The sequence below is a fragment of the Cavia porcellus genome, unplaced genomic scaffold (assembly GCF_034190915.1).
Source record: "Cavia porcellus strain 051 isolate PalLab524CR breed Dunkin Hartley unplaced genomic scaffold, mCavPor4.1 scaffold_10, whole genome shotgun sequence".
Taxonomy (NCBI): domain Eukaryota; kingdom Metazoa; phylum Chordata; class Mammalia; order Rodentia; family Caviidae; genus Cavia; species Cavia porcellus.
The window spans coordinates 50,448,056-50,592,234 of NW_026947493.1; positions in this window are offsets into that span (position 1 = coordinate 50,448,056).

Consider the following 144,179-nt stretch of genomic DNA (forward strand, 5'->3'; position numbering starts at 1 on the left):
TTCTGGTTTGGGAAATTGAGCAGGTGATAATGCCACATAGAACAAATACAGGATGGCGATAGTGAGAAGATGATGGGTATGGCTTAAGACATGGTCATCTGTTACCTGTAGGAAAACCCAAAAATGTTCTATAGACTTCTGGACATTCATGTATGACCCTGAAGTTTAAAATACTGCTGTCACAAGTAATTCCAGTATTAAAGTCAACCATATCTAATCTCAGAATATTTCACCTATTGGATCAACTCTTAGATTTTTCTTTTTAACCTGTGTCCAAAAGGTACCCAAGTTCCTTCCATGAACTCGCACCTAAATGTAGCATTAGTCTTAAATTCACTTTCCTTTTTTGGCTTTCTATGTGTCTTGTACAGATACAGAACTGTACATAGCATTTCAGCTAAAAGTGATTTGGTGGTTGAGAGAATTTGCAGACCCAGAGCCTAGGTAAATCTCTCTTTTCTGGTAAATCTATTACTGTGATTCAGGTGTTTAAGCTCTTTGAATTCGTTACCTGTGAAGTTGAATAACAAGCTCCTATTTACCAGGTTGGTTAAGGATCAAATGTACAAGGTATTGAAAACTGTACTGTATTATACAAAAGCAAGAAATAGCAAATTAGTATTGTCTTGGTATCGAAAAAATAAAAAATGAAAAATCAAGCCCGTTGGTCCTGGAAAATACTTCTCTCTTACGAGTTTTCCATTCCTATATGCTGACACAGGATTAAGGCTTTTCACGTAACAACAGATTTAGAATTGGAAATTGAAATCGGAAATCCTATAGACCTATTAGGAAAGCTAAGAACACACTACACTGATGACTTAATGCTTTTGAGTCATCTCTGTGTATCTGAAAAATTATTTTTGTGTGTTCAGAAAGAATAATAAAAGGAAAATAGTCACTGTGCCAACAGAAAGGTTTTATTTTGTCTTTTTTCTATAGATTCTTCATTAGTATTCTACTTTCATTGGCTACTTAGGAAAAAAACAAGTCTCTGTCAGTGAAATCCAAACCCTTGAAACTGGCCAAAGAGAACATGGAGTGCCTACCTGAATAGAAAGTAAAAGCAGGTGACAAGGCAAAAATAAAAATGAAGTAAAAACAGAAGACAGAGGAATGACGTTTGCAGCATGATTTCTTTTTGTATTTTAAAATATTATCTGGTAATGTGGCTTATACTTGTTTTTAAGAAAAGAAAAATCTGGTGTTGATTCAAAGGCAGTTATGCTAGTTCCTTGAAGCATTTTATAAAGTTGTGAATATGGTCTGGAATATTTTATAGAAATGACAATGTGGGTACATTTTTTTCTTGTCACTTTTTGGTATGAAATTTTATTTGAGTGTATGTGTGTGTGTGTGTGTGTGTGTATGATTTAGCAATGTTCAGAAGCACTTTAAAAATAGTGCTGAAATTTTAGTAGTGAGATTTAAGGATTAAATGGAATAAAGATAAAAAAATATATATAAGAAGTACAGTGCAAGAGAAAAGACTCTGAAGGTAAAAGTGTTGAGTATGCTCTTTCATATGAATGTTAATTTGAAAATTCATATGTACACATATATTGTTTTTACTTTTTAGATGCTCTAAGAAATGTTTTAGTTTTATGCATTAGTTTTCAAAATATTTTAATTCTACAACTAATTAAAAACCTTTGTCTTTGTAAATACAGTTAAAATAAGAATATTAGTTAAAATTCCTACTTTTGCCTTTAGTGTTCCTGTGAATTAATTGCCATTAGGCAAACTGCCCATTGATGATTTGGGGAGTGAATGTGTGTCTTGGTTATTTTTCTCACTGCTGAGACAAAATATCTGACATCCAAGTTAAAGAATGAAAGATTTGCTTTGGCTCGTATTTTGGGAGTCCAAAGGCAGCTGGCTCCAAGCATAGCAGAGGGGCATCAGAGAGGAGAAACAGTTTTTGATGAAGCAGGACAGACAGAAGTCAGCAAGTGACAAGGGAGCTGTAGGATACAAGCCTCTTTCCCTCACTGATCTCTTATCACTGATCTCTTCTTAGGGAATCTAACACACCCTTAATTTTAGCACATTTAATCCTAGCATTGCGTGTGAATCAATTCCAGAGTCACACACTCTAGATCCAGCTACCTCTGAAAAAACTCCACTATGACTGCATGAGGATTTGGGGGGACATTTAGACAGAAACCATAACAATGTGAAAAGCTTAAGACAATTTCATGTTTTAAAATTACAGAATAATGTTTAAGTTTAGATACCTACTAACTTCTGAAATGTTTATATTATGATCCATAGTTTTTTTCAAAGAACTGTGTTTCTTATAAATGCCCAGAGAGTCATCAACAACCTCATCATTCCTGCTTTTATCTTTTCCGCTAAATGTCCTTTGAGCCTGTATTTTTAGAAACATGATTTAAGTTTTGATATGACTTAACACTTTAAATTAGCAATTAACTTTATTCATGGTTTTAAAATATTTCTTCAAAGTATCATATAATTTTATATTTGATTATATTAGTGAAGTTTCCCTTCAGATTTATTGAAGTATAATTTTCACATGATAAGATTTACTAGTTGTATGCACAGGTCAATGAAATTGTGCAGTTATTCACAGTTGCATAACTATCTCCACAAGCATGATAAAAATATAGAAAGTTTAATTATTTCTTTCAGTAAAAGTTGTCTTTACAACAGCTTGTCATCCTGGAATTTCATACAAATGAAATCTCATAATATGTAATCTCTTGTGTTTGGCTTTATTCACTTAGCACAGTACTTTCACAGCTCCTCCTTGTTGTATGTGTCAGTTAGTTTATACTGGGAAGATAGTATCTCAGTACTATAGATATACTGCAACCTGCTTATCCATTTATCATTTGGTGAACATTGAGCAGTTTTTAGTCTCAGATTTAGTTATTTTTGAATAATACTACCACACATATTCTCATGTAAGTGTTTCTATGAACATTAAAAAATCTCTCAAATAAAAACCTAGGAGTGAAATTTCTGGGTTGTATGATAGGTGGGTAAGGTGTGGTAAGTAAGACACTGCCAAACTATTTCCTAAACTAGCTGAATTACTTTGCCTTCTACCAATAATACATGACAGTTCCAGGAGTTTCATAACCTCATCAGTTTATATTTTCAGTTGCTTTAATTTTAATCATTCTTATGGGTATTAGTGAAGTTTTAAGTTGTGGATTAGCATGTCACTAAAAAAGATTCTCTACTGAAAGACAGAAAGAAGGTGGGTTTATTAGTGCTCTTGGTCTGGTCAGCCACAAGCTGTGACTTGGAATATATAATCCTTGGTTTACTATACTAAAATAATTCCCTTTTCATAAAGTGAAATATTAAAGTTGGTTTCAGTTTGCTAATTCAAGTGCTGCCATTTTAATATGCCCCATCATAAATCTATTTTATTGCATTCTGTGTCTTCTCTCATATCTTGGATAAAAATGCCTTTGTTTCATTTCTAGTTAATAGTTTGGAAATTGTGTGCTTTCTTTTCTTCTTATACTTGGAATGAATTGCTAATATATTTTTTGCTCATTTTTACTTTAGTAAATGTTTACTTCCGTGTTATATAAGTCCACTAGAACTGATGGAAATGAATTGTTGCTGAGATGTACACTATTGTGAGAATAGTTCCATTTACCTCAAGAATACATATTTTTCCTCTAAAGATAAAATGTTATTGAATTACAAGATGAATAGATATGTTTCACAGAGAACGTTTAGAAGTCTATATGAAATTTTTTGTAATAAGGTAATTATTATCACAGTATGATGTGATTTTGAAGCAATCGTTATTGCTTTGTCATAAAAGAGTAGGAAATTTAAATGTGTTTGCTGATTTTTCAATTAGAGGCTCATCCAACAATGCAAGATGTTGGTTCTATAATGCTTGTGATTTAATGGAGCAGCAAACAAAAAACTAAATATTTAATCTTTCAAATTGCTGAGTAGGGTTGAGAAGAATCATTTTCCCCTTTCCTGATTTTTTTCCCCTGTGGAGAGAAACAATGATCTTGTCTACTACCTTCATGTTTTCCCTATTTAAGGAGGCAAAATGAACTCTTTTGTGGATAGTCTGCAAATTTTAATGATCTGGAATGAAAATACCTGGGGATTCAAGGTAAAAATATGGTCATCCTGTTCTTTATGGACCAGTGGAAAGCAGCGATCTCAGGTAGTGACATCTAAGTATCTATTCAAACTTTGGGTGAGTGTTCCAATGTTTGGTTAGAAGGTAGGAAGGGAGCAAACTCGTCTAGGTTTGCATCATGAGCTACATGTCTTCTCTAAGTTTCATTAACAATGATGGTGATACTTTTGTTTTAATTACTGACTCCCCTGCCTTGCTTCTCAGACAATTCAGAATATGTATAGGGAACAGGTGCCATTTATTGAAAGCTCACAAAGACAACTTATAGTAGATCTCAAGTATTATGCGGAGTTAGGCCGTGATCATCTCCTCCTCATAATTAAAATCCTTCCTTGTGTACATAGTCTCAAGCACTGAATTGTCAGAGTGAAAGGCTGTCTTCTTGTTCAAAGCATTTGGTGTTTCTCTGTGGGACATGTTTTGTGCTGTCAGTTTGAATGCTACCATATGATTTGCTCTGACCATTGAAATGTGAGTGGAAGTAACATGTGATAATTCTGATCAGAAACAGTGAGTGAGTTTTCATTCAAATTTCCTTCTGCAATCATCGAAGGAAGTAGTAAAAGGGAACCTCTATCAGCCTGGGCCCCAGAGTGAACCGAACAGGACAAAGTTCCATGCTGACTGGCTCTGAATCTGCAACATATCTAACAATTAATTTACTGCTGGCGCTGTTGAGACTTTTGGGTTTGTTAGCAGAGTATGTATTTATTCTGACTCACACATAGTTCCTTTCCAGTGAGGATGAGAGTTTTATGTCAGTTGGTGATGGGCAAGGATAATATGACAGTGGAGTGAGCAAGAGAAACACAAGCTGGGGGGAGAATAAGTAGCTGAATGCAAGAGCATCATTGATCACATTGAATTGATGGCTTCTGAGTGGCTGGTCACTTCAAAACAATCAGAACACTTCAAAACATGTAGTTAAAAGAATGATAAGCACAAGCCTTTGGCTAGTAAAAATTATAATTCATTAGTAAAATTTATCCATATATTATTCTATTTAGCTATATTATATGTGACTTTTTATGTCTTCTCTGTTTTCTTGTGTGTTTTGTTTTTCACACACACACAAATAACACATAAGAATTGGCAAGGCTTCATCCAAAAGGAGAACTATTTACCAATGTTAAAGTTACAAAGTTCTACAATTTCTCCTTAATTCTATTCCCATATTGTCACCCAAAACACAGTGCAAAATGGACAGAAATTGATCTTTACGATACTTATCTTGCTGAAAGCTTTGTCTTATTATTGAAGGCTCCAGGATTTTTTGTTTCACCAAATAATTTAATAGACACATTCTTTGAAGGTACTTTAGTTATTTAGTAAACACACATAAAAATTTCAAAGCCTTGTATTTTTTATTTTCCTAATAATCTGATTCCTGGCCATGTGATTTCAGTGGCAGCATTTGAGTGTCCCTAGTTAAAAATAAATCATATTCTAGGAAATAAAAATAAAAGTTCTAAGTATGATCCCACAGATCAGCCAGGTATAAGAATTGAGCCCCATTTTGCACGCAGTAGTTTCAATCAGGGTGGAACTCAGAGTAACTGTCATCAAACCAACAGTATCAAACTCACAGGAAGAGCAGAACATTCTACAAGATACACATCTAATCTGTCCCAGTGTGAAAAAAAATCACAGTATTTCATTAGAAGTAAGTGCAATAGTAAATATGCAGTGCAGTTTTTTGATTCCTCACCATGGTAGTAATTAAATTCAATGTTCTTATTTAATATACATTATAATAACCCTATTGTACAAAGTTCTACTAATGAGACAAGTTTAGAATTCTCAAAGGCTATCTTTTAAAATTTGAATTTTGAGGATATTTTCCTTGAGAGATTAGGAGTTATACTGAGTTATGAGTGTCTCAAACAACCAGACAAAGGCACACATTTACTAATAGTACACAGTATGAGAGTAATGCCTCAGAACAAGCTTTTGTTAATTATTGATACCTCCAGTCACCAAGAAAGGCTCTGTGAGTAGTAAGAATCTTTCCACTGAGAGAAGTCTATCTGCGGTCTATTTGGGTATTCTACCATTGAGATACATCCTCAGATCTTTTTATTTTTATTTATTTTTAGGCAGGCTCTTATTACATTACCAACAATGGTCTTGAATTTGACATTCTCCTACCTCAGCTTCCTGAGTAGCTGGGACTATAAGTGTGGCAACATCGAGCTTAGCTGAGATATGTTTTCCTTTCTGTTAAGTGAAAGAAATTTTAATGACGTGGTTCACAGGGCTCACTGCATGTCCCTCAATTTTGAGGTCTCTGTGCCCTGGCATCTGGCTCTCTTCCCATGAGAAATCTAGAGGAGACAGTGACTGACAGGTGCTTGGATCATGGAGGAAAGAGAATGGCTGTACCTTTTGCACTGGAGGCATGAGTGGTTTCACTGCTCAGATGAAGACCACTTGATGGAGTAAAAGTGGGTGATCATTTTGATCTGGCTCAAAAGCATATTCCACAGAGGCCAGGAGTGGGCCTCTTCTGATACAGAAGACTGTCTACTTCTGGAAAGAGGAGGATGATATAAACTAATGAAGAGATAATTCACCTAGGTCAAGGAAATTGTATATGAGAAAGCTTCAGTGACTGAGAAAGGGAAATTTATAGACTCAAGAAAGAGAACTAATCCCAGAAATAAAAATAAAGGATTCACAAATAAGCTTGAAACATCTGATAGTTCTAGAAAACTTTAGTCTCAGAAGAAAAGAGTGGCACTAAATTACAATTTTTTCTTTCTTTATGCCTAAAGGCAGAGACTAAAATAAGTAAGATAGTGAATATCCATATATTGATATTCATCTATGGGGAACCATGAGGTTGTAAATCCATGAATTCTGGTCCAGCCACCACAGCATATAACAAGTGTGTCTTAGTTACTTTCTCACCATGGGACAAAATACAACTAAAAAAGACAGTTTCATTTTAATTCACAGCACTTAGAAGATTCAGTGTATGGCTCCAAGGCAGGGAGGGCCTAGTGGGAAGGTTTGGAGGAGGAAATGTACTCTTGTTATAGGAGCTAGGAAGCAAAGTGCAAAGGTAGGAGGCAGAAATGGAAGGAAACATACTCTTCCAGGTCACTCCTCCGCTGACTTGCTTCTTCTGACCAGATCCACCTCCTAACAGCACATTTAGCTCTGATAAATTCAGTACTCCCATGAGCAATCACCTCCCAAAATTCCCAGTTCTTAACATGTGAACTTTTTGGAGGACATTCTGTATCTAAAGCACCACATTCTAATCCTGATCCTCAAAAGACACATATCCAACTCTTTATGCAAGTTCATTTAGTTCATCTCTGAGAGTATGCAAAGTTTTACCAGTTCCAGCACAGAAGAAAAGTTCAAGTTGACTGTTGCCTCTAAGATTCAAGGCAAACTCTTGGCTGAAAGCTCCTCTAAGACATCAAAAAGGAAGTTGTGGTGGATTAACTAATGGTAAACTTGTAGCACCCAACTGAATCTAATCAACGTGGCTCTGGGTGTAGAAGGTCCACTTGAGGATTATTGTCAGCAACATAAAAGAAGAACTGGAGGGGAAGATGGTGTGTGTTGTTGATTTTTCTGGAGAAGCTTGTCACACTGACCTTCCTAATACGAACTCAGCTGTTCTCATTGTCAGATGAATTTGGATCCCTACTGTCATGGAGGATGACTGCGTTTCTCTTTGGGTGAGTTCTGGTTCTTCAAGTGTTATTTTCTGGCTCCAATTCAGATCCCTCAACCTGATGGCTCAGATCATTAATCCTGGTGGCACAGATTTTTCTAGCTTTCACCACTGGTCTTTAGGGCTTCCCAGTACATATCCTTGATACAGACTTGCTGACACATTGCTGTGGGTTCTAGGCCTCTAGCTGGATTCATGGAGTATATTGCCATGGGCTCTAGGTTTTCAGCTAGACTTGTGCAGACATTGTCATGGGATCCAGATTCTCTCTATATTCTTTGGGTCTATAGTGTTTAGACAGATCTTTTGTCTCTTCTGCATTGACTTTTTGGGTGAATATTATAAAATAAACCTATAAATTATGTGTCTTGTATTAAATCTTTTTCTTGCAAACCCTGACTACAATAAAAGTTAAACTCTGCCAACATACGGTTACACAGGGTAAGCATCCCAATTCCAAAAGGTAGAAATAGGACGACAAAAGCAATACCAAAATGCAGCAAGCCAAACATTAAATCTTGTAGCTCCATGCACAGCACTTGGGGCAGGTTTGTGGTGACTTATTATAAGAGCCACATTGGCTTGAGCAGTCTCACAGCTATGATATTGCCATCTCCAGCCTCAGCGTCTCTCTCTTTGATTGCTTATGCTCACTACCTGCAGCTTTCCTTAGTTGATGTTCAAGTTTCTGACTTTGCCACATTCCTGAGATCTCTGCTATACTTTTGGTTTCACTCTCACACCTTCACACATTGTCCTCCAGGGCAGACAGCCTATTCTCCCAGGCCTTTTTCTGACATCTCAGTGGAAGCCTACTTGATCTTATCACTTTGCATTCTGCATGCTCATATTGGCGGCACATATGAATGGAACCAAGATTTCCTATCAGATCCCCTTGGATCATGGCTGAAGAAGCCTTGTGGTATCTGGATGGCAGACCTCTGAAAAATCCTTTCTTACTTGGTCCTGAATGCATTGAGCACCCTGGGGCTCTTTTTTCAAATGAAAGTTTTCTAATTTTGTACCCTTGAGACCGAGAAGGTGGGGTCCCGTTAATGCTGGAGATGCCTTCAAACCATCTTTCCTGTTGTCCTAATACAAAGCACTTGTTTTTGTATAATGAAAAAATTTTCAGCAACTGTGTTCTTCTTTGCCTGAACTTTACGGTGCCACTCTTCTGGTGAAATTATAAATTATTCATTTATGCCATTTGCTCCTAATGTTCACTGTAGATTTGTAGATTTGGTTAAAGGCAACAAGTAGTATCTAGTCTTAAAATTTCTTCTGTCAGAATAATTAATCCATTGCCATTCATCTCAGGATCCTGACTGAAGACTTCAAACACAGATCTACATACTCTTTCTCTTTCATCCCTTGTCTGTATTCCTCTTTCTAAGCTCAATGTATTAAGAGGCCCAGGTTTAAAACTAAATCTTCACTTGGCGGTACTTTCAATTACCTTGACTTTGCATCAATTTTCTTCAACATTGATCATGTCAGAATACTGTATAATTTATTTATTTATTATGATTTTTGGCTGACTTTTCTGACAATGTAAGCTCCATGAAGACAGAAATTTTTTTTGTAGGGTTGGTTTTGTGGTCATGAATTTCTTCAGTTTCTCTTTGTCATGAAAATACCTTATTTCTCCACTAATTTTGAAAGATAGTTTTACAGGGTACATCAGTCTGGGTTGGAAGTTGTTTTCTTTCAGAGCTTGAAGCTCTTCTTAATTTGAGGGTTTGTGTTGAGAAGTCAGCCATAGTCCTAATGGTTTCCTTTATAAGTGGTCTGTTTCTTTTCTCTAACAGCTTTTAATATTCCATATTTGTGCTGAATTTCTGGGATCTTGATTATCATACGTTTGGGTATCAATTTACTTTGGTTAGGGATTGGCACTGAAGGACTTACTTGCTTAGGCTTCAGTTAGTGCCTCTTTGCTGAGGCCGCACTGCTCCTTCCATTCTGCTGCCTTAATCCAGGAGGCGTGAGACTTGATGACACTTGTTACTCTTACATAAAGGTAATCTAGAAATTACCTTGAGGCAGGGGAAGAACACTGGCTGCTCATCTAGTGAGTTCTCCTGCTCTGCAGTGCCTACTGGGAGAGTGCAACATCCTGACTCCACCAGCCTGCACCAGTGCAGGGTGACTTTAGGTGACCTGTCCTCCCATATGGTGGGGATTCTCTTAAATAAGGAACTGAAACACCATGCCATTGTTAGCCAGCGTGAGGCTCCCAAAGAGGAGTTAGATCTGGAGGAAACTCTGAGCTTTTGGTCTCAAAGAGAGAGGGGGGAATTTAGGTATCAATACGAAGAACACACTGGCCATCATCAGGACCATTAGCTAGTGTGGTCCGGGAAAACCATCCAGCAATGCCCTTGTGAGCCTGCAAGCCACCTTTGGGACTGGCAACCAGCACAGGCCAGGTGAAACTGCTGGCCAAGTACCTGCAAGCTGAATGCCATCAGGGGAATCTTGGCATAGCCACACATGTCTGGAGAAGCCTGCCCTGTACCCCACGGCCTCCTTGGGAACCTAGGTTAGGAGAAACCCAGGTGCTTGGCCTATAACTCTACACTGAAGATGGGCAGGGAAATGCCTGGGACCCCACAACCAGGTTGTCTGGAGGAATCTAGGAAAATATCAACACAAAGGAGCAAAAGGCAATCTCAGACCTCCAGCCCACACAGAAGAAGTTTAGGAGACACAGACATAGAAGAAATTGGAATTTATACACCTGAAATTTCTGAAAGGATAGCAACTGAAGTAAAGAAACAACTCCATGAAGCTGTAAAAGTAATTATACCAGAAATAATAGCTCAGATAAAAGAAGTGACAAAGATAATGAAAGAATTTCTGAGCATATTTAGAGAAGACATAGATAAAAAAGAAGAGCATAGAAAAATTATGGACACCTTAAATGAACAACATAGGGAAAAAATTGCAATGCATGAAATAGATTCAAATAGATATCCAGAAAATTAAAAACTCCATTGGAAGCTGGAAAAATCACTTTTTCTATAAAGAAACTGAAGATAGACTTTCAGTCCTTGAAGAAAAGAGTGCAGCTAGCAATTGTGAAAGGAAAGATATCTTTAAAATAACAAGGCAGGTTGGGGATTTAGCTCAGTGGAACAGGTGCCTACCTGGAAAGCCATGAGGTTATAAGTTTGATCCCCAGGACACACACACACACACACACACACACACACACACACACACCCCAAAAAACAATACAAAAAAAAAGAACCAGGAAATAATTCAACAGCTGCAAGATGATACAAATAAAAATAATTTAAGACTGTTAGGTGTCAGCAAAAAAGCAGGGATCAACATAAATGATATAAAAAGATTACATACAGAAGCAGTAGCAGAAAACTTGACAAGCATGGGAAAAGGACATGACATACAGATAAATGATGAATATAGTCCTCCAAATAGCCATAATCAAAATAAATCTACATCCAGACATATAATCAAGATCCCAGAAATTCAGCACAAGAATAGAATAGTAAAGACTGTTACAGAACTGAACAGATCACCTATAAAGGAATACCAGTCAGAATCATGGTAGATTTCTCAACACAAACCACCTAGTTAAAAAGAGCTTGGAGTTAAATGTTTCAAGTTCTGAAAGAAAACAACTTCCAACCCAGATTGATATACCCTGTAAAACTATCTTTCAAAAATAATGGAGAAATAAGATACTTTCATGATAAAAAAACTGCAGGAATTCATGACCACCAAACCAATCCTTCAAAGAGTGCTGAAGGATATTCTAGGGAAAGATAACGATAACCACAGTCCTGGAACGGCAACAAAGAGAGATCACTGAACGAGGTAGGCAACTGAATAGAGGAGGAAATTGGGGGACAATAGCAGGAGGATAGCATGGCAGAGATGAGTTAGTGCATGTTGGTGGTAACCATTTATATAAATGCCTTCCATTCACTGATAAAAAGAAACATGGGCAGAGTGAATCAGAAGACTGGATCCATCAATATTCTGTATACAAGAAACAGATCTGACACAAAAGAAATTCATGCACTAAAGAAGACAATGCTCCATGGGACCAGTACCCAAAATTAAAAAAAGAAGGGCAACTTGCCCATCAATCACAGAATGGATAATAAAAGATGATATTTTATACAATGTAAAACTACTCAGCTATAAAGGATAATCTCAAGGCTCTGATAGGTAAATGGACGCAACTTGTGATCATGCTGTTGGATGAAGTAGTTTGAACTCACATTGTGTTGTCTCCTTACCATAAAAACCTGGAGTTAGTGGGATCTAAAATGTATAATAGATATTGTGAAAGTGAAAGGATGAAATGTATAAAAAGGGAAGGTGGTAGCCATTGTTAATTTCCTCTTGCTTTGAAGTTCTGTATTGTTTTCATTGTTTGTTTTATTTTGTTTGATTTTATTATGTCTGATAGTATGGGAAGCTATTTTGAAGATAACAAGATACATTATGGTAGCCATGGTTGATTTCCTATTGTCTTGTTTAATGTCCTGTATCACTTTGATTTTGTTTTGATTGGTTTTATTCTGTTCTGTTTTGTTTAATTTTATGTTTGATGGTATGGATAGGAATTGTGAAGATAACAAGAGGCATTATGGTAGTCATTGTTGATTTTCAGTCATCTTGTTTTGAGACCTGTGTTGCTTTCATTATATTGTATTGATTGGCTTTATTGTGTTTATTTTGTTTGGTTTTATTCTCTTTAAAATAAAAATTTTTAAAACAGTAAAAAAACTGAAAGAATAAGTAATATTCAAGAAGTACAATAGATACTGTGAAAAGAAAGAAACTGCTGAAAGAAAGAACAACTGAAAAAGGGGAAAGGAGAAAATAATAAAAGGAAAAGAAAAAATATAAGTGTGTAGATATATAGCTGATTTCCTACTGTTCATTTTTTTTCTGTAAATCTGTATAACTTGTACTCTTTCTCTGCTTTTTTTTCTTTTCTCCTTAAATAAAATTTAAAAAAAAGATAGCTGAAATAATTGCACTACTAATTCTATTAGTTCAAGAAAATGAACAGTTAGTGGTACTATTCTTTGATCAATTTTGCATGTCTGTGTCTGGTAATCTGAGGAAATATTTTGAAGATAACAATATGCAATATAACAACCATTGTTAAATTCCTATCACTTTGTCTTGAAATCTTATATCATTTTTTGTTGTTTGTTACTTTTTTGTTTTTTTCTCTTTAAAATAAAAAAAAGAAAAGAAATGGAGAGAATTTAGTCTGTTTTATTTATTGATGTAGAATGGAATAATTTCTTACATATAGTAGCCATTCAATAAAAATGTGTTTCCTGAACTATTTCCAACTTTTACTCAATTTCTCTAAGTGACTACTATGATTAAAGACAGATAAAATCTCTTTAAAGCACATTAATTTATTGGCATATATGTTTTGACAAGAGGATTGCTTCACAAAACATACAAGTTTTCTAACTGAAGAATGTGGGCTTCTTTTTATCATCACAATTTTGATAAAAGCCTTTATTTAAAACAATTTAATAAATTCCTTCAAAGTTCATCAAGTGATCTAGTCTCCTGAGAGGCTGAAAAAACATAATGATATTAATTTAACACCATTTATAAAGACTAGTGTCTAAAAGGTATGTGCAGGGCCTTTTTCCCCAAAGAAATTGGTCTGATATTTTATTTTCTGTTTTTATCCAAATCTGAATGTTTTGTTATACGAGTTCATTTGCTCTTGGCCAATGAACCTGTTTCTAAGAAAGGCTAAATATGCTCATAAAGAGCTCAAAGGACTTCTTGGACAACAAATAATTTTTACAAAACAGCATTTCAATGAGTTAAGTGTAAGTAAATCAGAAACAGCTGGATTACATAGCTGTTGAGACCCAAAAGTTTGAAAACAAGTTAAATTGTCTCATCTTTTGTAATCTTAAAGATAAAATTAACATGTATATTTAAAAAAAAAAAAAACCTTTTCTAGTGTCCAATATGTTTTGACTCAGAGATCATTTGCATTATGTCTTTTTTGGGTAGGAAACATTTCCTATTTGTAAACTTCCTTTTATAATAGAGGGTAGTCAATTTGTTCTACTTTTTGAATTTTGAAGGAAAGTAAAGATATTTTTATTAATGCAATATAGTCTAAAGCACATTCATATTTTCTTCTATTTTTAATATATAAGATTTCCAAATTTTTGCTTTGCTTCACTTGGTGTTTTGGTTGAAAGGTTCAGACAAAGACTAGTTTAAAGAAGTAGGTATCCTACAAATAAAGAGAGGCACAAATAGCTTGTGTTCCTGAGTATGGTTATGAGAATCTAAATAACAGAGGATTTGAGCAGTTGTATCAGAGACCACCAGAGAGGCTCATGGTTCCTTTTTTGCTCATCAGAACATTTTTCTTGGTTTGCTAATTTTTATTATAAATTCAGCTTCACTTGCCTCATTATGGCCCTATCCTTAGTTTAATTTACAAACTTTCAGCTCAGCTACACAGTAGTCTGGTTCACATCCTATTATTTCTAATTCCTGTATGGGGATTTGATCAGATTGTTTTTTGAACTGTCCCAGATCACTCAAATCCATTGCTAGGCTATCTGGTGAAATCAGATATGACTGAGAGCCAGATTTCCTGCATGCAAAGGAGGAATATAGACAGGTATATGGACAGGTTCCGATTTCAGAGTTCCAAATACAGATTTCAGATTCACCAGTTGGAAGAAAATTTTCAACAAAATATTTTTGCCAATATAACCTCCATAAAATAAAATGCTACTTGTTTCTCTTTTCAAGAATTAAAAGTTTTAGATTTTTAAAATTAGAATGCCAAGATTCAAAAGGGTGTGGATGGCTTTTAAAACTTAAAATTTCATCTAATCTGACTGGATTTTAAGAGAACAACAATGTCAGTTATGTGACCATTTAGGGAACATGAATTTGGAGATAGTTCACTTTTGCTGTGTTAAGAAGTACTATAGTCATTCTCTTTATTTTGCTAAAACCCCTCAAATATTACTTAAGAGACTAATCTTTGTTTTGACACATGCTAATCTCATAATAGATTTTATGTTAAAATAAAACAAAACAAAAGAAAAGCAAACTTGGGGAACTTGGAGGAGACCCAATGAAAACCTAATAGCAATTGGAGTAAGCTTTATTTTGCCTGTAGATGGCAGAAGGCAGAATAAGTGATAATTTAAAAGAATACATAATTTTGATGTAGGATTTGGACAAAGATCTGCTCTGTTACTAAGTGGGGTTCTGAAAACCCATAAAAGGGAGATAATAACAAGCACTAGAAAGAAAACCACACTTAGCTGAGGGCAGAGATGGTTGTTGGCATCAGCTTTGCTAGATTCTAACTGGGTTCTCTTTGTTACATCGTGATGAAGAATATCTTGGGTTAGATTTCAGGTTAGGCCCTTTCTAGCACTAAAGGGAAGATCATATGGCGATATCCAGGCCCACTGAGTGTGGCTCTATCCTAAAGGGGGCATTCTGAGGAATCTAATTCTTTTTTACTGACCTACAATGTAGAATACATTTAAGTGGAATTTTGTACTGAAAATGTAAATAAGAACACAAATGCACAATAGTTATTACGTGGAATTTTATAGAGAACAAGGCTGTCTTCCACATCCTAACCCAGAATTTAAAATTCTGTCACTCATCATGCAATGGCTTTATCTTGACTAGAAAAACAAGGAAAAATATGATTCAGGTGACAAAGTTTGACTTTATGATTGAGAATACTCTATGTATATTTTAAGTCATTTAAAAGAAAAAAAATAGGTCAAGAGCATTGTTATCTTCTGTAGGGATTATTATTCAAAAAGAGATGCAAAGTCACACAAGTTGAAAACACATTAGTTATTGAAAAGTTATTGAAATGTAGCCTTGGGACTAACTATAAGAGAAAAATCCCAGAAAATGCCATTAATAACAAAATAAAGATTTAATCACTGCAGTACTAAATGGATTTCAACCCTAAATTATGTAAGTTAAAAATTTTATCATAACTATAGGCATAATTACTCTAGCTAATTAGAAAAATAGGCTGTTTCTTTGCAGCAAAACAAACATGTAAGATAGAACCACAGCTTTGAAACGAGAATATACTGAATGCAATTATTAACATCGGCATTCATTCTGGCTCTGAGGCTGGGTTATGGTATTAGAGAGCCTTTTTCAATATCTCAGTAGTTGATTTGAGTGGTCATTTTCTCTCCCACAATAATGTCAACCACAGGCGTCAGTTCCCTTCTGTAAACATAGCCATTGAGCATTTGCCTATTTAGGCCAAGGACATTGTAAAATCTCAGCTTTTGGAAGAAACAGTGCATCCTCAATAGCGTCAGCTTCTATAGAATAAGCAACATTCTGCAAGATATAATTTGATGACCTAAAAAAGGCCAAACTATTTTCCATGTTCAAGGATAATTAATATTTAAGTTAAAAAGTTTTTCTCTTTGGCTTTTCTAAAAACAGATATTTACATAGTAGCAAACACCTTAGGATATTAGTTTTTCTTTATGACAAGAAGGGCTCAGTATGGGTATTTTTGGCCCCTTAGCAGGTATATTAGATTTTTCATGCTGGGACAAAATTTCTGATATGTGCAATTTAAAGGAGAAAATATTTATCCTGACCCAACTATAGATTCAAAGGTTTTAGAGTATGATTGGCTGGCTCCAAGGCAGAAACATTATAGTGGAAAGGGTTGGTGAAAAACAGCTGTCTCATTCATGAAAGCCATTAAGTAGAAAGCAGAAAATGGGCTTAGCGGAAGGGGCCCAGGGCTGGATAGAGTGCCCAAGGCCTTCCCCAGACATACTCAGAAGTGTGATGATGTACTGATCAGGTTCAAAATCAAGAGTGAAGGAGGTAAACATGAGCAAAACAAAGCATTGAAACACATTTTTCTCCTAGAAATTACATAGTTTTCTTTTTTTAAAATGATGTTTCTTCCAGAAGCTGAGATTTTACAATGTCAGGCATAAGTCTATGATTTTCTACTTTTTTTGGACAAAATCTTTTAGAGTGCATCAAGGTATCCTATAATTTTATTAGGTTTGTTTCAAGATAATAACTAGATTATTAAATTCATGCTGTTTTATTCTTGAATTATTGCATAATAAAATATTTATTAACCATAACAAAGTCCTTTAGCATTATTTATTCACAATGACTATTTTAATATGAAGTAGCAATATGATGACCACATTCTTAGAGGAATTAGAAGTAGTCATCAAATGATGTAAATGACATCAAATAATTTTGCCTGGGAAAAAGCAAAATTAACATACAATTGGAGTAATGACACAATTTAGTAGTTTTTACTTTAGTATCACAATTTCAGACTCTGATTCTTTGATGTACATACCAGAAAAATAAAAGAAGGGCCTGTGACCTGTTTAAAAACATCACATTTTGAATTATTTGCTGTATTTTTACCTTTGCGTATTAGTGAATCTACTGATATTAAAACTAAAATAGAATTTATGTGACCTTAGGAAATATTCATTGAGCCAGGTTGAAAGTATCAATCTCCTTGAGATAGTTTAGAAACTAAAAGAAGGGCCAAGCCAATTGCAGTTCCAAGTTTTCCTTGTGTTTTTTCTTGTTTTGTTTTAAAGGAAATCCTTCTCTGCCCATTTACAGACATTGCTTATGAGGGTTCTTCGCTCTCATGAAGTAAATCATTTCAGTTTTACAGTGATTGTAGAATCTCAGGGGGCTAACAGTAATCCAGTGAACTTGAGCTCATCTAATCAAATAAATCATCTTTATTTGGTGTCCTCTGGGAATTTGGAAAGCACATGAAAAAAGCCGTATTGACGTCTTAAGTGTTAGTGGTGGAGATTTTGTGCTTTTAGTAGTTGGAGGCACTCGCTCTGCTTTCACGTCCAAGATCCAACGCTCAGTGCACAGTGCTCACAAGCTGAGGTCAAGTTGACTAAGCCAAACACTGACCGTCTCGGGATGTTCTTCAGCACTCAAGACAAAACATTATTTTCCTTTCCATACCTCACCAAGAAAATTTTCTTGCTGTATTGTTAGCCTGAAAGATGAGGGATTTTATTGAGAGCCTGAGGCAAAATGTGTGATGATTAGTAGCTTCATTCAGCGTGGCAAGGCTCTGATTCTAGTCATTGATCCAAATGCATGCACTAAAAAATCTGGGAAGATTATTTATTTCATTTGAATATTTCTGTTCTTTCAGTTTCTCCTTTCCATCCTTTACCTTACTGATTCTCCTTTTTTCCTTCCATCCCGACAGCCTTCTGGATTTTGTGTCGGTCATTAACCCAGGTCCACCATGAGGCTTTCCTGACCAGTTCTGTTGGACAGTGGACTGTTCAACTAGTTGCTGTTTTTTTCTTTTTTGTAAGAAATCTAATGTACTCCTATGTCTTATTTTTAGTGTATTTCCTGGGTTTTGTATTGTTTTTCTTCTGTTAAGTGTTTTTTTTTTTTTTTTTTTGCTTGTTTGCTTGTTCTATTTTTTTTTAACACTCTGAAATTTCTGCATTCCTTATTTGTTCTTTGTGCTACAAATCTCAGTACGGATTTACCGTCTTCATCAGTACATTGCTTGGCTCTTAATCCCTTCTGATTTCTCTTTCAGTAATGTGATATCTATCTAAATTTTTTTTGTCTTTTTCGTTTTTATTGGTACCAGGGATTGAACTCATGACCGCACACTTGCAAGGCAGGCGTTTATGCCGCTGAGCTAAATCCCCAGCCCCAGTAATGTGATATCTTTCCACGTAACATTAACAAAAACAAAACATGTGTTGATGTGCTTACCTTTCCAATGAACAACCCATTTCTTTCTTTCTATCAACTGGTAAACTCTTTAAGAGAGTGCTCTACCCTTCCTCTGTAGCCTTTCAAAAATCTTAACTGTTGTCATAACTCTGTATTGAAGCTTTTTTTCCCCTGAAGGTCATTGGTGTCCCCCCACGGTCAGTTTCTCCAAAAGATGTATTTTATAGTACTTTCATCAAATTATTTTCTAACATCAGTACCACAGTCTTAATAGAAAATATCACAGAATTATTAGACTATTTTCCCCTTAAAACTGTAAAAAATGATCATTTATCCCATGTATCTCCAACTTTATTGTTTAATGTTTCTATAAGTAAAAAGAAATGCAACTGTATAACATAGAAAACACTTACTATTATGTATTACTGTGTTCATATATATCCTATTGAAAACTTGTTTGTGGTCTATGTCAAAAATATATTAGTACAAAAATGATACATATATACTAAGTAATGCATTAATATATCTTGTATAATATGTAGTATAATATAGTATAATGAATATCAATGGCCTTATAATGATGAAAATCAGTGTTCTTTCCCCTAGGACACAATACATAACAGCTCTAACCATTGCTTTCATTATTATTCTTGTTATTCCATGGTCTTTAATCTCTTACATAACTCATCCTTATTTTGTCCACCTCTCTTTAGGGTCGTTTTGTATTTACTTACACATTTTATTTGGAACAAATTTCTAATTTTCTATTCTACTCATATTTCTACTATATTTCAAACAATACTGCCATGCTTCACAGCATAGGTACTTTCTTGCTAGCTGCTAAATTCATGTGGTTATTTCTTTTTTTCCTCCACCATCACTTTATCAAGACCCCATGTTTTTTTGACTTTGACTGCTAGGCAAAGCTCTTGATCAGTATCTTTGGTTACTGTCTGTCTCTGTCTCTGTCTCTGCCATTGTCTATTTCCTACAAAGCATACTGAAACACCTTTTGAAAATATAGTTCAAACCACCTCACTCCTTTATTTACAAGCTTCCAGTGGCTTTGCAGAGCACTTAAAGTACAAGCTTCAAATCCCCTTATAGCCTACTCAACTAAAAGAACCACTCTGTCAGTTTGCATCCCATCTTTGATTTCTGGAGAGCACTTTTCCTTTTCTCAATAACTATTTTCTGTCTTATGTTTTATACTATTGCTTTTGTTTATTGACAGTCTATTTCTTTTTTGTTAAGATGCTTTCTTCTTAAGAGCCAGCCCCTCTCATCCTTTTAAAAATTCACTGTTGTATCATAGGATCTGGAATAGTACCTAGCATATGCTACATTGGCTGAAAGCGTATCTTATACGCTTTGGAAAAGTATCTTTAAGGGTAAACTTTCGGATTCTGTGAGGATGAAAGTTATGTTATTTAAACATTCTAAAAAGGGACAAAATTGCTGACTATGAAAATTGCACACATTTCCTCTTCCAAAAACAGCGGAAGATCATGATGTTTAATCTCCATTTTTCCTCAAAGTAAGTAAAATGAAACTACACAAACAATGGTAGTCATCTCCCTCAGTCTTCTGTGTTGCCTGGACTCACCCTCTGCTGACCTTGTTTGGCGTTTTTCCCGAGTTGTAGTCAGATGGGTGGCACTGTCATCTGGAGGTGCTGCCTGTGTCCTGGGGCGGCAGACCTCTCTGCTTGGGCTCCAGTCCTTTCAGGGCCTTTTCTCTTCATGCCTTCTGCATATGTTTGTTCTGTGTGCTGCTAGCCTGCTTATGAGACTGCTGGTGCTTCCAAAAATTCATGGGAGATGGAGAAATTCTTGGTGCAGGTGTTCTTATTGACTGACTTAGAAATAGTGAAGTGATATTCTTCCTGTTTTCTCTTGGTCATAGAAGTGAAGAGTGCAGTTCAAATTCAGGGCAGGAGTGGCAGGAATGGGATGGAAAGGTTGCTGCCCTGAGGCCATTTTTGGAAACTAACTTCCACAGCCTGATGCAAGTCAAAGAGGAGCGGCCTGTGGCCATAAGGGGTAAGAGCTAAAGATGCTATCTGGGTTTCAAATGAGGACTCCCAATCTCATGGTAAAACATTACCATAAATTAAAAAATTAGAAATGAAACTTGTGTAACCAAAGATAATGAAGGAAATTAGCATGAAGGCATATTTCTTGAAATTTAGCTTACTTCTAAAATTTAAGAGATCTATTTATATACAGTGAATACCATTTTAAAATTTATTTTAATAACCCAGCCTTAGTCCTATCATTTTAGCATTTTATTGTAACTATGCATCTTAAATTCCATGTACAAAGTGGCTTTCATTTCATGTATGCTACTATAGAAATCCACAAGCATGGATGGAATTCCCCCTGTGGTCTGTTTTTGACATTGGTTTTTCTGAAGTCTTCCTTTTAAAAACTTGTGGAATTAATAATAAAACCCACCAGTAGAGAATTTCCCCTCTTATATTTATTACTGAGTATCAAAGTCATAGTGTAACCGTTGCAGCATTCCATTAATTGTGGACATGGATGTCCAGGAGACCCATTCCCTGTGATTGTGGCTTGAAACCCTGCAGGAAGCCTACCAGAGACCATTGATCTCAGTGATGGCAGCACTCAGGCTCCCACATAATGCTGGGTTTGATTTGTTTTGTTTGGCATAAAACATTACATGGACAAGAAATCCAGATATTGTCAGGTATGAAGGTGAGTAAATTTAAACAGGGATAAAAATAAGTGGGTGTACAAAAGGAGATGACTAACATGGACAATAGAAGAAAAAGCTCTGTGACGTCCTTTGCAGGAATAGAGGCATGGTCTGAGATGCAGTTTACTTCAGTTACAGCCCAAGTCTTTCCTAATCTATGTAAAGAAAAGCAAAGAAGAAAACCTTGCTGATTGATATGGGACTGGCTGCTGTAGGATAGTGATGCATTATATTTTGTCAGAGTGTTTCACTTCTGCCATGGTTTATTGAAACATAGTAGGCATTTCTACTATACAAAAATATACACAAATATATATTGAAATATCAAAAGCTAACACATATATTTTATATATATACTTATATATATTTACATATATACATATATATTTTTAAGTGTACTGACTCAGGGAAGCTAGGAGGTGATATAGGAACTTTTATTTGCCATAAATTCGCAAAATCTCAGGGTCTCCCACAAACAATGCTTTTATTTCACCTTTCATTGTGGAAAGCAGGCCTGAACTAGAGTAGCTGTTCTGGTAGCCCACATACTTGCAGAATATTGTCTGGGATTTTTGTCTTTGGCTTGATTTGATTTTTCTACCCATATTTTCTCAGAAGAAGTCCAATCAGTATTATTTTTCTAAACACCTATTATAGTCAGAACTCTTTGAACGGGGGTGGATAGAATGTTCTGATACACTTGCAGACCTCACTGCAATAACTTCTTCACCAAAATACTCACTTGCTTTGTCCTTCTTTTTCCCTTCTCTTTCACAGGTGTTGAGTGGAAAGTTATCTGTGATAACTTGTGAATATTAAATCTCAGAATCTGCCTCCCCATGAACTGGCCCAGTGATACTGTTAAATTCATATCTCTAACCTTACTTTTCCTGAAACTTAATTCATAAGTCAGATTTTGAACCAATACTTGTGCTTACATTTCTAAGTCATCTCAAATTTAATATCCTCAGAAATTAATTCTTGATTTTTACACTCAAACCTAATTCCCATCTGAATTTTCTCACCCAGTGAAAACCACTAACAGCCACCTTGATCTGTAGGTCCCAAACCTAAGCATCCATCTGATTTTGACCTCTTCCTCAAAACCACATCCTACTGGTCAACAACCTGTCAGCCCTGCCTCCTTGATGCATCCCAAACCTAACTGCCTCCCATCATTTCTGCTCTGTAACTCTACCCAAACTACCATTAGCTCTCAACTGAAACAAGGGGTAATTTTCTCTCTGTGTCCCTATGTAGTTTCGAAAACAAGATCTCATTTAGGTATCGCTTGTCATTTTCCTGACTATAGCAGATTTCCCTATGAGAATAAAGCTCCAACTTTCAACAAAAGCCCCATATGACACCTCCTTAGCTATGTAGAACATGATCTACTAATAGTTAGGCTTAGTACTTCTCAGGCATGTGTACTCTGTTGCCCACATTAATTTGTTTGTTTCTACTTCTGGAGTTTTGCTTTTGGAATTTCTGCTTTCAAATTCTTCTCCAAAGTCTTTGCTAACTGCTTTTTCTGTCTTCTTTTCTTTCAGATCACGAATATCACTGCTTCCACGATGTCATCCTGACCACTGACCTCCTGTACATTTTAGGCATTTTACTTTGTCCTCTTTAAGATCTCCATCTTGAAATTTGTTGTCATAGACTCAATTCTGTGCTTTTTCCATGTATTTGAACCCTAACTACCAATGTGAGTACCTGGAGATAAGCTCTTTAAATGTAGTAAAGGTCAAAGAAAGTCACAGGAGTGGGACCCTAATCCAACAGGACTGTGTTCTTACAAGAAAGGAAATCTTTCTCTACTATGTAAGCCCACTGTGCAAAGACAACCTCCTGCAAACCAGGAAGAGGATCTTCACCTAACACTCACCCTGCTTGATCCTTAATCTTAAGAGTTTTGGCCTCCAAAATTGTGAGCCAATGAATTTTAGTAGCTTAAATCACCTAATGTACAGCATTATGTTACGGCAGCAGAGTGTATTTGTAACCTGTCTCCCACTATAAAAAAGCAGGCTTCCTGAGGTCAAAGAATTGTTGCTATCCTGCTTACTGCTATTTCACCAGTGCAAGAAACAGTGCCTGTTGTGTGGCACCTCTTGATAGAAATATATTACCTGAGCCAGACCTGATGGCGCACACCTGTCATCCCGGCACTATGGCAGACTGAGGCAAGAGGATCAAAACTTTAAATCCCAGATTGGACATAATAATAATCTAGTGAGTCCCTGTCTCAGCATAAAAAATCAAAAAGGGTTGAGGATATTGTTCAATGTAAAGACTTTGGGTTCAACTCCCTGTAGTGAAAAAAAACATATGCTGGCTAGGTGACTTTTGTCTCAAAAATTAGATAAATGGCAGAGGGGTGTATAAAATTCAAGTATTGCTGTTTCTGGTACTAAAATGTCTATAATTAATCTCCTGGCCTACATTACTTATTTGAGTATCAAATATCTCTTTAAATTTTTAAAATAATAAGAGAAACAGGACTGAAAATGTTTAAAATGTACCAATATCGAGAGTCAGCCACTCAGAGTTTTAGCAGCTACTCTGGGAGATATGCTAATCACTTGGGGTTAACCTTGAGGGAGAGAATACTACATTTGTGTGTGTTCTAGTGGGAAAAAAGTAGGATACTTGAGCAATCATGGCAGGACCCTTACTATTCACATAAATTAAAGAAAGGCTATTTCAAGGTTAATAGATACCAATTAAGACGAGCATAGTGGGAAAGACTGAAAAACTTCTAATAGCAGAGTCAGAGATGGAAAAGTGAAGAGAAGAGAAATTTTTATACAGCTTGAATACAAGAAGAAGAGTTTTGGATTTAATTTTCAAGGAAGGTTGACTCTTCTTCCTCCTTTTCTTTCTTTGACTCCTCCTTCCTCTGTTTTTCTTTCACACTTGTTTTGCCCCTCTTTCATTATTTTGTCCCTTTCCAAATGTTTTGTGTGTAACTTATAGGTCACTTTCCAAGGGAGATAAATGTAGATGAATTATCTCCCATAACGATCTGGGGGTCTTGTGTGTGCACTTTTGTCTGCGAGAGGGCACACGGGTTGTAGGAGTGGGGCACGCAGGGAAGGGAAGGAGGAGAAGGGTGGAAGAGTTTCTGTAGGGCGCTGGTGTTTTATTTTAAGTTTGGTTATTTCTTTTTGTTATCTATGGAATATCTAGAAGAAACTACTATGTATTTTGTTGTTAGAATTTCAGTAGAATAATTCTTTGCTATCACTTAAAGGCATCCTGTTGTTTCTGATTGACCAAAACTCATTTTTTTATTTGAGGTATTTTTATGGCTGTTGTTAGTATAATTTCTCCTGCTTTGTAGTTCTTAACAGCCTAATTATGATCTTACTATAGATTTCTGTTTAACAAAATGGCATATTTGTGTTCAGTGAAACAGCTACTTGAGATACTGTTACTATCATTTAAAAAGCTGAATACCTAAAAGTAGATTTTATGTTCTTTTTAATGGACACATAAAAATGTTACTAAGCTTCAACCAGTTTCAAAACCCAAAGTTAGAATTTGGGACTCTTGGAGGAGGAATGTGCTGGTAGCAATGAGTGGACTGAAAAAGAGAGAACTATTTCAGGAGTATGCTTTTTGGTGCTTGAGGTTTACTTAATCATGGTCTTTCATGGTCAAAGATAATAAAGTTTTGGTTCCGCTTTGTACAATATCAACTCTATTTTCTGATCTGCTCAATAAGGTTGAGTTTTATCATTGTCTCGCTGAAAGATCTAATCCCCATGAACAGAAACCCACTAAAAGGAGTGCACTTTGTGGCTTCAGCAGCCTACCAAACCAAACATTCACAGGTCAGCTCAGGAGAAGGAAAATGATCTCTTCCAAGATGATTACTACTCTCTTTCAAGATGTACAAACAGAAAAGTATCGTTAAAGAAGAATACCTTCTCAAAGGCCATTTTAAGACATGTGTATTAGCAATCTTTTTCCATACCTCTGGTTAATTATAAATACTACATTGCAATGGCAGAGTATGGTACTCTAGCACATATTCATTTCTTTACCTACATGCTAATATAAAATATTTATAGAAGGTATTCTGTATTCATCTTTTTCTTATATTTCTTGTCCTTTTGAGTGTTGTATTTTCATAAAGATATCAGAAAATTTCACAAGTGTTATCTGAGAGTGCTCATATCTAAGTTTTATAGGTCAGGCATTCACTGAGCCCATGAGCTGAAGCATGGATTTCAGTATGTTATTGTTATAGGCAGCTTGTTTCCCTGGTGACTTTCAGTATAATATTAGAACAATAGCAATGGGTGGGAACAAAAAGATGTCACAGTGATGATAATAGGAAGGCTCTTGAGTTATTCGTGGGAGCAAATGTAGTAAAATAGACTGCTCATTATGATAGTTAAGTCATGAGTATGATTAGGAAGCATCTCATTTACAATTCCTGAGATCTGCAAAATATCTGGTCACAAAAAATGAAAATTCAGGTACTCTGGCCAATGGAGTATCAGTGAGTTTGGGAAGAAGATTGGCGAACGGCAATTTATATGCATACAGATACGGTTCCAGAAATTGTTAATTTATAAAAATGTCATGTTGGTATCCTAAATCCTTTTAGATACAATATTTTATAATTTTATAGCTTAACATTTTGAATTTTGCTCGTTTCTCAGTAATTATTGCTTTAAAGTATGATTGTAGGTTAGTTGTAAATTTTTACTGCAAGTTAATAATAACCTATCTCAAAGTCAACTGTTTTTGTTTTGGCATTTTTTAAAAATTTTACTTTAAAGAGGATAAAACCAAGGAAAATAAAACAGAATAAAATCAATCAAGATAAACTAGTAAGTGATACAGGAATTCAAAATCTTATGAAATCAGCAAGTTACCATAATGCCTCTTGTTGTCTTCAAAATAGCTGCAGATAACTTCGAGCATAGTAAAAATCAAACAGAATAGAGCAGAAACAATAAAAACAAAACAAAACAAAATGAATGCAATAAAGGACTTCAAAATAACCTAATAGTAAATCCAAAATAACTACCATAATCTTTCAAATAGATGCTCATGTCATCAGATTTAACATAATCAAACAAAACAAAAGGTAATGAAATCTGACCCAAAAAACAATGAAAACAACCTGGTTTCCAGGTGGAGATCACCTGGTGAGGCCTGCTTCTTTCCACCCTGCAGTCTTCCAATGGTGCTGACTCACAGAGAGAGGCTTGGGTCTGGCTGTTCCCACTCTGGCAGTGGCCCACACCTGGCGCTGGTTTCCATGTGGTGACTACCTCTTTGTGAGGCCTGATTCAAAGCCAATTTTTAATGTAAACAGAAGTAATTAGAAGTATTGTCTTTGAAATCAGGAATAATAAAAACATATTCACTGTTTCAATTTATATTTAGGGTTTTCATGTAGATTTTAACACAAAAAATTTAAAAACCCTAATAGTAAAATTGTCAAAACATGATTGGGCATTTTAAACAAAAGGACAGCATAAGCACAGGAAAACATATAAATAGATTAAGATTTTCAATTTTCAACTTTGCTACAAATAAAGAAAATACAGATAAAATCTATATAAGGAACTATTTTACATGTTGCCAGGAAACTAAAAAACTGGAGAATCTCAAGAGGTTTAAATTCTCACACAGTTTTGTGGGAAAGTATATTATTGTATTTGGAATACATACCTTTATGCTTATGATCTAGCAAATCTTCTGGACCTGAAAATCTGAGAAACAATCCTTCATATTCATGAAAACACATTTTCTTGGAAGGATTATTTGTAGCAGAACAAAACTGAAAACAATCTATCCACAGAAAACAGCCCAATTATCCACAGAATAAGTTTTTGTATTGTGATATATTCACATAATCAAATAGCATATAACAACAAAAACCAATGAACACAAGGAATACAGAGCATGGTTGAATTATAGAAATAATAGAAAACTTTAGAATATTGCGGACAGTAAGAGATCAGTTTTATAAAATTCAAAGACACACAGTGTTAAGTATAAATTCAAAGCATAAATAGTAAAGTGTAAAAGGCAAGGCAGGCTACAACACAAAATTTCCAATAATGATTGCATAAAGAGCTTTGAGAAGAAGCTCTCAGGTTTTTTGTTCTTATGCTTCATGATGTATATATGTCACATACATAATATATGTGTGTATAAATCAAATATTTCAATATAAAGTGTTCTGAAAAGCTATAATTGTTTTCAAGATAGCAGGTTTTTATTTTTATTTTTTGAAGAATGGACTGCAGAATTTACCAAAGTATTTTCATGAATTTGAGCATGGCTGATAGCTTTTTTGTCACTTAGGATTCCTGAACTTCAGAAGTATCAGTTAGAAACTGAACTGACTAATATGATCTTTAACCTGAACACAGTCATAAGTTAAAGTTACATGAGGTGAAGATGAGATGTTTGTAATGTAGTGCCACTTGCTTGCTAGTGACTAACAACAGGATGAAGTGGTGTATAACTGGATGATTAGGCATTCAATCTGCCTTTTGTGTCATCATTCTGATATAGCTGGTTAATTTGTCTACCCTTCCCTGACTCAATTTTACCCTCTATTCAAAAAGATATTGAGCTCTAATATATTTTGACTTAAAATAACACTGGTAACATCCTTTTTACCTTAATATTTATTCTTAAGTTCTTCTTTAATTCCCTTTCCCTGAGCCACAGAAAAAAACACCTAAGAGATATGCTAGAATCATAGTGATGATTTTATTTTTACCTAATTATTACGGATTTCTAAGTGTGGTTGGGATAGTCTGTATCTACTACAATTTGTGGCTGATTTCATGTCTCCTTTTGTGGAGATCCCGAGTCTTGCCTTATTGAATGATTCTGTTGTGACCACTACCCTTTGACAAGTCATTTCTACATCAAGATATCTTGGGATTCTATGTACCTTCTGAACTAACTCCTACCATCCTTTTATGGAAGAGTACAAGCCTTCATTTCTCTTGATTTGTCAAGACTGAAAATCAATTTCTGGCAATTCTTTAAAATTTCTATCTCATTGGTCCTTCGTGGATGGGGCTGGAAGTTGCTTGTCTAGAGATACCAGTGTTCTTAACATATATAACCCATAAGATCATGCTATGAATATATTAGTTACCCACTGCCACAATAATGGTATGCAAATGTCTTCAAATGCCTCAACTTATTAAAAAGTTTGGTGTTTTCATTCATTTGTCTGTTTTAGGTTATAGATCTGCCTGTTTTAGCTCCATCTGTCATAGCTATCCTGTGGAATTAAAGTCTCTCTTGAGTCTACTTTCTACATGGAAGATCAGAGGGGTAGAATGAGAGAAAACAAAACAAAAACAAACAAACGAACAAAAAACTCATGTAGACACAAGTATTGTCTTTATTTCATCATGTCTGCTAGCATTTCATTGGCTAAAGCAAGTCATACAACAAAGACTAGTATTAACAGCGGGAGAATGAATAGGGCCAAGTGTGAGGGATATTTCCTTCTTATTCTAATACATGTTGAATATTGTTCTTTAAAAATATTTTGGGCCAGAAGTGTCTTAGCTTTAGATATTTTTGGATTTTGGAATATTTACATATACTTAAATCCAGTGCTCTCTGGTATAAAAATTGTTGAGTGTTGTGGCTCAACATATTTTGAATTTTTGAAACACGGATGGTTTCACCTACACTTCTTGAGGTCACATGAGTAATTGATTAAATGACAAAAGTCCACCTAAACTAAAGCAAAAGGAAATACAACAAATGCAAGAAACAAGCATAAACATCAAACTTACCTCAGTATATTATATAACATAAAGTAAAAATAGAAGGTAAAAATTGCTTATAAAATCCTTATATTTGTAATGTTGATCTGAGTTGCAGCCTTAAATCAAGATTCCCTTAAAGTCATGAATGATCATCAATATTTAGAAATTAACATTCTCCTTTGATTTACATATACTCAAAAGGGAATGTGTGTCTAGATGACATTACATCATCTCGGAATTTATGCAGGACAAATACAAAACATTTTCCTGCCTTGACGACAATAGGCTGGAAGAACAAATGTATAAAGCAGCATGATGCATTTGAGTCTATTTAATGTTGACAGTCAGATGGGCTGTGAAAGTTTAAAACCAGACATGTCTGGTTTTGAGTTGAGGCCTCTGATGACTCACAGTGTTAAGCAACTTCCTTAGATTCTCTGAAATTGATGTCGTTGCCTATAACATGAGGATAATGCCACTTCTGACATATTATTATTAATATCTTTGTATGGTAATATAAAGTGATTAATATAATATTTGATGTCTGGTACTCAAGAAGTTGCAGCTATCATTCTGGAAGCATTTATAAGATACTATGAATTTTCTGGATGCCTTTTATAACATATTTTTTTCTAAGGTGATTAAGGTGTAATTTCACTTAAAAATAAGATCATCTCCTCCTAGGAACTCTTTAAAAATCTACAATTCAATGGTTCCAAAAAAGAATATTATTTGTTCATTTAGAAAACCATTTGCTACACTGCTACATACTTTCAGATGTGCAAAATAAAATACCAGCTGGTTGCTTTCTTTTTGAATGACTACAAAGGAAACAGTAGAATTTTGGTTTTTTTGGAATTTTCCTTTGAAAATTTTCACAACCATGTGTGGTTGGAACCTGGCATTTATCTTTTGCTTCCACACTGGAAACTTATACAGCTCTTTAGCATTTGGTTTGGGTCACATAACTTTTCAATTTTTGATCAGTCTTTCATTCGCCTAATTTCCTCCTAGTGTGAAAAACCCATATTCTGTAATATATCTACACAGTGCAACTTTAGGCATGCTAATTGTCCCTAGATCAAACAGTTTACACAATCAAATGACTTACAAATAATAGGGAAACAAAATCTTACGTAAGGCAGTTTTATGGGAATGAACAAGACTGAGTGTATAGAACGTAATCAAAGTCAAATGAATTTTGTAACCATTGACTTCATAAGCAGAATAAAAATATATTACATGCCTCACATACAGGAAAATTTACCAGTTTTCAAGTGGCCAGAGAAGCCCTGCCAAATTTTAAACCTTTTTAAAAATTATGTTTTAAGGAGTTTAAAAGGTAGTTTCTTAAAGACCATCCATGTGATGAGAGCTGATTTCAGACATCCATTTCTTTGCCTTCTCAGTTGAAGAGAAAGTGATTCTAGGAAAAAGTTTACAAAGAACCTAAATATCTGAAGGATTTAAAATTTTTCAGCTTAAAAGATTAATTACTAATATGTGTACTGGAACTGTTGCTGGGTTCTTTTGCTTATGGCTTGCTGAAAGCTTCCCAAGGCTGAGTTTCATATAGTTGTCTTCTATCCAGGCCTTTACTTTTTTACGCCACAGTCTCTTTACCTGTGATCTGAGTGCCTTATACTCGACATTGAACCTTTTCCTTGCCTACAGAAACAAAATCCATCTCTCACTAGATTATAATTTCATGACTCAAAATTCTTGTTTTGTTTAACTTGAACTTATTTGCAAGACCTTCTGCCTTTAATATCTACCTGTCATCTATTCATGTATCCACACATTTAGGCATCCACACATCTATGCATCCATGCATACATTCTATCCATTCATGAATCCACCCATCCATCCACCCATCCATCCACTTAACCAGACAGCCTGAATTTTTAAGCTATATGCCAAACATTCCTTTATGCTGTGGAATACAAAAGAAAAAAAGCAGTAGCAGGAAAAAAAAGTACAAATAAACAAGCAATTGCCATCAGCACTTGGATCCAATCTCTGTTGCTGTCTATGTGGATGAATTTCTTGAATTTTCTGATCTATGTTTCCTTGTCTGTAAAAATTACCCAAACATAGCACCCTATATGATAAAGTATATGTGGAGGCTGTGCATTTTGTAAAGGTTCCATAGACTACTCTGTGACAGTGCCAGTCCTGTTCTCTCAGACTTGTCCAGTCACCACTCTGAGGCTGGTCCTTTGCCTTCACTGAAGTGACTGTCCAATTTGATAAAACGAGAGGGGCAGAAGACAATGAAAAATAGGTATAAATGTTGTAAAACCTGTTAAAAGATAGGTTCATGATTATCTGTTTTCAAATCTCTTTTTTGATGGACTTGCAAGATATTCAGTGTAATGTCTACTGTGTCAGACTAAAAATGTTATAGGTTTATCCAACTGTAAAGAAAACAACTGATATATCTCCAAAGACATACAAGTACAGATGGAAAAATACATGATAAGCTGCTCAGTATTAGTAGTAGTCAAGGAAATACTTACAATTTCAATTACAATTACAGTGAGTAATAACTTTATATCTATCAGGATGGGCTTTTTTAAAAAGTATCAGGAGGAGAAAAATTAGAATACTTATATGCTGTTGTAGAAATGTAAAATGGTGCATTGGCCATGAAAAATGGTACAGAGATTCCTCAAAAAGTTTAAGATATTATTATCACATGATCCATAGTCTCACTTCTAGATATAGAGCCAAAATAATTGAAATAAGGATCTTAAAACTATATCTGTTTTACCATTTTCATTATAGCATAATTTATAATATGCAAGATATATAAATAACCCATATTCACTAATAGATGAATGGATAAAGAAAATGTGATATATATATATATATATATATATATATATATATATATATGAGAATACAATCTACTCATCTTATTTTTGTGTATGAATGAGTGTATGTATTTTCAACCTTAAAAAGAAATAAATCCTGCCACTTGTGACAATTATTGATGAAACAAACCAATTGCAGAAAGACAAATACTGCATGATTCCATTTATATGAATTATCTATTAAAATCAAGCCTTCAGGAGCAAGGAATACAGTTGTGGAGGTGGGATGGGGAAATGGAGGGATTTTGTTCAGCAGGCATAAAGTTTCAGTCATGCTAGATGAACAAGTTTGACAGATCTATGCACAATACAATGCCTATAGTTGATAATACGGTATTAGATGCTCCAATATCTGTTGATAGGATATAGCATGTTAAATGTGCTTACCACAAAAATAAAAACGTGGTACAGTTAAACTTTTAGGGGTGTTGGATATATCATTTACCTTGCTCATGGTGGTGGTGTTATTGCTGTTTAGATGTGTTCAGACTCAACAAACTGTGCATATTAAATAGGTTCAGGCTTTGTGTATAAATTATATTTCACTGAAATTGTTAAACTATTTGCTTCATTTGAGAATGAGGACCCTTCATAAAAGCCAGTTGCTGTTTACGGTACTTAGAATAAACATTAAGATGTTTAGTTTGCCTTATTCATGTGAATAGTCCTCATGACTAGTCCTTACGTACTTGTACTTCTTGGCCTTATGTTGAAAAATTGTATAATGTAACAAGGTAATATTTTAATAGTGATAAATTAATATGTAGCTTAGGAGTGCTCTTCTTTAGCGAAGTTAAAAAGTCTAAAATTTATCAACAAGATGAATCTTCATGGTCCAGATTTATTACAATTATAGTTACAATACAAGGCATGAGTTTATTTCTTAACTGATTAGTTTGAGAGGTATGAGTGCAAATTAGGCATTTAAGCATGCTGGAAAATTTCTGTCTTCAAAAAAATGATCATTTAATGGAAAAATGGGCCCGAAAATAAATATTTTCTAAATACTATGATGACAATAGTTGAACTACACAGAGAACATTCAAGAAGGACTAAGGAAGGGCTAGGAAATGCATACTGTTTTGTTTTATGGTTATTGATTTCTTTTCTTTGGTTTATTATAAATAAGTTAGGACAACATTCTGTAGCACAATGAATTACATATTTTGAGAATCTGCTTTGTAAAATGACTACTCGAATGAAACTGTCTCTTTACATCATAAAAAAACAATCCACTGGAAGACAAAAGACATATCCTTATATGTTGTCAGTTGGTTTTATTTCTACTTTGTATCAAATTAAAATGTGATTTTTTTCCTTGAAATTCTTATTTTTTATCTTGGTTGTTTATTTTTTCTTTTTGACGTTCTACAGCCTCTACCATAGATAGATGTGTAAATTTTACTCTGAAAATGTTTGACAGAGTCTGTGCACGAGATGTCTCACTATAAAAGGGTTTAATGAAGAAAAAGGCCACTAAATGGGAAGAATCCACTCTTAATTTTCAGTATTATGAGAAATCAGACATTTTAAGTTGTAAGAAACCACGGAGTAAATAAAGGAGGAAAACATGATTTTCATTATGCTGTAAATTGTGTGATTCTTCTCTATTTTTCTTTCTTGCCAGTTCCTTTGGAATGATTGTGAAACTGTTAATAAGCATTGGAAGGTTATTTTGATTACTCAATAAATGTTTCATTTAGAGCTAAGTGATATGATTTAAGAACTTCTTTTTCTGTTCCCCAAACAATTAGTTTGATAAATTCTGAATATGTTAGAAGAGTTTAATTCTTTTTCTTTAAGGCTTTATCCTGCAACTGTTTGAACATTTATTTACTTTGTACACAGAAAAATCAACTTTTTGTTTGAATAGTTACATATTTAAAGTTCATAATATAGTATCCATGGCAGGAAATTTAAGGATAGATGACTCACGATCCCTGCATTTAGGTAGATTTGTATCTATTGGAAAAGAAGTGGTAAAAGGCCAGATATAGTCTCCAAGGTCATGTGCACGTGACATACTCAGAGGACACCTTGGCGTGCTCTTTACTCACTTCCTAGGTGTCCCTCAAGCCAATCAAGCTGACCATCAAGATAACCATCAAAGAACTTGTCTTAGGTATAGCTGCCTAGAAGCAGATTCGCAGGCAGCAAGTCAGTGTACAAGATGCAGAGGGTAATACTTTTGAAAGAAAGAAGAGAAATAAAGAGAAATTTACCTGCAGCATAGGTGCTCTGAGAACGTCACCAATCCTCTGGAATGCTGAGAAGCTAGGAAAACCCTTCAGAGATGAACCGAATGGAGGTAAATGGGCCAGGCCTTTGTATCATCTAGTCTTTTGTAACTGGAAACCCCTTGCAAGAGTTACAGTCTTGGAGAAGGCAGTTGTCTACACCTGGAAGTAATAACCAGCAACAGACACAGCTGATAGTTGACTTCAGTGTTTAATCCCATATGAGTGCAAGATCATAGGTGGAAACTCAATTTTACCCTGAGGGTAGCCGACACATTCAAAAATTACAAGTGGACAAGTGGTGGATAGCTTAATATTCCTGCATTTTACTCTACTCTTGGAAAAATTAAAATAGCATTATTTCCTATTGTAATCACCTCATGGGGATGACATAAAGATAAAATTAAACAGAAATGATTTCTATGTTGTAAAATATTGTATGATTTTTAGTTTGTGTAATATTGTGTTTTTGTTTTTGCAATAATTCATAATGTGAAAAGTATATAAAATCCATTGTCTTTGGATGATTATAAGGAATCTAAAATTTGATAAGGGCTTATCCTTTTCTGCCACTGTGCTAAAAGTGATCTCATTTAGTTTTCTAACAGCTCTGTGATGAGGAAAAAGTTATTCTATTCATTTTATAGGTAAAAGAATGAAATACACTGAAAAAGTAAAACAGTTTTCAGAGACCTAAGTGGCAAATAGTATCCATATGACTTGAGAGCCTATATGTTAGATTATTATATGTATATAGAAAAATGGTGGTATAGTGGTTAATTATGAACATATGTTGTACTGTGTACACATTACACAAATAGAAAGGGATACATATCTAAAATAAGAAAACTTGTTCATCAGAACAGAATGCTGCTACAGACAATGAAGGTGTATATACCTAACAGATAATAAATTTCCAGCCAAATTTTCCTTTATTTGCAGAAGTCAATTTTGTAGATCAACTATTATGTGGGAAACACTGTTCTGTGTTCTAAAGTAATACTGTCTAGTAGAATATAACATAAAATCACATATATGTGATTTTTCATTTTTCTGCTAGCTATGTTAAAAAAAATAAGAAATGATGAAATTAATTTAATAACAATATTAAAGATATCAAATGATTTCAATCTTTTTCCTTTTTAGATTGAAAGAAAATGTAATTCATAGAAAATTTGATTCGCTATTCTATTTGACAAAATCAAGGATGAAGTTTCAGTTTTAATAGATTTTAGTTTGATATTGATGGGCTACTTTAGGCAATTTATACTTAGAGTTCAATTTCCTGATGGGAAAATGTTATCATTTCTGAGCTACTTGATTGTATTTTCTGTGTAATCTTTGATGAAAAATAATGAATTTCTATTTGAGCTCTTCTCAGAGCTATAGTTGTATCTAAATTATGACTGTATCTTTACTATGGATATGTTCTGACTCACAAAATTTCAAGGAAGTTATTAATTATTCAAATTCAGCAAATACACATTGATTGCCTACCATGTGTTTGCTATAGAAATGAGACTTTTGTTTAATAGGTTGAGCTAATAGTCTACACTAGAGGAAATGTATAAAAATAATGTAATAAGTGACCAGTGACTATGATTTTGTACATGGTCTACTACATGGACTTTCCCCTCTACTACTCAAGTTTTACTTTTTTCAAACATGTTAGATAAGACAATAAGACACAGCTGCTTAAAGGATAGAAATAATAGCCATTGCCGAAGAACAATGAATTTACAATCTTTTTGAATGAAAATTTAAGAAGTATTAAAAATACCTTGTAAATTTCTAATATGAGAGTATTTTAGATTTTTAAATATTTAAAATTCAGTGGATATTTAAATATCAAATGTTTATTATTTGCTATCAATTTTTAAACGTTACTTGAATTAGGATTTTTTAAATGTGTTATTTTTGCTAGCCATTGTCAAGCACCATTTCTATTAGGAGAGAATATTTTTATTTTATGATAAAAAGGTAAAACAAAATTTCATAACAAAATAATAGGAGAATAACAATATCTAGTACATTACATGTTATTATCTTTAATACAGTTGATCAGAAAATAAGATATGGGCATAAAATTGACCCAATGAATATGAACACAAACTTTCTTTTTTAATGAGCCAAGAAACACTAATAATATTACTAATTTGCTTTTTTCCCTTTTCCTTATTGTCCTTTCCTTGTTCACCCATCCCAGCTCCTTTTTCCTTTTGAAAAATTTCTTCCAATATTACAATATATATGGTCCACTTTAGACCTTATTTACTCTTTCAGTTTCTCACACCAGGGATATAATATGATGTTTACACATGCTAGTCTCACTTATTTAACTCATGAATAAAGTTGTATCTTTTTACCTATAAAAGTCTCAAATCTATCCTTCTTTATGGCTGAGTAGTACTCCATTGTATAAATATACCACATACCTTTTATCCATTCCTCAGTTGGTAGTCTTTGAGTCGTTTCCAAGAATTAGCTATTACAAATCATTTTGCTATAACATGGGTATGAATATATTGCTGTACTATGATGTTTTTAATTTTGCTGGGAAGATACCCAGAAGAGGACTAGCTGGTTAGAATGGGACCTCTAATTCTAGTTTTTTGAGGGATCTTCACACTGTTTTCCACAGTGTTTGTACCAGTCTTTAACAGTGGATAAGGGCTCCTTTTTTCCTCACAGTCCCACCACCATTTGTTATTGGTTGATTTCTTGATGATAGCCACTTTTCTGGAGTGAGATGGAATCTCAGTGTTGTTTTGATTTGCATCTCTCAAATGACCAATGATGTTGAACATTTTTATATGCTTATTTGCCATTTGTATTTCTTCATCTGAGAAGTGTGTATTTATCTCAGTTGCCGGGAGGGACAATTGGTTAAAAGTTTTCCTGCTTCATGGATTGCCTTTTCTCTCTATTGGTAATTTCTTTTTGATATACAAAAGCTTTTTAATAAGATGAGATCCCAGTTTTTGATTCTTCGTAGTACTTTCCAACCAGTGTAGTTTTTGTTTGTGAACTGCTTAACTCTAAGTCTTCAAGATTTCTACTTACTTTGTCTTCCAGTATATTTGTGTTTTTGTTTTAATGTTTAGATTTTTGATCTACTTTGACTTTAGTTTAGTGCATAGTGGTAAATATGTGTCCAGTTTTAGTTTGCAGTATGTGGAAAGCCAATTTTTCCATCACCATTTGTTAAAGAGGCTCTCTATTTTCCAGTGAACATATTTGCTCCTTTTGTCCAAGATAAGGTGGATGAATATGTTTGCAGTTGTCTGCATCTTCCAATTTATTTCACTGGTTCTCAAATACGGGTTTTTTTGGCCAGTATCATGCTGATTTTATCACAGTAGCTTAGAAGTACAATTTCAAGTCAGGGATAGTGTTAGTCATTTTTCTCTCATTGCTGAGAAAAAATACTCAATGCTCAACATGAAAGGAGGAAAGGTTTATTTAGCTCACAGTTTTTGGAGGTTTCTGTCCATAATCAGCTGGCTCCAAGGCAGGTGGTGTGGCAGAGGGGCAATAGCTCATGGCGGCTGGACAACAGAAGAAGGAGGAAGAGCAAAAGGGAGGAGCAAAGAAGGGCAAAAGGGGAGGGGACCAAGAAAACAAGCCTCTTGCCTTCCCTTATAATGTATGCAGACTACCTACTCCTGGGAAAGGGTAGCACTCACATCCATAATCCCAGGATTGGAGCATGAAATCAATCACAAACTCTTGGAGCCTGCCCCCATGACTGCATGAGGCTTTGTGGGGCTATCTAGACACAAACTATGACAAGGATTGTGATGCTTCTTGCCTTGTTTTTGTTGCCCAGGATTGTCTTTGCTATCCTAGGTCTCTTCTTGTTAGGAGAGACTCTTTTATTGTGCAAGACTGTAAAAATGCCAGGTCTTCTGCATGAAAGTGGGTTTTGATTAAGAAGGGATAAGAGAATATGCATAGTATATCCTAGGTGATATCAGAATATACAAAGACCTTCATTACATTAAATCCTAAATTTTTCTTTTTCTTTTTTTTTAAGACAGGGTCTCACTATGTTGCTTTGAACTCACTATGTAGCCCTGGCTGTCCTCAAATACCTGTCAATCTTTCTGCTTCAGCCTCCTAAGTGTTGAGATCACAAGCTGACTTTTTTTGGCTTTCCTTGTCAGCTATCGCTATTCCCAGCTTCCATATCTGACAAAGTTGTTTTATCATGACACAATGTAAAGTCACTTTGTGTGTGTGTGTGTGTGTGTGTGTGTGTGTGTGTGTGTAGCATCTCCTTGCAAGGAAAGTCAATTCTGAAGACTTACTTTGATTCCCATGTCTTTAAATTTAATACTTTATTTGAAGGATGGGATAGAAATGAAAGCCAAATTCTAACTTCATCCTGAGAAGAGAATATTTAACTCAAACCATTTGGAGGAACTGCAAAATTCTTTTAATAACAGGTTGAAAGAGATATGTGGGAAGATTTCCTGAGGTGCCACAAAGAAAGAACACTAAGTCAGGTCGAACTTAATGGTATGTTCAATCGGATATTGTCTTATACTAAAATGATATGAATTAAAGTGTGGCCTGTGCTAAATAAAGTTGAGATGCTAAAAATTACTTGGTATAGTGTATAAGAAAGAATCCAAAGCTTACGAATGATAGAATTGGTGAAATGAGTCAATTATTTGTGATTTACTCACCTGTCCTAACCATGCTTTCTAGGAAGGTTCAGAAAATAGTCACATAACCAAGCACTGATGAATATGTTGGTGAGAGGAATGCCCAGTTCTCTGAAAAGTCCTACAATATTTCTGATATTGGAAGAACATTCTACAGCTGAAATAATCTCTTTGGTATCAATGGGATGGAAAGAGCTAAGGTAAGCAGAAGCCAAGTAAGGGTATATCCTGATCAGAGGAAAAGTAGGTGAGGCTACCATGCTAGATAACCAGAATGACTACCCTTTGGGGATTACTGGTGACAGTGGAAGAGTATTCAGGTTGGGGCTAATTTACCTTTGGAATGTGTAAAACTCTGCCTGGTCTTGAGAGAGAAATTCCCATATCTAAATCAGTTCACAGGCCAAGAATTCTTAGATACTTCAGGAAAGATACTTTAGTTCCACCACAGCCTGTATTGAGAATGCTTATCCTAGTCTTCCTCAGGGAAACATGGAAGTCATGTGCCATAAATGATGCATTGAGGCATCGGCAATATTCCATATTTTGACAGTCTATTTGACACTGGTTCTGAGCTGATAATAATTCTTCACATGCAGCAGATGCTATCCTTAATGAAGTGGGTATCAGGGCAATTGGATAATAAATGTTATTATGACTCATGCTCTATGGTGAAATTTCTGCTAATTTAGCTACATTCTGCCATTGTCTTCCATGTTGCTTTTTTTTTTACATCCTTGGAAAAACTGATTGGTCTTATATATCAAGTGTGAATAAATTTCTTTTGTCCTATGGAATCTTAGGAAAGCATGGATGGAAGTCAAGAGATTTTGGGGATTCCTTTTCATACCGTCATGCCATAGTAAAAGCTGAGGGAAGACTGACCACCTTGCACATTCCAGGTAACCAAGAGTTAAGCTTCCTTAGGAATACAAATATATGTATTTCCAACAGGATAAGAAACTTCAGCTGTCACTACTGGACTAACTGTCAACCGTGAATTTGGAGCAATTGATTGTCTGAATGTGAGAGAAGAAGAAAGTTTTGTTGAAAAATGGAATATTTGTATTAAGCAGGTGGTAGCTTTGTTTTTGAGAGAAAGATAATTTTGTGACAAATTTTTGTTTTTGGAGGAATTATTATTGTGTGGGACTTAGTAGGAAGCAGAGTTTTAAGCACTGAAGGTATCACACTCCTATAATAACAGGAAGTTCAAGCCCAGCAATTTAGTGAACTGATGAGGCTCTCAAAATAAAAAATAAAGCTGGGTGCATTGCTCAGTGGAATCAATCCTTAATGCTACAGGAAAAAAATAAAATAAATAAGTCTTACAGTGCTCTTAAATTGGTCTGAGGGTGGTGGGATTTCTTCAATGGAAACATTTAGAAAAGAGTAGCCTATCCATTATGATGTTTAAGAGACAGGCAATCTAGGCAAGGTAGTGCATGCCTGTAATCCCAGGGCTCCTGGAGGCTGAGGCAGGAGTATCAAGTTTGAGCCCAATCTGAGAAATTTAGTGAATCCCTGTCCTCAAACCCTCCATACACCCCCCAAAAACAGCCCGCAGGACTTAGATACAATCTCCAGTACTGAAGGAGGAAAAAAATAGTTTCCTTTCCCACTAAGAAAACCTTATGAAGACAAACATTTTTTTTTCTTTATTTCTTGGCAATGAGAGCACTGGCATGTGATCAATGCTTGGTGACTCCGTTGGGGCCAATGTATTTTGAGGTGACCCAGGGACATACAATAGTTGCCTCATGGAAGGCTCCTGAGTGCCAAGGATAGATGGAGACTTTCCAGGCACTATCTACTGAGAATAAAATTCTGATCCCCTGGGAGGTGTGGAGAGGGTGGTAATTATCCATCTGAGACCAGCACAATCTCTCTTTCATCCCTCCTATTCTCAATCTTGAACCTCACTCCAACCTCCCTTTACCAAAGGTGATGCCTATGGGCCTCTTAGGATTTTTGCAGGGTATATCAAGTTTATATTCATGGCTATACCAAAATGAAGACAATTGAATTTAGGCTTTTAGCCGTCTCACTCAGCTACTCTTTATCTTTCAAAACTTGGTTGGCATTTGGCATCCACTGATGTCTCCTATATGTGTTATCTTTTTGACTTCATTTTTTTTTAATTTCTTCAAAGCAATGTTTAAAGAACATCAGGAGGAATAGGAGATAAATACATCCTGTCAGGATGTCTTGTTTTACAATATTCTCACAAATCACCCTCTTTTAATGGTTAGGATAGTCAGGACAAGATAATCGGTTTGTGAATATGTATCCCGGAGGTGACGTCTCACTGTGTTCTTTAGTATGAGACAGCATCATTATTAACACTTGACTGCTAAAGATGGCACAGCAACTAATCTCCTTTGTTCCCTTTTAGGGGAAGATGTCAGTGTCAGCATGACTACTTTTGCATCAGAGTTTAAGTGACTACCTTGAGTGACTGTCCTAATTTTGATTCTAGCTTAGACAACTTTACAAAAAAATCCAGTATAGCCACATGCCAAAAGTTTCATAGGAAAAATTATCTAATTGGGCTTTTATGTTTGTTGTAACTCACTCAGTTAGAATACTTTTGCAGACATTTTTTCCCTAGTAAAATTAAAAGAACTTAATGTTCTTCCATATGGTTCAAGTTGAACATTTATGTGCTAAACCTTTTTCTCCACCCTATCTGAAAACAAAGAGCTTCAAAAATTGTACAGGATTGAAATTCAGGTATTTTCATGTTAATCTTAGGACTTAGGGTTATTTCCAAATCACACTACCCTAGTTGAGCTTGTGGCCTTTCAGTGCCCTGGACTGTTTCCTTTTGAGAACTCTGCCCAAGACTCTCATTTTTCTATACTTGGCCTAGGAGAAATGAAAAGGAAAATGCTTTAGTAAAACAGACAGTGCCTGTAGTCAAGGGATACGACCTCAGGCAGAAAGAAGGCGGGTGTGTGGGGGACCATTTCAGATTCTATTTCCAAGAAAAGCCGGTTGCTGTTTTGATAACATGAATGTCCCCTTAGTTCAAAGTTACCAGCTATCAAAACAAGTTGCAGTCCACAGCAGACTAACTCCTTTCCATTACATAGAAGCAGATCCTAGTGCAATTGAGTCCAAATAAAAATATATTTACAGAGAAAACTAGGCCTATGAAGTGTTTGTAGAAATCAACAGAAGTCTAAGCTTTTTAAATGTTCAGGGGAAAACAATCTCAAAAACTTATTATACACTGTGTATTTTCCTAGGACTAAAATCATTAGATGAATTGTATTAGAACGAAATGAAATTCTAAAAGATGACACCAGAGAGACAGGTTAATAAAGAAGTATTGTCTATCAAAGCAAAATACAGACTCACTTCATCATGTGTTACTGGTTCAGCAAAGCAAGTCTGTTCTGCTCTCAGTAAGAGGTCTGAGCAGGAAGTATTATTGTCTGGCACCAGAGCCATGGCAGAATCCAGCTTGAACCTCCAAGTTATTTCACAAGGAAATATGAAATTGCAGAACAAAGTGGGTGGGCAATAGACTTGATCTGACTCTCATTTGTTAAATAAACACAGACTTGAGTAGTTGTGCTTCTGAGACCATTAGCAGTGGCATTGCAGAGCTATAGCACTTGGGTGAGATGGGGCTTAAGCCCAACATAAATCTCCACGAGCAGGCTGCTCCAAGTCCCTCCTCATAAATTAATAATTAAGTAACCTATGCAAAATCAAGTGTGCTTGCTCTGAGATACTAGCTTCAAGACAAATCAGTTAGCCTCCAAAAACTTTTCTCTAAGTTCTTTCTGTAGAGGAATTTGGAACTGCTACACCATTAAGTTTTAGTCTTACTCCAAGGATTATGTGAATTGTGTCTTGCTGAAACTGGATTATGATGGAAATTCTTTCTCTGCAGCCCTTTTGTATCGTTATTACATTTGCTGGCAGCTAGAGTAGGTAAAGAAAACCATATTGTTTGTGTAGCATAAAAGATGACGACTTAAAGATGTGCAGACAGCAAAATCCATGTTTAAGCAATTGTAGAAATAAGAAAAATCTGAAAACAATTAATAATCTATTTATATATATAAAAACTGGAAGATGATTTCTTAGTGTAAGGACTGGAAAGCTCTGTGAAAATTTTTCTTCACAAGGAGGATCCTAACCTGGTTTTAGGCAGAAAGGAAATCGTAAGGGGAGGATTTGCAAATATGGGAAGTGGACTTACGTAGGTGAGGCATGTCCATTTCAAGTCAAGTACACTTTTCAGATTGTATTAGACAGAAAAATAACAGAAGGAATATCACATAACTTCATCATATCACATTTTCCTTGTATTTTCTAATTAACATTACTGTGTCATTGTAACCAGTGAAAATTAAATATTTATGAAGAAATCATGTTCCAAACTTTGAATTTCTTTTTTTTAAGGTAGAAATAATACATTCATTCAGAGAAAAAAAACAGTAAGAAATCACTAGTTGATGTTTACATATTGTCGTTTTACAAATAGTTGTTCAAGATATAAAAATGGAACATGTAAAGTGGGAATTCAAACAGCAAGACTGCAAACAGTTTTGTTCAACTGTCCAACAAAACCTTTGAATTTCTAATCAATGGTTAGATTCGAAAACTTGGGAATTAAAATTCCCTTTCACATACATGTTTTCATTACCTGAAAGCCCTTATCACTTGATGAAACAGGTGAAACAGAGTATTTCACAGGGGCGTTGTACATTTGACAGGGTCATAGTATTTAGGTTGGAAAGAATCTTAAAATTCAGTGAATTTAACAGCCACATCTACCCTGAGAGGATTGGAATCTTATTAGAATATATTCATGATAATAGACTGACATTCACTGTTCTAAATAAAACACTGCAGCTAAAAATAAAATATTTACCAACAATTTGGATAAGATTGCTCTGGTCTGGTCTGAAAGGTATGCTCAGAAATGGTAGTCCCTCAAAATATTCTATTTCTAGTTAATGTTGCAACAAGTGTGCCCTAAAAGTAAGTAAAGTTCTGCAGTCTCTCTATTTTTTTAAATTGCGACTGGGGCTACTGAGCACACTTTCAGAAGCAGTCACTTAATCGGCCAGTTGCAGCTGGAGAGTTTGTGTGTGAGACACTCTTTACTAAGCTTTGTCTGCACTTTTCCCATAAACTGTTGTCGACATTGCAGCTTACGGAAGATAGAAGTTAGCTTGAAGAGCACCTGGGGTAGAACGGGCAATTTTCATAGAACCAAGGGATTCTCTAATGTTTTTGTTAACATGAAAGAAATGAATTTGGAGATAATGATGGGTTGATTAACTAAATGGAGTATTCTACACAGTCTTGATAAGATTTAAACAGACCCAGGAGGTGGTCATAGTGTTTTTGAGCATGGCCATCTTGTGTTTGTGATGCAAACCAATGAAAGAACTTTAGGTTATAGGTGGAAATGGTAGCCCCTGCACTCCCCCTGCCCACGGCATGTTAAAATGAGAAGGTGACCTAGGGAAGTTCTTCAAGAGAGGGGCTGTCTCTCAGGCGTGAGCCATTTTGCTGTTGGGGATGTGTTCCACTGTAAATTTTATGAAGAGACTGACCCCGTGATCTGGCACCAGGAGTTGGCATACAGTTGAGCCCACTCACAGGATCTTACTCTTCTCTGCCAAAAGAGTCATCATTTGAATGGGAAAACCTTAGCAAAATTTTCCCTTAATCTTACAAGAATGACTAATTTTAGATGTATCACAAGGAAAGGTTTTGTTCCAAACACTGTTCCTAGAAATAGTGGGGCCTTCCAGTCCAACAGATGAAAACCTTCCTTACAAGAACCAAACCAGTGTATTCTGGCAACTTGTCAGTTAAGTCCAAATTGTTTGCTTTCAAGAGGATTGGAAGATAGGGCTTTTAAAAGAACAAATAATTTCCAGTTCTCCATGTGGATTATCTTGATTGTGGAATATTTACAGCAAAATTTCAATCCCAAGAGGTCCCCTTCCCTCACTCTTTGACCCCTCCTTTCGTATTACTTTCACTTGTTATGTAAAATCACATTTTTAAAATTAGGCTAAACAAGGCTCAGTAGAACATTTGGATCTTTTATATAATTGTGACAACATACAATGCAACTTCTGAATTGTGCAGTTATATATGTACAATGTGTTGGTAAATATAAACATTTAAAATAAAAATTTAATGTTTACATTTAAACTTAAACTTATATCATATTGAGAAGTTCAGAGAGCTCAAGCTGGAAGACTGAGCATGCATGGCTTTACTCATAACTTTTTAGAAGCTTCTTCTACGTTCACCTGCATAATGAGAGAACCTAGATAATTTGTAATATTTTTGTAGATAATCAGTTGTTTGATTCTGGATAGAATAGCTTCCTTCCCTTCATGCCTGAAATACTCAGCAATATAAGGTAATCTTTGCTGAATCCCAAATGTTTACACCAGAAAGAGGAGAAAGCTCAAGTCTAGGTAGCATAACAAGATAAATTTATGGAAGTTATTTAATCTGAGCTTTGACTTGAAAAGTAACCAGGAGGGTTGTAACAACTGACTGGTAGAGAATTCAGGTCATGCAGTGTGGTGGCATAGGTTAATGTGTGGAAGAAGGAAACTCTAGAGGTGCTAAGGTATCAGGAGGTAACCAAATGACAACATGAAGACTTTGTTTAGCAGAGGCGAGCCCAAAGTTTAAACCATGTTATGGAAAGTCTTAACTGCTTGGATATTCAGAAATTATGCTAAAATAGCATATAACCTATTTGTTTGGAATTGGGTGATTTACATGGGAAAAGCTTTTTGGAAAAGAGGAATGTGTTACTCCTTTCTCATGGAGGGATTTCTATTTTCTTTTACAAGCATGGATAAATAAGACTTTCTTACTTACTTTTTATTTAGTGTCAGAATCTGGGCTCTCTTAGACTTTGTAGTACATAAAATTTCCATGTTTATTTTTCATCCTAATTTACCTGATTAATTAAAGATTGATCAGGGACTTTGTTCCTATATTACACATTACTTAGAAACTATTTGTTTACCAAATATTTCATCAGTGCTCTGAGTGTGGGCTCTAGCTGAGCTCTGGAATTGAGATAGTACATCATTTACTTTCTAGAACTTATTTTCTGCTATTCACTTCTTTGGCTAAGTAATTTTTCACAACTTGTATTTTTGTATCTATTTCGCATATTTTTCAATAGTGAAATAAAATGCATAGTTTAACAATAATCAAGAATTCTTCATTTGCCTCAGCCAACATCAAATCTCCCACTTTCATAATGGTAAATCCTAAGTATGGCAATGGAGGTAACCATTTGTTGATTTACACCACTAATTTACTTTGCATTCTTCTTGGAATATGCAGTCATGAACTCTCCAGATCCCCTTATTTCTGTAATGAAGAGGATAAGAGAGTAAGCCGGCATTGGGAGCAAAGAAATAGCTGGACGTAAGCATGCTCTATGAAGGTAATGAAATGGGTCAGTCAGCTTCTGTTATAGCTTCCGATTGGCCGGTTAGCCTCAGAAAGGGTACAAATATTATTCTGTAATATCATTTGTGTTACAAGCTTCTCTCTGATTTTTATTTTAAATTTATCTCATTTGTATAAACTGTAAGACAGGTTACAAATTGCACAACATGGTTAGGCATAGTCTGGGAACCACGGTTTTCAGAGGACCGTAAAAGAAGTATAAAATTTTCCTCAATTTAGAGATTTTAACATTTTAAGGTATTTAAAAGCCACTATAAAATTTAATATAACATCTATATTTGACTTTTTTGATAGAAACATGTTTGCATCAAGAGTTCTTGGACTATATAAGTATTCAGTTTCAAGCCTAAAAATCTTTATGATGTTTTGCCTAGTGCAGATTTGTCTATGTTTTAGAGGAAACCAGAGTCTTATCTTCTTTTGTAACTCATATAAAATTCTGGGAAATGATCTGGTATATCTTTGTGACCAGAACTTTCAACCAGATTTCCTTTACTTACTAGATTTGTTAAGTTTATCTGATTATAAGGGCACTCTGAGTCATATGTCAAGTTACTAACAATATCAGATAATTTTAATGAACTGGGTCAGATCAACGTTAGTTCTGGTGACTCCATCCCATGTAAACAAACTATGGTTCACATCCTGATCATCTCATGTATGCTCACAGGCTGCTAGATATTCCAGCAGGGATCTATAGCAGTTCTTATTTCTAACTATTTTCTCCTTTCTCATCTTTAATGCAAGTCTGTCACCCTTGTGTATAGTACCATGTATGGTTAGTTATCTAAGTCCACTAGAAAATTGAAATATGAATATATACACTACCTGCTCTTGATGCTTTCTCTGGCTCAACTGCTGGATCTTCCTGTCATGTGTTTGCTCTTCTTGCACCTGCCAAGCATTTTATCCAGATACAATGTACGTTTTTGCTGCTGTGTTGTATGTACTAAGAAGGAAAGAACACCGGGTTGCTCACTGTTACACACTCATTTCCTAAGACAATGACTTCTACATACATGAGTTTCATCTAGAATTTATTTAACAGGAGGAACTTGATAAATACTGAATCAAATAATAGTTTATTCAGTATATGACTTTTCCTGAAGGATAACTCTGAAGAACAGTGGTAGACATTTCAATCATGTTCCAAGGCAGAGATAATGCCTGTTCAGCATTTACATATGGCTATCCCAGTTTATAACAAGATGGGGCCTTCCTCCCAGATGTGGTAAGTAGGCCAATAAGAGCTCACAGGATTTGCTTTATTCCAGACCACATTCATTTCCTCTCACATTTGTACACTGCTAACAAAATATAATAATGGCTAGACTTTATAGGAAACTAAAAGTGCAAAATTAATCTGCTTTTGCTCCTTAAAATTTAGAATGCCTCTGGTTAAATTACAGTGGGAATTCTAACCACAGATATAAGTTAGTTTGGGTGTGGAATGGCCCTGTGATAGAAACTGTCTGAACTCTTGCAGATACCTCAGGGGATGGTGTTGCTGCCTGCAGGAAGTGGGGTCCCTCAGAGGGCCTGTCTTGGGCCTCCTTAGTGACTGGTATTCTATTTTGAGAGGCAGGAAATGGTAGCATTTACCATGTAGACTCTGAAACCAGGTCACCCTGAATTCAAAAGCCATACCTGTCAATTACTATTCAGGTTTTTCTGAAAAGGTCCTTGAAGTGCTCTGTGTCTCATTCTCCTAGAGTTACTTGAAGATTAGACTAGTTAATGGATGTAAAGTATGTAAGGGAGTTTGCCAGAGTAAATGTTCGATGAGTGTTATTTTTGTTATGACTAGCATGGGGCATGGAGCTTGCACAGCAGTAAAGTGCGACACTAAGTGAATTAAGCAAGCGTCTTTCCAAGTGCTCATTGTCCTGACTAAAGAAATTGAGAAATGGGAAGGAATTCAGGATATTCTCTATAACTATTTGCGTGAAATGGTAATATTTGGAATGTGTGCTGCATTTTACAGTTGTTAAAGCAGGCTCATATAATCATATTTAATTTTACTATCTCTCTTGAGGGCAGCATTACAGCTCATGGTTAGATGTTCCCCAAAGCCTCATGCAGTTTTGGGAGGGAAGTTTTCAGAGGTGGTTGTATGTAGAATATATGATTGATTCATAATGCATTGCTAGGATTCAAGGTGCTAGGATTGAGTGAGTTTGGCATCACCCTAATTCCTGTAGAGTGGATACTGGATATAAGGGACAGAAAGAGTCTTGTTTTATCTCTTGCTTGCTTTGCTACCTTCTGCCTGCCATGAATTGTTTCTCCTCTGTGATGTCTGTCTGTGATACCGTCTTGCCTTAGGGCCAGCTCATTATGGATTGAAACCCAATGAACTGCAAGCTAAATAAACCTTTCCTTGTTTACTTTTGAGTGTTAGATGTTTTGTCTCAGCACCAGAGAAAAGTCATTAAGACAAGGAAATATTGATACATCTCTGTAACAGATAAGGGAATTAAAGATAGGAGAAGGTTAAAGCTTGGGAATTAGAATTCAGTTCTACTGACACATAGACCAGCACTTTTCTATATCCATTTTGCTACTGCTCTGAGATTGGCCTGAGATCCAAAATTTATCATTTTTTCTACATTTGTTCTTTTGTAAACTGTTCAAAAAATTCTAAATGCTTTTATTGACTGAATAGTACTATCAATTGATATAATGCTCTATATACTATTGTTTGCTCTATATTTAATAAATAATAAGTTTGAAGCATTTGAAACTTAAGAGACAAAGAAGACCTGATTGCTTACCTGAAAAAATTCATGCTACAGTAAGACTACAGATAGACATGGAATAACATATAGTATGATGTGATAATGCCATACAGGGGCTCACAGTATAGGACATAACTCAGCTTGAATTTGTTTACACTTTCTCTCCTAGTTCTTAGTGTCATCTATTTTGAACAAACTATGCAGGTGTCCTGCTATATAAGAATTTGGATCTCAACCTCTGAAAGCTCATGTGTTAAAGGTATAGTCTCCAGCTTGGTGCCACTGAGAAGTGGCACAGAACTTTAAGAGCTGGGGCCTAGTGGAGGTCTTAGGTCATTGTAAGCATGCTCTGGAAGGGCAGGGGTTAATGGTTCTCCCACTCTTTCCTCTTCATTTCTCTTTTTCTTCTGGCTGCAATGAGGCTAGCAGCTTCCTCTATCACATGTCCTTGTCGTGATGTCCTGTATCATAGGCTCAAGAAAAATAGGCCAACTAATTATGGACTGAAACCTCGAAACCATGAGACAGAATAAATCTTTCTTTATTGTAGATAATCCTCAAATTGTCTTCGTTACCTATAAGAACCTGCACAATGCAGCACTTTCCAAGTTCTCTTATTTACCCTCCATTTTGCCATCTCTCCTCCCTTGCTCCCTCTTATCTGTCTTCTGTGCTCCTTTCATCTCCCCTTCTGCATTCTGCACTAGTCATTGTACATGCTGCAGAGAACAAGGTATGCTGATGTACAAGTCTAAAAAAAGATCATGGTTTCTTAATTCCCAATTTTGGATGTCATCATGAAATGAAGACTTTTTAAAAAATATTTCTACTTTGCAGAGCCGTATCATATGCTAAAAATATGTCATGAATGTAGCCTTATTCTATAATCTAACTTTGTAACAGATAACTTTTTCAAGGTGATTCTTCTATGAACACACTCTTTGCAATACTTTGAGAAATACCGTATCATATAGAAAAGCCGCATTAAAGAAACCAATCTTAAATTTCATTCTGAAGGTCAGCAAGTTTATGGTGCCTTCCATTTTATATTTGAGAGGAAAGGTGAAGGGGCAGAGTTAATAAATGCTCATGAAAGACTAAAAGATACAGGTGATTTTTTTTTTTACCTTCTGTGTTTAATAACTATGACTTCTATCATGTTCTCAAATAAGGTTTGAAGGATTGAAATTGAGTCATTATTTTGAAATAATTAATCCCAACAAAGATTTATTGCAGATCTCCCAGCATGAGTCTATGCTTGGAAAGGTTCCTTGGCAGAGAGTACCACCAGGATGAGAGAACTGTAGAATTTTCTTTCCTGTGTCCCAATCACATGGGGTGGTACTGTATTGATACGTTATGAACTTGGGTGGTCTACGTTCTTATGAATCAGAAATTATATTTGCCAAATATTATTTTGTCATAAAATTAATAACATTTGTGTGATGAAAATCACTTTGTGAATTTTATCTGTTTACAAAACAATGGCATAGAAATTACAGTCATGTAGTATAAGTTTATAAAATAAAGAAAAAAATACGTGGATCTAGCCAGCATATCAAGCATATATTGAATGACTAAAGAAGACTGAGAAAAACTGCCAAAGGGCTACTGTGGCTTAATACTAGGATGACTTTATTCTGTTTAAGTGTTTTCTTTTTGTTATATGCTGGAATTTTAGAGGGTATGAAGTAGAATAGTTATTCTAGAATAAGTTCCCAGCAATAAAATACTTTTTGGGGAGATCTGCCTTTACCTTTTTTTTTGTATTATTCTTGCTATTATCAAGTATACATTCTCTACAAATGAAAGAATAACTATGAATGAACAAAAAAAAAACATTTTTGAAAAAACACATCAAAAAAGCATGTATTCCTTCACTGTAAAACATCCACCATTCTTGATTGTAAGAAAACTCCAATGACTTGCAGTTAAAGGGTTATGTCTGTTTAAAAGAGGTTCTTAGCTCAAATCACAAGTATTTCTGACTTTTATGCTTTATGAAGAAAATAAAGGAAAAGAGATTCAGCTGGCAATAGAGTCTTAGGAAATATGGTTGTTTTTGCTGCCTAGGTATACATTCATGCAATAGGGATAAAGAGACCATCTGCTTGATTGCCCGTGAGATGTTTAAAATGAAGCTCATAAAAGGAACACAATGGTACCTCAGTTCATGGCTCAATCCTCTCTACGATTCTGGTGCAGACTGAACTGGATCAGAACCAAATCAAATCTCCCCATAAGATCAGCATTGACCCTAACCATTAAATTTGATTTGGTGCTCATCCAACTTGGTTGTGGCCATAATTGTGGAAAGAATCACATTCACAAACCAAGGTACTGCTGTAAACTTTTACTTAATCTTGACACTGTGTCCTTAACATGACCTTAAAATATTTGTCTGGAAATGTCTTATTCTACTTGTGACTTGTGAACTGTCTACACTCAAATTGACACCGTGCTTATTTGGTTTATCTTCCATGCACAAAAAGATTTAAAAATTCAGAAAAAGAAGGCCCATACTGATTTATGTTTTATTCACCATAGTACTTTATAAATTAAGTGTATTCCTGGTCCCAAAAAGTATAATTGTTTGCCAAGAACAAACAGAACCCCATAAAAACAATTTGCAAAAAAGTAATGTGTTGACTCTTTTCACATGCCAAGAAAATTAGTGCAAGGAGTTATAAGTAAATCCATGAAAGTCTTTGGGCGTCACCAGTGAAATAGTGCCCTAAGTTACATCAACAAAGGGTCTGTGGGGTTCATATTAAGAAATTAGAAAGCATTGTTTTATCACCTGAATAGATTTTAAATGCTGTTTCTTAGGCAGTCTTTTTAGAAATAGCCTTTGAAAAAAGGAATTTATTGCAAATAATTTTTCAAAAAGGGGATCTTAGAGAGGTTTTGTAGGAGAATGGAGAAGTGAGATTGTCCCAGAATGAATTAATAGCAGATGATTGTTATAGAGAACTGGGGCGCACTTTCACTGGCATATAACACCCTCAGACATGGTTACGTGAGCACCAATGAAGTTAGTGTAGCCTCTGTATAGCCTCACAAATCATGGGCTAAAGGTGTACCCAGAATGTCAGTTCTTTGATTCATTTGGCCTGAGATGCACATTGGTGGTATATATGATAAAAATCCCTCAAGGAGAGAGAAATGGGTGGTAGGAATTTCTGAGGGGGCCCCAAATGGTGAGAATCAAGGATGGATAGGAAGCGTACCTGTAGAATCTGCTATAACTGTTTTAACACCACGAGAGAAAAGTTGGCTGGAAAGTAAGCTTTAATTGTAGCCCTAGGCTGTATCCAGTTGGACAATTCATCAACATCATACTCACATAAAGGAAAGACCTACACTTGGGGTGCAAATTCACATAATTATTTTATGATGAGGAAATGATTATTATATGTTTTTACATATTTACATGCACATAAATATATTATTTTTAAAAGACTTACTCTATCTTGAAAGACCAACTAAAATTAATGCTGAAATATTTTGCTTTTGTTTGAGATTATTATTCTTAATTATAAATTAAAATACAGTTAGTATGCATCAATGAGACTTACAATTATATTGTGTGATAATCCACAAAAGTTTCTTATAAGTATATCACCTTAAAATGTTTGGCATTTATGGTAAATATATACATATATTTTGGTACCAGGAATCAAACTTAGGACCTCATGGTTGCCAGGCTAGATCTCTGGCCCTACAGTAAATATTTCTATGAATAACACTGGTATATGTTGTTGGTACAGTTAATATGTTAATCACTACCATAGTGATGGTTTCTGTACCAAAATTTATGTTGAGCCTTACTCCCTAAAGAAACAGTATTAAGAGGTATTGTCTTTTGGATACGATTAAATTATGGAAGCCAAACTCAAGGACAGGTGTCCTTTAAAAAGAGCTTGATGTTGAAGGAAATTATATTTGTGTTCTTTATCTTCTGCTGTGTAGGCATAAAATGTCCCTCTCCTTGTGGGATACAGTATTCAATTTATTATCTTGAAAGCTTACCAGGCCCTACTTTGTTCCATACATCATTTTTGAGGGCAAGTGATGTGTACGACTTGTGGTTTATTTACTTAAAAGGAAAGAGTACTTGCTATTTTGTCTGGCTGAATAAAAGCAAGGTGGTGAGGTGTCTTGAACCAAAACAATAAGGATAACTGCTAAAGAATGAGGGAGGAGCAAGATAGAAGAGCCTGAGCTCTGATTCTTGGGGCTGTTGTACAAGCCTTGTGTCACACACATTCATTCACACACTCCATTCAGATTGGAGTATGAAAGAAAGGGCTCCTTTCAAGTTCCTTTTGTTAAAATACCAATCTGAGATCTTTGACCACCTAATACAGAATATATAAATTTAAGATTTACACAACTCTTCAGCTCATTGCAGAAATGTCCTCCCCATTACCAGTGTCAGAAGTTTGGCTACAAATTAGGAATCTATGACTATGAAAAACTCACAACTAAATTTTCTGTCTGGAAAACCCTAACCCTCTCTATCCCTCCTGGGTTAGAGAAGTATCTACGTACATTTTATCTTGTACACATGGAACATACTGGCCCATTCCCCAAATGAAGGATCCATCTATTTATTGTTTCTAGATCAAAATATTAGATTTTTGAGTGCTTTTTCAGTTCTTTCCTTTATGTTCAGAATGGATCCAGAGGACAATGACTCATAAAGCAAAGACAAATTATCTGCATCCTCTCCATGCACATCTCAGTGGTAAAAAAGGACTGAGTAACTACAAGAAAAGGGGAAAATGGAGAATGCATAATGGGCACGGGTTTGTAGCAATTGTCCAACCCTGTGAGGGTAGGAACTGAGAAGCCTCTGTCCAGTTGTGGCCTTCAACCATTGACTGACTGAGCTGGCCGTTCCCCCCTCCCCATCTGCCTGGTTCTGCTTTCTGTGATGGAGTCTTTCAGGTGTCCTTTTTAGTCTCCAAATTTATGGCCTCCAAATTTAAGGTCTTTATTGCTTATCGTTGCTCCCTGACCCTGGAGTGGACATGGAAAAGATACTATGTTTTGGGTTGCCTGGGTCTCACAGCTTACATCTTGCTCAGGCAGCTGAAAGTTTGGGTATTTTAGGTACTGCAGTTCCCATCAAAACCAAACTGACTTCCAGACTTTTGCTTCTGGACAATATCATGTGCAAAGAAGCATAACCAATTACAGCTTCTAGATACCACTTGTAAGCCTGAAATCATGAATCTTTTATTTATTTGCCTCTGTGTTCTGCCTAGTTTTCTTCTCTTTCCACTTAACAGTTGCTAGTTTAAGGTCATCAGGAATAATGGGCTTGGTGTGAAGGCAACATTCTTCATCTCATTTTGGTTTCTTGGTTAGTTTTCGTCATGGACTGGAGAATCTTTCAAAAGACTTGCTTGAGAAAAATCTCACATGTCCAGAACTGCTAAGGCTGCTACTTTCATTTCTCTTCTTACTTCCTGTTATATTTGTGAGTGTAGAAATTGATTTTTTAAATCCTGTGGGGCTTCACGTTTGCTGAACTCTTAGCTTAGCTAGCTGACTGAGGGCACAGCTGAGTGAGTCTCTTAGCTAATCGATGTTCTCTCTAGTGTCTGCCATAGAGTGGCTGGGCATAGCCCAGGTTTTTCTCTCTTTTAGAAGACTTGGTGGCGGTGGCAAAATATAATGAACATGCAGCAAAAGTCCAAATTTTCCCAATTATTTTCTTTAAAGCTATAATTTTTAAATATATAATGCATATATTATGGCATCACGAGTGCCAAATTTGCCAAATTTTAGCCATGGATAAATAATTGTCTTCAGCTTTCCAGCTTATATTATTTGTGTCATTGCTGTTCTCCAATCAACTCCAATGCTTAAGCACCCATTTTTGTGGCAATATCCTGCTTTTGTAACAAAATTCACTTTAGTTATAATATAGGACTGACTGCTATCATAGAGACCTACAGTAATTTAATATTAATAGTAACTTAATGAAGAGAGAACCTTATTGAAAAGTCTGTATGACAAGTGTCATTTTGCTTGACTGTCCCTTAGGTAATTGCTCTTGTCTGCATAGTCCAAGATGACTTTGTCATATGACTTCATCGTTTGATCATCTAACATATGTAGATGGGTTAGTCAGCTTTCTGTCACTGTGACCAAATGTCTGGGAAAATCGACTTAAAAGAGGAAAGGTTTATTTGTGCTCATAATTTCAGGGGTTTCAGTCCAAGGTCGCCTGGGTTATTGATTTTTAGTCTGTGAGGCAGAAACATCATGGTAAAAAGGGCATGGCAGAGAAAAGGTACTCACTTCATGGCAGCCACAGAGCAGAGAGAGAAAGAGCCCAGAGAACAGGGCTGGAGACAAAAATAGAGTCTTAAAAGTCATGCCATTGTGACTTGCTCCCTTTAATAGGCCCATCTACTACTTTTGCTCACCTTTCAATACTGCTCCAAATATGAATTTATCCATGACTTAATTCACTGGTAAAATTAGAGTCCTTATCATCCTAAAATCTCATCACACAGCAACAACATTTTTAGCACACAGCCTCGGAAAACATTTTAGACCAATTGTAAGAGTCTCTAGACTGTGTAACAGTGCAAAAAGTATATAGTTTTTATTTGGTGTTTCATTTATCTACTGCTGGGTTTAAAAATGGCTCTAAAATTTAGCATACAAAGTAGGAATTATTAATTGGCTTATTTTTTAAGTCAAGTCGGCATCTTTTCCAGTTCTATATGATACTTATTTGGTCAGTGGTGCGGATGGTTTTGACTGATAGTTGAGCTGGATTAGGAGGGTCGAAAGACCTCTCATCTATTGGAGTCATAACTGCTGTTAACTTGAGTGTTGGGGGTCTCATACACGGGACTTTTTCCACATGGAGTTCACTTTCGGGGGCTCTCCTTGAGGCATATCTTTCCAAACAGATAATCTTCTTACTGCCTTGTAATGGAACCAAAGAGAGTGCAAGGGAAATTTCCAGGGCTTTTAAGGCACGGGTCTAGAATATGTCACTACAGTCATGCATCATGATCAGAGGAAACCACATGTCCAGAGCAGATTCTAGGGACAGGAAATGGGCTCCACCTCTTAGTGGGAAAAGTGATATGCATATACATGGAAGAGGGGAAACCTAAGGATTATTTTTGGAGATTACCTACCATATTCTGGATCACTATGCATTGAGGTTTTGTAAGCATGAAAGAGAGGAAAAATAGATACTAGAAGAATTTGAGCAGCTGTTGCTAGACAGTTCTTCCATTAGATTTACATAAATATTCCTGAATTTTCAGATATCATAAATTATAATCATTGATTCTATATTTTAAGTTTTTTTTTTTAACAAACACAAACTTAATTGGTGAAACTTATATTACCTGGAAGCTATTTATGGCTGTACACTTTTGTATGAGTTAATTCTTGGCAGGATATATCACTGACTGCTCTTTGATCCATTTCTCCACTGTCAATATTGAAATGTCTTTTTCAACATTACTTTGTCTTTATTATAGGAATACTTTTAATTGTGTTATTTTTGTGATGGTAGTATCTCTTTGGTATGAAAGTTTTATCTTTATTTTAACCATTAATGTCCATAGACTTATGGGCTTTTGCGATTGGAATTAAGTTACATTATTTAAATACACTAATCACACCAATAGTTATACTAATATTTATTTGGATTCATATTTGCCTAAAGTTATTTAATTTTTGCCAAAGCATTGTGGGTTGACTGCCACAGTTATCCTCATATTATAGCTGATAAAAGGGAGGGCCTTCTGAAGGTTAAGAAACTTTCTCAAGATTACAGAGGTAGTAAGTTGTAATTGAATGTGCACTGTGCTTTTTTATAGTCTAAACCATTTGATGGGAGGTTGCCCAATCTATTAACAACTTGTAATATGGGAAATTCTCTATATGCTCTGTGAAATCAATTTCATTTTTTCAGTTCCATGATACGTGGAAAAAGATAGCATTAAAAATGATGCTGTCATGTGAAAAGAAGTAAAAAGTGAAACAGAGTTTTGCAAATAAGAAGAGGAAAAGAGATCGAAGGAAACATAGGGGAAGGAAAAAAGTGATCAAGTTATATCATGTATACATATAAATTTCCTATGATGAATGTGATCATTACGTGTACCTAAAATGTACCAATAAACTTAATGAACTAAAAAATGATGCCCACTTTGCTACCATAATGCACTGATTTCAAACTCCTTAGGATCTTAAAGAAAACACCTTAAAAAAGAAAAAGAAAACGTCTTGGTTGTTTTATATCACTGACCTCCAAATGTTTGGTGACATCTGTCATTATGGGATTGCACATTCTTTCACCCCCACTCAGGTCATCTTCTTTCTATCAGCAGATTCTCATATGATATCTATTCTACCTCCTAATTATACTTTGAATAATGAACTTAATCAAGCATGTTTTGATACAGCATGGTGCTCTATATTTCTGAAACTCATCAGGAAGGGCTGTCAGTGAAGATCGGGGCACATGAGCACCTCTCCTAGTTTAGAAGACTTCTAGTAGGTAAAAGGGCATAATGGTAAGAACAGAAGCTTTGGAATTATATAGACACAAAATTGAATCACTATTTTTACTACTACCTGTCTTTTGTCTTTGGGGAAAGTATCCATCTGTGATCTTCTTATCCAGCAAGTAGAAGCAAAGAATTCCCACTTCAGAAAATGTATGATAGATTGCACGAGGTAGCAAGTATAAGGTGGGCATTTGGCATAGTGCTCATACTCCAGGAAAAGATACTATTTTATTATAGTAATTGTGGTGAGCATGTTATACTTTCTCTAGGTAAAAGACATAGGTAGAAAAGTCAAGAACGTTCCCACATTTTTTTCAGAATTATGTTATTAGGAGAGAAAGTTGCTGTGAAGGTAAAATATACAAAGAATTCTTCCTCTAAGTCAAAACTATGGTCAAATCAATCTAATGTCTGCATAATGTTAGAGAAGAGTATCACCAGGAAATTGGCTCACTAAGAATCTTATTTCTAAACAATGATTAAAGGAATTATGCTTGTTTTGTTTGAAAGACTTATGTTAGCATTTTGGTGTTCAGCATCCAATTGCTTCTAAGTCTCCCCATCACTTAAACTTTTAGGGAGATTTTATTGCCCAATAATTAAATTTGTAACGAGTTTGTGTTCTTTACAATCTGTTCTTCCTTTCAAGCATGACTTTTTGTGTTATAATGTGATCACTTTTAATAAAAATGATGCATTTGTTTCATTTAAAAATTATCTGTCAGCCTAAGTGTTGTTTGTTGGACAAATCACCTAAAATCATTTTTCCTTATTTATGACAAAATACAATATATCAATGGTATTAAGTTACTGAAAATGTACTAAAATGTCCTGAAAATTCTATCTATAGAAATCTGAATTAAATGAGAGTATTTAAGCACCAGTTAATTTGCTTTTCAGAGATAATTACAACATCATTAAAAAGTTGCAACGTAACACATTCTGTAATGATTTGATGGTGATATAGATTAATGCTTCAGAATATGTGTTTGTTATTTTGGTAATTCCCTAAATAAGTCATGGAATTTAATTGAAAGGAATGGGAATTTCAAATAACATCAACGCTGATATTTATAATTCTGACAGATCAGTATCTCAATGTTTGATTTTTAATTCTTACCTGTGAAGTAACTTTCTCTCTGATTACTTCTTTATTTTGATTAAGCAAGCTGTTGGGACCCCAACTTAAACATAAAAATGAATTCACAATCTTAGCATCATACCCACCACTTTAATGTTCAATGGTATTGTGGATTTCTTTGCTTCTCCATGTTTGTTTGTCTTGGTCACTGCTCTTGGAATTTATATTTCTTTTGGGAAACACTAAGCACCATATCTCCAGAGTAGGAAATAGATGCTTTTCTGAGGAAGATATATCTCCCCATGAAGATTCTCAGATTATCTTCAAAGTATAGATGACATTTATGGAAGATCCAGATTTCCTTAGTTTGGCTGTGAACATAGGTAGCCCCATGGTCTTATATGAATTTAATGTCCAAAGAGCTTTGATCCTACAATCTGGCTGCATCATGTGTCACCCCATGGGTTGCCAGGGTTTATTTGGCTAATCTGGCTTACTACGAGGTTGTCCTTCTCCTCTCTTGAGGCTCTATGTGTGTCTTTCCCCAAGCTACGTTGAAAGGGACAACCACCTAGAATAGAGGAGGACCATTCCTCAGTCAAGGGTATAAGAGTAGCTTCACTCTGCTGCTAGAATCTCTAAACAAAACCTGACTTCCTTGGTGTCTAGGAGTCCTTCAGGCTAGTTCCTGTACTTCATTTGTGCCATCTTGGATGCTTACCAAGGAACTGGTCTTGAGTCCTTTATTTTTAAAAATAACAGATTGACCCCATGTGCCTTCCCTATGTTGATTTGAAATGAGCAGCAGGGAAGTATTTGGCAGAGCTATAACCTCTATTTAGGTGCTTCATCTAGACTGCAAGAGCTGGAGTTCTGATGTTTTCATATTTCTTGGTCTAGTGAATGTTAGATGTTGGACTCTCCTACTGTGAACTACCTTAAGCATCTTAAATTTATTGCATCCATCCAAAGATGTCACATTGGAATTTACTAGTCTGGTAAATACTTTTAATATACTAAAGGCATAAAGTCATAGCAGACCTTTCCCTGCTCTGTCTGATAGCCACAGAGTGGCTGAAGTGTATTTTAGTTGCCATTCTTAAAGTTGTGTGCCTACCTTAGAGCCTGATTCATCAGGAATGCAGTTAAATAAGGTTGGAGTAGTTTACCTTCGTAGCATGGGAGACTTCTGAGGTTGACACAGGAGGAAGGAAAAAGGCAAATGTCTGCTGACTATGCAAATAGATTATCTTGGTGCTCATTAGTGATATCCAAAACCATAATCATAAGTTGCCTAAAAATTGGACTATAAAACATGTTTCCAATGTTAGCACATTCATTCCTTCTGAATGTCTAAAGCGTTCTCACTATTGTTGAGACCTAAAATGGAAGTAATGATGTAATTTGTCAATTATTTTACTTATATGACTTTGAAAATTAAAACATTGCTTCTAAAGTCCTTATTTTGAGGCACTTTCTCCAGCAGTTCAGTATCTCCAGATTCTTAGTCTGTCTTATCTAAGGCAGGTCCAAAAACGGTGTCATTTCGAGATTTCCATGTAACAGTTTTTAATTTAAACATTTGTTTAAGGAAAGAGTCACACAGAGTAAATTAGATTAAATCCCCTCTGGGAATTCCTGTTAACTTGTTGGAGGAAATAATGCAGAGCAAGGCTGATTTTCCAAAGCATTCTTTCATCAGGAGGTTAGACTGAATTGCAGACATCTATTGCTTCATTTGTGAACCAGGACAGTGAAAAATGGGCATTAGATGGCAGACAGGGTGTGTATACTGCACATGAGGAGACCCTCTGGATTTCATTTAGAACACGTTGCCTGTAGATAGTCTCTGTGTGAGGAGCAGGGGCAGAAATATGCTCTAAGTTTTTAGCTTTGACAGTGTTCATGGACTGCCCAGTATATTTTAAGGGTATTTGGCAGAGTTCATGTTTTTATTAGTTTTTGGAAGAAACTGACTTCACTTTGTTATCTTTCCAGTGCCAAGTTTGAACTGAAAATGAACATTACATCAGCTTGTTTCTTGGTGCTTGGGAAAAAATCCAGCTTGTATGGACAAATTCAACTGGGTGCCAGAAAAAGAGAGAGATGATGTCTGATAAAAGGTGTGGTATCGAGTTTTACACATGTAGTTTGGAATATAGTGCTGCCTCCACTCCAATCCTGGACACACAGATACATACATGCATGCACACACACAAATACATTTACAATTTAAGTTAAAATGTATTTATTATTCTTAAAAACAATATTTGTGGAAATGAATTCTTTTACAGAGTGTTTGGCAAGATTTAATTACTCTGCAACAATCATCCATTAGTCATGAATTATATGAGGAAGTCTCATGAGGATAACTGAAGCAGTATCTAAAAAATGAATTTGCATGGATACTTTAATACAGATATTTTCATGATTTCACATTAATTGATGGTTTTTGATGTTTGTTTCAGTAAAATATGAGTAGTCTATAGCTTAGTAGGCCTAGAGAAAAAATAAACATTGAATAAACTCTTTTCTTTGGTAGCCTAGGAAACCTAAAGATGATATGTTCAAATAATCTGTGACATGATTACCTTTGTCTAGGTTAGGTGACTAGATACACACTTGTTTGTTCATTCAATAATTATTTATTTAGCATCTGTGTGGACAAGTTCTGTGCTAAGTAAGAAATATGTACAGGCTGCTATGTCTTCAAAAATCACATAATCTTGAGAGAAATATGAAATCATAACAGGGGAGCTCAGCTAGTGAAGTTTCTTTGTGGAGTTGTAGTGTAGCCACTGTGGAAATCAATAGAGAGATTCCTCAAAAAACTAGGACTGGAAGTTCCATTCAATCCAGCTATCCCCCTCCTGGATAATCCCTCCCTCCAAAAATTGAAAATATTATGTCACAGTTACATATGTGCACCCATGTTTATAGCAGCACAATTTGTAATAGCTAAATCTTGGAAACAACCAAAATGCCCATCAACTGCAAAGTGGATGAAAAAGGTGTGTTTTTATACAATGGAATATTACTCAGTTATAAAAGAGGGTGATCTTGAGGTCTTTATAGGTAAATGGAGGCAACTTGAGACTATCCTCATAATTGAAATAAGACCCACATTTTTAAATATCACATTGTCACTCTAGTGTAAAAAATAATAAAAAACTGAAAGAGTAATAGGATCCAAAATGTATAATAGATATTGTGAAAGTGAGAGGGAAAGTAATCTAAAGGATATAATCATATGTATGTTTAAGTATTTAAGATAGATGACCATATTACTAAGTTTTCATTAGATCACTGAGCAGAATGGTTTGCACTGTGAATGTATGAGTATCTGTCCACTTTTAATGCTTTGATTTTGTAACTTGAACAACTATTTCTAAGAGGACAATATGTAACTAATCAACTAGTAATTTCTTACTGTTAATATTTTCTTTGAAATTATGTATTATCTCTACTTTTTTTTTCTGTTTTGTCTTTTTTTGTTCTTTAAATTAAAAAAAAAACTATAGTGTTTTTCTAAGGAATAAATTCAAAGTGACAGGGAGTGTATCATTGGGAGTGCCTGACTTGTTTGGGGATATTGAGGAAGCCTATCTAGAAGTGATAGCTAAACTGAGACTAACAGTGTTAACTAATAAGCAGTAGAGGTGAAATAAAAAGCATAAAAGTGACATTGCAGTCAGAGGGTTTAATTTTGAAAAGATGTGGATGTGATAATTAAGGTTTAAAATATGTTATTTTGTCCTAGTTAAATTCTAATAACAAACATACTTCCTTTTGCAGTTTTCCCCTTTGCCTCGGTCAGTGTGAAGTTCTATTGCATACTTTTCCTTACAGCCTGGTGTTGCCTATCATAGTCACCAGGCTCCCCTAAAGGTAAATGAGTTTCATTAGGAGCAGATGTACTTCTAATCTGTAGAGACTGTAAAGCATTCCAGGTATTATTTAAAGACCTCTAAGTACTAGAGGGAAAAACGTTATCATTTCTGTAATAATCCCTTCCCAAGTTGTGAGTAATTGGTTCCAATAATCACATCACTGTAATTGCTCACACATTTCAGCAAGCATTTAACAATTGCACAAAGAAACTTCACTAGCTGAGCTCCCCTGTTATGATTTCTAGACAAACTTTGTTTTTGTTTTAATCCCAGAAATTAAATTACTTGACCAAAAGTTAGACAGGAAGGCTGAACTTGAGCAAAAGTTCAATGGTTTGTAAGATATGCTATTATTGATTCTCATCAAATTTAAAACTTGGTCATTTACAATGAATATTGTCATTGCTAATTGTGATATGTCCAGTGTGACTTAGAAACCATGTAGCAGATTAGTAAATCCTGGGTGTGTCTGTGAATTATTGACATGTAGTCTGCCCATGCAAGGAGGAAAAACCCACTCTGAATATGGGTGGCACCAATCAATAGGTGTGGAGCCTGGACAGAATACAAAGGAAAAGAAAAGGAAGAGTTTCCCTGTTCTTCAGAAGAGCTCCAGTCTTGGTCATTGCCTTTGGACTCTGCTCTCTAGTTTCTGCAGCTGTCCAATGTGTACTTGCACCACTGACTCCACGGTGAGATTCTAGGCCTTTGAATTTTGAGTGCTGCTGCATCGTCTGCATCCCCAGTGAGTTCTTGGGCATTTTAGATTCTTCTTCCTCTGATCCTGAGGGCAACTATTGTGAGTCTTCTATCTCTAATCCTGATAGCCTACTAAATCTCTTCATAAAACTACACTTATATTTTATATTAATTCTGTTCCTCTAGAGAACCCTAATTGATATAATCATGATTATTTTATATAACACTAAATATATACATAAATGAAAATATTACCATCTAAATTATAGTATCAGTAATAAGACTCTATTTTTAGAGAAACTAGGAAGTGAAATAATTTGTGTTTTGGAGAAATTAAAATGTGAAATAATGTGTTATTATTTGAATATAATTTTCATTGTAGCCTCTAAAAATCCATGTAATAAAAGATTAGTCCCCAGGGTTGTGCTACTGGAAGATAGTAGAAGCTTTAAGGACCTAGAAAGTTTAATGGGAGGTTCTTCAGTCCCCGCAGATATGAGGTAGTTCTCACATGATACCTGGAGTTCTTGTTTTAGAAGATTCTAACAATCTTCTCACAAGATTCCTCTTTGCTTCTGGTTTGAGATGTAATTGCTGACTTGCTCCAGAGCACATCTCCACCATGTTGTCCACACCATTACATGCTGCAGTCAATGGGGATGGCCATAGCGCCTGTGCTACGCTAGACTGTGAACCTCCAAAACCGTCAGCCAAGTACCTCTCTTCTTCCTCAGAAGTAGCCCATGTCAGTAATTTATCATGACAAAGCTAACTAAGACAGCATATAGTTCAGATTATTTCAATTATAGTTGATAATAATGACAAATGTTTCTTTTAATTTTAATATGTGTTTATTGGTACATATTAATTATATGTGTTTGTTGGTACATATTAATTATACAGAATATTGACATTTGAGTACAGTGGCATTTTTATATGTGCCTTAACATACTTTAATGATACGGATCTTCCCTATCACTTTTTCCCCTCCTTTCCCCGATTCCCTTCCTAATCTCAGCTACTGGTGAGACTGGGACATAGAATAGCAAATTGGAGGCCAGCCTGGGAAATTTGGTGAGATCATGCTTCCAAATCTTAAAAATAAATAAATAAATAAATATACAAGATAGTAAATATCAGAAAGAGTTTGCCCTAAAATAAACAACCTTCAATTACATATAGGACTACGTTACCTCTCCTACTCTCTGTCATAACATAATGCAAAGAAATATAAGTTGCCTGGATAACATGCAGAATATCATAATGATTCTTTGTATCCACAGTATATTGGTGATCGGATAAACAAAGGGAGAGATGGATAACATGTTGAAGGCCTTGCTAAGACCTGATTCAGGGATTATCTATTTTGCTGATATTTCTAGAGTTCAGGGCTCAAAGGTAAGCTAGGATGTACCCTTCAAAATAAAAGACATATGATCACATCTTGTGTTCCCACCACAAAGAGAGAAACACAGTGTTTAATATGTCTTTTGGGGATCTAGAAGTAACATATTTCACACCTTGATACATTGCTCCTGTTCGTGTGGCAGGTCAAAGAGAAGGATGCCAGCTCTCTGTATACCGCAAATCGGGAAGAGTTGGCTGACAAAGGGTCAGTTCATGGTATCAAGAACTGCAATTTTGTAATGTAATGTGGCATATTCTATGATGTTTGAAATACCAGTGGTGGTGGTAGGAATATGTTGTTGGAGATACAGTGGAGGGAAAAGATATAATTTGGAATTTGTATTTTAGAGTAAAATATTCTAGAGTAAAATCCCAATTAAAGTTGCTGGCATTCTTAAGTTTGCTGGTATAAGCAAAACCATGACGTGTGGTTAAAAAAATTACGTGCTCCTTGAGAAACATATCTCAACATGTTACTGAGCCCTGACATGCAAGGTACACTTGAATATACAACACTGAATGACTACACAGCCAGAATGGCCCATTAAATGTATTCTGCACCCAAGTCGTAATAAGATGCAATTGAGTAATCTGGGTCACAGTGGAGCAGAACCAGAAGCAAGGAAAGGTAGCCCAGTCTGTATGTCATCCCTATGACCAGACTAGTACTGCTCTGCCTGTGTGCATCTTTGACCACATGGTGGGAAAGAGGGTCCCATGAAACTAGCTGGAGGAGACGGGAAAGCCTAATCTTGGTTTTCAGATGAGTTGATTGATTTTACACATGGACACTGACTGAAAATGGACAAGGGCTACATTACTATACCCATCCAGGGGTAATGCTATATGGAACAGAACTATGAACAGGAGAACAGTTTGTTACTTTCTGTGGAAGGATAAGTGGCCTGGAGGTGAGAATATATATGATGTGGGCAGTGATCTTTGGCCTAGCCATCTGTTCAGGCATCTGAGAAGAAAAAAAGTCTGGAAAATTGGAGAAAAAAGGATGTGGAGTACAGGAATGTGAAATTCATTGACACTCTTGTGAATGTATCCCTCCTGGAAGAGATACTGAAGAACCACGTAGACAGATGATTCAGTCAATTGACATCATTCCCCTTAGGTACTGGATCCTTGTACCAGAATGGTAGACATACTAATAGAGTGGCCATGGTAGAGAAGTAGAGGCCATATGTATTAACAGAAAACAAGGAATTCCACTTACTAAGTCAGACCCAACTGCCTCTGAATGTTAACAAGTCCTGGATGCAAGTCCAATATACTGTTAGGAACCAAACAGACATTTATTGTAAATTGAGTATGTCAAGTCTTTTCCATCATGCAAGGGCCAATGGTTTATCATCACAGGGATAGATACCTTTTCCAGGTATGGGTTTGCCTTACCGATCTATAAAGTTCCAGCCAGTACCACTATCTGGAAATTTATGGAATATTTGTAATCTTGCCAAAAATGTGTAAGATATATTATGAAGAGGGTGAAATTTCCACAGAAGGATAGCGATTTCTAAGATAGCCAAGGTCAGATTTGAGGCTTTTGTCTATTCAATATCAGACTTGGCTCAGGGTAATTTGCAGGGAGGATTTCAAAACAAAGTCCTGTAGGTCATTACGTCAAACTGTTCCTCTTTCTTCCCAACTGCAGATCAAGGAAACTTACAAAACAGAGCTTGATTCTGGAGTACCTCAAGTTATGAAAGAGATAAAGCCTGATTCTGGAGTACCTCAAGTTACAAAAGAGATAATGGAAATCTGTGCTGCCAGAGTGACATCCTGGGCTAGATGAGCAGCTCTGAGGCCACTGCAAAGTAGCCCCCATTGTGTGCCAGGAACAGGCAGCTGTACAGGAGCCCTTGCTGACCCATGAGAGACCTGCAAAGGATGCCAAATGATCGATTTCCTGTGGTTTCAAAGGGAGCCAACAGAGAGCAAAAGTTTAGAACACAGCTGAAAACCACATCTATTTTTCTCAATTCATTTTAATTTCTTCTTTCCAGTGTGTGTTCACTTCTCAGATAAACTACCTTAGGGCAAAAAAGTATTGTGCTAAATATATTTGTCAACGGCCAGAATAGAAAAGATGGTGATGGAGGCATCTGCATCTTTGATCAAATCATATTATTTCTCTTATTGTATAAATTCAAATCATTTAATCTGAGCTGATCTCTGTTTACCCAACAGTGAATGATCTTATGCCACTATAAATACAGGTGGTGAAGAGGAGGAAACGTGATTTGATGTTTATAATAAAAATGTAACCAGTTTTAGCCACAAATGTTGAAGCCACTTGATAATGTTCATATTGTTCCTATTCTGCTGTGGTCCTTTCAGTTGGCCTCCAGGATTGATTGTCAGTGTTGAGGATGGCCATGAACAACTCAGAGCCTGTCCTTCAAAGTGTTTGGTCTTTTATTTTCCAAATTTATTATCAAAGAAGGTTTTGAAGCTGAAAGCTATGTTAGAAATATCCAGTCTGCAAAACTCATTTCTGAATGACTATACTTGCAGAGAGAGGTTCAGCAAGTGTAGGTGGTTTGATCAAAGCTTTTCAGGTGATGTGAGGAACATGCTGGCTGACTCCATGTATCACACACTCTTTGCTGGCATCCCCTTATCTCATATCCTCCTGAACTCAGGTGTTCTTATTTAGCTACAGCATGAGGTAGCCTAAAGTGTAATGGTGAGGTTTTGTAGACTGAATGTATTATCTTTACTTTATGAGGTTCATGATAAAGTATGATCTATTTATTGTGCTGACTTCATAAATAACTTTTTTGACTTACTTAACTGTAAATTCTAGGTAATCCTTTCAAATTCTGGGAGCTTAAAAATATTTGGCTAAGACTCAAATGACTAAGAATACATCCAAATTTTGCTTGGTAAATAAAAAAGGATGTCAGTAGGTCAACACATTTCTCATCTATAGAATTAAGTTTGCAGCATCTTTCTTATTACCACAGAAATTTTGTAAAACTTTGCTTCTTAGATATGAGTCACTTTCTGTGTAAAATAACTAATTGATTACAATAAAATCTTAGTCTAAAAATAAACAGTATCTTTGCTATAATTTTAAATCATTGAAAGTCTCCTCCATGTTTCTATGCTGACATAGAACTTATAAATAATAAGAGGGAAAAGGTCCATGTTTACCTCTAGATTTACAAAAGCACCAGCTGTTAACATTTCTTTATCTGTGAAGCATTCCCAATTTTAGAAACATGGTCTGTGATTTCCTTGACTCTCAAAACACTTTTTTGGTCTCTTTCTTTTTCCATTGCACTTTTAAATTTATTTAAAACAGACCTAGTATACAGTCCTTTACTGACTGATGGAATTTCATTCTTTTGAAATATCTACAAATCTCCAAATGGTAGTACATAATTTTTAAAAGTACTGCTGTAATATGATACTCTATCTGATCACTTTGAAAGAGGCATAAAATCCATCTACAATGTTATTAGAAATGTTTTCTTGGGAGCTAATTGGTAGGGGAAAATAAAAATTTTGGAAAGTCTTTTAGCAGTTTGCCAACCAAATGAGAAGACTATAAAGGTCTCTACACAGAAGCTTCAGTTCTGAGCAAAGTGCATGTGTTTCTCAGGGAAAGCCATGGGAATGATGGAATTTTCACTTGAGTCTCAAATGCTCTGGCAAACATTTTTGTCAAGAAGGTAATTGTTCATGAGTTCCAAAACAGACAGTTGTTCTCAGTGTGTCTACAAGACATCAGAGTATCTGGGTATATAGCAAAGAATTCTATCTGATTTCTGGATGTTTTGAATAGCAAGCCACCCTGCTCTCTGTTTGCTAAGTCCTCCATCCCATCCAGGGGTTCTCTGGTTTATGCTCTTGGAGGCTCGGGTTGACCACTCTTAGAGACTAGAGGGTCCCCTGGGATCATTTTTGAGCCACTTGTTCATCAAGATGTTGATGCCTCCTGCTGCTTGTTACTCATACCTCACACTTCTATCCTGACCTCTTGTGCCCCATCCTTTTTTGTCTAATTTCATGATTATTCATAACCCAAACTCTTATAGGACTGTGATTCCTTGTTTTCCTGGCTTGGGGGCATAAGCTCACACCCCAACTGCTTAACAGTTGAAACTTACACTCTCAAAACTAATCACTAGTGTCTTACTGAATGCATAAACAAAACTCTTAGGATTTTTTGTTTTGTTTTTCTTTATTTTTTTCCCTTTTTTAGATATACATTTTTTCTTCTTATTCTTCTTAGAAATGTTGGCCATTTCTTTTTTTCTTTTTTTTTTATTGGTCCCAGGGATTGAACTCATGACTGCCTGCTTGCAAGGCAAGTGCTTATGCCGCTGAGCTAAATCCCCAGGCCCTTGTTGGCCATTTCTATTCAGCTATTTTTATTATTTCTCTCAGTCCTAGGGAGACAACTTTGCCTAACAATGCCAATGTGCTAAATATTTGAAAATGTTTTGTTGAGTATAGTGAAATGATTGAATGTATATTTCTATCTATCATCTATCATCTATCTATCATCTGTCTACCTTTTATCAATCTCCTTCAGTGCCTTCTGTATTTCTATTATTCTTCTCATTGTTTGCTTTTCAGCATGAATAGTTCTACTCATTTTCCCCAGTATTTATGGCATTTTTACTGTCCCTGAATTTTGGTTCACAAATCCCCCAACGTTTTTTCTCATCATCCCTCCATTATTTTTATTATTAATATTCTCTCAAGGAGAATATCCCTTCTTTTATGCAAGTACATTTGAAAATCTAGTGTATTTCATAATGTTTGCCTGGTACCTACTGGTATTTATTCTTTGAATTACTTAGTTCTTTTTAAATTGTGCCACCCAGTTATAGCTTCCTATCAGATACTCTTTCAGAGCTGCTCTCTCTATTTTTGAGTTCATACTTTTTTTATTATTTTTTCAATATGCTTTGTTTATGAAAATAATTCAAAAATCTTGACTTTATATGCACAGCTTATTTGCATATAGAAAATGCTAAATATTTCTCAAACTTTCCATCTCCCAAGATAACTCCACTGTAGGCTCATGGAAAAGAGGAAGGAGCTGGGTGTAATCTCAGCATTTAGGAGACTGAGGCATGAGGGTCACTATGAGTTCAAGGCCAGCCTGGGCTACATATTGAGATGAAGGCCAACCTGGACTGCATAGTGAAATGCTGTGAAAAAAAAAAAAAAAAAGAAGAAAGAAAAAAAAGGAGAAAAGTATGTTATTGATCAGAAATAGATAGTGAGAAAGTACTTTTACATTTCTGAAGGAAGGCTAAAACCATAAGGTATATTGTGTTGAGGCATGCATGCTTTCAGCCTAACTGATCTACAAGATTATAGGCTATTGGACGATGAAAATGTTTTGAACTTGGAGGAAACAATTTGAAACAAGGCCAAGTGACCTAGTTTAAGGTTTCTCTTTCTTTCATTGTAATATATGAACACAATAGAAAAGTGTTGAGGTTATAAATTTTACATTTATTTGGTGGAGAGAGCTAGTAAGTAAAAATGGTTAAAAAATTCTCTTTTAAGCTAGTCCTTTGGAAAATCTGAGCCATGTGCATTTGTTGATATTAGTAAGCAATTGAAGCTATGCTGGGCTTTTGAGTAGCATGGGGCATTTTTTTTACTTTTGTGTGGTTTTTGTACTTAATATAATAGTGACATCTTGTTTTGGAATTAATCCTACAATTTAGATGATCTTTTTAACTGGTTTATATCCAAGTTGTGAAATCAAATATAAGCTGCTCCTTTCAGCTTGCCAGTGGTGTGGAATTCTTGACATAAGAATGCTCCCAAGAGCTTGTCTAGGCCTCTTTAACCTTTGGATGCACTCCATTGACAGCTTCTGAGTGGTGATGTGTCTCTACCTTTCATTTTAATTTGGAGATTTCTTCACCTACACAAAACATTGCAGCAAATATTTTTGAGTGTGCTGAGATGACAGCTTCATGAATTCCCCAGAACTTTCAAAGGAAATGGAGAATGTAAAAGTCATGTAAATACAGTCTTAATATAGTCTTTGCTGATTGGGAAAACTTAATATCAAACACATTTTAATTTTAAAAGACTGAAAATAAGAGTAGATACACAAGGGCAAAGTTATGAGTAGATTATCCTAGAGATGTGGTTCACAATAAAACTGTGTATCATAAGATAGCCTAACATTTCCTAAATCAGTATTTAGGTCAAATAATTAATGGCAAAAGAAAACACTAACTCTGAATCTGTGTATGGATATTGTTTTACACTATTACTCTAATAATAGCTATCGTCTATTCATGTAGAAATATTTGAGGAGGACTGACAGGAGATGGCTACACATTGATCACTTACACATTATAGTGATGTTTAGCACATTTTCCTACAGTTATGTATTCATTTATTATTTCTGTGATTATAATAATTAAAAAAAATTTACCATCTTATCACCCCAATTTCCATTTCCTGTAAATCACAGAGAAATTGAAATTAAACCTCAACAATAATTTGTAAAATTTTGATGATATCATTTCCAGGGTTATGAATTTTATTTTTGTTATTTATTAATCTCATTCAGAAAACATGTGTTAGGTGTTACTCTGTACCATACACTGTATTCAATACTGTTATGGGTTAAGAACTGGTGGTCAACTTAACACCAGCTGGATTACATCAGCATGGCATTGAGCGAAGATGCTCCACCTGAGGAAAGTTGCCAGGATAAATAGGTGGAGAAGAAGGGAGGTGTTGAGGGTTCAGGCATTAAGGAGGCATTGTGGGTTCTCCTACGAGTTGCGGTCTGAGCTGTTGGCTCTCCTGGAGAAGCTTTGGTATTCACATCAAGCATTGCTTCCTGGCTCTGGAGGGGAAGACATGTGCTGCTTGGTCTCCAGGATGAACTTGTCACGCTGTTTCCTGGCACATACCCGACTGTGCTTGTCGTTGGAGGAGCTCGCGGTCTCCATGTCACTGAGGACGGCTGTGGTGCCTTTCAGGATAGGTCTTTGTTGTGAGTGTGATTTCTCAGCTCCAGCGTAGAACCCTCATCCCACTAGCACAGCTCCTCCTGCTGGCATAGACTTTCTGGCTTCCACCGCTGACCCTTGGGTCTCCCCGGCACGGATCTGTAAAAGAGACTGGTGTGAGTCCTTTTTGTGGGCTCTGGACCTCCAGTTGGACTCGTGGCAGGCATTGTCCTGAGCTCTGGGTTTTTATCTGGACTCATGTGGGACATTGCTGTGGGGTTTAGGCTCTTGACTAAATAATCTGTCTTTGGTGTTGCGGATAGATTTCCGGCATTTTTCTGTGTTAAATTCCGGTGACCATTATAAAAATATAAACTCCATATCCTAATCCTAGTTGTTCTCTGTGTACAACCCCTGAATACAACAAATACTAAAACTAAAACTAAAATTAAATAAAAACTAAACTAAAACTAAAACAGGTGTGTGGATCATTGTCTCTTAAAACATGTGCCATAAAACAAAAAGCAGACATAAATCATATAAGCAAAATAAAGTTTTATACTTCTGTGATGGAAAATTGAAACAAAACATAGCTATTAAGTGATCTCAATAGATGACAAAATAATTCATAATGTGAGAAAGAGACCTGGTAGAATTTTCAATGTCTAACTTGAATGTAAGAGCAATTCCTCTAAGAAACTGGTCACATTGCTTTAAGCAAGTGAATGGCATTGTTACCAGATACCAGGTAGTTATATGAGACTAACCTTCTTACATCTGAAATTTGGTTTTAAGATTCAAATTTTACTTTGATTTAAATATTATTGGCAACATATTTACTCTCTGAACTTGCATAAGAACAACTCAGATTAAGTATATTACAGACCTTGCTATTTGCAGTGGTTTTATTCTATACAGTTAGTACAAATACTAAATTAGCAAATATTTAACTCTTGAAAAGAAAATAAGTTTTCAGTGAGCCTCTAGTCATAGTTTGATGAACTAATGAATACATAACTGTACTTTAGTGCATTTGTGCTAAAGTCATGTTATTTAATATAGATCTCTAACAAATAATTTCACAGAGTTTGATTTAAAGTCAGAGCATTTTGGAAGACATTTGCACTAGGTGCATTTGAAAAGATTCTTATAATATAAGTCATTTTTAAAAGAAATTATTTTAAAGAGAATAGAACAATACACAACAAAGCAGATCAGAACAAAACAATACAAGCCACACAGGATTTCAAAACAAGACAACAGGAAATCAACAGTGGCTACCATAATGTCTCCTGTTTTCTTTAAAATAGTAGTTCATATCTTCACACAGAGTGAATAAAAACAAAACACAATAGTATAAAACCAATCAAAACAAAAGAATGAAAGCATTACGAGATATCAAAAGCAGACAATAGGAAAATCATTAGTGACTACCATAACGTCTCTTGTTCTCTTCAAAATAGCTGTTCATACCTTCACACATATTGAAATTAAGCGATACAAAACAGACTAAAATCAATCAAAACAAAGAATAAAAGCAGTGCTGGACTTCACAACAAGATGTTAGAAAATTAGCAATGCCTGCCATAATGTTGCATTTTCTTCAAAGTAGCTGTTCATACAATCACAGGTAATAAAATCAATTCTTGTAAACTTTTATTTTTTTGCACCAGGAATAGAACTCAGAACCTCACACTTGCCAGGCAAGCACTTATGCCTTTGAGCTCAATCACTGGCCCAATTCTTATAAATTCCTTAGGAGAAGTTCTAGGCATGTATAAGCCTACACATGTACATCTATTCTTTCTGTATTAGAGGGAAAACCAAAACAAGTCAGATTACAAGAAAAACAAGAAGTAAAAGAGACAAATAAGTAACAACAAAAAGAGCCCAAAACAATGACAATATAGGTTTTGAAAATAAGGTGGTAGGAGCATACCTAAGGTTGTTATTTTGCATAGTTACCTTCAAAAGAGTTACTCAGGTTACCAGATATAAACATGCAAAATTGATCTCATCCTATGAATGTTAACTGTTTTGTTCCAAGAACTAACAGAATTAGTAGCACAATCATCTTAGCTATCTTAAGTGTATATATAAAAATTTGTATCTTTTTTCTGTCCCCTTCCTTCTTTCTCCTTATCCCTGAGCTTGTTTTTCCCCTTTGATTAGTTTCTTACTTTTTACAATATTTATTGCAGATTTTTGTATCTTATTTACTCTTTCAATTTCTTACACTAGGGAGACAAGATGATATTTACACATGAGTTTGATTAATTTCATTTATGAGTATGGTCTTGAGTTGCATCCATTTACCTATAAAAGCCTCAATGTGATCCTTCTTTATAGCTAAGTAGTGCTCCATTGTATAAAAATACCACATCTTTTTTATTCATTCCTCAGTTGATGGGCATTTAGGTTGTTTCCAAGATTTGGCTATTACAAATTATGTTGCTTCACTGCGATATAATGTTTTCATTTATTCTGGGAAATGCCCAGAAGTGTAATAACTGGGTCAAATGGGATTTCCAATCCTAGGCTTTTGAGGAACCTCCAGACTGACCTCCACAGTGGTTGCATCAGTCTACACTTCCACCCACAGTGCATAAGTGTTCCTTTTTCCCCACAGCCTCTCCAGCATTTGTTGTTGGCAGTTTTCTTGATCCTGGCCATTCTTTCTGGAGTGACATGGAATCTCAGTATGGTTTTAATTTGCATTTCTCTAATGACCAATGATGCTGACCATTTTTTCATGTATTTATTTGCCATTTGTGTTTCTTCAGTGTATACTCATCTCAGATGCCAATTTTTGGGTTGAATTTTTGAATTTCAGGGTTCTGGTTTTTTTTTAAGGTAGTAAAATACAACAGAACAAGACAGAACAAAGCCAATTGAGACAATGCAGTGAAACTGGTACAGAACTTCACAGCAGGTTCCCAAGGTAACAGGAATAGATACCATAGTATATCTCATTACCTTCACAATAGTTGTCCATTCAATCAGATACAGCAAAATCAAAACAAAAACAGAACATTATAAAGCCTGTTAGTACAGAATATTGAATAGAGCAAAACAGTTAATCAGAACAAAGCAAAATAGTGAAAATAACATTTGCCTTCATAGAGAAGATAGAAGAAAATCCCCCATATTTGCTATATTGCATTAGGTCATCCTCATAAGAGATACTCAGACCTCTGGCCCCCAGTTGCCAACTGGGGAGTGGGATGGGATGTTTGATTCTCAGCCTGTGCACTGGTAGGATCACAGGAGACGTTGACTGGTTCTCTTCCTGGGTTACCTGCCATTCACTGGTGCCATGGCTGCTTATCAGGAAGCGGGGGTGGGGGGGGTTGCTTTTTTTTTTTTTTTTTTTTTTTGCTTTTTTTCCCCAGAGTTCTCTGAGTTTTTAAAATTCTTTACATGTTCTAAATAGAAGTCCTTTGTCTAAGGGACAATTGACTAAGATTTTTTTCCAATTTGTGGGTTTTCTTTTCACTCTGTTGAAAATTTCTTTTGACGCGCAAAAACTTTTTAATAAGGTGAGATCCTAGTTATCGATTCTGGGAAGTATTTCTGTGCAGTTTGAGTTTTGCTCATGAATTCTCTACAGACCCCTATGTCTTCAAGATTTCTACCTACTCTGTTTTCCAGCAGATTTAACATTTCTGTTTTAATATTTAGATCTTTGCTCCATTTTGACTTTAGTTTAGTGCATGATGATAGACACAGGTCTAGTTTTAGTTTTCAGCATATGGAAAGCCAATTTTTCCAGCACCACTTATCAAAGAGGCTATCTTTTTTCTAGTGAATCGATTTGTCCCCTTTGTCAAAGACAGAGTAGCTGACTGTGTTGGTAGTTGTAGCTGTATCTTCTACTCTGTTCCATTTATCTTCAGTCTGCTTTTATTCCAGTACCATGCTGATTTTATCACAGTAGCTTTGTAGTATAACTTCTAGTCAGGGATTGTGATGTCTCCTGCTTTGTCTTTGTTGCCTAATATTGCCTTTGCTATTCTAGATCTCTTCTGTTTCCAGATGAATTTTAGGAATGATTTCTGTGAGATATGATAATGATATTGTGATTGGAATTATATTTAATGCGTATAAAATTTTTGGGAGAATGACCATTTTCACAATGCTTTTTTCTTCCTCTCCATGAACAATGTAAGTCTTTCCATTTTCTGAGATCCTCTTCAATTTCTTTTATCAGAGTATCGTAATTTTCACTGAATAAATCTTTTAATTCCTTTGTTAGATTTATTCCTAAGTATTTCATTTTTTTGATGCTATTGTAAAGGGTATGGATTCTCTTATTTCTCTCTCAGTGAGTTTGTTATTTGTGTAGAGGAATGCTATTGATTTCTGAGTGTTATCATTCTTTGCAGATGACATGATACTCTACATAGAAGATCCCCAAAACTCCATTGAAATACTTGTAGGTATAATAACCAAATTCAGTAATGTACCTGGATACAAAGACAACACTCAAAAATCAATAGAATTCCTCTACACAAGTAACACACTCAATGGGAGAGAAATAAGAATGTTTTGTAGAATTCTGCAGGGAATCCATGAGGACCTGAGTTTTTCTTTGTTGGTAATGTTTTAATTACATTTTCAATTTCATTAATTGACAGTGAGTTATTTAGCAGTTTTACATCTTCGTGATCCAGCTTTGGTAATTCATATATTTCTAGAAATCTATCCATTTCTTCATGAAACCTACTGAGGATCTTCTGTATTTCCAGAGTCTGTAGTGATTTTTCCCTTTTTATTGCATGAAATTTGAGTTTTTTCTTTCTTTTTTTAAAAATAAGATTGGTTAGGGGCTTATTAATTTTATTTATTCTTTCAAAGAACCAACGCTTTGATTTGTTAGTTTTTTGTATTGTTTACTTACTCTCTATTACATTAATTTCTGCTCTGGTCATTATAATTTTCTCCTCTTGGCTTTGGGCTTGACTAATACAAGTAATTTTTATTAGTGTTGAATATCTGTTCCTCTCTCACTATATAAAATTTAATATATGTTTTAAGAATTTTACTGTAGCTTCTTAATTTGCACAACCTGACTTGCCTGTAGTTTGTTTTTGTTTATTTGTTTTATTTCTTTGAAGCATGATCTTCCTATGTAGCTCACGCTAGCCTTGAATTTGTGGTGATCATCTCACTCCAACCTCCTGAGAGCTGGGATTACAGGTATGTGCTACCATTCCCAGCCCACCTGTAGTTTTAAGGTTTCCATGCAATATCACTGTTGCAAAGACAACCGTAACTAGCTAAAAGGTGTTCAGCATTTTCCTGATTCTGAGAAGTATGATTCTAATTCGTTTGGTTTTTAGCCTCACAACAATGCTGTTTAATATGATTCTTTAAAAGTGTAAATCCATTTTCTCCATAATTTTTGTCAGTGCCATGTTGGTTACACAGATCTGTGGGTTTCATTCTGGAAGAATTGTACATGTACATAATACATTTTAATTATTCCCCACCACCTCTCTTGTCTAACCCTGTCTCCTAGTTTCATATTTTTATGATGAGATTCAAGTGAATAATGTATTTTGGTCATATTCATGCCTCTTATTACCTGCCCTTATACTCTCTCCCTTTCTTCCCCTCCTCTTGTCTGATAATAGTCTCCTCTACTTTGTAGTCATCCTGTTTTAAATTGCACATATTAGGGATAACATGAAGTGTTTGACCGAGTCTGCCTTATTTCACTAGATGGGCATCTCATTTCTCTGAAAATGATCAAATTTCATTCTACAGTAAACCTGAATAAAATTTCCATGTGTAAATGTACCACGTTGTCTTTACCTTTTCATCTTTTGATGAGCACCTAGGCTGCTTCCATATCTTGGGCATTGTATATTGTGCTGTAATATATAACATGGCTATGTAACTATTCCTGTGATATGCTAACTTTAATCCTTTGATAATATACCAAGGAGTGGTATAACTGACCATGGTTTTCTTTTACTGAACATCATGTCATTAGTCTATGAATTTAGCTCCTTTTAAAAAAATCTCCTGGCATACTATAGATATTCCTTAGCACTTCCCAGGACAGCCTAACCCATGGATGGATGACTTCCTTTGCCCTTTGACTGTATCTACCATTTAATTGGTTCACTGACACTGAACTCTTGGCCAGCAGATCTAGAATTCATGTGCCAGGTAAGCTTATCTCAAACAGCTGTTTTTCTCCTAAGGTTCATTACAGCCTTTGCACTCAGAAATACTAGACAGTACTTTATCTCTACTCTTGGGGACCATTTTAAAGAGTGAAATAAGCAATGAAAGTCCCAAAATGTAAAATCTGTGGCACGCAATGCCCTACTAAAGTACATGTTCTCATAGTATGAGGTAAACCAAGCAAGTAAAACCTCAGCTGAGAAGCAACTCATTCTTCTCTGTGCATATATGTAAATGACCATGCAAGTTCTGCAAATACTGACTTTGGGATCACAAATAGCTTTTAAGAAGTAAATGAATTTGAAGATGCAGAAGCTCCAAATGATAAGGTATACTGTATGAAATTTAGAAGGATTATCTTTTCTAGCTATCTATCTCTCAAATGCTATATTGGGATTTCCACTGCTCTGAATCATTGACTACAGGCTCATGAAAGATTAGTTTAAGGAATACTTCTCAAATTCATCTTTTGTGGAAAATTCCATCTGATTGGCTGTCTTTTGATCTTTGTTTATCTGTGGTGCAGTGCTACTCATAATCTGGTCACAAAGCTACTGGTGGCTGAGGTGCCAACGATGTATTTTTTAAATAGAAAACTTTATAGTTTTATACTTGGTCATTAATAATAGTTGCTGTGAACTCCTTTTCTGACAAGATTTCTACCAATCTCTTCATGGACTGTGGACATTGACCTCAAGGCAATCTCCCCTAGAAGTCCCGCTCAGTCTTCTTCCTCCCCTATCTCCAACATGATGTCATTCCTTCTTAACACATTTGCATTGGTTCTTTCAATTCTATAACTATTTCCTTGGGACATAGATAAAAAATTGTTTCAGTTATTACTGGCAAATGATTGTTAAATTCATGAAGTTTAAACAAGGCAGAAGAGATATATACAGAAATTTGATTCAGAGATTGAGGTATAAGAAAGACCATGTGTTATTTCAGAATCCCTTGGGTGTTAAGTTTGAAATTTGGTTGTAACAGAGGAGACATGACACAAGAAGATGAAATATGTATAGCATTAGAGCGAGGCAATCACCTTGACTCTGAGAGATACAACTAATGGTTAGTAGTAGAGAATCTTTTGGAATTTCAAAGAATAGCATGGAAAATTTTGAGTACAAGCTGGAATAAGCTTGAATAAGGTGTGAACAGACTAAAACCACAAAAAAGTTGGATGGCATTTGGTAAATGATTTTAAACCATAGGTAAAAGGCAGGGAAATTATCTGGTGTTTTAAGAAAAATTGAGAAAAGAATCAAAAAGAGATCACAGTAGGCTAATCCCAAGGCATTTCACATGGATTTCAGAAAGCTACAGCCTTTAATGATTAGAGAAATTATTGCAAACACTGTGCAGAATAGAAGTCTAATCAGAGAGCTCAGCATAAAAAGAAATGTCTAAGGTCTTTGAGGCCTTTTAATTTAGGGGAGAAAGTCCTAAACAATTAACCAGAGAAAATTTAAACCAACTTGCTGTTTCTGAGAATTGTGATGGATAAAAAACATTCTGAAAAATTTCAACAGTAAGTCTGAATCACTTGCTGATGTAAGCTCTAAATTTGTACTATCTGGGTGGTACAGGGAACACGATCTTAGAAGTCACTCTTAAAACCCAGTCAAAAACCAGTGAAATCCCTTAGGTATCTGGCACAATCAAACCCCAAACCTTCATTTCAAAGTTAAGATCATTTTGGAACACAACAGAATTTTACAAACCAACCTTAAAATGAGTTGATACTAATAGATTGCAAATTTAAAAGAAAGTCACCACGAGTCAGTAGATACAATAAATAGAAGAATTAATGTCATTGAAGTTAAAACATAAGAACAATATGAAAGAATATATAAGATTCAAATATTTTAAATAAATAAATATTAATACCAAGTGTTGCTGTGTGCATGTAATTTCAATACTCAGGAGACTGATGTAGGAGGATTGCCACAAGTTTGTGGTCAACCTTGGCTACATCGTGAGTTCAAGATCAGCCTGAATTGCATATAAAACCATGTGTCAGAACAATAGAAAATAAAATAGGAATTTTAAAAACTCAACAAAAAAATTTGAAAAATAAAATCCATAATTACTATAAAGAGCTTGTATATATTGCTGTTTTAATTATGAAAATAATTATTCAGTGCTTTTAAATGAGAAATAAATTCAAAGCAGACTTTTATACAGAAGTTAAGAGTTATAGTTGAGAAAGTCAAATTCGTTTGGTTATGCGATGAACCTTTTGGATTTGGTTTCATGTCACAAATGTCTATCCAAAAAATATAATCAAAATCTTACCTCATCAGGAAAGTAAAGCAATCTGGTCAGGAAATGAAAGCAAATTCGGAAGAGTTCAAATGATCAAAAGCAAAGTGAGAAAGGAGAACTATAGGCCACTATCTGTGTCTAATAGAAATGTTTTGAAAACACAGAATGTGGAAAGTGTTCTTCATGAAAAGTTCAATAGTTCAGGATCTCATTACAAGGAAACCATAACAATGAAAAAGTGAAAAATTGCCACTTGGATCGTATTTTTATGATAAACAGTACATAAGCATTGATCCAGTGAATGACACTCCCTTAAACTCTTACCATTTGTCACTGTTTCAAATCTGTGTCACTATCACCTATATAGTCTGTGCTTTGGAAACACGTAAGGTATTTGTGTGTGAGGCCTAAGAAATTAATGTCTCACTCTATCGCAGAAAACAATCTTTCTGTAACTATTATGATGCTTGATTTTCTTTTTGCACTGAAAATAACTACAAAACTAGATGAAGATATAACATATGGCTGGTACTGTAGAAATTAAGGAAAAGATACCTGAAGCTTCCTACAAGAGAAAGTGCTGCATCCAGGTCTACAGTTGCCCCAACATCTGCTCAGTGAAGAATGATCAATTTCCTGAAATGAGTTTTGCAGCTGACATAAATGGATACTGATTAAGAACAAAAAAATAGAAAGCAAACCTCGTAATAAACTTAATTAATGTCATTGCCAAGTAATTCAGGATCAATCATAGTTTTAAGCACTCTGCACTTGTCAGTTTGGTTGATGTTTCTGGAAATTCTTCAACCTTAACACTAATATTATTTTTGCCTCACAGTTAAGGAGCATGAGGCATGCGCTTCACTTGCTCAAGATCATATATGTAGTAAGAAGGGAACAGTTTTTAAATGTAAATACAAGATCAAGTATGTTTAAAGTAGAAAACCATTAGCATGGCTTTTAAGATTTCTATTTACTACCTGAGTAGTAAATAAGCTCTCAATCGAGCTTTAGTTAATCACATGAAAAAAATTTCCAAAGAATAAGTTGATCTGAGGTGAATGGCACCAAGAGTCCTTTAATTTAGTTTTGAATTTTTTCAAATATACTTTAGATGTTACTGTCTAGATATTTACGATGATTTTTATATACCGCAAACAAACTTTTTGAGTGTGTGCATTCAAAACATGGCTTTATTATTAATAAACTTGGTGACATTTGGGAAATTGCTTAAAATATGTTTCTCATTTGTACACGTGGGAAGTCAGTAGTCCCTAATTCATGAGCTGCTGTGAGGATTAAACTTTAGTTACTAAAATAGGGATCAAGCAAAGTTTTAAAGTCATGGATAAGCTAAGTACATTTTTAAAGTTAACAACTTCAAGAAAATGTAAGTTTATTGGTTTGAGCCAAGGCAAAACAGGATAAGAAACTCAGAACAGTACGTGTGCATAAAATGAAAAAAGTTCTTTCATAGCAATAAAACTTTCAATTTGGAAAGTGACATATTAGGAAAAAAACATCTAAACTGAAGGATTTCTAAATAAATTTCATTTAGTTTTATCTTCTTGATTTATAAGTTATTATCATACTATCTTGAGAAATAGTCAAGTCCTACAAATTTATTCCCTCTTGAAAACTTTTCTTGCAAAATGCTTTCTTATATCACTACCATTTGGTATGATTCAAATATGTATGCATATATTTCAAATGATCAGACACATGGCCATTTTTGCTCTTTGACAGTTTTTTTTTATTGTCAAAGTGTATTTCTATGAATCAAAACCAAAAAGTCAAATAGCAGTAAGGCACTGGTTTAATTACAAATTTTACACCTTCTATTTTTGAAAGAAAAGTAAATGTTTAGAAGTACTCTTTCTCATTCTTTTCATGCTGAAAAACTGGAATAGAAGCCATAACTGAAAGAAAAGACAGTCAGAGACCAGCATTTTTCCCGTGACTTGGTGGACCTGTTAAATACCCTTGGAGGAAAAACAGATTCCAGCTATATCAAAGACAGTGGAGGATAAGTTCAGAAAATGATGTTCTGGTTAGGTAAAAGTCCGTGAGTATTGGGTCTGTCCATAAATAAGTTGAAAGTACATTAAGGACTGAAACCCTCACTGGCCCCATGAGGCATTTTCAATCTTTCTTGTTGAAAGTCACCAGAGACAGAGAGGATAAACACAATGTGTTTATATAAGGATCTATCAGGTTGCCTCACAGATGAATGTAACAATCTGTGAGTTTGTCCTGCATTTTTCTACTGTCACTATTTTGTTAAATATAGCTTTATAGTTTATAAGAACCATTCACTGAAGTGCTGAAGTCTTCTCTTCTGGAGCTAAAGACTGTACCATGACAGAACAGATAGAATAGAAAAATCAGCAACTTATGAGCTACTCAGAGTGGGTTTTTTTGGCTTTCCCTATCTCCATCCATGGGCTACTCTCACTTCCAAGGCCAAAGGTAAAATATTTTTCTGGGAAGGACTTCTGTAAATTCTGTAACAAGAGATGTGTGAACAGATATTATTTCCTTTTTACCACTTCTATGAACTTTCCAAAGATCAGATATCTGATGTTTCTCTGTGGGGAATATAATTATGTTTTTCATTATAATGGGATAGAGAGAGGGAATCAAGTCTACTGGGTTTTACAACATTATAAAGATAGTAAGTCATCTTATCCTTTCTGTGAAAATTGTTAAACATGGGAGCATAAGTCTGAAAATTTATATTTGAAATTAAAATGAATATTTTTAATTTTGTTTTTGATCACAAATTTACGATGTTTCTGAAATAGTTATTGTACTGGAAAAGACAAAGTAAAGGCAAAATTATCAAAGTTTACAACATATTTAAAAGTATTAACAGGGTAAATGTAAAAGATGATTTAAAATTGCAAGACACAGTCAACATCTTATTGGAAAACATGTCTTTCAAATTACAAAAATCCCAAATAACAAAATCATGACCATTATCAGTATTTCACTTAGGTTCTATTTTATCACTGAAAGTTGTGTAAACAATATATGAACATAAGAAATCTGTCACTACTTTGGAGTATGTCAGAAAGGAGTGAATGATGCCTCTTCCTGTCACTAAGTTGAACAATTCTAGTGCCTTTCTAGATGAATCAGAATTCTAATGAAAACCAGCTGGCAAGTAATTATCAAAATAAAGACTACTCAGGGGGTGCAAATATCTCAAGATAGTTATTCAGTTAAATAAATGCTACATTAAATAAGCATTGTAAGCTACATTTGGAGTAGTGCTCAGATTACATAGTGAGTCACCTCTGAAATAATAGTCCATTTAAAATTCATTGCACTGTGTGTCCTTCCTATCTTGTCTGACTTTGTATGTTGAAATGGAAGCTAGTTGTATTTATTTCTGTTTATTTAGGTCACACAACCTAAGAGAGAGTCAGCTTGACATTTTACTTTGTTGAGATGAGCTTATCAAATGATGCTTATATTGCAATGAAAGATAAATATTTTATTTTAGTGTGATATTTTTAAAGCAATCTTGCAGATAACTATCTGTTTGGAAATGGTAACTAGCAGTGTTTTATGACATAGGAGTGGTTGAGTAACATATTTTATCTTTGTAAGAGCACCTACGTGAAAAGTAAAGCTCAGAATTAGAAATTTTTGCTGGCATGAAGATGGTAGTAAATTTATGTTGAAGAAACTGAAAGAGTAAAGTTAAGGGTCCAAGTAAAAAATAAAATATTTTCTTTCATCTAAAAAAAATCCAGCATCTGAGGTATGTTACAGATTTTGCAATCATGAACTAATACTGAATTTGTATCTGCTATCATAAAAGCAAGTCTTATAAATGTAATGTTAAAGATAAGTGTGTCAGATAGTAATGTTAGATATTAGACTTTAATAAATTAAAGTCTAATCTTTGACAAGGAGTTGTGTTGTGTTATGAGATCCTTAAGTTAATTGGGTCCAGTTTTACTCTTGGAAGTGACAGCTAATGTCTTGGTGTGGGAAAAGTTACTTTCTACAGTTTCAAAGAAAACAAGGCTATCACAACTTGTTCCATACAAGTTTGTTTCTTTAGGAATATAAAGTATAGTTATAGTAGTTTAAGGGGATAGATACGAAGCGCTGGGAGTGTCTACAAGACATTGGTTAATTGTGCTTCAACACACTATAATACTGACTACAGAAAAATACTAGACTTACTATTTAAAATTCCAAGGAAAGAGCAAAAATTTATTCAGCACTGTGTCTAGTGACAGTATAAAAGGCATAGAGTTTTTCTCTTTCAAAGATTACACTGTTCACAATATTATTACACTTCTATTAAGAATTCTAGTTATTTTAGTAATAAATGTTAAATTCAGTTCATCTCCATTATTAATAGATTCCATATTTGTGAATTTGCCTAAGTACTAAAATGTTTTTATATCTGTAAAATCAATAGTTATATTTTTAGTTTTCTTTCTTCATTTCTATTTTTCTTTTCTTTCTTTTTTATTTTGAGACAAGATCTTGCTTTGTAGTTCAGCTTGAACTCACTATGTTGCCCAGGCTGGCCTTAAACTCATAGGAATCCTCTTTCCTCAGTCTTCTGAATGCTGGGATTGCAGACATGCACTGCCATGCAACTTGATTTGCCTTTCTTGATCTGGATATTATTTGATCTACTGAGTCATAAGGTTGGATATGCAGAATGATAGTCTACCATTAAATAGAAATGGTTATGTATGATCAAACCACAGCAAGTTCAGAAAATACAAATAAGTTACATAAAGAAGTTTCCCAGGTGCCCACGGATTTTACTCTTGCTATGTAGCCTACTGTTTCCCAGCACGTACCTATAGGTGCACCAGGTCAATAGCTGCCAGAAGAACAGAAGGCTAGGGCCTGCTTTATGGATGGTTCTGTAGTTTGTTCTTACTGACATAAACATTTACTATACTTATTCTAGATATGGTTTTGCCTTCTATGTATGTAATGCTTCTGCCAAAACTACCATCCATAGATTCACTACCATCATGGTAGAATGCCTTATCCACCATCATGGAATTCCACATAGCATTGTCTCTGACCATAGAGTACATTTCAGGGCCAAAGAAGTGTGACATTCACTGTTATCACCATGTTCCTCAACATCCAGAAGTGACTGGATTCATAGAAAGATGCAATGATCTTTTCAAGACACAGTTACAGCACCAGCCAGGTAGGAATAGTTTGCAGGGCAAGGGAAAAGTTCTTCAAAAGGCTATATACTTTGAGTCAGTACCCACTATATGATACAATGTCTCATACCCAGGATTCATGGGTCCATGTATCAGCTCTAGGATTCATGGGTCCAGGGGTCAAACAGAAATGGTTCCATTCACCATTACTTCTAGTGATCCACTAGCAAAACTTTTGCTTTCTGTTCCACGACCTTATACTTTGTTGTCTTTAAAGTCTTAATTCCAGATGGGAGAAGGCTTATATTATACCAAGAAGCACAACAATGATACTATTGAACTGGAAGTTAAAACTTCCCTGTGGTCATTTTGGTCTCATCATATTTCAGAGGAAACAACCTACAAAAGGAAGTTACAGTGTTGTCAGGGATTATGCGTCCAGACTACCAGGGGGAAATTGAATTATTACTCCACAGTGGAGAAAAGGAAGAAAATAATTGGGATGTGAGAGATTTATCAGGGTGTCTCCTGAAATTGTCATGCCCTATTGTTAAAGTCAATGAGAAACTGTGAAGCCCAATCCAGGCAAAATGACAAAGGATCTAGATCCTTCATGAATAAAAGTATGGGCCACCCTACCAGGGAAAGAATGAAGACCTACTGAGAGGTTCTTCCTGAAGATCAAGAGAATAGAGAATGGGTAGTAGGAGGTAGTTCAAAATACCACTGCACCCCCATGATCAGCTACAGAAATGAGGACTGTAATACATTTGTTCTTTCTTAATAAGCTTCTGACACAATATAGTGTTTGTGGACTTGATATTGGTCCCTAGCTATGTTATAATGTTCGAGTTATAAAATGTTAGGAATAAACATCATCCAAAGAATACCTGCCTATTCTGGGGAAGGAATTAGTGCATTTCCATTTGTATGCAGGATAGTTATAACATGCTAGGCATAGTTATGAATTTGGTTTTGTATCTGAAAACTATGAAAGAAATGTGTCTGGTTGTCAAACTGACAGGGCTGAACTGCTACAGTTAACTGATTGTGTCAATTTGAGTGAGAAACACCCAACTAAATTGGATCAGCATAGTTCTGGATGTGGAAGATCCCTCCCCAGGGAGAATTGTCACCAGAATGATACAAAAGTGAAGAAGAAAGGCTTGTTCCTGTTTCTTTGGAGGAGCTCCAGTCTTCACCTGCATCTTGTATGTTGTCTCCTGTTCAGCCTCCAGTAATATCCTTTAGCCATCCATCGCAGACCTTTTGGCTTCCAGATACCAACTCACAGGGAACCCACAGTGAGTTACAGCCTTTGGATCCTTTGGGTCTCCAGAGTGCAGACATACCTCCTGCATGCACTCTGTCACATCTGCCTCTGTGAGCAGCCATTATATGTCTATCTTGTAAATTCTTATATTTTTGTGTATCTTCCATTAAACCTGTTTCTCTAGCAAGCTTGGACTGGTTTATAGTTAGTACTGAGAGGCTACTTTCATGGTCATTTTATTCATATGCAGAATGGCAAGAACGTTGGGCTGCTTGATGGACATGTTCCCAGTTGAACTTGAACATGGAGGCGCTCTCCTTTCTTGTCTTAACCCAAACTATAAACAAGTTTCTTTCCACAGTCCATTTAATATCGTGATTTTCTCCTTTTATGCATGTTTTAATTATTTCACTGTTCAAAATTATCCCAAGCAGTGCTTAAGTGCTGTCTAGTGTTTCCAAGCACAAGAAAGCTGTGATGTCCCTTATGAAAAAAATAAGTGTGTTAGATAATCTTGGTTCAGATAGGAGCTACAGTGTGTATCTTTCTGTGTTAAAGAATAAACCAAGTATCTTAAAGTATCTTTAAACAGAAACATACATAAGATAACTTTATGTATTGAGTTCATCTTTTTTTTTCTTGGTCTTGAGACAAGGCCTCACCATGCATTTCAGGTTATAGGCATGCCCCACCTCACCTGGTATGTATTGAGTTCTTGATGAAGATGTTGCAATCACAGGCTCTCAGGAATCTAATTTTGTATTTATCTTATGAATGATGGATCAGTATTTGCTAATTCAATGTTTGTGGTGAATTTATAGAATATAAATACATAAATAATAAGAACAGAATTTGTTGCATTTTATTTCAAATTCTTCACAAACAGAAGAATAAAGAGATCTCTTCTACCAAAGCAAAATGAACTGAATTTGTCTGTAGTTAAATATTCATCAAGTGACAAATTAAATTCAGGGGAGAATGTGGGCTTATAATTGAGAAACATGTAATCATTGCTAATTTATACAGAGATATTATATAAACAGAACACTGTCAGGATATTTATAAAGAGAATTGATTAATGGAAAGGTTTGATTTAAATCAGTGTGATAAAATCAGAATCTTTGTTAATATTTGTACTTTTTTATGGTTCTTTCAACCCAAATATGGTCAGTGGGCTTTTTAAAAACTACTATGAAAATAGTCTAGGATTTTAAGAGATTGATTATTATTAAGTGTGAAATCATATAAGAAACTCCAAAATATAAATAATATAAACAGAAAATAAGAGTGAAATGACAGGAAACAGGAACGTAGACTGCATGGGGACAGGAAGACCCTGGGGCTGGGGAGAGAGGACAGGGCTGGGAGGAATGGAAGAGAAATGATTAGGATGCAGTCGCGGGCCAATTTCTCAAGAGATTGTAGTTATTTTGTTACAAACATACATCAGTATACAAACTAAAAATAAAATAAAAAGGACAAAATCCTCTGTCAAACGGTATTTTATATGTGTGTGTGCATATACATGACACATACATGGCATATACATGTCTTATCTCTCTCACCCTGTTATCCATTAAGGGAGTTAGGTGTTCCTTACAGTGTGCTCATCTTTGTGAGCATTTTTACCATATTGCAGATGAATTTTGTGCACTAGGCCCATGTTCAACCCTGCTACCAGATGAGCACATTTTCCAAACTCATTAAATTTTGAGAAACTACAGAGTTCCCAAAGAGTTCATCTGAAAGTTAGTGGGAAAGATATTTCTCCCTGACATTTTAGTTCTTTTCAATATTTATGTGCTGTCTTCTCAGATGAAGAAATACAAATGGCAAATAAATACATGAAAAAATGTTCATCATCATTGGTCATTAGAGAAATGCAAATTAAAACAACACTGAGATTTCATCTCACTCTTGCAAGAATGGCCAGGATCAAGAAAACCAACAATAACAACTGCTGGAGAGGCTGTGGGGAAAAAGGAACTCTCCTACACTGTTGGTGGGAGTGTAGACTGGTACAACCTTTGTGGAGGTCAGTCTGGAGATTTCTCAAAAAGCTGGGATTGGAAGTCCCATTTGTTCCAGCTATTCCACTTTTAGGCATATTCCCAGAAGAACTGAAAGCATCATACCACAGTGATATATGTGCACCTATGTTTATAGCAGCACAATTTGTAATCGCCAGATCTTGGAAATAACCCAAGTGTACATCAACTGAGGAATGGATAAAAAAGCTGTGGTATTTTTATGCAATGGAGTATTACTCAGCTATAAAGAAGGATCACATTGAGATATTTATCAATAAATGGGCGCAGCTTGAGACCATACTCATAAGTGAAATAAATCAATCTTGCATGTGTGAATACCGAATAGTTTCCCTAATGTAAGAAATGATTCAATATATAAAAGTATGTGGTAATCATGATTCCTCATTATGTGGCCTTGAAGCCTTATAAAATTTTCACTTATTAATTGGAATGGCTTTATTCTGAGCTGCTTGATATTATTGCCTGTGATGATATGAACAGCTATTTTGAAGAAAACAAGTCATCATAATAGCTAGTGCTGATTTATTATCATCTTGTTTTGAAGCCCCACCAAACTATGGTTCTTCTGTCTCCACTGGTTTTATCATGATGTATCTTGCTGGATTTTATTATATGTGATAGTATAAACAAAAATTTTTATAGGCAAAGAGATAATATAGAAACCATTGTTTGTTTTCTGTTAGCTGGTTCTAAATACCCTACAATGCTTTCATTCACCTGAATAGTTTTACACTGACTTGATATGTTTGATGCTATAGTATATGAAGTTATATTCAAATATTTCAAGGAAAAAGACATTATGGTAACTACTATTAAGTCAGATTATTTGGTGATGAAGCACTAGGTTGCTGAAACTGTCATGCTTTGACCTGCATCGTTATGTTGTTATGTTCTCTTTTATCTCAATCTCTCCCTTATTCATTAAAAAAGTTATTTAATTATTTTTTATGATTTTTTTAATTAAGGGGAAAAATCAAAAAAGTTAGCAGGATATATTATAGTAACTTTATTGATTTCCTATTAACTTGATTTGAAGTCCTGTAATACTCCCACTATCTTGTTTTGACTGATTAGACTCTGTTCGGTTCTGTATGATAGTATCAAGTTTGAGGGTATAGGCAACTACTTTGAAGGCAATAAGATTCACTATGATGCCCATTCTGGTTTGACTATTATCTCCTTTGGAAGTCCTGTAATGTTGACAAGGTTTAGGTTTTATTGGTCTTGTTCTCTATTATTTTGTTCAACTTTATAATACCTAATGAGATAGTTCTTTTTAAGGAAGCAAGAGGCATTATGGTAACCATTGTTGATAACTTTGTACTCTGTTTTTACATCATGTTTTATGTCTATCCTTGGTTTTGACTGACAGCTTTGTTTTGCCATATTTGACTTTATTCTCTTACAAAAAAAAAGTAATAAGAACTATGGAGTAATAAAACTCAAAATATGCAAATTTTGTTGTAAAAAAGAGAGGGGAAAAAAGTGCTCTAAAGGATACAACTGCAAGTGTGTTTAGGGGTGTTAAATAGATGACCATATTAATGTTTTTGGTTGGGTCATTGAACACAACTGTTGCAGTCTCACTGTTTGAATGCCCACTTTGTATGCTTTGATCCTGTGACTTGAGCAACTATTTCTAAGATGATAATGTGTAATCCATTAACTGGTGATTTCTTACTGCTTTTTTTTTTTTTTTTTTTTTGTAGTTCTGTATTACTTGTACCTTACACTGTTTTGTTTTTTCTCTTTTTCCTTTTAAATAAAAAAATATTTATGTGCTGTGGTTAAAGTGCCTAAGGCACGTCAGCAAGCATTTATTTGTATCTTTGTTCAGTATTTAGTAGTGAATCCTGATTGCTAATGCCCAGGAAAATACTACATTAATAGTAAATAACAATAGTAACAATAACCTCTTCACAATATTTACTGTGAGCATCATACAAATAAGTCAACAATTAAGTTTTCTCTTGGTTATGTCCAGGACTGAAGTTTAACAAAACGTATTTTTAAAAAAAACAGAGTAACTGAAAAAACGTCAGTTAAAACTGACTCATTAAGGGTTGCCTTTGAGAACCTCTCAGATTCACCTGAGTCCTTAAAATGGCAACTTTTATAAGTGAATACTTAGTTCCAAAGGCTGCAGGAGTTCCAGTGTTTTGATGCAGATGTGGGTAAATAGTGATCAGTACTTGGTTTACCCTAGGAACCTTTGATTATAACATACACTGAATTAATATTTCATTTAATTTTTTGTATTAATGTTTTGGAAGTGGAAAATTTTAAAGAGATTTATTTGGCTCTATGCCAAGACTAAGGAATATATATAGAAAAAGTTGTGGCAACATGTTAAACAGGCTCTTTTGGAATTACATCTTTCCAGTGGTAGAGAGGCTCTTCATCTGGTTTTGTAATACTTTTATTCGCCACCCATTGAATTCCCATATTTTTCACTACAGTCAAAGACACATTTACAGGTATTAAGAAAAACCCACTTGAGCTTATCCAATTACCTCACATCTCACGTCATTCTTTCTAAACTTTCCTCCAATAATTGCTCACTGGCTCCTGGAAACTTCTATCTTTATTTACTGACATATCTTTCCATCTGAATAAAAACAGTTCTTCTCTTGATACTCACCTTCCATTCACTAGAGAAATTTATTAACACTGCAGATTTTTTAATATGCATATTCCCTTCTTACAATGTGTCTCTCTTTTAATATTTATAATATACATTTTAATATAAAATATATTTTATTTTAATAATATATTTATTATATATTTTAAATATACTTGTATATATGTATATACATATATAAATACACATATATATAACAGTACATTCTGAGTGATCTTTCAACTTTTAATAGCTATTGCTATCTTAGATTTGCCTTCCTTCATTTTCATTATGTCCTAGTATGACATATTGTGACTGTTTATATCAGTTTCTGAGCAAGCACACATAGAAATGTAGACATCTGAATAAGGTCATCCAGGGTCCAACAGCTGAATCAGTATGAGAACTAACAGTCCCTAACTCCCACTCTAAGTCTCCTAAATCATAAAGGTCCCAAGGGAAAGTAATTATATGCAGATTTTTAGCATTTAAAATTGTCTTTCAATCTTAAAGTGGTCTTATTTTCTAAAAACGTCAAACACAATTTCATTTTGATTTTGGTCTATACAATGATGTTTAAAGTTTTACAGTTCCTCTGCTGCTGAAGCAGCAGGAGAAGAATCTTTGAAGTAATGGGTTATGTGTACATTGGCAGAGTTGAAGATAAACAAATGCCAAAAGACTCCCAAAAAGATTAAACTGTTAACCACAAATACATGGTTTCAGTTGAGAAGATTTATGTACTGCTGACCATATTAGCTATTGTAGTTAACAGTGACTCTGGGAAAAGTCTGTTTTGATAATGGGCCATATGCTGTATTTGAAGAACTATCGTTGAATTTATAGGATAGATACAGTGACATTGCATATTTTTTTCAACGTCAAACATTTAATGAAGAAATCACAAAATTCTGCTGGCTTCTAGCCTTTAAACTGCTTTTTGGCTCTCTCAAGGCTTTCTGATGCATTGTCTCCCCACATTTTGTACATCTGTTTCTTTGTCTTGGTTTATGCACTAAAATGTAGGGTTCATCAAACATGCTCCTTATGGACAGCATATCTGAAGACCCATCAGATAGCCACTTACTGAAAGACAGTGAAAGTATGGCAGAGGTGGGCATGAGAGTTTTGGAGCGATGTCATGAGATGACTGGCATTACTACAGAACAATCAGGTGCATGGGTACTGTCATGGTTTATGTCTGTGGCCCCCAGGCCTCATGAGTTTGCATTGTGCGTCTGTGATTGGTTTATTGTCTAGTGCTTAGACAGTTGGTGTCGGTGCTATACCCACCTAGGGGTGGGGTCAGGATGTAATGTAATGGCAGGAGTAGGAGTGTCTTGCTCTTTTCTGGTTCCTGCTTGCTTTTTGCAGCCACCATGAACTGCGGCCTAGCCATGCCCACCTGCCTTGGAGCCAACTGAGTACAGATTAAAACCTCCAAAACCTGTAAGAAATAAACTTTTCCTTTCCCAACTTTGGGCGTCAGGTATTTTGTCTCAGCGACAAGTAAAAAGTAACTAAGACAGAATTTGGTACTGAGGAGTGGGGTCATTTGCTGTGACTATATCTGACCATGTTTTTCTCGAGAGGCTTTGGAAATGATTGTGGGCAGAGTTTGGAAAGGTTTCGACATGTTGCCTGATGCATAGAGCTGGAGCAGCTTAGGCTGTTCTGTAGAGGAGATTCTGGTCAGAGCTCAGGAGACTAGAATGCTGATAGAAAGCCTGATGGTAAAGACCAGGCTTGGGAGATTTCTTCTGGGAAGAAGGACTGCATTGGTTGTTGGACTCCACATGATGTGTGTTATGGCTTGGCAGAAAGTTTGTCTGCATTTTGCTTCTTCCCAGAGACTTTGCCTGAGACTGAGACAAAGGACAATGGACTGATTAATCTTGAAAAAGAAATTAAAAAGCAATCGAACATTGAGGCTGTGGCATGGCTATTGTTGAGGGCTTTTAGCCGGCTTTATGTTGCAAATCAAGAGCAAAGAGCCCAGCAGGATAATTTACAATGCTGTGAGTTTGGCCAGAAGGAAAATTCAAAGAAGGCTGTGGATTGTAAAGACAGAGTTGAGACTTTGATTGTTGAAGGAAAACAGTGAGATAAGAAAGATAGCCCCGGGGCATGCCAGGAAGTGGGTCCCCACCCTATGCAGCCTCACTGCAAGGGTGAAAGAATTTGCTCAGAGGGAAAAGCTGCAGAGCACCATGCTCCAAAATGGCGACAGAGGCCATATGAGGCTCCAGAATGGCAGTAATGTAGAAAAGCTTTTCCTCACAATCAAGTAAACAGAGCCCTGTGATCCAGGCAACTGACCCCTATAGCCAAGAGAGAGAAAAGCCTGGCTACTGCTCCAGCTAGCAACAAACCTTGGCAGCATCCACAAGGTGTTGATTTTAGGTGCAAGGAAAATGCATGAATTCTGAGGGTAAGACAGCTTCCACCTCGATTGGAAAGGGCCTGGGAGGCCAAGCAGTGTGCCCTTGAGAGGGTAATTTGTAAAGATGTAAGGGTGAAGCCAAAGGTGCAATGAAGAACCCAGAAGTTTGAAAAAGCTTGGAATGTGGATGATCCAAGGAAAGCTACAAAAAGCAAGCAGAGAGGATTTAAGAGAAAAGCTGTGGGAGCTAAAATCCCTAGAAGCACCATGGGGTTGGAATCACCCAAGCCTTTTGGAGCTTGCAACCAGATTGCTTCAGATGCTGAGCATAAAACCCTAGGACTTAATGTTCATCCTGCTGGATGTTGGACTTGTTTTGTTTCTAATGCTTTATATTCCCATTTGTAACTTTTAGAATGGTAATGTTTATCTTGTGCCTTTGCATTTCAGAAATGTTTAACCTTATTTCATTTGTACAGGGGGTTACAGTTAAAAGTTTACCATAGATATTAAGAGACATGGGACTTGGACTTTTCAGCAATGCTGAAACTTAGGACTTTGGCAACTCTTGGAGGTAGACTAAATGTCTTTTGTATAAAGGATGTACATGAGTCCTGGGGACCAGGGGTGGAATGTCAAGGTTTATGTCTGTGGCCCCCAGGTCTTATGAGTTTGCATTGTGCATTTGTGATTGGTTTATTGTCTAGTGCTTGGATTGATGATGTCAGTACTATACCCACCTAGGGGTGGGGCCAGGATGTAATGTAATGGCAAGAAGTAGGAGTGTCTTGCTCTTTTCTGGTTCCTGCTTGCTGTTTGCAGCCACCATGAACTGTGGTCCAGCCATACCTGCCTGCCTTGGAGTCAACTGAGTACAGACTAAAACCTCCAAAAATGGTAAGAAATAAACCTTTCCTTTCCCAACTTTGGGCGTCAGGTATTTTGTCTGAGCAATAAGTAACTAAGACAGGTACTTAGCTAAACCCTTGGCCCAACTCAGTTTCAACTGGATGTATTGCACCTCTATGTTCTCCCTAACTATATGGAGTTAGCTAGAGATTCCAGATATTAAAGACATGGTACCCAGTAAGACTGCTCTTACTTTAGAAACTAGTGAACCTGTGCCTGTAAATTTGTAGGTATCACCATCACTTTCTTGTTGCTGGAACAAAATAACCGATACTCACCACTTAAAGGAGAGGTTTATTTTTGGTCAGAATCCATAGAGGTTCCAGTTCATAGTGCATTGTCTCCAAGGCAGGGGCCATGGCAAAAAGAAAGCTTCATGGTGTGGGAAGCAGAGAAGGCCAAGCAGAGAAGTAGAGAAGGCCAAGGGAAGAGGTTGGGCTGGAGATATACCTTTTTAGGCCATTCCCCCAGTGACTCGCCTCTTCCTACTGTCTAACAGCAAATCAGCTACACTGACCTCATAATCCAGTCACTTCCCAAAGCCTGACCTATGAGCATGTGAGACTCATGGGGAAGATCTACATCTAAACCATAATGGTGGGGTTCACAACAGTTAAATTGATAGAAGTCAGGAAAGCATTATGCTTATAATTACAGTTTCAGTATAAATAATATAAAACAGGAATACTAGCTAAACAAATGACACTAGAAGAACGTCCAGCATAGGATACAAATTTTTAGGGTAGTCTTCTCATGGAATGATATTGCCCTTCTGGAACATCAAAGTTGCCCTCGACCAGAAAACCCTATCGATTTCAAAAAAGTTTTGTTAGTTAATATTTGATACACAAAGAGTGCTGTGTTTTGTTTTAATATATTTGTACTTATACACAGCATACTTTGATCTTGTCTACCATTACCTGCCTTACCCTTCCCTTACTTTCCCCCTCCCTGTTTTTCTTTTTTTTTCTGAAAGTCTCCCAATTAGTTTCATATTATCTTGTCCCTCCTTATATTCCACATACAAAAGGAAATATAGTATTTATTTTTCTGTGTCTAACTTATTTCACTTAACGTGGTGATCTCCATTTTTGTCCATTTTCCTACAAATGATAAAATGTCATCTTCCTTTATGGCTGAATACCATTCCATTGGATATATATATATATATATATATATATATATATGTAATTACTTTATCCATTCATCTGTAGCAGGCATCTAGGCTTTTCCTAGCTTATATATTGTTAATTATGTATCAAAAAGCATAAGTATATAAGTATCTCTAAGGCATGCTGATCTTACTTTCTTTGAGAATATACTGAGAAATGACAGCTGGATCAAATGTTAGCTCTATTTTTTAGTTTTTTGGGTAAATTCATATCCTAAACTGATTGTAGTAAATTACATCACCACTTACAGTGTATGAGTTTCCCCCACATCTTTACCTGCATTTATTGTTTTTTGTATTCTTGATGGTAGCCATTCTGAGTAGTGAGATGGAATAGAATGCAGCTTTTATTTATAGTTCCCTGAAGAAAATATTTCATATAATTATTGGCTATTTGTATTTCTTTTTTGAGAAACGCCTGTAACATTCACTGTCCTATTTATTGATTTAAGAGTATTATCTTAATTCTTTTTATAATTATAGTTATTAATTCTCTATAGAAAGTGTAACTGTAAAGATTTCTCTCATTTTGTAAGCTGTCTCTTCCCTTTTATTTCCTTTGCTATGTAGAAGCTTTGTAATTTAAAGCAATTCCTTTTATAAACTTTTGCCATGACTTCCTGCACTATCGAGTTACCTTCAGGAAATCTTTGCCTGTACCTCTGACTTCATGTGTTTCCCCTATGTTTTCTTTTAGCAGTTACAAAGTTTCATGTTTTAAATTTAGATCTCGGATCCATTTTTAATTAATCTGTGTACAGGAGAGAGATCAGGATCTAGATTCAGTCTTTTGCTAATGGGTGTTCAGTTCTCCCAGCACCATTTACTAAGAGGGTCTCTTTCCTTCAGCATATCTTTTTGGCTCCTTAATGAAGAACTGGATAGCTTTAGCAGTGTTTGTTTGTGTCTGTATCCTTTATCCTATTACATTGGTCTACGTATCTGTTTAATTCTGGTACCATATTATTTTGGTTATCATGGCTTTGTAGTATATTTTGAGATTGGGTATTATCATATTTCCAGCACTGCTCCTTTTGCTCAGGGATGCTTTAACTATTCTGGTTCTTTTATGAATTTTAAGATTATTTTATGAAACTTTCTTAGAGTTTCATTAGATAGGTAAGGTTGATCAAAATCAGTCTGTAGATCCTCTCCCTTCATGTGGATGGTTTTCCAAGGTGATTGATTCTGCCCCAAGGCCATTTTGAATCCCACTATGAGTTGCCTTATTTGGAAAACATACACTGCTAGCAATCTTGAAATTCTCAAGGATTTTTCAGCTCAGCTTCAGAAATCTGGGGCAAAGACTATATAAATTATTGTACCATAGTCCTCATGTGCACCATTTTAGTTAGGGTTTACAGAAATTCTACCAGATGGGTATTGTCACCGTTTTTAAGATGAAAAAACTAGAGATCTGAAAGAAACAATATATGTCCATGGTCACAGTTCAAGAACAAGGCACAACTAAGATTTGATTTCAGCTTAGTCTCTTCAACGGCCTTAAAAAACAAAACAAAACAAATCAGATGGACAATGATTCTACACTGAGGGAAAATGTATGTGCAACTCTCAATTAATGCCTGTTTTTTCCTGGTAATTTTTAAGGCCTAACCAAAAGAATATGTGCTTTTTTCTGATGGCCACTTCCTGCCAACATTGTACACCAGCTCCCGTTAGATGTTAAATAAACATCACGTTAAATAAGCAAGGGCATCTGAATAAAGCATTACTTGTTAACCCTGACAAATTCTGCCAAGTGGATTAAATAGACTCAGGTCTCATCTGTTGGGAAGAGCAGAGACTCAGAAACATTCTATGAAGCAGTTTTAGTTATTAGTAAACATGTAGATGAGATAAATAGCTACAGAAAAAACCAGAGCTGTGGGCATGAGTATGAAGGACTCTACAGTGGAGAAAAGCCCATTCTTTCTAGCACTGGACTGGAGATTGTGCAGAGATGTTGATGTTATTATATGGATGTTATCTCAGTGTGTTATTAACCAAGTTGACTTTTTGGAATGTGGTAATCATGGAAATCATGATAACTGCTAAGGTCTACAAGAGTCTTATGTATATTAGTTCATTTAATCTTTGAAATATCCGAATCAGTAGGGATAATTTTGCCCCTTTATTACAAAGGAGGAAACTGAGCCTTGAGGAATTTAAATCTAAAAATGAACAGTGTGAACACTTTAACCTGATTTGTGAAACCTCTACCTGATTAATACACTGTAAGATTTTTACAGTAAAGGACATCATTAGACTGTTTTGAAAAAGCTTTGATATAAATATTAAAGATCTCTTAATTTTTACCTAACCAATTCTTGCCTAGGTAAAATATTTTTCTTTCTTCACTTTTTTTTGTTATGTTTCTTTGATCACTAAATTTTAACTTCCAACCCTTTCATCGTTTTTCCCCTAAATATCAAAATTGTCAGTACAACCTCCTGAGAAGTTCATTATATACTTACATGATCTTACACAGCATCCTTATTGTGACACCATAAAAAAAAAATAAGGATATAGGAACAGGGTCATGAATACTTGTTTTTCTAAGACCCGTTGATTTTTCAATAAAATTTTATTTGATTAACTGTATTGCAAACAATGTAGCATGCTTCATTGTAATTTCATCTTTCAGAACATTGAAATCACATTTCAAGAATAAACTTTTATGGTTCATGAAAGTGTAAATCCTGTACTATTCATTTCAAATATGTGACACTTTCAAATGTAAAATTTCTTTAATTTTTCACTGCATGAAAAATGGTCTAATATCTTAATTTGCATTTCTTTTCCAGGTCAAAATGGCACCTCTTCTAGAGTTCCCATACTTAATTTACTGAATCCAAAATAGTATAAAAAATAATAATTATCCAGAAAGAATCACAAAGTTTCCCTAAATGCTTCTATTCTTTTACATATATATCTGTATGTAAAAACTCTAAAACACTGCTCTAATCTATCTTTTCACTTAGAATATTTCTTTTTTTTATTTAAAGAGAAAATAAGAAAGGAAATAAAAAACAAAGCAGTAAAAGGGTACAAATAATAAAGAATTTCAAGAAAAAATACAGTAAGATATCACTAGTTAATAGGTTACATATTGTCATCTTAGAAACAGTTGTCCAAATTATAAAATTAAAGCATATAAAGTGTACATTCATACAAAGAGATTTCAGACAATGCCGTTCAATGATCCAACAAAAGCTCAGTAATATGGATTTCCATCCTACACACTCAAACATACATGCAGTTATATCCCTTAGACCACCTTCCTTTCCTCTCTTTTTAATAACAATTACACTTTTGGGTTTTTTTACTCTCAAAGTTCCTATTACTTTTTTTTGAAAAGAATAAAACCTAATGTGACTAAATAAAACAGAGTCAGAACAGAAGGATGGGCATAGTTCATGATGCAAAAATAGAATATCAGGTGATCAAAAATGGGTACCATTGTGCCTCTTGCTATTTTTAAAAAGAGTTGCCTATATCATCAGGTATAATAGGATTGATCAAAAGAGTACAGAACAAGACCAATAAAACCTACACTGGAGACCTTACATAATGGGCATCATAGTGAATCTTACTGCCTTCAAAGTGATTGGCTGTACCCTCAACTTGATACTATCAAACAAAATAGAATATAGTAAAATCTGACAGAATGAGATGGGGAGAGCAATACTGGGGTTCATATGAGGTTAATAGGAGAACAAAAAAGTTACTATAATATATCCCACTATTTTTTAATTTAGTTTTCCCTTAATTGAAAAAAAATGTAAGAAAAAATAGATGATTTTAAAAAGGGGTGGAGATTAAGATAAAAGAGGACATTGTATTAGAACGACACAGGTCAGAACCGAACAATTTAAGCATCATTGTGTTTCACCCCCAGATAATCTAACATAATAGTAGTCACCATAGTGTCTCCTTCCTTGTATTATTTGAGTATAACTTCATATACTATAGCATCAAGCATATCAAGACAGTCTGACGCTATTCAAGAGAATGAAGAAGTTACAGGGTATTTAGAGCCAGTTAACAGAAAACAAATGATCGTTTCTATATTATCTCTTTGCCTATAAAAAATGTTGTTCATACTATCTCATATAGTAAAATATAATAAGATACAACATGTTAAAACTAGTGGAAACAGATGTACAATAGCTTGATGGGACTTCAAAACAAGACGATATTAAATCAGCACTAGCTTTTATGATGTGTTGTTTTCTTTAGAATAGTTATTTGTAATATCACTGATACTAAAATCGAACACCCAGGTTAAAACCATTGCAATTAATGAGTGATAACATTCTATACATTCAAACCAATATGATTGAGAATCATGATTACCACATACTTTTATGTATTCTTATCATTTCTTACACTAGAGAAACTATTTGGTATTTATACATGTGAGTTTGATTTATTTCACTTATGAGTATGGTCTCAAGCTGCTCCCATTTATTTAAAAATATCTCAATGTGATCATTCTTTATAGCTGAGTAGTACTCTATTGTATAAAAATCCCACAACTTTTTTTATCCATTCCTTAGTTGATGGACACTTAGGTTGTTTCCAAGATCTGGTGATTACAAATTGTGCTGCTATAAACATGGATGCACATATATTACTGTGATATGATGCTTTCAGTTCTTCTGGGAATATGCCTAGAAGTGGAATAGCTAGGTCAAATGAGACTTCCAGTCCCAGCTTTCTGAGATATCTCCAGATTGACCTCCACAATGGTTGCACTAGTCTACACTCCCACCAACAGTGCAAGAGAGTTCCTTTTTCCCCACAGCCTCTCCAGCATTTGTTGTTGTTGGTTTTCTTGATCCTGGCCATTCTTGCAAGAGTGAGATGAAATCTCAGTGTGGCTTTAATTTTCATTTCTCTAATGACCAGTGATGGTGAACATTTTTTTTCATGTATTTATTTGCCATTTTTATTTCTTCATCTGAAAAATGTTTATTTATCTCAGATGCCCATTTTTGTATTGGGTCTTTGAATTTGGGGGTCTGATATTTTTTAATCCTTTATATGTTTTAGACAGAAGTCTTTGTCTGAGGGACAGTTCACTAAGATTTTTTCCCAGTTTGTGGGTTTTCTTTTCACTATGCTGGGGATTTCTTTTGACGTGCAGAAACTTTTTAATAAGACGCGACCCTAGTTATTGACTCTGAGAAGTTTTTCCCGTGTGGTTTGAGTCCTGTTCATGAATTCTTTACCTGTTCCTATGTCTTCAAGGTTTTTACCCAATTTGTCTCCCAATAAATTTAGTGTTTCTGTTTTAATATTTAGATCTTTGATCCATTTAGATTTTATTTTAGTACATGGTGATGGGCATGGGTCTAGTTTTAGTTTTTGGCTTATGGAGAGCCAGTTTTTCCAACACCATTTATTAAAGAGACTGTCATTCTTCCAGTGAACATGTTTGGCCCCTTTATCAAAGATAAGGTGGTTGAGTGTGTTTGTAATTGTGGTTGTATCTTTTAATCTATTCCATTGATCTTTGGCTCTTTTTTGGTTCCAGTACCGTGTTGATTTTACTACAGTTGCCTTGTAGTATAACTTCAAGTCAGGGATTGTGATACCTCCTGCCTTGCCTTTGCAGCTTAGAACTGTCCTTACTATTCTAGGTCTCTTCTTGCTCCAGATGAATTTTAGGAGTGATTTCTCGAGTTTTATGAGGTATGTTGATGGTATTTTTATCGGGATTGCATTGAATCTGTATAAAAGTTTTGGGAGAAGGGCCATTTTCACAATATTTATTCTTCCTATCCATGAGCAAGGGATGTCTTTCTATTTTCTGAGATCATTTTCAATTTCATTTTTCAGTGTGTTATAATTTTCCCTGTATAGGTCTTTCACTTCTTTCATAAGAGTAATTCCTAAATATTTCATTTTTTTGGTTGCTAGTGTGAAGGATCTGGCACCTCTTATTTCTCTGTATGTGAATTTGTTGTTAGTGTTTAGGAATGCTATTGATTTTTCAGGATTGATTCTGTATCCAGCTACATTACTGAATTTATTTATTATATCTAGGAGTCTTTCAATGGAGTTTTCCCCCAAAACAGATATGGGGATCTTCTATATAGAATATCATGTCATCTGCAAATAATGATAATTTAACTTCTTCTTTTTCTATCTTTATGCCTTGTATTTCTCTCTCTTTTCTAATTGCTCTGGCCAGTATTTCCAGTACTATATTAAATAGGAGCAGTGATAAGGGACATCCTTGTCTCTTGCCTGATTTTAAAGTAAAGACCTTCAATTTTTGGCCATTTAGTATGATATTGGCTGTTGGTTTGTCATAGATGGCCTTAATTATATTGAGGTAAAGACCATCTATTCCAATTTTCCGTAAGGTTCTTATGAATGAATGTTGGACCTTATCACAGGCTTTTTCTACATCTATAGAAATGATCATGTGATTGTTACTTTTGGCTTTATTGATATGGTGGATTATATTTATTGATTTACGTATGTTGAACCAAGCCCTGCATGCCTGAGATGGTTGGGGTATATGATCTTCTTGATGATTTGCTCCATCCTATTTGCCAATATTTTATTGAGGGTTTTTGCATCTGTGTTCATTAGGGAGATCGGTCTGTAGTTCTCTTTTTCAGTTGGGTCCCTCTCTGGTTTTGGTACTAGAGTAATGTTTGCTTCTAGGAACGATTTGGGAAGGATTGCTTCCCTTTCAATTTCATTGAAGAGTTTGAGGAGTGTTGGCATTAGGTCTTCTTTGTATTTCTTGTAGAATTCTGCAGTGAATCCGTCTGGGCCTGAGCTCTTCTTTGTAGGTAAAGATTTAATTATGTTTTCAATTTCATTAATAGAAATTGGGTTATTCAGTAGTATTACATCTTCATGACCTAGCTTTGGTACTTCGTATGCTTCTAGGAATCTGTCTATTTCCTCTGTGTTATCAAACCTTTGAGAGTATGGGTTTTTGAGATAGGGGTTGATGATCTTCTGCATTTCTATAGTGTCTGTAGTGATTTCGCCTCTTTCATTCCTTATTGTATGAATTTGAACTTTTTCTTTCCTTTTTAAAATAAGGTTGGCTAGGGCCTTGTCGATTTTATTTATTCTTTCAAAGAACCAGTTCTTTGATTCATTGATTTTTTGGATTGTTTTTTTGGTCTCTATTGCATTGATTTCTGCTCTGATTTTTATAATTTCTTCTCCTCTTTTCGCTTTGGGCTTGACTTGCTCTTCTTTTTCCAGATGTTTGAGGTGTAACATCAGGTTATTTATTTGTAGTCGTTCTGTTTTCCTAATGTGGGGACTCAGTGCAATAAATTTTCCTCTGAGGACAGCTTTCATTGCATCCCACAGATTCTGGTAAGTTGTTTTTGTGTTTTCATTTGTTTGTAGGTATTGTTTAATTTCTTCTTTAATTTCCTCTGTGATCCACTGATTACTCAAGAGTGTGTTTTTCAGTTTCCATGTGTTTGTGAGATTTTTGCAGTATCTTTTATCATTAATTTCTAATTTCATAGCGCTATGGTCTGATAGCATGCAAGGGATAATTTCGACCCTTTTGCATTTATTTAAATATGTTCTGTGAATTAATATATGATCTACTTTAGAGAATGACTCATGTACTGCTGAGAATAATGTGTATTCTGTTGTTCTTGGGTGGTATACTCTGTATATGTCTATTAAGACCATTTGTTCACAGGTGCGATTCAGTTCTTTTATTTCTTTGCTGACTTTCTGTCTGGTTGATCGGTCCATTGGTGTCAATGGTGTGTTAAGATCTCCTGTTAGAATTGTGTTACTACTAATTTGGTTTTTCATTTCTGTTAGTACTTGTTCTTTTAGTACTTGTTTTATATAACTTTGTGCATATATATTTAAGATAGTTATCTCTTCCTCTTGAAGTTTTCCCCTAACCAGTATATAGTGACCTTCTTTATCCCTTCTGATCATTATTGGCTTGAAATTCAGATTGTCTGCAAACAGAATAGCTACCCCCACTTTTTTGGGGGTTACTGTTGCATGAAGTATTGATTTCCATCCTCTGACTTTTAGTCTGTGAGTATCCTTTTGGGTTAGATGTGTTTCTTGTAGACAACATATGGTTGGATTTTGTTTCTTGATCCATTCTGCCAGTCTGTCTCTTTTAATTGTTGCATTGAGACCATTTATATTAATGGTTATAACTGTTATATGTTGGTTTATTGTTGACAGGTTATCTTTCTGCTGTTGCATCTTTATCTTTCTGTTCTGTTTAATTGTTTGCTTTGTTTAGTGGTTTTTTTCCTAAATGTATCTAGGCTGTCTTTCAGTATTCTTTGCAGGGTTGGCTTGGTGATTATGTAGTTTTTCAGCTATTCTTTATCATGGAAGTATCTTATTTCTCCATCGATTTTGAAGGACAGTTTTGCATGGTACATCAGCCTAGGTTGGAAATCATTTTCCTTTAGGATCTGGAATACTTCACTCCATGTTCTTCTTGACTTTATTGTTTGTGCTGAGAAGTCTGCTGTGATTCTGATAGGTTTTTCTTTATAGGTGATCTGTCTTTTCTCTCTGACAGCTTTTGATATTCTATTCTTTTGTTCGATTTCTGGGATGGTGATTACTATATGTCTGGGTGTAGATTTATTTTGGTTATGGCCATTTGGAGTTCTATATGCTTCATTGATCTTGATATCAGTTTCCAATTTCGTGTTTGGGAAATTTTCAGCTATTACTTCTCTAAATATCCTCTTGACATCCTTTATGTTGTCCCGTTCTTTTTCATTTATCCCTATCAACCTTATGTTGTTCCACTTTGCATCATCTTGCAGGTATTGAATTGTTATTTCCTGATTTCTTGTTATTTTTAAAAGATCTTTCCTTTCCTGTTCACTGGCTATAATCTTGTCTTCGAGCTGTGCGATTCTATCTTCACATTCATTGAGGTGGTTTTTACAACTTTCAATGGAATTTTTGATTTCCTGTATATCTCTTTGCATCTGCTTTATATATTCTGTTTGTTTCTTATATTGTCCATCCAGGGATTCTATCTTTTTGTTTAGGTCCTCCAATTTTTTAACTGTGTCTTCTTTAGATATGTTCAGCATCTTCTTCATTTCTTTTATCATTTCTTCTTTTACCTGAGAGATTATTTCTAGTTTGAATTCCTTTAAGGCTTCCCAGAGTTGCTTCTTTATTTCAGTTACTATTATTTCAGGTATGTGGCATGTGTTTTCTTCTATGTATATGGTTCCTAGGCTTTCTTGGGATGGGCTGGATGTTTGATGTTGCATTTTGGTCTTTTGTTTTGTCATTTTCCTGTATTTTCTAGCTTCAAGTGTTGTTTCAAGTGAGGGAGAGAGTTCCCCCAGACTGGGACCAGGTTCTTCTCTGCAGCCCCACTAGCTGGGCCTGGCAGGGAACCGCGGTCTGCCCACCCCCCCCCCCCTTGGCGAGGAAGAGAGCTCCCTCAGACTGGGCTGGGATTCTGCACCTACCCAACTCACTGGTCCTGGCAGGAAATCGCGGACTGGTCCCCAGATGACAAAGAGAGTTCCCCCAGACTGGGATGGGATTCTGTGCCTACACCCACTTAGAATATTTCTAACCATCACTTAAATCACATTAGTTCTATGGAAATTCACCCACAGCACCCTTTTTGTCCAAACTTCTTTTCCACTGGAGCTTCCTGGTGAAAGAAAGACTCATTCCTCAATCCCCTAAAAACTTCCTCATACTGAGAAAGCTGAAATGAGAGGATCGTTCTCCACAGTAAGACTTCTGCAGCCAGTGTTCTATATGCTGATCTCAATGAAAGCTCCCACTGCCACTGCTTAGATCCTCACCATCTAGGTCACTGGGTCTGACTTGGGGGAAGCTCCCTCACCAAAGCACATTTGTCAGTGTCTGAATAGGTTTTGGTTCCTATTACTAGGGATCTGCTTCTGGCCTCAGGTGGCTGGAGGCCAGGGTGCAAAGCATCCTCTAACACCCAGGTTGAGAAACTCACTGTTGATATCCAAGGCTAGAATCCCATCTCCTTAGTCAACATATCTTGACCATTCCTAGCATGAGATTTTTATGTCAGTCCTTACATTTTCTGAGTATTTTCCATGAGTCACGGAATTCTTTACATTTATCCATACTCATTATTAATCTTCAAAACCTCATATAGGATAGACTCTTATTTTGTCTATTGTATGGATGAGAAAAACTAAAGTTTGGGAGATTAAGTAACTTACCAAGGATGATAATGTGCAAAACCTGTGATTTGAAATCTAAGGCTTTATTTATGATCATTCTAGTTTACCACATTTGTATTTTCATCATTACATATCACTACCCTAATTCACATCTTCACACATGTTCTTTAGAGTAATCTCATCTGGCTTTCCTTGTGCTCATCAAGAATGACTCATCTTCTTTCTAGTGTAATTTTCTAAAATGCAGCCTGCGCCTCTCATTTGCCTACTTCTAATATCCTTCGATAACTTCCACATGATCACAAGGCTTTTGGTTCTCCCCTTTCACTGCTAAGATTATACTTCTAACCACAGTACCATGAATCAGTGTTGACAATGTACCATTACTTAATACATACATTTTATTAAAATTTGTGAACTGTATTTGTTAAAGTACAAAAACATACAATGTGATTGTCTCTTTTGTAAATGCTCCAGTAGTTTTGTTTTCTAGATTTTTAAATATTAAATATTTCTAGATTTTAAATATTAAATATTAAAATTGGTGAGACATTGATATTGCTCTTTATTCTTCAAATAATGCCGAATTTTTCACACTTGTTATTAACTTTATTTATATTTATGTGGATATATATATGTGTGTGTATATTCATTTTAAGTTTCCATTAATTTATCATGGTTAAATTGTGTTTCAATTGTAATTTTAGTCATGAAAATGAAATGAACTGCTTGGAAAATACATACACAATGAATGATTTAACTTCATTAGTCCTGGTGTTGATTCTTTAGATTGTAGCTGTTACTTATTTAGTCATTTGTTAATTTAGTTTCAGCTGCCCCCTCAAATATAATTAAATTTCTGGAAGGTTGATTCTGTTGTTTAATTTGGTTTTATTGGTGTTGGTGGGATTTGAGCTAAGGGTTTCTTACAAGTTAGGCAAGCACTCCACAGCTGAACCTGAACCTGGTACTCTGGAAGTTCTACACTGGTTACAGAGGAAAGAAACCACTAGATTATTTACCTATTTGAGAAACTAAAGTTTGAAAGAAAGGATTCTAAAATAAATTTTCCTAATATCTTTTTTCAAAATGGGGAAATAGTTTTAAATGTTCTACAAAATGTTTTGCATTTTTAAAGGTTTCTTAAATAACAGATTTACTTCTGTTGTTATGGATCAGAAGTCTTTTTATCTATGGTATTTTCACAACTACAGTGTTACCACCTTGAGTGGTAGTAATAAAGTTGAAAAGTATTTTAGATTTAGAAAGTTTTTTACAAAGAGGATATTATCTTATGCTTTATTTATGTTAATACTACGACCCCTATTTGTGGGGAAGAAAAACGGGGTAGGAGGCTAAGAGGCAAAATATTTTGCCAGGGATTAGTAGTAAGACTCCATGAAAATTATTCTAAGATCTGGCTTTAATTATTACATTTTAGTCAATTTCCAATAAAATAGAATGTAACCAATTTATCTTTCTCCAGGAAACACTTAAAGCTATATTTATTTCTTAAATTTTTATACCTATAATAAAATTAATACTATTGGCTAAAATAAATTATGGTTTATTTATTAATTTATATTTGTATGGGAATCACTCACAACCTTATGCTTAGCAGGCAAGTGCTTGTACTGCTGAGCTGTATTCCCAGCCCTATGGCTTACTTATTGAAGAACTACTAGCCATTATCCTTTAAATATTGAGAATGGAAAATAGACTCTAACTTTGGAAACCTTCTGAATATGCTTGTTTTATTGTTATGATCCAAAATATACTGATTTGTCTTTCTATTGTACGAGATATTTTGCACTACGTTGTGTGAACTGTAGAGGCAGCACTAGTTAAAGAAAAGTGGACTAGAAAAAAGGAGATGTGGGTTATAGTTTTTAAATTACCTCCTGACTGGTTATATCTATCTAGCTAAATAGTTTCAGATTTCTGGGCAGTATTTTTAAAATGAACATATGCACAAAGTTCTGTCAATTTCCTTACAAAGCTCTACACTACTACACTGAAACACTACTACATTGAGAAACAATTTCTTTTTTTAATCTTCACTCACTGAAAATGTTTTGGAACACTGCACTTAAAGAAACCTGGTACCTTACTTGTGTTAATTTTTAAATCTATTTTGGTGAATTAAATAGTTCAACTTGATTTGTCCTATGTAACACTAGAGTTATTCACAAAGAAATATTAACAGGTATGATTTTGAACCCTTCAATTCCACAGCGTTGAGTAGGATTAAGATTTATGGAATTATAGGTTGTAGAATTTTGCTGCTTTCATTTAATGGAATTTTACTCATCCTGTAGTCTGAGCAGATTGATAAACTTCTTATTTCTGCAGCTAGAGAGACAGGAGCTATGGGTAACAGGCATAGTAACCATAATCACCATCTTGGCCTCTTTTTCTTTCTCCTTCCAAAAATTTTTTTTGACAAGGAAACATAGCCTAGGAATAAAGTACCTCAGTCTTAGTTATCCTGTGGCTTAAGCCTAGAAGGCATTATCCTGAGTTTTGTTTGTCAGGTTCCTTGATGAGCACTCATCGTGAGTGATTTCATGTGGATCTGAGAAGTAACTACTGCAATTTACATTAAGCAGATAGGCATGACTATGTAGAGGACCTGGAGGACCAACATAAACTTAAAGTATAGGGGCCAAATCAATTAAGAATTTCAAGATAATGACGGTGAAGCATTAAACCAAGGGAGGTTCCTTTGAAAATGGAGAAGCTATGCTATTATCCAGATTGTGTGTTCATGAAATCAGCCCCATAAATAGATAAACTGATGCTTAAAGAAGTTAATGAGTGACCTGCTTGATGTTACAAAGTCAACGAAGGGCAGAGTTATTACTGGCAGAATCTATGCTTCCCTGACTCCAAAGGCAACATTCTTTCCACTGAACCTTTATCCTTTTATCCAAGCTAACTTGCTTCTATGTTAGCTTTTTCTCTTTTTGATTCTACAGCCCAATTTTTATTCAGACACCTCTCTCTTTCCTATTCATGAGATCATCATTTCTCATCAATATCTGATTATTCTTACACCTAGTCTCAACAAGTGTAGCATTTCAGATATGTATCCTGGTTTTGCATGGCTGCTAAGCTTCTTTCTTCATACAGTTATTCCTTAGCATCCCTTGGTTCAAACTATTGTGAGAGGAACTGTAACTAGCTAGAGTAAGGCTGGCTGTATCTGTACTGAACATGGACAGGTGTTTTTCTTCATCATTATTACCTAATCAACACAGTTTATCATTTGAAGTCTGTAAGAAATCTAGAGATGATTTAAAATAGACAGATGAATGTGTGTATGTTATTCTCAAACATTATACCTCTTATATTTTAAGGTAATACAAATAGACACTAATATACTATTAAAAAGAACTCTTCTTATTTCTATGAAAAAATAAAAAAAATAATTAAAATTATAACAAAATAATTAGATATTAACAATAGTTAATATACTGTGTACCATTTCATATGAGAGTTGAGCTTTATGGCATTTGTATGTAATTCTGAGGTACGGGTCCCTGGAACTAATTCCCCACAGGTACCAAAAAGACAACTAAATTTCCTCCTGCATCTAAGTACCTGTGTGTGTAGAAAAATCCGATATAACAACTTTCCTCAAAACAAGTATTTGTGAGCCTAATCATTTAGTCGTTAGAAGAATAATTTAAAACATGTATGTGGCTTAGTATGGTGCTGGCCTGGCGCATGATAAATGCTGAACTGGTATTAGCTACTATTATTTCTATTGATAATTAATGTATTAGGTTCAAATTGCAGGGTAGTAGACTTCATCATGCTTGTTTCTTTGTTTGTCGTCTTCTGGTGACATCTTCCTTGTGATGGTGGAGGGGAAGCCTTTCTCATATCACCCTTGCACCTGTTAAGTTATTTCTTCCAAGAAAATGTGGTATCTTTATTGAGAAAATTTCTGTTAAACAACATGTTCCTCAGTTCAGTAGATATGACAAATCTCCTTTGTGCAGAGAATGTCATAGGGGAAAAGAACCTAACAATACACAGATGTTTTCTTTTCCTTGAGCCCCCCCACAACCTTCCATTTATGTAGAGCTAACTTGCCGCTATGTCAGTGGAATTATCAAATGGCCTTACTGTACTGGCCATCCACAGAGCCTGAATGTGGAGTTTCACTCTTTCGCTTGGTGTGACTAACCTGTCATTTCTTTCACAATTTCTCATTTAACTTGTCTTTTGAACAAATGTTGAAAGTGACAGACAACAATTACCAACGTAACAAAAGCATTCAAATTCAATGCATGCTTACTTTTGACAATTTTAAAAAGTACTAAGTAAAAATTAAAACCACATTTAACATTTTTACTGAACTATTATTGTTCACATTATTGAGTATGTCCTTCAAATCTTTTTTATCTTTGTAATGCATTATACTGTGTTTGCATGGCATAGAGAAAGGATGCCTTATAAACAGTAAATTCACTGTAGGAAAGTTTTAATTAATCATATTCTTAGTAGAAGAATATGAGAATTTTTTTCTCATATCATTAGTATGACTTGTTTTTAAACTGTTTTTAGCACTTGCTTAAATATTTTATCCAGATGCTATGTGCATATAAGTGTGTATTTAAACATTTAGTCTACTAATTTATACTTTACTAAGCACACACACACATACTTTCTCAGTAAAAAACTGATTTATTAGAATAACCCATTACTATTAATACTTTACATGCTTAACAATAGCATGAAATTGTTGAAGATCCATCAAAATATATACTTTGAATTGCTTCTGATTTTCCCTTCTTCTTTGTAAGTCAGCAGGATGGCTTCCTTCATGATTCTGGAAATATTCTCAGCGTGTGTGATTCAACAGTGTCTCAGCCCTTTCAGATGGTATTCATTCCTGGATGGATACAAACAAAAGAAACAGCTATTCTTTGGCTAAACAATACAATCCTGTTTTTCTAGTCTCTACAGATTGCTTGAAAAGTGCAGCATATTTGGAATTGTTTTCCTAAGAATGAAGCATGGACAAACAAGCCCACATTATTTAAAAAAAAAAGAAAAGTCCTGATTCTGTACAAGCCAGGAAGCCAAGCAGGAGGCAGCCAAGAGAAACGTTAGAGAGTGAGAGAGGAGAGAAACCCAGGGATATGCTCTGGGAATGTCCTGAGTTCAGAAGCCTTTTTCAAGATAGAAACAACTCTCTTTGCTAACATAGGCCCATGTGCTTCATGGATATGTTCTATTCTGTTTCCTGAGGTCTATGATTTTACTATGCTATCAGTAGAATGATAAATGATAAATAAAAATATAAATATGATCACTTTATTTACAATCTCTAAATGCCATGTCTTCCTGTTATTTATTACCAATATTAGTGTGATTTAAAAACATGTATTGAACATGTATTATTTGCCAGGAATAGAAATATTCTGTATTTATTATCTCATATAATCCTTGCTATGATCCAATAAAGTAGTTAAAGTTGCTCACTTCATTTTGCTGTTAAAGGGTTTGCGACTCAATGAAATTAATTGTTTTTTCTAAGGTCATATACCAAGTTACCGGCAGCACTGGGGCCAAACTAAGACTCTTGTTCAATTCATCTAATGTTTGTTGAGTTGAATAAAATGTAAATCATGTGATAATGGATTATACGAATAAGTACAAGCAGGTGCATTCTGGGCAATAATTCTTTCAATCCAATAAACGTTTAACAAATGCTACCATCTGTTGCCAAGCACTTAGCTCCAATAAAGGAAAGCAGAGGTTAATACAGTGTGGGCCATGGAACTGTCTGTATCAACAAGAAGAAAAAATCTCTGCTTAATCATCTATTAAGTTTCTTTGAAGTCAGAAAATTTTAGGCAGTATCTACAATATATTAGACATTGCAATGGACACTGAGTACTAGACATCATACTAGACATTATGTTTCTTATTTAAAGGCAAATAAGAAATAGTCTTTTCCTCAAAAAAGCTGAAGTAAGGTGAGAGAAAGATACTCAAAACTGCCTAGTATAAGTTTTAGGAGACGTACAAGGACCTATGCATTAAACATGTGAAGAAAGGAAATTTGTTTTTGAAGAAGTCAGCCAGTGTTTGGCTATATCTATAAAATGGATCACCAAAAACGCATAGGAAATAAAGCTGAAAATAGTTTTTCTTCTATCAAAGCCACATATTATGAATTATTTGAATATAATATATAATTAATGTATACTATGCTATATATATATATATATATATATATATATATATGTTAGAGAATTGTATTAAATGTACTATATAGTATATACATCTAACCACTTTTGAAAAGACAAGATTCTGGAGCCTGGTAAACACAAATGATCAAAGACGTATGATTGTTTTTATAAACAGGGATCCATACAGGGGGAACTCAGGCCCTGAAAACAAAAACAATGAGAAACATCAGCCCATTTTTTGCAAGATCCAAAAGGTGTGAAAAGGTGAAGCGTTATTGTTCTGAAAAGTGTTATTGACCGTATTTGAGGTTTTTAAAATAGAAGACAATGGTTTAAACCTGGAGTAAGTAGCAGAACTAGTGACTTGCACAGTGCATGGTAAGTGTTTAGATCTTGTTATTCCAGGAATCTATAAAGTGAAGAAACTATGTAGCATGAACGGTTAAGAATCTGAGTTGGACGGAGCCAGGAGCCTGGTTTTGTTTGAGTCACTTATTATGTCGTAGCACGTGGCTTGGGTGAGCGACTAACACATGAACCTCAATTTTTTTTATCTGACAATTTCAGAATATAAAAGAGGCATCAATTGATCACGAGGCAATTTAGAAAACTGGTTGAGAGCAGAGATTTTTCTTTCTGTTCATATTTGCCTTTAAAACATAGCTCCTTGGATTTCTGCTACTTTGTATAAAGCATTATTTCATGTACTTTGGTATTATCCACTTTTGAAAGCAACTGTAACAGTGCTGACCACATGGATTGATGGGATAATTAAATGAATTATTATACACAATGAGCATAGAGAACATATTGCAAATCTCTTTACTAAATTACATGGTTGTTTTGAAGATTAAACAAAATAGTTTTCAAAGCCTTAGCACAGTAATGAATAAACATGTAGAAGTTTTTACTATTATTTTTTTATTTCACAAATAGATTTAAACATTTCTTTCATTAATGTTAGAATATCTTTCTGTTCAAATAAAATTGACTACCACATATCTTTTGCAAATAGTTTGCATATAGTTTGCCAGTGTTATATCCAAAACACAGTATGTGATTGGGTGATAAACCAAATACAACAATTCAAATATTTTGATGTCTGTACTCACACATCTAATTTGGAATCATCTATGCCACCCACTCATGAGATAGCATCCCTTTTCATATTCCTGGACTTCACTTTAATATATTATCAATGAACACACGTATGGTAAGTACTCACTGTCTACTGAGCACCATAATTCTTCTTTTGCAGAGCTCACAGCCTTATGAGAGAGGGCATTAAATAATCTTCTTGCACAAAGAAAAGCACATAATGAAAGTGAAGTGAAAGTTTAGAATGTGCAGGGGAGCAAAGTAGGGGACCAAAACTCAGCTGAAGAGTGTGGCAAAGTTTTCCCTGAGAATGTTAAATGAAAGTCAAGTTGAGTTTGCAGCAGAGATGTCTGGGACTGCAGAGAGAGCAGAGTGTTGATGCAGTCCAGAGCTGGAAGAGGATGAAACATTAACCTTTTTCTTGTCAGAGTATGTAGGACACTCTTCAGACCTCTCTGACACTCCATAAGAACATTCTGGGAAACTTACTTTTTAACGGGTGATTCCTTCCATCTTTCAAGTCTCTTAAAGGGAAAAATTTTGAAACAGTATTTTTCTTTTCCTCTTTTCCTATTTGATTTACACTGTTAATTTTAGATATGTAGAAAAATTGAGAAGATAAATATACAATGTCCTCATGTACCATGTACCCACTTTCCCTATTACTTATATTTTAAATAAGTATTGTGCATTTGTTATGATTCATGAACTTATGTTGATATTTGGTTACTAACTAAAATCCATATCTTATTCAAATTCCATTGGCCTTTTGCTGTCCCATTTTCATGTATCATAGTGTCATCCAAATTCCTGCATTACATTTTTGTGTCATGTTTTAGGATTTTCTTGGCTGTGATAGTTTCTGAGACTTTGCTTTTGATAGCTTTGAATGTTTTGGAAAGTACTGATGAGATATTTTTAGAATGCTTTTCTAGTGGAATTTGTGCTTTTTCTCACAGTTATATTGGAGTTAACACTTTTGGGAGGTAAAGTGGCATTTTCAACCCATCATCTCAAGAATATATTCTAATAGCATCAGTGCAACATAATTGCTGATAATGACGGATGCTGGCTGAGGTGGCTCCTGGTCAGTTTTTTTCATGTTAATGTTGCTCTTCCTTTCACCTTTTCATTTGAGATTTTTGGGAAGAAATAACTTCCTATCTTTCCAAGTAGTGGGCAGGTAAGGTCTCTTTTTTTGAGGGTAAAATATCTGCATAAATAGTTAGCAATTGTCTTCCACTTATTAATAGTTCATTTGTGTATATCAGTATGAATTTATAGACATTTATTAAACAATTTGGGTTACAATCCAGTACTAGTACTTTATTTTCTTGTTCAAATTATTGCGGCTTTGGCATAGGGAATTTGGCTTCTCTTTTCCCTTGTCATCCCCTTATTAATATAAGGGTTTAAAAGAAGGATTTTTAACCTTCTGGCATTGCAAATGCACATTTCATTTTCTATATTTCCTACCATATTCCTAGAATCAGCCATTAATCTAAGAATCCCTAGTTATTTTTATTAGAAAAGGTATTAAAAGCAGAGCTGGGCACTAAGTGTTCTGCGTTGAATTTAATAATCCACATACAGTACTCATGAAAATAGTTGCTGGTCCAAATGCACAAAACGTAAAAGAAAATGAAGCTATCTTAATGGAAATCAGGATATGGACTTAAGGTAAATGTAAAAAGCCTGTCCACTCTTTTCTGTTATATTATTTTGGTTGATTAGTGCTGGTGTTCTTGTTAACCCAAGTTAAAAGAGCTTAATTACAGGCTGAAGAACAGAGGTAGTAAAATTTCTGTGGCTATTCATACCAGAGTGTTAAGGTCAGATAAGAAACACAGCCTGAGCAAGACAGAGTACTTAGGTTGAAAATCGAGGGACCCAGCCAAGAAAAAAGGGGTCGTAGAAAGAACTATGAAATTGAGGTGGAATATGGGAATTTTAAGGCAAAAAGGAAAAAAATGGAGCTAAAATTACAGTTTGTTCAGAGACAGAGAGATTAGAGGAGAAACAAATGAGAAAACAAAGAAATGAGATGTTAGAATAACTTCAATGTGAGGCAATTAAGGACGTTTTGAAAAATAAAAGGGGGGAAGATTTGAAATTAGATCCTTCTTCAATAGCACAGAATCTCTGGTTCCCCTACTGAAGTGGGGATTAACTAAAGAAAATCCAAATGGTAAATGCGGGTAGGAGAGACAGCATAATACTTGTAGCTGTGGGCTAGTATACTACATTGTTTGTGGCCAAAATATATTTTTGGACCTAATGATATTTGGAAACAATCTTCAAAGCTAAGGTTAACATTTTAATAGAAGTCTGTCTCCATTGGATTTAGATAATAACAGTGCAATTTTCTTTTCTAACATATATCTTATTTATTGCTTTACTGTACACATCTACTCTAGCAGGAGGTTTACTTACTGACATTGCTGATGCTTCTCAATAATGAGTGAGCTCGACTAGTGGATTATGTTTCAAGGCTAACTATGTAAAAGTCCAGTCTTCAAACTTGCTTTTATTTCTATGTTCTTAAATTCTGATATTTTGTTTGAAAAGAAAATTTCAGTTGGCAGGTACAGTACATGCTTTTTTCTCCATTCTGATTTCTGTCAATTTTCAAGCTTTGTGTTTCTTGTACAGAAGAATTTTATAAATGACCATTCTTGTACTTCATGCATTGACAAGTACTATTTTTCAGTCCCCAGAGATATTTAATAGTAGCTTTATAGTATTTCTCAATTCTGGAAGAATAACTTACTATGAGGATATCATGTATCTTTCAAGTAAATTCTGAGCTCAGGTTTTTTCTTTTCCTTTACAAGAGACATCAGAAGAAAAGATGTTGGTTTACCAAAGCTCGAGGAATGATTTAAGGCTGTCATTGGTGGATTTCTAGACCCAGAGAGCTGAACACTCTAGGCAATGCCATGTCTAGAGACTTGCTCAAAATTGGTTTGTTAGCAGTTTGTACTATTTTTCCAAGTTCACAGAGCATTTCTTTGCAGATGAGAGGGCAGACAGAGTTGACTGTAACTCTCATTCTCTTTAATCATGTAGGACATGACTCCAGCATATGGTTTAAAAAGTTTGAAATGAAGAATACTCCATGATGATTTTTCTCACATGGGAATATACCAAATTTATGCTGTAAATATTTAGAAAAAAGTTAACAAAAGTAACAAATTTAATACCACTAGAAATAAGAATAAAATTTGGATTTGATGTTCCACATGTGGAGAAAATAAAGATTTAAATGTTTGACACTCCTCAATATTAGGAATTGAAAATGCATTTCACATTTGTTAAGTTTGTATTATTACAATAGTAATAAAATATTAATTTTATTTTATTGGTATAAGTTATCAAAAGAAAATTCAGTTCATTTTCTGATTGCAAGTAAGAAAACACAACCCTGTTTTACACTGTCTCCCTTATTAAGAAAATTCTGTGTCATAACAATCATAAAAATAGCTAAGATAGCAAGTTAACATTTATCGAAAATTTAATAGGTGCAATGAACTACGCTAGACTGTAAACATGGATCATCTTAACCCTCTCAATAACATTTTGTGGTATGTAATATTATCACACAAGTGCAGAGAGTTTTGACATCTTTTCAATGGTCTCAGGCTACAAGTGTCTGATAGATTATGAAAATCTTTTAAAGGCTAAATTAAATTTCTTCTAATTAAATATGGATACAAATTTTAAACTGTGTTAACAATGTATCAGGAAATTAACGACCAAACCATCCTATCTATCACACAAACTTCTTACACAGCCTTTGGAGTAAAAACAAATCTAACTTGTCTACTTTTTCTCTAGACTTAAGAAGCAGATGAACAGTAACAGAAAAAAAAAGACATTGATCAGGAAGTGCCTCACATAGCATAATCAGAGAACTAACTAGGTTATTCGCGGAACATAAAATGTATTCAGACCTTTCCACCCACTGCCCCCACTATCTCACATTATGTTAAAATGGTTAGCTTTTCACCTTAAAGGCACCAAGAAGTTTGACTCTGTGCTTTTATTATTGTTTATTTCTATCAAAAGCAGACTGATTTATTACTGTGAGAAGCAATCTAATTAATCAATTTTTTTCTGTTCAGCCAAGGCCTCCTTAATTACTAACTCATGGACTAATAACTGAACATAAATAACAGATGCAGCGGTGCAAAGTGCAATGCAACCCACAGTAACCAAAATTTTTTTGAAAATGAAACCATAGACACAGTAAATCTTATACTCTTCTGCCAACTATTTTATAAGTATTTAAACTAATCTCTGATGACACTGTAATTTACCAAAATCCACTGAAGTGGGATCACTGGAGTAATCTGATTTTTAAGGACATGAATAGGCCCACCCACCTACCTGTCATCAAAAATGATTTTAAGTCCCTTGAGAATGTAAACTCCATGATGACAGGGATTTAGTGTTGTTCACTATTTGACCTTTAACACCCAGAACAGAGCTCAAATATTTATTGAATTAGAAAACAAATGAATGAAAGGAAGAAAATAGATTGTGATCAATGCATTTTATTTTGTTCTCTGAGTTGGTGAATTTAAGTTTGATCACATATTTGTTAATTTAAAAATAAGTGCAGAGTTTGTTCCTGTGGTGCAAAGCACTGAGAATACATTTGTGAATGAGGAGGATACGGCTCCTCACCTCCTGCATCTTGTAGTTAAGTCTCATTTCACACCATGGAAAGGTAATTTTATTGTTGATTTTCCACACCCATACCAAACTTAAAGAGGTGTCTAAAAGTCTTATCAATTGTCTCGAGGGAAACGTACCACCATGTAATTCCTCTCATTGAATGCTAACATGCTTACATTTGTTATCATTTACAGACAGATTTTTTAGCTTTATTCATTAATTAATTGCTTTGCAGACTCAATGCCTAGCACATGGTTTTTCCTTTTTGGGAATATAGTAGATATTCATATGAAATAAAAGAAAATATGGGAAGAGAACAAAATACACTGAAGATCAATTTTACTAATCCTTTATAGGCATATTTTCAACATAGAAATGGCCCCAATATATTTTTGGATTGCGATTTCCATGTTACAAGTAGGGAAATAGAGTGAGAGACTGTAGCGTAATTACCTAAACCATGTAATTGGCAAGTGGCAAATGGCAAAGACTGATTTCAAATGTGCCTGGCATGTACCATCTGACCCATAAGCTCTCCTTAGCAAGTAAGCCACGAATCCTCAATCTTTGGCATAGATTGCCTTTTGGTTTTCTACTTTAGCTTGTTTCAAAGGGTTGGTATTGAAGTCCTGACTTTTGAACTTGGAGCTCTGATCTATGTAACTGTGTTAATCAGAAGAGTCTCTAGGGTTGTGGTTATGGAGAATAGCATTTTTGCAGTTTGCCCAAACAATGTGTATTTCTTGTTCAGATAAGGCTGAGTGCAGGGCCAGTCAACTTTGCAGGTCAGCAGTTCACACAGTGACTTGGTGACCCAGGCTGAGTGACACTGCCATCTGGGCTGTACCATGTCCACCACTGTCTCCAGTTTCAGAGGGGCAGGAAGAGAGAACATGCAAGTTTGCATAGTAACTCTGAAATTCTTCAACCCAAACATGACCCTCATTGCTTCTGTTCATACTTCATTTACCAGCACTAATCATGTCTATGGTTTATTTCAAAAAGGTGGAAAAAGTGTGATTCTTATGTGTCTGGAAAAAGAAAGATCCATGGGTATTGACAAATGGTTGTTACATTTATTGTACTGCATAGCTCTCTGCATATCTATTAATATTCTATATTTAAAAGATTGTTTCTATAGCACTGCCTTCCTCTTTTTAAGAATAGCATGCATGCCCTTTTTATAGATGGAGGCCCTTCAAACAATGTGAAGGATGAAATGCATTTTGTTTCAGTACAGGAGTTGAACTTAATGCCTTCATGGTGAGCTATGTCCTCAGCTCCCAACTTTTAATTTTAAATTTTTTTTTTTTAAAAAGTTTTGAAACTTTAAAAAACTGTTCTAAGTCACCAAGTTGTGCTAGCTGGGTTTGAACTTGTGATCCTCTTGCCTCAGCCTTCTGTAAGGTTGGGATTAAAGGCCTGTACTACAAGGCTTGTTTCTTAAATCAGTAATGTAACTAGTATTGATGAATTAGAAATTATGGCAAATGAAAAACAACAACAACAACAACAAAACACTCACAAACTTTCAATCCTATCATTCTTTCATAGCAATTTTCCCACAAAAATGGAGGAAGATGTTCTTTATAATGTTAGATTTGATCCCATCCCCTGTGCTTTCATGTTTCTGGTTAGAACTGGAAATCTCAGTTGATTTTTGCAGGTGATTTCCCAGTAAGAGTTTCATTAAAGATTTTGAAGCTGAAAAGTGATCCAAAATTTTATCCCAAAAAAACAAATACTTTTAGTATGCATACAGTCTATTTCTAATTTAGAAAAGTGACTATCTATGCTTTGTTATGACGCAATTCTAATTACATTTCATACTTGCTTTTTGTGTCATTTTCCAAAATTTAATTTATTTTTAATTTAAAAATTTAAATCTTAGTTTTTATTGTTTTCATTTACTTTAGAACAAGAACATTTATACAATTTGTTGAAAAGTACAATTGGAACTCATGACTTCTGGTTTTATTCATTTTCCTAGTTTTCTATTTTCTTTATACAAAGATTTCAAATGAAATTTTTGTCTTTCTAGAACATAAATATGAAACTGTATTGATAATTAATAATCATATATTAAACATTTTCAATGAGATAAACAATGTTTTAGGGACTAGAAGTATAAAATGAACTATAAAATTCTTTTTTGGGAAATTTCTGAGAACTGAACAATCTGATAGAGGATTTAGGTACAGAATATAAAATGAGCTAAAGACATACTTACTAAGAAATGTTATTCTGGGGCTGGGGATTTAGCTCAGCAGCATAAGTGCCTGCCTTGCAAGCAGGTAGTCGTGAGTTCGATCCCCGGTACCAGTAAAAAACGACAAAGACAAAAAAAAAAAAAAATGTTATTCTTCAAATACACCATAACAGTTTCTCATTCCCTTCCTGTCCTCTTCCATGAGCTGATATTAAAATTTGTAGTTATCTTTCTCCTTCAGTCATATATCAAGTATTGATTAATTTTAACTATGGAAGAATAATTTTGGATATTTCTTATTGCTTGGATCTGGTCATGAGTGTGTTACAATATTTCTTTTGCTGCGGCATCTTCTAGAATCCTAACACAGCTTCTGATTGTGTCTGACATAGTGATTGTCAGATACATGTGATCTGCCAGTGAAAATATGACTAGAGTGAGCCTGTTGAATATATAAAACATGTTTTTCAAGGCCTGCAACTGTAGTGCTGTTTTGTTTCCTTAGTGATAGTAGTATACATCTTTAAAACTTTCTATACTACCTTGCAATTTATTTCTAAAATTATTGCATTCTGCCTTTTTCTTTTTAGGGACATTTAAAAATTTACTAAAAGAAGAGAAAATAATAACCCCAAATATATTTCTCAAAAATCTAATCAGAACCTACCACACACAGGAGGATTCCTAGATTCAAATGAAAGTTAAAGTCTCAAGATCAGGTCTTGTTAGGCAAAATTTATATTCTTAAAAAAATTTAATTTTATCCTTACTTTTTAAGAGAGAAAATAATTTGTGGAAAGTTAAGTTTGAAGTACAAATGCATTGATAAAATTGCATTGTCTTGGATCAGCAAAAATTTAATAGACTTCAGTGAAGTATATTTTCTATTTACCTAACTACTGGATAAATTAAATATTTTGATTTTTGAGTTCCTTTAAATTTCCAATATATTTTGCCACATGTTAGCAAAAGAAAGATGGATACTTTCCCTTTTAAGTTCCCTCCTTTTAAGTTCTTACATTGAAATTTGGATAGTATATCATCTGTAATTTTCATTTTTTCTTAATGACTCAACTGTATTTGTAATTTCTCCTTGACTTATAATTTTTGCTTTGGATCTTAGCTCTATTGTGCCTTATGATGTAATTTAAACATTCAAATTAAATATTCAATTCAGTGAAACATCCTGAACGTCGACAAACTCTTACTTACCTATCCAGCTGCCAACACTGAAGGACAACTTTTTAATCATGTCAACAACCAAGGGATGGTAAAAAATGCTTTGCTTTAAAAAATGTTATAATATGGATGATTAAACATCCAATGGTATATTAAACACTGACTTGTTTAAATGCTAAGAAATTATTCTGTCATTATAGGTAGCTATGTTCAGAACTTTTAGAATGTTATATTCAAGTTTGGCAACACATTTTAAAATGAATATAAAAAGCTTAGAATTCAATGGATAAATGCATGGAAATAAATTCAGGTAATGTAATAGCTAAAAAAGTTGGAGAGCTGAACTTGGGAAGGAAGAAGAGATGAAGCAACTTAGCAGCAGTGTGCAGGAGTAGAGAAGGTCTAGAAGTGGGGGGAGCACCACTGTGTCAGTTGCTATTCAGTTTTTTACATTGGTATAGATATTCAACAAAATAAAAAGATTAAAAGTTTATCAACAGAAATTTTTAGTAAATACATGAAATTTCTTCTCCTCTTTCTCTTTCTTCTTCTTCTTTTCCTTCTCCTTCTTCTCCTCTTCCTACTTCTTCCTCTATAATTTTTGTTTTAAAGAGACTAAAACAAGGCAACATAAAATAGAATAAAGCCAATCAAAGCAAAACAGGGTAAGTGACACAGAGCTTCAAAACAAGATAATAGGAAATCAACAATGGTTACCACAATGCTTCTTGTCTTCAAAATAGCTGCCTACACCTTCAGACATAGTAAAAATCAAACAAAACAGAACAGAACAAAACCAATAAAAACAAAACAATGCATCCAATAAAGGACTTGAAAACAAGGCAATAGTAAATCCAAAATGGCTACTATAATATAATCTGTTATATTTGAAATAGCTTCCATGCTATTAGATACAATAAAATCCAACCCAACAAAGTAATGAAAACGATACAGGACTACAAAACAGGATAATAGGTAATTAATACCTTAAGGAGGAGTTTCCCCATAGACGCTACAGTACATATTGTTATCGTCTGAATAGGCTGTCAGATTACCAGCTTTAGGCCTACAAAGTCAGTGAAACTCTGAACACTACAAGCATTAAGTTTTATTTTACCTCAATAGCTATCATCATAGCCTGTGTTTCTCTGGATCATTTGGTTGCTTATGGGTGGGATGGGAGGGGAGCTCGGCTCTTCTAGTCTCTCAGCCTATGCGCCAAAAGTGGCTAGCATCTGGCTCTCCCCCCAGCAGCCTGCACATGGTACCAAGTTACATGGAGTGCCTGGATTTTTATTGTCTTCTTGTTCTCCTCCCTCATAGTCTGTGAATGATGCCAGCTCATGGGAAAAGACTGGCAACTGGTTCTCCCCATAGCATCCTGCACATGGCGCCGACTCACAAGGAAGGCTTGGATTCTGGTTGGCTTCTTGTTCTCCTTCCTATAGTTTAGCATGGAGATTGTGCTGACTCACAGGAAAAGGCTGGTGTCTGGTTCTCCCCTCAGTGGTCCATGCACAGTGCCATGAAATTTCTTTTTGAATAAGCAAATGTACTATTAAAGAACATCACAGATCAATTCTTATTTCCTACCACCTCCATTTAGTGGCACAAATACTTCCTTGTTCCTGTATGAAAAATCTAGCAGGACTGTAACTTTTCTGATGACTCATGTAGTAGGAAGTTGCATACAGTCTTTACTAAGGAATTAAAATGCAGCTCCAAACAAATACTACGACAAACTGCAAACCTGATGTTAAATCTTTCCTTCTCAACAGCACCCTGCTCTGGGCTGGAAATACTCATCGGGAGAGGGAGCTGCATTGGCCTCTTTGTGTCCTCATTTGACATTTTGGGCTCCCTTGCACTATTTCTTCAGCCTTCACTTCTGTAAGAGAAGGAGAGAATGGAAATGAAAAGAGATAAGACAATTCTTCCTGGTCTAGTGAAAACAAAACTTTGCACAATCTGGAGTTGGAAACCTGGCTTTTTCTGTTTTGAGATACTCTGAATACTTCAGAAGTTTCCTTCCCTTATTTTCTGTAGTTTCTGCATTCTGGGCAGTCACTTGCAAAGTCCTCTACAGTTTCTGGTTTCTCTGGCAGTACATGCCTAAGCCTCTTCCCACTGAGGTCTCTTCCTGCCTGTACATAATCCTACTAGACAGGTCCAAGACAGCGGTGCTCTAACATCTTCCCTCCTATGTGGCCTGCTCCCTGCCTGTGGGAAAACAATCACTCAGTCTATGTTTTGCAATCCTGCCATGGAGGTCAGTTCTTAAACAGTAACCCTTGGGGTGCGACTATTGCTGTCATCAGCCTGCCATTTCTGTCAGAGGTCAGATAGTGTTTCATGGCCCTGACTTCCGAAAGCACAGAGCTGACTTTCAGATGGCCCTGTGAAAGCCCTTCCCTAGGTGTGAGCTAGGGAAACACACACTTAGTTCTCATTCACTTTCATAGTGTCAAGAGTCACATCCAGTGACTTTGTTGTGGAATTAGTAAATCCTGAGCCAGTGTTCCCCAGAGGAAATGTCGGATTAGGTTCTTTCAACACTTGTCACAATTTTCATCAACCCATCATACATACCCATTCTTTATGTGTGCTCATGTTAAAGTCACGTTATTTAATTAATAGTGTTGATTCATGGACATTAAACTCATTGCCAACAACATTGTAGCTCTGGCCTGAATACGGTTTGTCTAACACAAGCAATTTTTCCTTAAGGTGCTTCAGAGTCTTCTGGACATTTTAGCACTCTACTTCACGTGATTTTAACAGAAAAAAAAATCACCAAAAAAACCACAAAATAAGAAAAATTTAGTGCTAAACATATTCTGAGAAAAAGCTGTAGGGATGAGAGTTGAAATAGAAGGTTGGCTGTCACATTTTTTTGACTTCACTTGGCAAAATACACACAGGGTGACCCCAATTTCTCACTCCTCTGCACATGTCCTTTGTGACCATTAAATTACAATGAATATTAATTTGGGGATTACAGACAAATTTTAATGAATAGGCAAATTTGAAAATCCAGGATCTATAAGTAATGATGATTACCTATATTCAGTGATATACCTTCTTTGTTTTTTTATGTTTTTAATCTTTTAAATTTGAGATTCTCAAATTTAGCCTTGAGACCTCTCTTTGGCAAAACTGAAGATCATAATTTTTTTGTTTTTGAGATAGAGTCTCACCATGTAGTGCAGGCTGGAATTCAACTAATATGTAGCCAAAGCTAGCCTTAAACTCCAGTGATCCTTCTGTCCAGCTTCCTGAGTGCTAGAATTATAGGCATGTGCTATCATGTCTGGGTAAAGATCATAATTCAGATCCTTCATATTAGAATTTCATAGCTAAAATAACTTTAGAGTGCACAAATCAGGATTCCCTCTGCAAGAAATAAAAACCAAATCTGGATAATTCAAGCCAAAAATACACGTATCAAGAGGATATTAGAGGGAAATGCAGAATTTGGGGGAAAGTTGAAGGAATCATATCAGAAAAAGGCAGGGCAGAGGGAGGCTAGACTGCAGCCAGGCACATAATTGAAAAGGTCTACAAATGAGGCCAGCACTGATGCTGCTCCCTGAGCTGAGCTGCTGCCCCTGTCCATGGTTTACTGCTTCTCAATTGGATGGGGTCACTTGTTTCTCAAAGGCATTCTTCTCCCTCATTAGTTCATGGTACAAAGTCCAGGGCAGGAACTGCTGAATGACTGAACTAAGTTGTGATTTCTATGTTCACTATGCAAATATGGTTATAAAAATAAGGATCTAACACTTGAGCTTTAGTAGTGGGAGAAAGGTCTTGTCTCCCATCAAGATTGATGAAGTTAGAAATTTACCTTGTGTAGAAAAAGAGTTCAGATATTTAGGATCCAGAAAAAAAAAAAAAAAGAAATGATCGCGAGGCTTCATGCTTATTGATTTTAATGCCTATTATAATGAGAAAATAATACAAAATTCATTTATTTAGTTGTGCTCCCTTCGGTTGAGAGATTTCCGTAAAGAGTACCTTGGATTGAATTTTCAAATGATACGGACATTTTCACATCTTAAGATATTATGTCCTAAGCTGCTGGAATTCTTGTCTGAAAGATTTTATGATTTTCATTTCATTACATCATGTCATTTGGATTTCTTTCAACGAGCAATTTGTGTTTATCTAGGTGAATTATAGTTTCTAGTGTTCTGTTTCTGATAGGATACTCATATTTAAAGTACAACGCTCTCCACATGGACTGCTAAATTTAGAAACTCTCCACATGGACTGCTAAATTTAGAAACTTTCTGAACTTGAGATTGCCTTAGCTGTTTCATGTAATCATGGCAAAATGATGGCTTGCCTTAAGCTAAAACATTTAGGTATTTTCTCAAGAACTGCTGCCCAAATTGGCTCGACAATTAGGACTCCAAATGTAATCATTCAAAAGACTGATCTGATGTTTTCACATTTATCTTTCTAATTTTTACCTTTTTAGTTTAGCTTGGTGTTCTGGTTTGTTGAGATCATTACTTTCTATGATGGTAGAGTTTTCTTACAGGATACTGCTACGTGTTACTTTGTTTGCCTCACCCTAGTTATTAATAAATTATTTATTAGGAAAAGAGTGCAACCGAGAACTGTAACACTCCAGGAAGACTTTCTTTAGGACTGACGTTATGTCCTTAAATTGTATTTGTTTAACCCTACTACTCATCTCTGTCTTAAAACAAAAGTTGTTTTGTCAATATCCTTGTATAAAACTCATCACTGGCTTTCTATTAATTAATTCTCAGATAGATTATAGTCCTTCATATCCCTCAAAAGGCATAGCATTGTCTCTTTATGCTTTCTTCAGTGTCATCTAGGTCTCTTCCTTTGTTCTCTAAGTTCCATAACAAGACACTGAAGGTATGATATTCCTTTCCTTGCTTTCACTGTGTTAGTTCTTGTGCCTCATCTCTTGGACCTCAGATTAAGCATCATTGTCACAAAGCTTTCTCTAACACCATAATTTTTTGTCAGTTTCTTCTATTAAATCTTTTCATTCAGTTGAATTATATTCCTTTAAACGTCTTTGCAATATGTTATTGTCATAAATGGATCTAACCTTCCCAGTAGGCATAAATTCCATAAGAGTATGGACAAAATCTGTGTTTGTTAATCATTGTATAGTCAGTGCTTACAACATTAAAGATCACTGAAACTTCTTGTTAAATAAATGACAGCAACTCAATTAATAGGTTGTCCATTGATCCCACTCAGCCTATGGGCTTACAAAAAAGTGAAATAGCTTTTGAAGGTGAATCTTACCTGCCTTCTTTTATGATTTGAAATTTCTCCATCTTGACACTATTGAGGTCAACAGTAGGGGAGAAAAAATATGTCCTCTGTACTGTAGGATGTTTCTTTCATTTTCACCACTAACTACTTAATGCAATTATATATATATATATATATATATATATATATATATATATTTATTTACATGAATGAATAGCATGGTTTTAATATAGAGCCTAACACCACTGCTTATTGTAAAATATAATATGTATGATATATTGAGCACCAAAGAAGTATTGTCTTGAAATCTTATCCCTTGTTTCTATTCACTAAGTTCCAGAATGTCATATTTATTAGCTGTGACAATCAACAGTGATTTCAGACCTTGCCAAATACCTCCAGTTGAGAAACACTGCTGAAACTTTAAGAACTTCAATCAAATAACAAATCAAGAAGTGCATAATATTTGCCTAACTGCAACTTTAGAAAAGTATATGTGAAGGACTTGCACAGTTGTAGAAATTAAGTGGTACATGTCATTATTCAGTAGACAAAGATCTGGTTGAAAATGATCATTACAACCAGAATAACTACTCAAGTCCACAAAACTCTCTATTTCAACTTTATAGAAAGTCACTTAATTTTAGAAAAGTGTTTTACTCAAATCTACTATCTCTACTTCTCTAACTAAGTGATACTTCCTAGGAAATTATGTAAATTCCAAGGCCTCTTTTGGCCTCTTTGTCACATGACATAATTTGCTAGTCATGAAGTTGAAAGTTGTAGGCAATGGTAGACAATCTTCACAATGATTTCCAATACCTCACATTGACTTATACTGTCATAAAACTAACCAGGCTTCCTTGAAAAGGGAATAACTCTGGATATCTTGTTTCTCTTAGGGACTGATAAACGGTAAATGATATAGGGCATGGCAAAAAGTCATTATCAAGGATAAAAGGAAAATGTTACTATTGGTAAAACATTCTTCTCACCACTAACTAGTTAATTCAAATATGAGATAACATAAATCTCTGAATATTTTATATGAATGAACTGTACCTGATTTTAATACACAGCCCATCAACCCTTCTTATTGTGAGGTAAAATATGTATTATGCATTGAGGAAATATTGTCTTGAAAGCTTAGCCTATCTTGTGTCATTCATTATGACATCAAATTATTGCATTAAAGGAAATGTTTCTTATATAACACAGGAAGAATAAAAAGAGTTTCCATCGTTACCCAGTTGCAACAACTAAAACTCAGGAGCATTTTAATTATTGTTATATTTTCTTACCCCTCCTGGAAGTATTTATTTTCAAGGGCAGCCTTTTTTTAAAAAAACTGAAATAACAAAACCAACAAAGCTGGCAACACTGCTTAATTATATCTGATGTGTTCAGGAAGCTTATTCTTCCAACAAAAAGAAAGATAGGGAGTTTAGTGCTGCCATCAGGACATATCCAATTATACTAATAAGGAGAAAATGTTATACATCACAAAACTTAATCTTCATGTTGATTTGCCACAGATCATTTGAGTAAAACATAGAGAAGCATGTGATTTTAGTACTAATGTTGAGCTTGTACACTGAATTTAAAATAGAGAGACTGAAAATGGTGAACCCAAAGAGTCACTTTTAAAGCAAAATGAGAGTCTTAGTCTCCAAAACGTAGAGGAAATATGAGGTGTTAGAAAATTTCAGAGATCCATTGTCTTGGCAAATATTTTACCTTTCAATGGGCCAATTCTTATCAAACATTCCACAAGTTTAGAAAAAGTCTGTGCCAATGTGCTCTTTTCAGATGTGAAAAGCTGAACAAAACCTTTAGCCTCTCATTACCAAGAGAAAGTGGCAAGAACTTCTGCACTTCCTGGGTGAAAAAGTGAGACCATATTCAGTTAAAACAGAACAGACCCATTTCTGTCAGAAAGGATAATCTGTAAGTGCTATTTGCACTGCTACCTGAAGGCAGTGCTGAGCTTGTAACTTTTACCTGGGACTCATGTTTGCATGACATCACCATAATAATTATTGCTAAAATCAAGTCATTATCATATTGCAGACACTGAAATCATGATTCAGTGTTACTAGGAAACCAAAATAGTGGAGAAAATAGTTCTTCATGCTTGTTAAATAAATGGATATTGTGTTTGTTTTGACAGCAAATGACAGAGACATTCACTATAATTAAACCACAGAGACTGTCTCATTCTAACTTAATTAATTGGTCTAGCAGAAGAGAAAGTCAATTTTATAAAGCAGTGCAATTGATGGTCACAAAGACAGGATTGACTTGCTCATTAACTAGTTTCATTAAAGGGATTCTTTTTCTTACTGTATGAGTGGTTGGTAAAACAAAAGACAATGACACAGGGTGGAACAACACTGAGAAAAAAAAAGAACCATTTAAGTAATAAAATGATGATTATTCTCTTCGTATCCAGATAACCAAACATCTTTTGCTTTGAAATCATGTTGGCAGTGAGTATGTCCAGTTCAAGTCAGGGAAAGGGAAAGAAACAAAAGTGCCCATGTGGAAACCTACCAGGAAAGATCTTGTATCCTTCTGGGCTGTGTTAACTAGGATAACCTTTACAGTTATCTTCCTGGGTAAATCTGGGGGCATTTAGCAAAATCAATAATATTACTGAACTTGTGCTCTGAGTTAAGCTCTTTCTAGGTGACTTATAGATATTACTGAATTTTATCCTAACAAAGTTAATTAAACATCATTATTTAAGTTCTACAGATCAGGAAGATAAAGGTTAAAAAGTTTGTTTAGGTTAACTATTAAGTAACAGACTTAAGAAAATAACAGATCTTTCTTGTGCAAAAGTATACTGTATAGATAGATATAAATACTGGGAGAAATAGAAAAATATAGGTACATATATGCATATACATATCTCTATATATGTAAATATACATATACCTATGTGTACATATATACACATACATATCACACTGGCCGGACATTTAAGCCATACATATATTAGCTTTATGGCACAATGTACAGATATCAACTGAGTGCTCACCTAAGGACAGATGGACACTGTAGTGCTAACTGTCCATAGTACCTTTTTATATCTTTGGCTTTTATTTCTTTGGGTTTTCAAACTAGGAACAACTTGTCACCAAATAATGTTTAAAACTATTTGAGATTGTTGGCTTAGAGTAACCATCAAGCTGCAAGACAAGGCAAGGCAAGGCCAAGGGAAAACACACCCCAGGAGAGAGAACAGGTTCCAAAAGCCAGGAAAAGATCTCCAGGAGGTTGTGCATACTTCTCCAGCCACGGCAGAACTTTCGAGTAGCAAGAAAAAGGCTATGATTCATCTGCTTTGTTCTGCACCATTTATATAAACACAGTGGAGTTTGATGACAAAGTTCTTACTCTACCCTTCTTCCCTTTTCTGCCAAATTTTTGGATGGCCAATATGCTGGACACCAGTCAAAAACATTTGAAAGTAAATGAGCATAGTCCCTAATTATGCAGAAAGAGGGTTTACGGATGTGTTTGTTTACAATAATACCTTCTGAAAACCTTTAGAAGCCAACTCTTTACATTGAGATATTAGAGATGCTTTACTTTTCTAAAAGCAAACAATCTTGACATTTGTCTTTATTTCCTTTTTCTCAGTCGCTCCTCCAGACTTTTGTCACTAGCCCGTCCAGCTGCAGCTTTTCACCCACTCCGTGCTTTCACTCTGTGGCTAGAAAGACAATATTATGAGTCCAGGGTAATTTCAATAGAAATACCAGAAAAATACTATTTCTAATGATATGCAAAAAAGCAAGCAGAGTCAAGGTGAATTTTATGGGAATCTGAAATCTAGACCTCAGAAAAAGAAAAGTATAAGATATTTGAATACAGTAGGAAGAAAATTTCTTCTTTTCAATGGGAAAACATTAAGGCTATCTCTTATCACATTTCATATTTTTAAAATGAATATCTCTCGAGGAACTTATTAGAAAGTATAGTCATGAGTACACATTTAGAGTATTAACATATTTGTTAAAAATATACTTAGTAATTTTCTGTGTATTGTGATGCTCATTCCTTTCTGCCCTGCAGAGTTTTCACATTATTTGTCACAACCTGTGTATACATGTGGCTCTCCACTTTTATTTTCTGTAACACAAGGCGTGTTCCTCAGATTCCAGGGCCTTACCATCCTGTAGGGAGAGTTAAATACCTGTTTAATGAGCACACAACTAGCCATAAACTATTGAACTAGGCTAGTTGTATGGCCAGTCTGTGTCATTATAGTTCCAAGAAGGCCAATTATTTAGGAATAAGGATATCAGGAACAGTTCAGAAGGAAGGGTGGTTACACTGGGCATTCAGAAACAAGTAGAAAAGGAATGAATAGTAAAGGCATGAAATATGGAGAGTATATAGTAAGTGGAAAACTAACCCTCTGCTGTCATCGTTCATGAAGTTCAAATCTGAAGAAGAGTTTAAGTTATATGTCATCATGGAAAACTCAAACTAACAAGAAACAAGTTTTTGAGTCAGGTATATATGGCTTATTTGCTTGGTGCTGAGTTTTACGTACAGACTGCTTGCTGCTTTAGTTACTGTGCTTAAAGCTTTGATGAGCCTAAGGTCTTCAGTTATAACATGGACTCTTATGTCCATAATTATAACGTAAGACAATGGTGCCCTGATGATCGATTACATTCCTATTACCTTGAATACTATTTTTTTTTTTTATAGAGGACGGTAAAATATTTCCTGAGCAAATGTCTACCAAAGCAATAGAAGTTAGATGAAGTAATATGGAAGTGCCAAGTAGTTGATTTGTTGGTTCTGGCTGCATGTGGTGGTGCATATTTATAATTCCAGCTGCTTGAGAGACTGAGGAAGCAGTACTTGAAGTTGGAGGCCAGTGTGGCAACTTAGTAATAGCCTGACTCAAATACTAACTAACTAACCAAGTAAATAAAATGGTTGGTGATGTAACTCAATGGTATATCACCTCTGGATTCAGTCCCTAGTACCCCCCACAATCGGTTCTTTAGATTCTTCTTTTCTTTTCCATTCAGAAATTTACTGCCTTTTTGCATTGCATAACATAGCTTCTATTTGCCCTTTCAAATATTTCCTAAATTATTTTTCTATAAAAAACTTACACTACTTACATATTTTACAGTTAATTGCATATTAGCAATGATGTGTGCTTTAATTTAACAATTTCCTTTTTTATAGTATCCTCTTTCTTTAGTTCTACATGTCAAAATCCCCATCTTTTTTTTTCCCAAGACTGCTCATTGTAGCATCATGAAATGTTCCCTGACGAATGATATTCAGAACTAGTCTTTCTTTTCTCCGAAATATCTTAGCAATGCACATGCATTTTTCTTTGTGGTATGTAGTGTTTACAATTTTACTTCATGTTTACTTATGCAAATGCTTGCCTCTTTCTCTCTTAGAACTTGTACTTCTTAAAGATAGGGTTTGATTCATGCAGGGGTCAAAGTTAATATTTTTCACTGAAAATTATTTGAGGAGAAAATTAAAAGTTCTGGAGGAACTTTAAGTAATTGGAAGTATGTTTTGACACTTGAGATGTAGGTTTGGAAATATTTATCAAATATTTAAGCAATTTATAATAAAAGAATGGGGGCTGTTAAAACAAAAGAGGAAAACAAAAGTGTAGCCAAATTGACATTTTGTTATAATAAAAAAAATTACTGGTATAGTACAATGAATATTTATAATATCCTATATTCCCACAGAAATATTCAATGCCATCTAGAACAGAAGTAAAATCTATATTAGTATTAGCACTGGCAAGTAAGGCAGCATTCCAACACCTGTAAGAATTTGGAAGCTGTCATCACTCTAGAACTTTGCCATTTTACTTTATCTCTCATATGATAGTGTCTTAGTTGAGGTTCTTCCCATGTTTTATTTATTTGCATACATATGCATACATGTCCACACATATATATGTGTATCCATAAGTATAGATGTATCTCTCCATATGTATGTGTGTGCATGTAAAAATGAGACAAAATCATATATATGCATAGAGAGAGAGAAAGAGGAGAGAAAGAGAGAAAACATTATTATTAAAATTGACTCATGTGATCAATTATGGAGATCAAACAGCCCCACCATCTTTTACCTGCACACTAGAGAGCAGGAGATCTGGTAGTGTGATTCAGCCTGAGTGCACAGGCCTGGCGGTGATGCTGGGCTGAATCCTGGTATGACAGAGTCCGAAGGACCAGGGAGCATGAACTTTGACGTCAAAGGGCAAGATTAGATGGATATCTCAGTTCAAAAACAAAAACAAAAGCAAAGAATAAAACAAAAACAGCAAAAGAAAAGAAAGAGAATCTACACTTCTCTACCTTTTTATTTGATCGTGGATGACACCCATCCACATTTTATGTGGATACATATTTTTATCAAGTTCAATGATTCAAATGCTAATTTTTTTGAAAAACACGCAGAAATTTAGCTATCTGGGGTTCATTAACCCAATCCAAATTGACATACAAAACTAATGAAATGAACAGAGATAGAACAAGGAAGAGAGACAGACCAACAGACAGATTTGTTTTAAAGAATTGGCTCACATACTTATGGGCGTAGCAAGTCCAAAATGTGCCAGCCCAGTTGGCAAGCTGGAAATTCAGATAATAGTTGATGCTGCACTCAGTAGTTTAACTTACTCAGGCTGTGCCAACAGATTGAAAACCCAGGCAGAGTTAATCTTCAGGCAGAAATCCTTCTTCTCGAAAGGCTGTAGCTGATTGGATGAGACCCTCTCATATTATGGAGGATAATCACTTCACATAAGCCCAGACAACTATAAATGGCAATCACATCTGAAACAACTCCAACCTCAGCAACCTCTAGACTCGCATTTGGCTAAATAACTGGCACTATAGCTTAGGCATGTCAGTACATGAAGTTAAACACCACAGATACTAACTCATGGAAGCAGTCATCCTGGAAGACTCACATTACACTTGCACTTCTGAAAAAGCATACGAGCTGAATCTGAGCTCCTGAAATCTGCTCTGAGTAAGAGGTACATGTTAGAGGTGAAAATATACTGCGAGTCAGGAAGGAGACTCCATCTAGCCAGCAGGGACTTGCAGATCTGGACCACACAGCAATGCATAAATGTCTTAAAATGTGCTATTGGAATTTGTGCCAACACTGAGCAGAGAACTAGACTGCGGGAAACCACTTTTTGAGGGAATTCTATTTTTGTGAGAAGCACATCAATAATTATATTTCACTTAGTCATATTTAGAAAAGGAAGTCTGTCTATGATTCGTTAGCTTGTACCTGAAGTTTCACAAGAAATGAAAGTTCTATTAACTATTGTTCTATTAAGTTCTATTAAGTACTGTTGAAAATATTAGCCAATAAACAGTGTATGATGTTAAAAAAAAAAAGAAAAAACGGTAGCCAAAAGTTAGCAAGGAGATAGTTCCAGATTCATATCAAGAGAATGCACAGTGTGTAGTTAGCTATTCATTGTGAGACAGCCTGTGGAGGAAAAGAGGGAGAGTATGAGAACCACAGCGTGGAGCTTTGGCGCAGTGATGCCCATGATGTGTCAAAGGAGTTGGACTCCTGATTTTAGGTGATACTGTTTGCATCTCCTGTTAGAAATAGTCATACAAAACAAACAATACAACAACAATAAAACAGAAGAACTCTCAGAAAGGATATTAATAATATGAAACAACAGTAGACCAGGTTGGGTATCAGGAGAATAGAGAGGCTATTATAAAGAGTTAGATTATTATGCATATGTAAATGTACATAAACATGCAAACAAGCTCAACTAATATATTATCATAAGGTAAAATGTCAAAGTTCTAGTGTGATGGCAGTGCTTGATTATTGATGGTGCTCATTTTTACTCTCAAGGGATTCCGTCTGAATGACAGTGTATCTAGCACTGTATTTCTATGGTCTGTGAGGTTCAGGCTCTTTGGTCTGAAAATGCCTGTTCTAAGCTCAATTCTAATCGTACTTTCCTCTCTGCTGCCACTCTGCTGCTGGTCTTGTCTTCGTCTCTTATTTACTAAACTACCTTCAGACAGCATGTGATTTGAGGGAGAAAGGTGATATTGTGTGTTGTCATAGGGGGTGACAGCAAACTTCAGAACAAAGGAATGAGCTGGAGGGAATTGATTGTTCCATTGCCTTTAAGTCCCTTTGGAGAGAAGATAACACTGAATTTGAGGCTCCAGCAGAAGACATGCTGCACGTTTCCTGATGACAGATACATAAATAAATACAATAAATATCACCCAGAGTCTAGGTGTACAGGTATTTTAATGAGATTACACTCAAGACCATTTACAACAGGCCTCAGCAATCAGGTTAGAAGAAAGGAATGGAAAAGAAGAAAACAAATGAGAGCAGCAGGGAAGCAGGAAACTGACTTACCTAAGAAGCTGGTACAACAGGAACAGGATGATTAATGGAGTAGGACACACTGAGTGGAAGATTGCAGACTTAATTCAAGTTCCCAAGAATATAGGAAACAACCAGTGGCAGTGGGAGAGCACACAGTTTACAAGACAGACTCACAGTGAGCAGCCTGCTGTGATATTGAGTGAGATCATGGACACTTAACTCACAGTTTAAGGAATTTAGCCTACAGGAGAAGGAGACCAGCAGAGCTACCACTGACCTAGGTTCAAGGCAAATTTTCATTCCTTAAGAAGAATGAGATTTTTCAGGCAGGAGCTGTTCCCTGGGCTTGAGTGGAGTGGGGAGAGGTCATCTAGAATTGTGATTCCCCAGGAAAGACTTGATCGCTAGAATTCATCATTGTGGGCGACAGAATCTAGTTACATTATGTGTTAAACTAAAAAATGGGGAGCTTCTAACTACTCAGTGCTCCTATCTGAAAAACATCAGGGTTCATTGAAAGAATGAAGAGATGAATCCCCCTGAGAGGGGATGGCTGGAGAAAATTAAGACAAAAGAGGTCACAGCAGACAGTGAAGAGGAGGGAGGGAAGAGGAGACAAAGTCCCAAGAAGCTCTAAGATAAAGACGAGTATGCAGCAAAAATAGTTCCTCACCTTAAAAGTTCACAACTTGTAGAAGTTACATAGTTGAAGAAGTGCTTTAGATTATATATTTAGATTATATGTTCTCTTGCTTTATTATGGCAGTGAAAAAATCCTTTCCTGTAATTGCAAAACATAAAACTGTACTCTTTTCCCCAGTATTGTCATAAGCATTTTTAAGTACAAAATTAGGAGATACAATAAAATAAACTTTTTGAACAGATGTTTTGATCTGCTCTGCCTGGGAACAGCTGATATATATGAGGGTCTAATCTAAAACCGAGTTCAAGAATAATATTTTGGTTGGATCAAATACTTTGATGATTTATACCTAACATTGCCCTTGACTCTGACTAAAAGCCAACTTTTAGTAACAAAAAGAAACCTAGTGTAATTTCCTGGTTCTGAGCAGCTTTGTAACACTCACAGGGAAACGAATCCAAAAGTCAGGAGAGCGTTCCCATCTTGTCATCAGATGTTTGCAAGTTGCTACACTCCAGTTCTGACTTTTAAAATCAGCAGTCAGAGTTTCCCATGTTCGTTGCTAATCCATTTATGATAAGTGCCCGAGTTAAAAGAGTGAATCACGTATCTCTCTTCATAAATCTTTTTCGCATTTGCAGTAATGCTCAGAAGTTGGGCAAGCTACATTTCGAAAGTGTTAACCCAGTTTTTCCTCATGAGTTCCCTTCTTTTGTTAGGCCTGGAGGTTTGATGTAGCCTCCTGAAATTCTGTACTTTCCTGACTGGGCTTCCCCTGTTATGGCTTCTCTTTGGTTTTCTCTCCGAATGCTTTTTCTCATGACAGGACTCTCTCTGCAGGACATTCTACAACCACCGCTGCATTCCATTTTTACATCCAATTCAGATGCATGAAGTTACTAAATGACTTTTTAGTGGGAAAAATATGAATATCTTATTCAGACTGGTCTATTTAAGTATCCAATCTTAATTTTTGTTATATAAGGAAATAGAAAGTAAGAAAATAAAACTTACATTAAAAACAACAGAAAACCAAAATGGTGCTGGGCATTGTAGAGTACACCTGTTGTAATTCCAGTGGTCAGGAGGTTGAAGCAGAAAGAACCCTTTAAGTTTGAGGCCAGCCTGAACTCTATAGTGAGTTCAAGACCAACCTGAACTGCAGAGACACTATCTCAAAGAAAAAAAATCAAAACACAACACAATAACAACAACAAAACTTCCCAAAAACCGCATGCCAAGCTTATTTTTGCTCTAGTTACTGGATTAGCTATAGTATTACATATGGCTTCTATAATGTGAAAAATTCAGAATTAAATGTGTTATATATTGACTTTACCTTCAAATTAATTAAATATAAGATTATCCTTGTTTGAAAATATGATATTCTAAATTTTTTACTAAGTAACATGCATTTAAGGAAAATATTTTTAGATGGAAACACATTTCTAATATTTAATTGGCTCTGGAATAGAAAGAGTTTTGCCCCTCCCTCAAGAAGTTTTTAAAGTAAGTTTTAGGTGATAGTATAAAGAAGTTATATCAACTGAAGAAAAACAGGAGGCAAGAAAAAGAACCTAGTAAAAAAGATCGAAAGAGCTAAATAAAGGCAAATTTTAGTGCCCAAATAATGAAGTGGTGATGTCATATATGGTTCAATGTTAGGAGAAATGAATTTACAACAAACATGTGTTCCATTGATGTTTTTTCGTCTGGTTATGCAAGCATAAAGGTGGTTCTGAAACTATCAATATCCATTAATCAAGAATGTACTTACCTATAATTATTTTTTCCTGTAATCACTGAATTGCACTTTTTTTAAACTTAATTTTTCTTAACAGAATCTAGGGAAAAACAAATAACAAATTGATTAGTTTGACCTCTTTGTCAACCTAAGCTTTACCATATTGTTATTTGTTAAGAAATTTTGAGGTAAATTTAGTGCTTTGGTCATTGTATTTGCTTTTTAGACAATTATCTTATTCTTAGAGCTTTTCTTGGTTGTAATGACTATCAAGTCTTTTTGTTTTGTTTTGTTTTTTAAGACAATGTTTTGTTGTGTAATTCAGGCTGACCTTGAACTCACTAGGTATCCCTGTTGGCCTCAAATCTGCAGCAATCCTCCTGCCTTGGCTTCCCAAGTCCCGGGACTTCAAGTATAGGCCACAATTGGCTTGACCATCAATTCTTTGAAAGATCTGAGAAGAAATTTATTATGTTTCCTTTAGACTATATTGTAAAATAGAGGCAATTTTTTTCCTGAAAATTTCATTTTCTTTAATTCTAAATTCCAGCATAATTCATTTTATGCAAATACATTAGGTCTAGGTAAATAGCAAATGCTTCTACTAATTCATAATTTATATATGTAGTTTTAAAGCTAGCAAAAATTTTATCCAATGAACAAATATCCTTGGACCTTCTGGAAGATGATCAATGTATTGTGCCTTTACTATTGCCTGTATCTGTGAACAAAAGCAAAGAACCCAGCTGGGGAATGTGGCTGCTAATAGCTGAGATTTAAGATTAGCAATATGCAGAGCTCTATTGATGATTTGTAATGAATTAGCAGGCAAGATTTTTATATTTATCTAAAGTATTTCAAAACCATTTCCTTGGTTTTAAATGAGACCTAGCCATCTGTGTGTGGTGATGCACATCTATAATTCTAGCAATTCCAGCATTTGGGAGGCTGAGGCAGAAGGATTGCCATGAGCCTGAGGACAGCCTGACCTATATAAATAAGCTCAGAGCCAGTCTGCACTATCTAGTGAGACCCTGCCACAAACAAGCAAGCAAACAAACAAATACATCAAATGTATCAAGTTGAGTTTTTCAGTTATACTCAGTTTAACAAAGTATAATCTGGAAAGGACTAGCTTTGGAGGTAAAACAAAAGAGGAAGACAAAAACAAAAAATCTAGTTAAAATCTTAGTTTCTTTCAACTTTATAAACATTTTTATTCCCTGAAAAATTAATTTACTTTTTGAAACTTTTTTTATAATGAAGGATTAATGTAGACTAACAATAATTACCTTAAAGAGTGATTTTTTTGGGAGAGTCCATGCACATCTTTAGATGTTCAACAAGCATATGATAGTTCAGTGTTAGTCAGATGTTAAATTATCATCGTAAAAATATCCCTAAAAATGAAAATATGCAATCTTATTTTGTATACATTATTTACTTTAACCTAAAATATTAAATTTCATTGAATAGTAATACCCCAAATTACTTTCATTTCAAAACTGAAATTATTCATATTTGGTTTGGAGAAGTAAGAATAGTGTACTACATTTGTTTTGCCCTTATTTAAATCTGTGGATTTTAAATAGGTGACTAATTTTTATTATTGTGTTCAATCTTTCCTGTCCCTTTTCCAGAATTCTAGGAGCTTGTAGACAGTATATTGTGTCTACTCAGGTTATTAAGACATATTATTCAAATAACCATGTTTACAAGTTAGGGTTCTCCAGAGACACAAAATCAATAGGATGTAGATAGATTTATAAATTTATTGTAACTAATTAGATCATCCTATTAATGAGCTAATGTGTCCCGAGATCTACAGCCTGCAAGCTGGGGATCCAAGAGAGCTTATGATGTAGGCTTAAGGTCTAGATAGCGGAAGGTGCAGGTTTCATTCTGAAACATATCAGGCTGGAGTCCGAGGAAGAGTTGATGTTTCCCTTTGAGTTTGAAAGCAGGAAAAGAACTATTGTCCTGGCTTGAGCAGTCAGGCAGGAAGACTTCCTGTCCTCTTCCAGTCTCTGAGTCAGGGCTTCAACTGACTGGATGGAGACTCACCTCCATTAAGGAGAACAATTTGCTTTTCTCAGTTTATTTCTTAAAGTATTAATCTCATTCAGGAATATCATCACAGATATGCCTGCATTAATATTTGATCAAATGTCTGGGCATCCTGTGGCCTAGTCAAACCCACACAAAAAATAGAACAGTACGCCAGGAAAGTCATACATTTATTAGCTCTGGGTAACTCTTAGTTTACCTTAGTTACTGATTCATCCTTCTGTCCATCCTTTCCTTCTTAAGCCTTTGACATGGTCTTCACATTTGTTTTCCTACTTCTCCCTATCCCTATGTGACTTTTCTTACATATTATCATTATTTCCTTCCATGTTATTATTCTCTATAGTATAGTGATTTTGGATTTCTGAATCAGTTTGAGCATGCTACTTCCTGGCTATGGCCTTCATCTGTCATGCCAATCCAAATTGTATTTACTTTTTAAGGTCAACCTTCAATCAAGACTCACCTCCTTCTGTCTCAGTGAATGCTTTCTGTGATTATTTAGGTTATTAATCATCTCTGAAATTTATTCTCTTAGTACATGAGTATATCTTTCTATGTATTACTACATTTTTCCCCATCTTTTTTGACTTTGCTTCTCTTAAACACAATGTCTATATGTTAAACTTAATAGTATACATAAATTCTTTTATTAAGCATTAACTAACTGATAAAGATATTTTTAAAATTTTCAGTATTAAATATCTCAGACTTTTCCAGGGATATTTTTGAACATTTGGATTGCAATACTTGTGTTATTTTAACTGCTCCCAAAATATAAGACTAGAGTGGGAAATGATCTACAGTAGCTGTGTATGTAGTTCATGAGTCAGGAAAGGCATGGCATAATGTCCCAGTGGAGGGAAAGTAAGACTAAATACTCACATTTGGGATTTAGTTACCAAACTGAAGAAAGAAGCGGGGTGTAAGGGGAAATATGTACATTCATACACTTTGTTTCAGTCCAGGTGTCTGCTCTCAAAGGCGTCTTTGGCAATTACTTCAAAGTAGGGATAGTTTCTGTTGTCCTGGAAACAGGCCTGGCCTTTCCCCATACAGTACTGATAGTCAACTGAGTTAATTGTATTACTCAAAACCACCAAAGAAAATTATTTAGAGTCATTGACATCTATATAATGGACGGATTCCTTCCTGTAGGTGTCTGGTTTCTGTATGCCTTGAGTATCATCTACTTTAAAATTGAAAAGGCAACAGTCAGATGATCCCATAACAATGTTTCTGAATCAATTTAATGAGCTTTTCTCAATCTGTGTGGAAAGAAACACGTTTCCACCAGTCAGTCTCAAATAATTTGCATATATTGTGTAGAATATCTGTAAATTTATTGGTTCTATCTTCATAAGAGAAATATTTCCACTTCTCTAACTCTAAGGAAAATCTCTCTCTTTTTTTAATAATACTGCATGTAATTTATTCATTTATTCAGCACTGGACATACAGAATTGTTCCCAGATTTTGGCTACTGTGAATAATGCCACAGTGAACACTGGAGCGTACATATCTTGTTTTGATTGCTTTTGCAGTTCTGGGGATTGATCCCAGGGCCTTGTGCATGCAAGGCAAGAACTCTACCACTGAGCTACATCCTCAGCACTAGGTATCTTTTTTTTTATTTGAAGGAAAAAAACAAAACAATATAAGGGTACAAGTTTAAAAAAAATAAGAAATCACTAGTTAATAGATTACATATTGTCATCTTAGAAACAGTTGTTCAAGTTACAGCATTAAAGCATACATTTAAACAGTGAAACTGCAAACAGTTGTGTTCAATGATCCAACAAAAACTTAGTAATATGGTCATCTATCTTAACACACCTAAAAACATTTGCAGTTGTATCCTTTAGAGCACTTTTTTCCTCTCTCTTTTTTATAACAACATTTACACATTTTGGGTTTTATTACTCCCATAGTTCTTATTACTTTTTTTTGGAAGAGAATAAAACCAAATATGACAAAACAAAGCAGTCAGTCAAAACAAAGGATGGACATAGCACATGATGTAAAAACAGAATACAAGGTAATCAACAATGGTTACCATAATGCCTCTTGCTACCTTAAAAAGAATTGCCTATATCATCAGGTATAATAAAATTGAACAAAACAGTACAGAACAAGACCAATAAAACCTAAACATTAGAGACATTAAAGGACTTCAAAAGAAGATAATAGTCAAACCAGAATGGGCATCCTAGTGAATCTTATTGCCTTCAAAGTAGTCACCTATACCCTCAAGCGATACTATCAAACAGAACAGAACAGAGTAAAATCAGTCAAAACAAGATGGTGGGAGCAATACAGGGCTTCAAATCAAGTTAATAAGAAATCAAAAAAGTTACTATAATATATCCTGCTACTTTTTTGATTTTTTTTCTCTTAATTAAAAAATAATTTAAAAATAAATAATTTTTTTTTAAAAAAAGAGAGAGATTGAGATAAAAGAGAACATAACAACATAACAATACAGGTCAAAGCATAACAATTTCAGCAACCTAGTGCTTCACCACAAGATAAGGCAACTTATAGTAGTTACCATAGTGTCTCTTTCCTTGAAATACTTGAGTATAACTTCGTATACTATGTGTTCAAAAGTATCAAGGCAGTGTGAAACCATTCAAGAGGATGAAAATATTACAGGGTATTTAGAACCAGCTGACGAAAAATGAACAATGATTACTATATTAGCTCTTTGCCTATAAAAATTTTTATTTATACTATCACATATAATAAAATCCAGTAAGATACAACATGATAAAAACCAATGGAGATAGAAGAGCAACAGTTTGGTGGGGCTTCAAAACAAGATGATATTAAATCAGTACTAGTTATTATGATGTCTTGTTTTCTTCAAAATAGCTGTTCATATCATCACAGGCAATAATATCAAACAGCCCAGAATAAAGCCATTCCAATTAATGAGTGAAAACTTTTAAGGCTTCAAAGCAACATAATGGGGGATCATTTTTTACAATAGGGAAACTATTTGGTATTCATACATACGAGTTTGATTTATTATACTTATGAGTATGGTCTCAAGCTGTGTCCATTTATTTATAAATATCTCAGTGTGATCACTCTTTATAGCTGAGTAGTACTCCATTGTATAAAAATACCACAACTTTTTTATCCATTCCTCAGTTGATGGACACTTAGGTTGTTTCCAAGATCGGGTAATTACAAATTGTGCTGCTATAAACATGAGTGCACATACACCATTGTGGTATGATTCTTTCAGTTCTTTTGGGAATATGCCTAGAAGTGGAATAGCTGGAACAAATGGGACTTCCAATCCCAGCTTTTTGAGAAATCTCCAGACTGACCTCAACAATGGTTGCACTAGTCTACACTCCCACCAACAGTGCAGGAGAGTTCCTTTTTCCCCACAGCCTCTCCAGCATTTGTTGTTGTTGGTTTTCTTGATCCAGGCCATTCTTTCAAGAATGAGATGGAATCTCAGTGTGGCTTTAATTTGCATTTCTCTAATGACCAATGATGATGAACATTTTTTCATGTATTTATTTGCCATTTGTATTTATTCATCTGAGAAGTGTGTATTCATCTCAGATGCCCATTTTTGGATTGGGTCTTTGAATTTTGAGGGTCTGATTTTTAAAAATTCTTTATATGTTTTAGACAGAAGTCCTTTGTTTGAGGAAGAGTTCACCAAGATTTTTTTCCCAGTTTGTGGGTTTTCATTTCACTATGCTGGAGATTTTTTTGGACATGCAGAAACTTTTTAATAAGAGGCGGTTCCAGTTATTCATTCTGGGAAGTATTTCCCATGCGATTTGAGTCCTGTTCATGAATACTCTACCTACCCCTATGTCTTCAAGGTTTCTACCGAATTTGTCTTCCAATAGATTTGGTATTTCTGTTTTAATATGCAGAACTTTGAACCATTTAGATTTTAATTTATTACATGGTGATAGGTATGGGTCTAGTTTTAGTTTTCAGCATATAGAGAGCCAGGTTTTTCCAACACCATTTATTAAAGAGACTGTCATTCTTCCAGTGGATCTGTTTGGCCCCTTTATCAAAGATAAGGAGATTGAGTGTGTTTGTAGTTGTGGTTGTATCTTCTAATCTATTCCATTGATCTTTGGTTCTGTTTTGATTCCAGTACCATGTTGATTTTACTACGGTTGCTTTGTAGTATAGCTTCAAGTCAGGGATTGTGATGCCTCCTGCCTTGCCTTTGTTGCTTAGAACTGTCTTCGCTATTCTAGGTCTCTTCTCGATCCAGATGAATTTTAAGAGTGATTTCTATAGATCTCTGATGTATGTTGATGGTATTTTTATTGGGATAGCATTGAATCTGTATAAGAGTTTTGGGAGAATGGCCTTTTTCACAATATATATTCTTCCTATCAATGAGCAAGGGATGTCTTTCCATTTTCTGAGATCCTCTTCAATTTCTTTTTTCATGGTATTATAATTTTCCCTGTATAGGTCTTTCACTTCTTTCGTGAGAATAATTCCTAAATATTTAAATTTTTTTTGGTTGCTAGTGTGCAGGATGTGGCTTCTCTTATTTCTCTCTCTGTGATTTTGTTGTTGGTGTATAGGAATGCTATTGATTTTTGAGTATTGACTTTGTATCCAGCTACATTACTGAATTTATTTATTATAACTAAGAGTCTTTCAATGGAGTTTGGGGGTCCTCTATGTAGAGTATCATGTCATCTGCAAACAATAATTTAACTTCTTTTTTTCCTATCTTTACCCATTTTATTTCTCTCTC